The following is a 144,179-nucleotide window of genomic DNA, read 5'->3' on the forward strand; positions in this document are numbered from 1 at the left end:
AGTTTGGTCCAACCACCTTTCCCCCATGTTGCAGCCCACAATCATCCCTAAGCCCTATCCTAAGGCTGGTAGATTTGAAATTTGGTCTCCTATCTCCATGGGTGGCCACCTCATGAATAAACTCATTGTCTTTCACAAAACCCATCATTCCTGTGATAGGTATACTGCACAGCAGGCCCAACAGGCCTGGTTCCGTCAAAGACACATAAACAAGAGAACTTCCATATTCACACTGGTGGATGAAAACAGAAGATTAATTTGGGCAGCGTGACCTGTTCACCTCCGTATATTGGCTCATAGAATAAGGCACTACAATGCAGTACTACCTCCGTGCCCACCAAGCACACAAAGCTGGATTTAAACTCAGCATTCAGTATAAAGTTTCTCCATATTTTCTCTTGAATATACTCCCTTTCAATAATTGATAATAAATACTTATTTCAGAGGATTTAATCCTCTTGATTCGTCTCTGCAAAAATCACCTGAAGGAGAAAAGCCAAATACATGAGTTCCTGGAACCACCAACGGCATCTCAGTAATAAGTGTCAAGGTCCCTCTCCAGGTGGCAATGGATTGTGAAAGCAAAGATACTGATTTTGGACTTTCCTCCCTATCACTAGGGTGACCAAGTGTTACTGTTTGGATGTGAATTGTCCACCAAAAGCTCACGTGTGAGACAGTGCAGGAAGGTTCAGAGGAGAAATGATTGGGCTGTGAGAGTTTTAAATCAGTGAATTAATCCCCTGGTAGGGATTACCTGAGTGGGAACTGAAGAGGTGGGTTGTGGCTGGAGGAGGTGGGACACTGGGGGCGTGGTTTGGGTATATATTTGTGTCTGGCAAGTGGAGTCTCTCTCTCTTCTCTCTCTGCTTTCTGATCACCATATGAGCTGCTTCCCTCTGCCACTCTCTTCTGCCATGATGTCCTGCCTCACCTGGAGCCCCGAAGAATGAAGGCTGCTGTCTGTGGATCGAGACTCTGAAACTGTGAGCCCCTAAATAAACCCTTCCTCCTGTACAGTTGTTCTGGTCGGGTCCTTTCATCATAGCGCCGAGAAAGCTCACTGAAACGCCCAGGTAGGGAGTAGTGAAAAGACTGGCCACTGAGTCCCCGTGATGACCTGACCCCACTGAACCTTCATGCCTATTATGATTTGGATCCTACTCATTCCCAAAGGCTCATGTGCTGAAGGTTTGTTAGATGGCACCATGGAAGGTGCTGGGATCCTTAGGAGGTAGCTCCTGGCTAGAGGAAGTTGGAGCACTGGGATGTGCCTTTGAAGGACATCAGCCCCACGCCCCTCTCCTTCCTGGCTCCAGGAGGACAGCAGCTCTGCTCCCTCATGATGTTCTGCTTTGCAGCAGGTCCCGGAGCAATGGAGCCTCCAACCATGGAGTGAAACCTCTGAAACTAAGAGCCAAAATGAACTCTCTTCCCCTTAAGTTGTTCATCTTTTCTTGGGTGTTTTGTCACAAGGACACAAAGCTGACAACACAATGCCAGCGATTGGAGGGAGGATGCGAATGCCTTCCTGACTCTGGACCAGCTGGAAGCCATTGCTGGGAGAAATGATGTCCTGGTTACTGCCGGGAGGCAGGAGCCAGACTGTGACTCAGAGGCAGGATGCATTCTTCTGAGATGTGGGGCTCTCTAGATATGTAGAAGCCACAGCTATCCACAGAGGGGCAGAGCCCAGTGGAAACGAGGAACTTTGATCTGAAACGGGATTTTGGAAAACAGGAATTACTGTCTAGAACAGGCAGAGATGAAGGGCGTCCCCCTGGGCTATGGTTTGGATGTGGTTTGAGTGTATTCCCTAGATGTTCATGTGCCGGAGGCTTGGTCCTCCCTGTAGTGATATCGAGAGGCAGTGGCTCTTTAAGAGGCGGGCCTAATGGGAAGAATTGAGGTCATGGAGCTCTACCCTGGCCAAGGGATTAACGGGGTTCTCTGGAGACTGCATTAGGACCCACAGGAATGCACTGTTATAAAGCAAGTTTGGTCCTCTCCACTCATCTTGTTTCCTATCTCATCGTGGCATCTCTCCCTCTTACACATGTTCCTGACATTGTGATGCCATCACAAAGAAGGCCTCACCATTGTCTAGCAGATGCCAGTACCATGCTCTTGGACCTTTAGAACTGTGAGCTGAACAATCATTTTTTTTTTCCTTTTAAAGTGTCTAGCTTCTGAAATTATATTACAGCAACAAAAAACAGACGAATACACCCTGCTGATGTCCAGAGGCCTGCAGACACGTGTGCTTGCCCTGGCATCTGGCCACCTGAGCCCTCTTTAGAAAAACTTGCTGATGGGGTGAGGAGACCAGCAAACTAGTCTGCTGAGGTGGCCATGTACTCTCTGTGGGCCCTGAGAAGAAAAGGCTCTGGACTTCTTTCGCTTTCAATCAAACATCCCTGGAATACAGTTTGAGAAACACGAGTCAGTGGTGCTTTATAGAAAATCAATGAAAATGTTTGCCCAGGTTCCTAGATTAGGCTCTACTTGAAGGGAGGGTAAAAGATGGCAGTTCCTACCACAGGCACATCTAGGCCAGGGATTGCAGCAACATGGTTCTAATCAGCTGGCCCAGGGCCCTGTCACAGAGGCAAGAGCCAAATAACAGTTCCTTCCTACCAAAGAAATTCCTGGGAACCCAGCCCCATACTGTGCTTGCCAAACATCAGCAAATTAAAAAGACAGGAAAGCAGAAACATGGGGTAGGAAAACATGCAATGATTAAAAAAAAAAAAAAAAAAAAAATCTCCTTACCCCACATGTGCAGAAACATATGCATCAGGGCTATTTTGCATCAAATTGCAAATTTCATCCTGAGTCAAAAGTGACATTAGAGTCAGAACACTGTGGGAGTTTTTATATTATTTTAAAATGATTTTTAAAATAATAGTTTAAATTAACATCTTAATTTTAATCTTAGTAGGACAGCATGCCAAGGTCATGCATGGCCTCTTTTTGGCAAATGTCAAAAATGAGAGTATCAGTGGGAAGAAAATAAAAGAACTTTTTCAATGACCCTGCATTAGAACAGTGGACAAAAAATCGAAGCAGAGACGCATTTCAGGCTGAGCTTTGACAATTCCACCGCTGTCAGTCATGGGGGCACCCCGACTCTTCCTTCCCTTTCTTTGGGCTCGCCCTCACTCTCACTCTTTGCCTTTTCTCCCAGTTCCTCTCCTCCCACTCTTTGGAGAGTTCCACTCCTTGAGCTATCTTTGTCTTTCTTGCTACACCCATTCTTAGAATAACCTTCTGTTTCTGGCACCAAATTCCTCTTCTTTCCACCCTTGAAAACCCTTGGGGAGCTGGCAGCGAATGTGAACCATTCCTGCATCCACACTCCAAAGCTGCAAAGGTTTGTGCATTTAAGCTTGCAGCGTGCAGCTCTAAAGATGGCCTCAGATGACTTCTAGTCTGGGAGAAAGAGGCCCAGATAACGGGATCCAGACAGTGGCTAAGGCCTACTATAAAGGTACAGAGTTTAAAATGTGGGCAAGCAGGCAGGGTGAGGAGCCCATCTGCAAACAAGGAATACTTCCTGGAGAAAGTGGAAATGGAGCTGAAGACTCACAAGAGAATGCTTAATAGAAAGTTTGGAAAGCACGCAGCCTATCTTCAAAAAGGGCTGTCTCTATGACCAGTGTGATTCTGCAAGATTGTAGATGTACAATCAGAAAAATGAGAAATTATACCCCCATGATTCAAATGTATGAATTGCCAAGAACATTGTAATGTCATGTGTAGCTAATAAAAAAAATTAAATTAAAAAAAAAAAAAGGCTGTCTCTATGGTGCTGAGGGCAAAGAGGAAGGGGTGGTGGAGAATATCAACACTCACCTGCCCAGCTGCCAGAGCCCTCGGCTCTGCATGCAACCATGGTTGTCCCTCTGTCCCAGGTCATACCACCAACTTGTATTCTCCACGATATTTGCCTAAAGCTACAGCAGCCACCCCAGGCACCCCCACCAAGAGCTGGGAGGGAGATGATCAAACAAACAGCAGGAAGATCTTAAAGACCTCCTTTTCCTGCCTAGGATTAAAATACAAACCACCCACCCTGTTGTGTTCTGCGCTTGCCCCAGGCTCTTCTGCGTAAGATTTGCTTGGATGAACCATTTCTTCTCTGATCCTCAGTTTCCTCATCTGTAAAATGGGACACTTGGTCCCGCCAACTCCAACAGGGTAGCTGTTTTCTGTTTCTTTCTTTTCCTCCTTCAGTATTCCTTCCTTTCCAATAAGATAGGATTATTTCCCAATTCCTGGAAACCACTTTCCCCAAGTGCTCTTTAGTGTCCTCTATGAATCTGGCCCTGCTCCCTCCTCACCCTTCCTTTTTCCACATTCCCCACCCTTTCACACATTCTTTTTCAAAACTTCTCCTTTTTTCTCCTCTTCTTTGGGGTTTTACTGGGTGAAGAAGCAGCAAGGCTCATCCAGGCCACTGGGACTCTGGGGCGGATTTCTGAGGTTTCCCTCCTTCCTCCCAGTGGCTTTCAGTGAGCCCTCACCCCCGCAGACACAGGAAGTGGGGCTCTCCTGCTGCCGGCTCAGCACCGAGCTGAGAGCCCTCAGATTTCTCAGCGGCTGCAAGAAGGAACCATTAACCCAAGCCTGACTCGAAAAAGGAAATGCAGAATTGCTGAAAAAAGACCGGCAGAGCTGTGTTTCTGAAATAGCCTTAAAATTAAAAAATCACTGTTTAAGACTCTAAGGAGGAGTTAACCACACTTGTTGCAGAAGAAAGCCAGTGTCCCTCCAGGCAGCATGGAGAACAGGGTCTGACTCTTCGTGCACCTTCAGTGGTTGATGAAGGAGAGAATGAATGGGTCCGTTGCAAGAGGTCTTCCTCCTTTTAGGACCATTGCCAGAGAAATGGGCTTTTTCAAGACACACTCCATATGGAAAGAGGGAAACTATGGGATGCACGTAAAATACGTTTCCTTTTGGGTCTTGGTGATGCAAACTTCCTCTCCTTCCTCATCTTCCCAAAGTGGCTCCTAAAAAGACCCTGACTGAACACACTTGTGGGAGCCTCTTGAAAAGGAGCAGACTCTGCCTAAGGAACCCAGGGGCACGCAGCAGCCGTGACCTGCCATTTATCTCCCTTGGCCCTCCACTCCCCCTCTCTCTGCTTTCTCTTCTTCATGTCTCACTGAGAAGCTGCTGCCAGTCGGAACTCCCCAGCCCCCAAGACAAGTCTGTTCTGCAAAGGGTGCATTTTTTCAATGAATGTGATAAATTGATCTATTCTTATGCTCTGTGTTAGTCTTGATCTCTCCCTGCACGAAACCCCTTCAGCACCTGAGTTCTGTAGCACTCAATCAGCACCTAATAAATGCTGGCTTTTGTTGCTTTAATCCTTTTAATGTACCTGTCTAATCAATGTCCCCACCAATCAGCACATTGCTCAAGAACGTGAGCCAAAGCTATAGACCTGGTGACTATTCACCTATTTCCATACTTTATTCAGAGTCAGTCATTCCTAGTTCTTTTGGGGCTTTTTTTTTCCCATTTTGTTTTGTTTTTTCGGTTGATTACACAAGTAAAACATGCTCACGGTAGGATTGCATGTTTATTGGCAGAGTAAATCAGCAGAGAGAAAAATACATCACCTCCAAAGCAATTTAAAAAAAAATGCAGTTTTTTTCAAAAGGAAGATATACTTACGTGGGCATTAAATTAAGACAAATCAATTAAAATGATAACATGCTATGTGGAAATGATTTTAGAGAAAATGCTTATGCAGCATGGTGGGGGGAAGGGTGCTGTCAGTGGGCTCAAGACTTGATACACCAACTGGTGGCACAGGACAGGAAGATGTCTGGGATGACGATATTGGACTTGGCACCCAGGCATCATCCTGGCCACTGCTTCTCCATTCCCTGTCCCCATCACTGCCACTCCAGCCTCCGCCCCCCCCCCCCAGCTTGGCTGTCCCTTTCCTATGGATTTCTTCTGCTTGTGTCTGAGCTAGTGCATTGCCCGTTCTCATTCTGCTCTGAAAGGAGATTTCTCCCTCAGCCAGACTCAGAGGATTTGTTCTCCAAGTGTCCTCTTTGGTATCTCTTGTTCAGGTTCATGTTCCTCCCACTGGGGACATACCCCAGACCTGCCAGGGTGGAATCATCAGAAGACATCACCATACACCAGCTCCCAATGCCAAGCCACTGCACCATCCTTTTCTCGCCAACAGCAGCGATTCCAAGATGGCCCTTGAAGGAGGACTTCGCACGCAGGCCAGGGCCAGGAGCCCGTGTGTGCTAGACCCCCCTGTGCTGTGAGGAGCCAAAGAAGGCAGTCCCTGGTACTCAGAGGGTGGGGGTGTGGGAGGCAGGAAGACTCAAGCTCAATATTTTGAATTATAACTAACTTTTACGTTTTTTTTTCCTTTTCTGTTAATGAAATGATGCAGGTTTATGATAGTGAAATTAGAAGTGGAAAGAATAATAAACATCTATAATTATGCATTGATTATCTCTATTATCACACTGATGTGGAGTTACATGTTAGGGGTGTGTGTGTGTGTGTGTGTGTGTGTGTGTGTGGTGAGATGTAACACCAGATAATGGACATCACTGGACTCACAAGGGTAAAGCTGAGAATGAGTTTGTTCTCCCTGCGTCGCATTCAACTTCACTCTACCAGATTGCTTTTCCCCATACTTGAAGCAAAATATGGATTGCTGGGAGCCATTAGCCAAGTAGGTATGACAATTTCCTTGCCAGCGTACCCCATGTTGCAGTGACATTGAATGTAGGTGACCTTGTTCAAGGACCAAGGCGGATTAGGGCGTTCCCGGTTTAGGTTCCAGGTTTAAGGTTTAAGATTATTCCTGCTGGGAATAGGGCGTATCCTGCTGCCTGAGTTCCCCTTGAGTTCTCACGGGATTTAGACAGTATTTTTTGGGAGACAGATGCCCAGTGGAGGTGGATTTGGGCAGAGAACGTGGATTTGGGCAGAGAACGTGGATTTCCCCAGAACGTGATTGTAGACGGCTGGTGTGAGTTCGGGAATAAAGAGTTGCTGTTTGAATCTACAAGCTGTGTGATGGCTCGTGATTGTGTGCCCAGCCAGACTGCGGCATTTGTGCCCAGCCAGACTGTGGCAATGGATCTCTCCCATAGTCTTAGACCCATCTTGTTTTTAGAAAATAAAAACTCAAGTCTAATCCAAATCAAAACTTCTACCTCTTGTTCAGTTCACAGCTTCTCCCACTTCCTTAGGTCCAGCTTGGCCAGGGAGAGGACCTGCAGGAGGAAGAAGGCCTGGCCCCTCCCCCATTGCTCTCCCCTCTCCCCCATTTGCTGAGGGGTGGGGGTGGGGTCAGGGAGGGGCAGTGGGAGGAAGTGCCTGGTGTCTGCTTCGTGCCTCACTTGCTGTTGCTGTGTCTGCTCTTTGCATCAGATGTCCCCTGTCAGCATAGGACACGCCATCCACAGGCTCCAGGAGTCCTCTGCAGATTCCTCCCAGGAAGAGCCTGGCCTCAGAGCGATGCTGAGGCACACGCTGGACGCTGTTGGCCAACTGTCATCTTCGGTGCTGAATGGCAAGTGTTTGCCTGAAGGGACACAGGGACACCCCGTATCCCAGTGGCCACCTCCATGATCACTGTAGTCACTTCTGTCCAGGGCTCCAAATAAGGAGTTTCCTTAATTATCCACTTCTCCCTCCATGAAAGGGGGTGAGGTGCTTTGCCCTCCCCTCTTGCTCAAGCCAAGTGAAGGGGACTCGGATGGAGAGACCCTGATGGAGAAGGGGAGGGCCACTATCATCTGGACAGACGTGCCTGTGTTATAGGGCTTGGGGCTCCTGGGAAACTGAGGCAACATGGGGGCCCCCTTTCAAATCCCAATTCTTGCAATCAAGTCAGAAAGATTTCAGACAGGTGACGCAGAGCAACGGGCATGGATTTATTACAAGGGACAGGAAAGGGGAAAGAAAACACTCTTAAGGGAGAGAGTAGGTCCTCTCAGAGAGGAGAGGGACAGTAAGCCTCTCCTGCACTTCCCTAGGGGTCCTAGGGAAGCTTCCAGAGAGTCCCACCCAGGTCCACCTCTTGGCTTTTGACTGACAGCAGGGTGACATCCGACTTTCAAGTTCCTGTTGCCATGATCCCTCTAGGTCCTTTTGGCCCATTCTGACTGGTTCCACTTGGAACCTGTTCTTACAGATTTTATGGCTAAGGGAGATTTTCTTTATCTCCCAGAGTTCTGGAATCTGGTCTTTGAAAGAGTCACAAAAGTGTCCCCCTTCAGGGTAACTTGGGCTCCTCTTATCAGAATTACCTTGGGTCTGCCTTTCTCCTGCAGATAACAGGTTGTTTGCTGAGGAATGTAACATATCCTGCTCACTTAAGCCAGGCAGGGCTGCACGGAGAATTGCTTTTAAAAAGAGAAAGCATCTGGGGGTCAGCACAGTAGGACTGTTTTATAGAATTATTCCCTTAATCTCAAGTTCCCACCACTCACATCTGTCTGTCCCCTGTCACCTGGAGCAGCTGGAGAGCCGCAGAGAGTTTGAGGAGCATAGAGCCTAGTACCAGGGGCAAGGAATGAGGGCGACTATGCGAGCAGCCAGACTGTGTCCGGTGAAGATGTGTGGCATTTCCAGGGCCCAAAGGCAGCCCATGGAAGATGGTTGTTAGAAGCCCCAGATGATTCCTAACCAGGAGACTGCCTGCAGGGCGGGGACAGCCCAAGCAAAAAGAGGCCAGAGCTGTGCTCCTGCTGACAGATAGCCAACAGAGTTAGAAAAGGTCACCTACAGAAGGTGTAACCCACTGGAGGAGGTAGAGCTGCGCGGACTCCCCAGGAAAGGGATCACTATGGAACCCCTAGCAGGGTCCAGAGCGCAGCCAGTCCTGGCCCTGAGGACCTCCTCTGTGGGCAGCCTTGGGCCCAGAGCTCCCCACTGGGTGGACCAGCACTTCGTCAGATCTCCACTGAGTCAGAGGCTCTCCCTGTCCATCCCACTTCCTCCTCATCTTTCACAGCAGCCAGGCCCCTCAATAAATCTCTTGCACAGAGCTTCTCAGGAGCTGCTCCGCAGAGTGTCCCAACTGAGATTCCTTACTGTGCGGGTTTAAATTCTGTAGGGTTAATGAATATCTCTCTTTAGAACATCCAAGCACCTTGAGCCCCTTTTCCTTTGAAGCATCAACAGTTAATATCTGTCACCCACGTGTTGACCCTATGGTATGTTGCATAAGTTAACATCATCAGATAACTCAAGGGGAACCCAACCCGACATTTTGGTGGCATATGACAACACAGGTTTATTTCTTGTTACTGGACTCCTTTAGGTGTCTTCTCACAACACGATTTGGGCTGGAGGAACTGCTCTACTCTGGACAAGCCTTTCTGATGCCAAAGGGGAGAGAGCAAAAAAGCTTGTGGAAACATGCATTGGCTCACAAGTTCTTCCCACTCACATTGAATTGGCAAAAGTCACATGGTCAAACTTGACAATGGGGCAGGGAAGGACAGTCCTCTCACAGTCACAAAGCAAAAGCCAAGAATATCTCCTGTTCCTATTCGGGAGCAAATATTTGTAAATAGACAAGAATGTCAGAACTAAGTTATCTGAGAGAGTCCAGAACTTTCCTTCATCATCTCAAAATGGCTGCTGCAGCTCCAGACACCACAGCTTTCAACAAAGGAAGAAGAATGAAAAAGCAAAAGAAACAGAAGCAACTGATAACTAAATCTGTCCCTTTTAAGAATTTTCTTGGGCTAGTTTCTCCGTATGACTTCCATTTACAAGTCACTAGTCACGCCTCTCTGCAAGAAATGCCAAGGTATATTATTTACCTGCCAGCTCCAACAACTAAGAGATTCTAAGAGGTACTAAGGAAAATAAGAGGTACTAAGGAAGCCAGGAAAAATGAATATTGGGTGATCAACTAGAAGTTACTGCCACTCCAAAAAAAGAGAGATATCTATAGATTTTTTTGAAGATACAAATGAAGCAAGTTGTCTGTGGAATCCAAAGAGAAAGTGTAACCTAGAACTTTATATGGTCGTTGCAGAGAAGGTAGAAATCTATCTACCTAAGAGAACGCTGGAAAGCCTCTGGGCTCAGGGTCAGTAGGTGGATGAGAGGCACGGATTAGAGGCACTACCTTCTGCACTTCTGCACAGACAGCAAGCAGTTGGCTCCTCTTTAGGCAAAACAAAGCAAAACACAAAGATAACTTACAAAATATCCAAGGAGAGCTAAGACCCTAGTTTACAGGTTGGTTTGCCAAAGTTGAGTCTTTCCTACACCTTTCCATGGGGACCCCTAAAGCCCATCAGCCCTATTCTTGCCCACTTTATCCAGAGCCCAGAGTCCAAGTCCTACTTCGCAGAGACAACTTCCCTGAGACAAATTATAGTGAGGACCCTCACCAGTGGCCAACTCTTCCTGTCTTAGAATACTGGGGTGGACAGGCAAGTGAGGGACTCTCCTGCAGAGCCAGGCCCAGTGGAGAGCGTGATGTCACACTGAGAGCCAACTGCTAACCCTCCAGGCCTCTGGTACCCATGCAACAAGAAGAGGTTGCTATAAAAAAAAAAAATGAATCACAAAAGAGTGCTTACGTATTTTAAAATTCAACCAACCGCCAATTAAAACAGGAAGTACTAAGAAGGAGCTGGAATTTTCACAATGAGGAGTTGAAAGATAATGTCTAAGGTTGCTAAATGAATAGAGGGAACAAAATAGAGTCTAGAGTTAGGAAGGACTGACAAGAAAAGCTAGATAAAGAAAAAAAATAAAAAGCTTATCTCTAAGTTGTGGATTCAGAGAGGGGAAGCTGGGAGGCCATTCCTTTCCATTGTAACTTGCTTGGTGTTCTTTGTATTGCCACAAGTACGTCCTACCTTAATAGGAAATAGAAGGGAAAAATCTAATAGGATGATGTAGTCTCCAGTAATGACAGGAAATTCGGTTTCACTATAGGCATCAATGCCTGCTCGTTAAGACTCAACAGAATTGGTCTGTTACTAAGCAACAGAAGCCACTTGACTGTAAACTGTACACAAGATGCTATGAGACAGGACCACAATCAGAGCAAATGCTTATTGATGCCTACTAGATGGCAGTTACTCAGGCTGTGGAGAATTTTATTTGCCCATCTCTTTTTGTTTTCATAAAAATCCTAAGTCCTGAGTGTTTGCAATACCATACCCATTTTACAGATGCAGAAACTGAGACAGAGATAGAAAGAAGCAAACCAAAATGCACAGGGCTAGTAAGTGGGGGACAGAGTCTGAATATAGTCAGTCCGCTTGTAAAAGTACCTTAACCTCTGTGTGTCGTTGCCTCTAAGCTGGTGCCCCAAATATTATCTTGGAAAATATTGGGCTAGGGGTTGGGAGTGTAGTGTGTGTGCGTGCGCGCGCACACACACACACACACACACACAGCTATCATACTAGCAGGAGGTAAGTTCTTCATTCTAAAATTATATGTAAATTCAAATAATAATTGCCTTTAACTTTGTCTTACCTCATTATTTTACCCAAGAAATACTAGCTCCCGACCTGTCCTCTGTATATACCATCTATGACATGACTCTCCAGGGAACCGCATGGATTTACACAACTTGATTCTTCCTACATGAGCTTCATAGCACACCGTGAGAAGCAATGCATCCGTGAGGAATGAGAGTGCTGGGCTGGGAGGCCTGACTCTCTTACCCCTGAGTGACACCACTCTTAATATACTTTCTGTTGCTATGACAACCCCTGAGACTGGGTGAAAGAAAGAGGTATCTTTTTGGAGGCTGGGAAACCCAACATCGGGCAGCCACATCAAGTGAGGGCCTTCACGGAGCCAAGCTTCAGCTCAAGGCAGAAAGCAGAAGGGAAAGGGGGCATGCGCAGAAGAGAAAAGGAGGGCTGGCCTTGAACGACAACAGCCCACCTTCGGGGCATCTAATTCATCTCCAGGGAGCGAAGACTCACCCCTGTTAGGTGGCATTAATCCACTCAAGAGAGCAGATCCCCGCAATCCAAATGCCTCTTAAAGGCCCTGCCACCTCTCAGCATTGTTAGGTTGTCTACCTGACCTTAGGGCACGGATGACATGGTGCACTAGCAGGTACTGAAGCACGAGAGGGATTACATCTGGAACCAGGAGCACAGAGAGCCAAGGGAGAAGAGCCTTTTGGACTCTGAATCTCCAAAACAGAACTAAATAAACCTCTTCTTCATAGGTAGGCATGTGTCAAATATATCATTTCCCATTACCAGGAAGCAATGTTCAGTATAAATCATGGCTCCTCATGGACTCTTGCAAACAGTGGCAGCCTTGGGGGTTAATCCTACCATACTTTGATCTCCTAGGAGGAAATGCAGACTCTGCCTCAGCCGTTCCCAACCTGGACTGGGGCTGTCCCTCTGCTGCAAAAGCGTTGGTCCCAGAACCCTTGACCATCTTTAAAAGTACTGAGGACCCCAAGATTTTCTTTTTTTATGTATTTTTGTAGTTGTAGGTGGACACAATATCTTTCTTTTATTTTTATGTGGTGCTGAGGATCAAACACAGTGCCTCACCCCACGCCAGGCAAGTGCTCTACCACTGAGCTACAGCCCCAGCCCTCCAAGACCTTCTGTTTACGAAGGCACACCTATCAATAATTACAACATTCACAATTAAAACTGAGGACTTTAAAAAATTGTGTATGTTTCATTTTAAAATTACAACAACAAGCTTATTACTATAAATCTAAATAACATATTTCTATGGAAAAAACCTATATTTTCAAGAAATAGTGAGAAGAATAGCTTTGTTTTATACTTTTTGCATATTTCTTTAATGCCCGGTTTAATGGAAGAAAAACAAGATTTACCTGTTTACTTCTGCAATCAATTTCATTATCACACAATTTATATTTTGGAAACTACTACTGTACAATGTAAGAACAAAAAAAGGCAAACAATATCTCAGTATGGTATTAGGTTTTTGTTAGTTTGTGGGGTGTGTGGGGTGTGTGTGGTGCTAGAGATTGAACCCCATGTCTTGTACCTACTAAGCATTCTGCCACTGAGCTACATCCCCAGCTCAATTATGGTTTAAATTTAAACTTGAACATTCCCTGAAAAGTCCCAGGGTCCCTGAACCATGTTGTGAGAACAGTTATTCTAAAGAGTGTTTGGAAACAGGTGGGGGTTGACTCAGTGATTTGAGGAAGGGAATGGCCAGGTTTGCTGATGTCCTGCACACCCCAGATAGTTCTATAAAAGGAAAAAAAATCACAGGACCGAAACAACAGTGTGCAGGGTAGGGAGACTCAATCCCCACAGGGGATGATCTGAATTCTTGCATTACTTGCCTCAGTAAAACTTTACATTTTTGAATTTGTTAAATGGAAATGGTAGAACCAAGCTGTTGACCTTGATGACTTACCTAATAATGAATCTAAATCTAAATGAGAGTGTTTTCATTGTGCAGCCTTCTAATTACCATGATGTTGCCAAAATTATTGCATGTCCCAGACAATGTGTAAAAATATATATATATACTGGTTTTTTTTTTTTTTTTTTTTGGTAACCAAAACAGTCTGGCCATTGTTAGTCATATGATTGTCTTCATTTGCTATGTTAAAGTTCTGCTGGACTAATGAGTAGATTTGGTGCAAGACAGAAAGCCCCGTGGAACCCACTTCCCCCCAGGAAACAGAGTGAGGCTATAAGTCCTATGGGGTTTTCTGATTCAGGTTACAAATGAACACAGGGAACTCAGTATATTTCAGTAGAATTATGTCGAAGAGAACCTCTGTTAAGTTAGCATCCTTTTGTTTATTTTTTAAAACCATAACTTAAATCATAAATATGACTCATTGTGCACAGGCAGGAATTACCAGGGATGTTGGGTTCTGGTTTGCTGGTCTGGAAGGCCCTGCTTTTCACAATGGCATTGGAGGTGAGACTCGGACTTTGGAGGGATAAATGCTTCCTTCACCAGCTCCCTGGATGTAACCAATAGCTCTACTTCTCACTGCATTTTGATAGTAACTATCATCAATAAATTCTATTAGTTGAATGCATTTAGTTTGCATCTTTTTCATCCTAATTAATCCCCCCCAAACCTTGCTGTCTCTTTTCCATTCAAAATGGTCAGCGCAATGCCGGGCATGAGGGAGCTTGCCTGTCCGCCCAGCTACTCAGGAGGCCAAGTTGGGAGGATCACTCAAGCCCCCAAGTTCAAGATCAGCCTGGGCAGCATAGTGAGACCCCATATTAAAAAGGAAATGATTCAGTCCATCCTCTTTCCACTCTGGATGAATACAGCAAAGTTACTAACCCGTCATCTCTTTGGTGAGCATCTAAGTCATGTAAAATGTTCCTCGATTATGAATAATACCGTTCTGTTCATAATGCAAATTTTACAGCTTAGTATTCCAGGACTTCACACACTGTCACCTATTAGCTTTCTTCATGTCCTGATACACCCTACATAAATCCTCTGCCTCAACAGGGCTCCTCCACTCCCGTCACTAAGCCCTGCCTCTCTTCTCCTCCTTGTCACCATTAAAGCACCCTCTCAAGGATCAGCCCAGCCACCCTTCCTACACGGGGTCTGTATTGACAGCTCAATGGCTGTTTCTTCTCAGACTCCTAAAATATTTACCATCAGTGCCACGCAGCTGGCACCCGCTGCCTCCATACTTTTTATGTATCTTCTCCCCACCCCCTGACACCCCCAGGAGATGAAAGTAACCTGGTTAGCAGGAACAGCATCAGAGAGCCTTAAAGGGAAGAAGATCCCTGCAGCAACCAGCCCAGGTCCAGTTCAGTCATTACCTGCTGGTTCTCATTTGACACACATGTATACATGGTCTATTTAAACTTTTTGCAAAGTTTTTTTTTTTTAAGTCTTCATTTTAAACTCTCCCTTAGGTTGGTTACCATCCAAGTGAAAATAACTCATTGTAAAAACAAAAGGAAGAGAGAGAGAGAGAGAGAGAGAGAGAGAGAGAGAGAGAGAGAGAGAAATAAAGAAGTATTTTAAGAAATTGAAAGTAAAAGTCTCCCATCTCGTTTTTAAAGGAAAGTGTGCTTCTCCCTGAAGATCCACACATGTAGAAGTCCCCCGTGCATGTGGCTGGGTTTGCATTTGCTACAGGCTTCCTTTCCAGGGGGTGGGGAGTGAGGGAGAAACAGCTGGAGAAGAGACCTGAGTGGTTGTTACAATGTGCTTGGCGCAGACCCTGAGACCCCTGTGTGTGCACATGGACCTTCTGAGATCACCACCCCACAGGCTGAGGCTCCTCTGCCCCAGATGGGGAAGATCGGTGCAGAGAATAACCACTTACCACCCTCTATCTGTAATTTAGGGAAACTGCTGCTGTCTTTCAACACTGGCCCCTCAAGGACAGCTTCCTTCTGAAGCTTGAGAAACTAGTGGGAAAGGATAACAGAGAATATTCAAATAACCATTCAGAGATGAACATCAACATTGTTTTGTATAATTTTCCAAATAGTGTGTACTATATGTGCACACATGAACGTGTGCATGTGTGCACATATAGTACACACTCTCTCTCATACACACACACACACACACACACACACATGCATGCACAATCGGGGCTCACCCTGTATATGCAACATGAGCAACTGTGTGGTCAAGGTCACAAGTCAGGCCTCTAGAGTCTGACCCCAGGATCTGAACCTGGCCCTACCACAAACTAGCTCTGTGACCTTGAACAAATTGCTCTCTCTTCACATGTTCCCCCAGCTATAAATCAGAATAATGGTTCCTGCCGCAAAGAGTTTTGATGAGCTTCAAAGAGGAGATGTGTAAAGTGTTTCTAATAGTGATAGCACAAAGCAAGAATGATTCAGCTATGAATGATCACAATTACACAGTTCTCCAACTTATCTTTGAGAGTGTGTGTGTGTGCTTGCACTTGCACGTCAGTTATTCACCCAGGGCCTCTAGCATGCAAAGCAGGTATTTCACTGAGGTCCACCCCAGCCCCTCTCAACTTACCTTTTAACTTAAAATTTTGTCTTGACTGTGTTATTAAATAGCCTTTGAAAATATTATTTTATGATTATGTGATCCTGTATCCTATTCTTTTTCAAATTTTTTTAAAAGTTGCAGATGGACACAATACCTTCATTTTATTTATTTATTTTTATGTAGGGCTGAGGATCAAATCCAGTGCCTCATACATGCTAGGCAAGCACACTACCACTGAGCTACAACCCCAGTCCCCCTGTTTTTTTACTTAACATTTAATCATGAACTTATGTTTTTAGACATTCTTTGAAAATATTATTTTTGATCTTTACGTAATTAAAACTCTATTTTCTAAATATGCCATAATTTTATCTACGATTACTGAACATTTAGGTCATCTCCTATGCATCAGCATCATAAATAAGACTGTGATGGATGATATACTTCAAACTGTATCACATCCCCAATTATTTCCTGAGGATGAATTTCTAAGAGAATTTCCCAGGGCAAGAGGGCATACACATGATTTCACGTTCATGTTACCACACTACTCTCCAGGAAGGGCAAAACGGCCTCCCCTCATCAGTGTCCTGGCAGAGTGGCATTTTAGTATCATCGTCTCTTCTTCTTTGCTATATGAGGAAAAGAAATTTCTTATTTCTTTTTGTTTTACTCCTGAAGTTAAACCTTTATGGTTATATTAGTCATGGGTATTTTTTAATTGACAAAAATTATATAATTTTGTGGTGTGCATGTGTGTGTGTGTGTGTGTTATACATATTTCCTCTTTTTCCTTCCACCTACCCTCATGGGTGTCCCTAAAATCTTACAACCACTTTTATATCTCATGGTCTGGGACTAGAAGAATAAAAGTGTGCAGGGAGGTTTGATAAAACAGAGAAGCTTGGGGTCCCATAAGCAGAGGGGACTGTTCCTAGCAATAGCTTTAAGAAACATCTGATGCAACAAAGCCAACTTCATGAGATTCCTTTCCCTCCACTGAGGCACAGGAGGGCCACCGCAACCCTCAGTGGAGCCAAACTCTCTCCACACCAACCTGGGTGCACCTGTGACCAGATGGGTCACCCTCCCTCCAAAGTCTCAGCCCCTAGAAACCACTTCAGGGCAGGACATGGAGGGGACCTGGAATTGATTGAGATTGAGTTTCTGGCAAGAAGGGAATAAAAACAATTTAATGAATCAATTTCTATTTCTTATACATTTGAAATATCTCACTGTGGTTTTTTTGTTTGATTATTTATTTGTTTGTTTGTTTTAAAGAAAGAAACACCAAAAAATAGATCATGGGGCTGGGGTTGTTGTTCAGTGGTAGAGTGCTCACCTTGCATATGTGAAGCCCTGGGTTAGATCCTCAGCACCACATACAAATAAATAAATAAATGTCTATCTACAACTAAAATTATTTTTAAAAAGAAGTTCATCATTGAATTACATAAGAAATCTCCACAGTTCTTTTTTGGGGGGGAGGGGGTGTTAAATACTGAGAATTGAACTCAGGGTGCTTTACTAATGGGCTGCATCCCCAGTCGTTTTAAAATTAATTAATTAATTAATTAATTAATTTAGAAACAAGGAACTGAGGGTCTTGCTCATTTGCCCAGGCTGACTTTGAACTTGGGATTTTTTTTAACACAATACCTTTATCTTATTTATTTATTTTTATGTGGTGCTGGGATTGAACCCATGCCTCACACGTGCTAGGCAAGCGCTCTACCACTGAGTCAAAATCCCAGTCGGAATTTGGGATCTTAAGCCTCCAGAGCTGCACGCACCATGGTGTCTGGTGATATTCCTACAGTCCTTAAGAAGAATCTGAAAATATATCCAGAATTTCATTAAATTAGCATAATTTTAAGTGAATTTTTAAAAATGCAGTTTGAAAAACATTGTTTGTTCCATTGTGTCCAAGGTGGAGGTGACTGATTCTGCTCTTGCTGGCTGGCCCATCACAAGTACCATAAGCACAAATGTCCCTCAAGGGCACACACCAGCAAGGACCTACTGACAGTGGGTTGCTAAATGGTCCTATTGAGAAGATTTTGTCTTTTCTCCCCTCCCAATCCATAAGCCCCCTTAGCCATTCTCCTCCTCCTCTCATCAGAGGCTGGCCTCCATAGTGGGGCTTTTTCCTCACTGAAGCAGAGTTGGCTCTTGGTGGGAGGAAGCAAGTAGAGCAAAGCTCATAGAACACGGTGTCAAAAGAAAGCATAAAAAACATTCTCAGCATCCCAGTATCAGGGAAGTGCAAAGCCAAGCCACAAGGAGAGAACATTTCACACCCATACACCATCAGGATGGTGGTCACTAAAAAAAGGAAAAAAGGGCGGGGAGAAATTGGAGCCCTGCAAACCGTTGTTGAGAATGTGAAATGGGGCAGCCACTGTGGAAAACTACACAATGTAGTAATTCTACTTCAAGGTACGTTCCCAAAAGAACTGAAAACAGAGATTCAAACAGAAGTTTCTACACTCATTTTCATAGGAGTATTATTTACAATAGCTAAAGGTAGAAATAAGAAAGTAGCAGAAATGTTGTTACAGGGGAAATAGGGAGTTACAGTTTAAAGCGTTATGACATTTCAGCTTGGGAAGATGAAAAGGTTCTGGAAATGAATGGTGGTGATGGTCACAAGCAATTTGAATGTACCTAATGGCACTGAGTTATCCATTTTAAAATGGTTTAAAGGGGCGTGGTGACTCGTGTCTGTAATCCCGGCTACTCTGGAAGTTGAGGCAGGAAGATCGCAAATTTTAGGCAAGCGTCAACAATTTGGCGAGGGCCTAAGCAATTCAGTGAGATTCTGACTCAAATTTAATAAACAGATAAAGTAAAAACAAAAAGGGCTGGGGATATAGATCAGTGGTAAAGTACCCTGGGTTCAATCCCTCATACAAAAAAAAAGTTAAAAAGAGCGGGAGTGTTGGCGCCGACTCTCAGCTACTCGGGAGGCTAAGGTGGAAGGATCCCAAGTTGAGGACAGCCTCTGCAATTTAGCAAGTCCCCATCTCATAAAAAAAGGGGGGGGGGAGGGGGGGGCCTGGGATGCAGCCTAGAAGTAAAGCGCACAGTGTTCAATCCCCAGTACCGAGGAGGAGTGGGAGGTGAAGGTAAATGATGAGAAAAGGAGGGAGGAGGGAAAGGGAGGAGGAGGAGGAGGACGAGGAGGAGGACGAGGAGGAGGGGGGAAAGGGAAGAGGAGGGAGAGGAGGAGGAGGAGGAAAAGGGAGGAGGAGGGAAAGGGAGGAGGAGGAGGAGGAGGAGGAGGAGGAGGAGTTGAATCAAGAGTTAGAATGGCTACCGGGGACCCGCACGCCTGGCTTGACTGTCCCCAGGAGCAGGTCCCAAGGAGTCCTCAGGATTGCGCCGTCAGAAGAAAAGGCCGGGAAGCGCCTTCGAGGCCCTTCTCAAACCCCCACCTCGCTCCTCCAGACACCCAGGCAGCCTGATTCCAAAGGGTTAAATTCAGAAATGGGAAGTGGACGTCCTCAGTGGTATTTAAACTCGAAGGCACCTCTGTCGCCCTTCCTGATGTCCCCTAAACCGTGCTTTCTCAAGGAGCCCCCCCCCCCAAACGGGGTGCAAATTGGTTTTAGGAGGTCACAGAAAGCTCACTTTGTTTTCACGTACAAAGCACAGAACGGCATAGGGCACAGGCACAGTACGTCTGTGTCACTACATTCGATAGAGGTGGCGGGGGAGGGGGCAAAGCCCAAGGGGAAGGGGCACCAACGTCCTGGAAGCCGAGGAGCGCCCCGCGGTCGGGCCGGGCGGACGCGGCTCTGTCCGGTGGCCCACGCCAGCCCTGCGCTCTCCCCCCGGGACCTGCCGAGGGTGTCCGTGCGACCTGTACCCGTCGCCAGCTCTCCTCGGGGACCCCAGGCAGCGCACGGCGGGTCCCGTCCCCCGTGAGCGCACGCCACGCTCGCAGCGGGGCTGGCAGGGAGGCGCCCGGGCTCACTCCCGCGTCCGGGCCGCCGCGGCGCCGCGGGCTGGGCTTTGTCCCCACAGGAGCCCCGTGGCCCCGCCCAGCCTCCCGCGCCCCCGCGGCTCCGCCTCGCCCTCGGCTCGGCTCGGTTCGCGGCTCGGCCTCCGCCCGGGCCCGCAGCGGTCCTCCGCCCGCACTCCGCGTGGCGACGCCCGGGATGGCGAGGGCCGCTGCCGCCGCCGCGGAAATGTGTACCCAGCGCGCGGCGGCACGGGTAGCTGGGTCTCTGTGGCGCAATCGGTTAGCGCGTTCGGCTGTTAACCGAAAGGTTGGTGGTTCGAGCCCACCCAGGGACGGCGGCGCTTCTTTTCCCGAGACAATCTCTACGTGGGTTCATTTTAAAACTGCAACCCAGAGGTTTTTAATTGAGGAAGAGGACCACGTATAACCACGTTTCTACGACAGAGGACAGTATCCCCTTGGGGACTAACGCGATTGGGCCTAATAAGTGCAATGGTGCACCCCCGGTGTGGCAATGGGCTCCCTCCCCTTAACCCTAGGGGTGTGCATGTGGGCTTCAGGAGACCCGCCCAGCAGTGCTCCCAAACAGCGAGGGTACTGCAAGAATAAAACAGCAACCCAGGTGCCCATGGGCAGGTGAAGACATAAATACCATTAGTTTCCCCCCAAAACTTTACACCACCAAATAGCAAACTTATTCAATATTACTACCCCCCCCCCCCAAAAAATGAGCAAGCCTACAGATGAAACTTGAAAAAGAGTCATCCAGAAGAGGGTGAAGCACACCATCTTCAAAAACTATTCGGTTAACCTCAGTCACAGGCCCGCCCCCCCAATAATGGACCTGAATCTAGGATTAGCTTGATGATGAAATTTTCCCTGAAGTTGACCTCAAGAGGAAATTGGATAGGTTCCTATGAAAAACTTCCAAATGACATTTTTTTTCAACTCTAGTCTTAAGGGGGACACAAATATTTTTCAAGTAAATGATTTACTTAAATTTTCTATGAAGACAGAGAATCCCATGATTTTTTTGATATAATAACACAATTTGGGGGCTCCCCAGCCCCCAAAATTGTGGTTTAAGCGGTAGCGCACTCACCTGGCATGCGTGCGGCCCGGGTTCGATCCTCAGCACCACATACAAACAAAGATGTTGTGTCCGCCGAGAACTAAAAAATAAATATTAAAATTCTCTTAAGAAAAAAAAAAAACACAATTTTCTGTGAGGCTTGAGGTCATGTGGCAGGTGCTTTGTCTCTGGAATCAAAATAGAATTTAGAGACCTAGATGAAGGAACTGAGTCACTAGAATGTCTCTTAAAGAATGCCTAGGCAAGGGGCTGGGATTGTGGCTCAGTGGCAGAGTGTTTGCCATGCACTTGTGAGGCACTGGGTTTGGTCCTCAGCACCACATAAAAATAAATAAACAAAATAAATATGTTGTGTCCATGTATAACTTAAAAAAATGCCTAGTAAATGCTAACTGATTTTTTTTTAATCAAATAACTTGACAATAAATTATCCTCTCTTGCATAGTTAGGGCCCCTAATGAATGAAGCACAGCATTGCTTATGGCAGAATTACAGGTAGTCCCCTCAAATGCTCTTAGGTTAAAGGCCTTCCTGAAGCCTATCAGAATTCCTCACTTCCCACCTACAATTAAGGATATATTTTTTTTTCAGTGGAAACAAAATGAAAATAAATTAGGTCATAAAATCATGTATACACTGTTCAAATCTTACCTAACTTCACCATGAAGGGTGTATTATTTGCTACCACTACAATGATGAGGACTTAGAAAGCATGCCTTCCACTTAACTGAATATTGTATTGGAGGTTACAAGCTCCTTGGGGCAGAGACCATCTTCTATCACTAATGATTATTTTAGGCTTCAAGGTGCTTCCTTCAGGATAGAGATCAATTTCTTGAGCTTAACCCACAAAGGACTTATATGATCCACAGCCTTTGTCTTATATCATGTTGTCCGGTGAAACCTTCCCATGGTTATATGTACGTACCCAGGGTTCCTTGAGCGGCCCTGCTGCCTTACAGCCCCAAGATGCCCTTACAAGTCCACCCCACTCAGACTCATCAGCTCAGGAGTCACCTCAGGAAACTTCCCCTCACGCCCCTCTTCTGCAAACCACCACACCACCCTGAAAACAGTGGGCTTGTCGCTGACACTGGAATTGAACTCAGGGAGAGTATACACCAGGGTATACAAGAGAGTATACAAGCATATTCCCATGCTTGCTCATCTAGCACAGGACTGTCACACAGCGCATTCTCAGTACAGGAGCAGTCCCTGCCTTCTCAGGATTCAGAGAGATGGACAATCACATAAAAACGTGTATGATGGAACATTAGCTCCAGACCCACAGAAAAATGTTGTCAGGCAGTTAAGAAGGTGGTCAACAGAATGGTGGAGCTGTAAGTGTCTTCATGGAGGATTTGAAAACCTTGTAAGATCTGGATAGGTCAGAAGTAGGGGAGGGGCATATAAGTCTCAAGAAAATTCAGGACCAGATGGTAGTGGGCAGGTGGTGGGAAATGAGAACAACCGGTATATAAAGCAAGTGTACTCTAAGAGGGTGAAGTGGAAGTGTTCTTAGCTGTGGAAGGGCCCTGGAGACCTGGGGATGAGGCTAGACGTCACCCTGTAAAGTAAGGGAGTAACTATTAGAAGGTTCTGCTTCAGGACAGAATAAAACAGACTTTGGACGGTTAGTCTGGCAATAGTGCAGAGAAAATAAGAGATCAGAGAACAGTTAAGAGGCAATTCTATTTCAAGAGAGAAGCAAAGAGATTTTGTGCTAATGTGGGTATAGAGAAGGCAGGGTATGGATGCAATTCAAAGGAAGTCTGGGAATGGGCTTTGGAGATTCAGGCTTTTAATCCCAGTGAGTCAGGAAGGTGAGGCAGGAAGGTCCTGAGGACAGCCATTGCAATTTAGCAAGACCCTGTCTCAAGAATTAAAAATGGGCTGGGGATGTAACTCAGTGTTACAGTGCCCCTAGGTTCAATCCCCAGTACTAGCAAAAAAAAAAAAAAAAAAAAAAGAGACTGAAAGGAATGAAGAGCTCAGGGTAGTACCTACATTAGAGCTTGGGTGACCCTATTAATAGATATTTGAAATTTGGAATTGTTTTTGGCTTTGTTTGCTTTTTGAAATAGGGCCTTGCTGTATTGCTGGGGCTGGTTTTGCACTCCTGGGTTCAAGCAATTCTCCCTTTTCAGCCTCTGGAGTAGCTGAATGGAGGGGTCTTAAAGAAACATAGAAATAAGAAAAAGTATAAATTGTCTATCACTCTTAGCTTATCCAGTTCGCAACCAATGAGTTCTACTGGAAACTAGAACCTAATTCTAGAAACAGACTTCATTTTTTTAAAGTTGAACCACGTCTTTTTTCCCCCCTTCTTCTTCTGCCTTCAGAAAGGGTTTTCCTATGTTTCGAAGGCTGACCTTGAACTTGTGATCCTCATGCCTTAGCCTGCTGACTAGCTGGGATCATACGCATGCATCACCATGCCCAGTTTTAAACTTCATTTTGACCTTAAGTTAAGCTTTTACTTATTTAAGGCAAACTTCCCAAGAGACTACCATAGGGATTCATGGAGCCCTGTGAAAATCAAAAGGAAAGGTAAGTACCCGGTTCCCCCAAACACATATATTCAGAAATAAAATTTTGTTACCGATGTCCAAGGGAATCACAAGCCCTATGAAGTAGAGTTCTTGGCCCCCAAATTTTTAATCCCTGGCTCTTATTTTATATGCTGAATTTTAATTCTAATTACTGATAAAGGCCAGAAGTCAAAAAGTGTTTACACATGGAAAAATGACTAATCTAAAGATTTTAAGATAGCACAAAGAATCAGAATAGTCAAGTACAAAAAGAAATCAGCTTTGGGGTTACTTTGGTTGAGCAATTAAGTAGATATGTAAAATCAGTTATAAAGGACTTGAGACTAAAACAGCTGCCTTGAGGTTCTCATACAGTGTTGTCTGGTTATAAACTGGGATGAGTGGATATGAAGGGCTTTAACAGAGTGATCCTTTCAGGACCATTAGCAGATACAAATTTGCATTTCTTTCCTTATAAGTTACTTAAATGACACCAAAAATTGCCACATTTTGGTTACCCCTCCAAGGAACAGAGTCATTTCCACGGTTTTTTAGCAAAAACAAAACAGCCAAAAACAAAAAAGCCCTGGTGTATACTCCCCCTGAGTTCAATTCCAGTGTCAGCGACAAGCCCACTGTTTTCAGGGTGGTGTGGTGGTTTGCAGAAGAGGGGCGTGAGGGGAAGTTTCCTGAGGTGACTCCTGAACTGATGAGTCTGAGTGGGGTGGACTTGTAAGGGCATCTTGGGGCTGTAAGGCAGCAGGGCCACTCAAGGAACCCTGGGTGCGTACATATAACCATGGGAAGGTTTCACCAGGCAACATAAGACAAAGGCTGTGGATCATATAAGTCCTTTATGGGTACAGCTCAAGAAATTGATCTGCCAAAGATGACTCAAAATGGTTATTCCCAAACAAATGAATTAAATACACACTTCAAAATAAGGAGATCCTCAACTGCCTTTGTAAAAAGCTGAGTAGATTATCATGTGTGTGAGCATAGTGAAGGCTTCTTTATACTTCACTGAGCTATATGTTTACTTATGCTTAGTATATTTAATTCTGATGATTAGAATTAACTCGTATAAATGTTATCAGGTAAAAGATGCTTTGGTTAATACCTGGTGTAGAAGTTTGAAATATAGGATTTCTCTATTAATTATCAAGCACAGGGACTCTGTCCACCACAAGTTCCATAGCCAGGGGGCTGGGGATGTGGCTCAAGCGATAGCGCGCTCCGCGGATCCTCAGCACCCCATACAAACAAAGATGTTGTGTCTGCCCAAGAACTAAAAATAAATATTAAAAAAAAAAAAATTCTCTCTTTCTCTCTCCCCTCTCTCTAAAGAAAAAAAAAAAAAGTTCCATAGCCAGTTCAACATCAATTGACCACTGCAAAACTTTTGCCATCCTCCTGAATGGGCCCGGTTTACATTGCCCTGGGGCTTTGGGAGGCTTTAACTATCAAGTGACTTGTAGAATCACGGGAACTTCCTGAGCATATTCAGATAATCTCTGCCTCCCAGCCTGTGGAAAGCTCACAGAACAGCTATGAAGTACCTGCAATAACTAAACAGAAAATGCGTTTTCATTTTGAGATCTAAAGTATTTCACTGGGTTCTTTTTCCTTACAACCTCTCTCTTCTGTAGTTATATTTAATCTACTAATTATTTTCAATATCACCAATACCAGATTTATGGTCACTTTTGTACTTTGGCTATTTTGTAGATGCTAATCAGCGCCTTTTCACGGATGTGCTGTATTTAGAAGAACCTGATGTGCCCTTCAGCCCCACTTGCTTCTGTAGTTCTCTTAGGGAATGCTGGTGGGATTTAGGAGTGCCAGCCTCTTGGTGGTGAAAAGGTATCAAAAAACAAAATGTCAACAAATGGAGTTGGACCTGTGAATTGTGGGTGGTGGCTCTCATTACTAATGTACTTCTTAATGATTGGGTATCCCATCTATGAAATAGAGGGTGCTTATGAGCTGAGATAGGTACTAGAGATAGAAAAAAAGACAAAGCAATCAGAAACAAGAAGAAAAATGGGTTTGTTTCAGTAACTTTTCCCATGGGGTTAAAGCAGAAGGACTGTCTTAGCATAGAGCGCAAATAGACCAGGCCCCCTTCTGATTGGCTGCAGTGATCTGCCTTTTGGAAGACTCTTATAGCACCTAGTACAGGTGACTCCATTCCGGTTTGATCTGGTCTATTTAGCCTAGTGCTGTGACTCAGTCCAAAACAATGGCTGACCATAAATTTTATTTAAAAAGTCAAGAGGGGGCTGGGGATGTGGCTCAAGCGGTAGCGCGCTCGCCTGGCATGTGTGCGGCCCGGGTTCGATCCTCAGCACCACATACAAAACAAAGATGTTGTGTCCGCTGAAAACTAAAAAATAAATATTAAAAAAAATTCTTAAAAAAAATAAATAAAAAGTCAAGAGGGCCAGAAATACAGCATCCCAGATAAGCTCATTGAGCAGGTCTGTTCGGGCCTATGAACTGTGGGTGATGGCTCTTCGTGACAGGGATGCCCATCTGAAGGGTTGCCTCTGGAAACCGCTCACAGTGAAGTCATTAGTTGAAGTCATTGCTTGAATGTCACTTCTGTGGAATACTTTCTCTAATCCATTAGATTGATTACACCTCTGCTGCCATGAGCTTCCTAGCAGATGTAGCACACTTCCTCCCTGATGTAGCACACCCCTTTTGGACCCCAGACTCTAAGGTTGGAGAGGCCAGTCCATTCTATGTTGGTTTCACCAGCAAAACTCTAATGCATTGTCTTCCACTTTCCATCCTCTTTTGAAGGCTTGCCTAGGACATTTTTGTGGTATCTTAAGTGGATAAAAAATTGGCTAAAAATTTAATACTTTCCTCCTTGCATGTTTTTTTCTTCTTCTAGGGAATTGGCATTAAGTCCTTGTATTTACACTTTTCAAATGGCATTTGATAAGAAAATTTCCCAGTAACTGCAACATATAATGGGAATTGAATGTTGTTAGTATATGAAGTAAGAAAGATACATAAACGGTGTGTTCTGAATCATTACAGAACCATTTATTCAACAAATTGTATTCAAACAAGTTTACTATTTGGAGAAAACCAGAAAAAAACAAAACAACAAAAAATGTTACATATCAAAATACATTCCAAATTATTAAATTCATATGCCAAAAAAACACAAGTTTCATTAGAAAAAAACTATGTGAATATTTGTAATTTAGGATGGAAACATTGCTAAAATACCAAAAGATTCTAAAATAACGTAAAAAACTTCTATATTTCAAAACATTAACAATTATGGCTGCCTAGAAACTCAAACTGCCAAATAACAGAGAAAGTGAAGTATCTTTTATACGTAGAGCTGATATCAATAACCCTCAATTCAACTGCCACAGGACTGGGGAGGTCCATAGAGTTCTCCTGCTTCTTCTTCAGACACTAGTGCCTAATTTGTCTTTAGGAGACTCCTCTCTTGCCAGGTGTGATGGAGCACACCTGTAATCCCAGAAGCTGGAGAGGCTGATGCAGAAGGATTGTGAGTTCAAAACCAGCCTCTGCAGTGAGGCTCTAAGCAACTTAGTGAGACCCATCTCTAAATAAAAAATATTAAAAGGTCTGGGATGTGGCTCAGTGGTTAAGCATCCCTGGGTTCAATCCCAACACAAAAAAAGAGAGAATCCCTTCTTGCCTCACTCCAACTTTCTAAGACATCAATCCAAGAGGGATGCTACAATGAGAACAGCCTGTCCTGATTCCATTCCCAAGAGCTCTCACGACTCACACTGTGTGTACCTCTGTCACCCTATTAACGGAGGCCTCCCACATCTAATCTCACCCAACTGCCCAACCTCTCTTGTCTAGCCCCTTACCCTCCCACAGTGCCAATTCATGGCTTGTCCTCAACAGGACCTCCCATGACTTTGACTTCCATCAACAATCTCCTCCAGCCCTGTGCTAAGGGTAATCCGACTCTCCCCAGGAGGGCTAACCCTCCAGTCCTATCCAGTGTTGGTTGTTTGTCTCCCACACACCACTGGACCTGGAGATGGGCCAGGTTCTTCCTTGCTGCTATTTCAACCACTGTTCCTCCATCCTCCTCATAACCCTCCAGTGCCTTTGAAGCAAATCTTTCCACTGAACCACCAACTCCTGCTCCTTTTGCTGCCATCTGTTATTTGCACGATACAGTTGTCCCTTGGTATCCTTGGGGGATTGGTTCCCAGACTTCCCTTCAGATTAAGTACCTTCTATAAAATGGTGTAGTATTTGCACAGAACCTACTCACATCCTCCCGTACATTTAAATCATCTCCAGATTACATATCTAACATAAGTGCTATGTAAATAGCTGTTCTACAGTATTTAGAGAATAATGACAAGAAAAAGATCTGTGCAATTTGGAGAATGTTTTTAATCTGGTTGAAAATGCAGATGTGAAATCCATAGACATCAGACTATATACTGTCCTTCCTTGAAGATGTTAGCTCCTGGTTTTCTCTTTCCACCCATTTACATTATTTTGTCTTCCAAAAAGATAACCCATGTACAACATGTTCTAGCCTCTTCATTCCTTGATCTCACTTCTTGTGGACTTTTCGCCCAACTTCCATTGGGTACTTTCGTCATACTTCATACTCTACATCACTAGACTGCTGTCTCTAATCCAATTACCTATTAGTTCTGCCTTGGCATTCTTGAACTCTCCTATCCATCAAGATTTGCTACCCTTTCAATCTATTGCCTCCTAATCATAGCAATAATCATTACCTATGTCTGCTGGCTTTGTTATTGTATGAAATACCTGAGATAATCAACTTACAAAGAGAAAAAAGTTTATTTTGGCTCAAAATTTTAGAGGTTTCAGTTCTGTGATGATTGGCCCCATTTCTTTGGGCCTGTGATGAGGCAGCACATCCCGGTGGAAGCCTGAGGCAGAGCAAAGTTGTTTCCTTCATGGCCAGGGAGCAGAGAGAGGAAAAAGAAGGGGCATGGTCCCATTGTCCCCTTCAAGGGCACACCGAAGTGACCTGAAGACCTCCCACCAGGACCTATCCCTTACAGGTTCTAGCACCTCCCAATAGGGTTCAGCTGGAGACCAAGCCTTTAGCACATGCTAAAGACATTAGCCTTGGAGACATTCCAGATCCACACTTCGGCTTTACCCAAGCATGAAACCTTAATTCCTCCATCTCTGCTCCCTTTGCCTGACAATTCTTCTCATTTGGCTAAATCCAAATTTTCACATACTACGACCCACACCTGAGCAGCTAAACAACTGGGGAAAAAAAAAACAAACAAAAACCCAAAGCAAACAAAAAGCTCCCCACCATCATCTTAGCTGGTCTCAGTTAAATTTAAGACTGTAAATCCCCAGTGGGCTCTCCACACAGCCTAGCAAGACCACTGCATGAACTGCTGGATTAGCTCTCCTCTCCCAGAGACTGAATATTTCAAACATCTCTTCAATATTCAACTACTACTCGCTTCACACCCCCAGCAACTAATCATTTCCCTGAGAAAATCATCAGAAGAGACCTTCCTCATTTTTTTCTCATCATAGTCTCCTAAAGTTTGTCTTCACGTATCTGTCTTCCCTAGTAGTAAAATGATAAATTCTTCTGGCTCTTAAGGTCACACTTGCCTCTTCTACACTGAATCCCATCCCCTGGAGAAATCTGCTGCCATGACTGCTTGTTTTCACCTGTAACATCCCTTGACAATTCTCTCCAGGAAACATTCAGGCCCACCTAGAAGCATATTTGATATCTTCCATCTTACAGACAATAACAAAGAACCTTGACCTCACATTCCCCCACCAGGTACCAGGAAATGTTACAAAAATTGGATCTATACCTCCACTTTCTCATCCCTTTCCTTGTGGGCCCAACCACTCTGGTTTCACAACTCCACTGAATTGTCCTTATTAAGTTACCAGGGACTCCTCTAAGGCCAAAACCAACAGTCCCAGGCCTCATATCACTCTACTTTTCAGCAGCATCTGACAAATAATCACTCCTTCCTTTTAGTTAAAAAGAGAGAGAGAAAAAGCATTCTTCAGGTAACATACTCATCAGATTTTCCTCCAACTGCCCTAAAAGTTCTCCAGAGCTGTTGAACTCCCTAAGTGACCCCATCCTATATTATGGCATTGAATATGATCATGCATTAATTCCACAGTGAGTACCTCCAGTGTCTGCTTCTCTCCTGAGCTCCACCATTCTACAGCCAACTTCCTGCTAAATTATCTCCACTTGGAGTCTAATTAGGAATCTCATACTTAACTCACCCCCTTTAAATCCGTTCCTTCCCAAGTCTCTCATCTCAGTAAACGGCACAACCATTCGCTTAGCAACAAAACCTGAGATTCATCTTTGACTCCTCTTTCCAACCCAAATCCAATCTATCATCACATTCTATTGGTTTTACCTTTGAAATCGAACAGCTATCCCATGACTTTTTATTTCCTTCTTTTTTCCACAGATAGGGATTGAACTAAGGGCTTCAAACGAGCTAGGCAAGAGCTCTACCACTGATTTACATCTCCAGCTATATCCAACCACTTTTAATACCTCCACAATTATCACCCTACTCTAAATCCTAAGGAGACTGTAATTGACAAGGATTTCTATTCTGACCACTGTAGTATTTCTCTACACTTCAATGATCATGTTACCCTCTCGCCTGAAAACTCCCAATGGCTCCCTAATCTCAATGAGTCAAGGTCCTCACAGTGGCCCATAAAGTCCTAGGAAATCTTGTGCTGCCAACTTCTTTAATCTCATGCTCAGATTTTCCTTCCTCTGCACACTCTGTATACCACCTCTTTCCCATTTCTGTTAAAGTGGGCCCTCCACAAAATTTGAAATTTCCAATATAATAGTATTAAAAAGTGGGGTCTTCTTTCAAAAGATGATTAGGTCAAAAAGGATTACTGCTCTTATGAAAGAGCTTGAAGGGACTGCCCCTACCTACTCTGGTCCCCTAAACCATATGAGGATACTGCAAGAGATGCCATCTCTGAAGCAGGTGGTGTACCTTCATCAGGCAACCAATATGCTGGTGCCTGAAGCTTGGGCCACCCAACCTCCAGAACTGAGAAATGTTTCTATTATTTATGAATTCCCAAGACATTTTGTTGTATTAGTCTGCCCCCACACACTTGCTCCAGTCACATGACTAACTCCCTAACCTCCCTTGGTCTCAGTTCCAATGTCACCACCTTCAACAAACCTCCCAAGTCCACCCAGTCTAAAATAGTTCTCCAACTCATGCACTTTTCTTCTCCATAGTATTCAGTGCCACGGACTGCCAATCCTAATTATTTGTAAATTCCATATTTGTGAATTCACCTACTTGCTAAAATTTGCAACCCTAAAATCAGTACTTGTGGTGCTTCCCATGGTCACTTGTAGACATGTTCAGCTGCTGAATGCACATTCCCAGCTCAAGTTCAACACTGTGCCTTTGTGTTTCAGCTCTCATACTGTAACCAAGTAATTTCGAGGTCTACTTAGTGCCCTGGTTTTCACATTTTTGTGACTTCCCTGTTTGAAATAGCCCCTAGCACAATGCTGAAGTGCTGTCTAGTATTCCCAAGCATAAGGCAGCTGTGATATGCTTGACAGAAAATCCATGTTAGGTAACTTTGTTCAGCCTTAATTTACAGTGCCATTGGTCATGAGCACCATGTTAATGAATCAGTACTAAAATTAAATAAGGTTATCTGTGAACAGAATCATACAAAAAACATGATCACTGATTGGCTAAAAAGAACATGACCAGAGGGTCAGGAATTTAACCCTGTACTTCCCCTAGGAACATAGTATCTAAGATATGACCTTACTACAAATTTACAACCGTGTATGGCACTCACCAGTAATCTGAAAATATATAAAGTGGGTAATACAAGTGAAAGATGAATGAGCAATTCCTGAAACTCAACTGGCCAGTAGTTACAGAAAATATTCAACCTCAGTAGTAATCAAGGAAATGTAAACAAAACAGCCAGGGTTGCTCCCTTGAAGCAATTATTAGACTTTTTAAATGTGGATACCTTTTGACCAAGAAATAAAACTTGGATCTGTGCAAAAATTTATCAGCAATAGTAACTGATGTGGCAAAATTAACAGCACCAAAACAGTAGAGATCACCTCAGAATCTAAAAAGGATGAGCAAAACAACAGTTGTCCACCCAATGTAATATGTAGTTATAAAAAGGTTGTTCAAAACTATGTGATATGGAAAAATGTCCATTATACAAATGCCGCAGTCCGGCTGCAGCAAAATAACGGGCGGGGGGGGGGGGGTGTGACAAACAACTTGTGTAGATTGATACAGGAGTGGAAGCCGTTTATTGTAGGACAGGAGTGGTATATATACATTCCACACAGCTTATCTTAATTAGCATAAACTAGATACATCAGTCAACCAATAAGGAATCTCCACACTTAATGGCTCGCTGGTGTTACTTCACAAACCACTCCCTCTGGCATTTTGCCAGGCGCCATCCAGACTTGTTTACAGACTCTAACATTTGCCAGGCGCCATCCTGACTTGTTTACAGACTCTAACATACAAACAAGTCTGATAGGATTTGGGGGGATATGGGGGATTGATCCCAGGGTCCTGTACATGTGAGTCAAGCAGTCTACCATGGAGCTACATCCCCAGCCCATAGGATCTAATTTTTATTGTTTATGTGCATGAAAATTTGGTTATTAGCACTAGATATTAAAATGACCTAGTTTTTCCTTATGAAAAATATGCATTACTTTTATAATCAGAAAAAAAAAAAAAAGAGAAAGCTTAGGGAGTAAATTTGGCAAATAAATTACCAAGTTCTGAGTCTGTGGCAAAGTCCTGCCACCCCTAAACTGTGTGCCACTTTCAACCTGAGTTCAACTCCAATCACTACAGCAGGAACACTGTGCAGGCATTCAAACTTTTAAACGAAACCTGAGAAGTGAAACCTGGAGAGAGAAGCTCAACACTTCTAACCCCTGTGATAACCACTCTACTCAATCCCTGCCCCACAAAACTCATTGACTATATACTATTTTCTGTAAAATGTGACACAAGTTGTCTCACTCACAGGAATGGTGAATTTTAATGAAATAACACTTCATATATTATAGAATCCAACATATAGCAAGCCTCATAACAGAACTGTTAGCTGGTGTCCTACTCTGGTTACAGAAATAAATGTATTGGGAATAAAGATGGTATATTTACAATAACGTGCAAATGTTTCACACATCACAAATAAAGACTACCTCTGCCCTGTTACAGGTCATTTACTGCTCACATAACATTACTCACAGTTCTAGTCAGGTTTCCTGCCATCCATTGTGAGGAGAGGCAGAAGAGATGAGTAGCACTGAGGCAGTCATGTTCTCTTCCTCTAAGAGACAGGCACAGGCCCTTCCGTGGAACCTCATTCACTCCACATGACAGCTTCAGTCTGTATGAGCAGTGTTTGTACTGAATCTAACCAAAACTTAAAATCTAGAAATTTAATGCACCCAACTGTATAAATCTTCAGGAACTAAACAATACTTTTCATCTTTAATGTTCTGAAATCCTCATTCTCCCACAAGTACAAAATGAAACCAACAACAAAAACACATTTCCTGATCATTTTTATTTGTAAAACTGATTCTATGACTCATGGGCAGAATCAAAGGTAAAGCCTTCATCAGCTTACATTTTATTCAAGGTTATAACACAAGGTCAGTGTATAAACACTACCTGAAAATACAGTTATGTATTTCTAAGAGCAATAAATATTACACTAAAGAGTTAACAAGCACTCATCAATTCTCAAACAGATATTCATCAAAATGAGGTAAGTCTAATGTGTCATTTGCTAAAGAATTTAATGCTGAAGTGGAAAAAAACTCATCGAAAATATCAGTCTTCATGGGACTCTCCAAGTTTGAGGTTCTTAGGGAGGCATTATTCGTTAGTGAGTCTGGATGAACTTCACATTGATTTCCCTTGGTAGGGCTGCAATAATTATGGTCCTGTTTCAGATGTGTGTTCTGGGGAACATCATTTAATTCACTGGGTACTGGAAAGGGGTTATCTCCCATTTCCAAATATCTGAAGTCAGTTTCCCCATTTTCTGAGAGCTCTGTTGAAATAGTTGTAGGGGACAATAATTCTGCTAAAATTTCTTCATGAGTTTGACCACTATAGGAGGAAACAGGAATAGTGGTACATCCAGATTTATTATCTGCAATATCAATTTGATACTGTAGTTCATTTAACAAGTCTTCTATTGATTCACAGTCATTTGGAGACCCACAATGGGGCACGGGTTCTAAATTTTCACTTGGAAGTGTTTCACTTTGAAGGGAAGACGTAAGAGCAGCTAATTTCCTCTTTTTTGCCTTTAGCTTTTTAAGAAGTTTGAGACGAAGTTTATGAATCTGACCTTCAACTGAGTCTCCATGGTTTGCTGAAGAAACACCATTTTCATTTCTGTGAGAATCATGGCTGAGGTGAACTCCCTGGGAAGCACTTTCACACTTCTTCAGAAGTTCTGAAGTGCTGTTCCCACCAGTGTGCGGATGAACAGCTGTGGTACCTGATGGCAGAGGACCTGGTAGAGGACTGCAGACTGGAGGAGACTTATCTGCACTCTTTCGAGCTTTCTTAGATAACCGGTTAGCTTTTTGGTTTAGACCTTTAGTTTTAAATCCACCAAAATTATTTGCCCCTTTAACTGATGGCTGCAAATCAGTTACAGTGTTTCTATTATGAGCTGAAACACAAGGTGGCATAAAAGAAGCACCTCTGCTTAACAGGCCTTTAACCCAACTTCCCACAAATGGTTTCTTCTGATTTTCTTTTGGAGGCTGATTCTGTGATGACTTGGCTATTACGGTTTGAGAATCTGCTACAGTGTTTTTCTTCAAATTAGATACCTGAGATGTAGCAAGTTGTTCCGGTTTTATTTTCTCAATTTTTGGTGGAAGAAACTGTTTTAACTCAGTCTCCTTCTCAATTTCTACTGACTTCATTCCCTGTACATGACTAGTAGAATGAATACTGTTCATAGACGTGGTAATTGATGTATCTCCTGAATTTGGCTGCACTGACTGTGTGTTCACATTTACAACTTGTGATGGAAAGCTTAAATCCACAAATTGCGCTTGGGTAAGCTTTTCTTTACGTGGACTAGATGCTGAAGAAGCCGTTAGTGATTCTTGAGATGGCAAAGTATTTGCTTTGCCAAGCCCTATATTTTCTGTCACAGATTTGTTTTTTGATGGGAGAACTTTGGAGTTAATGGGGAAATCTGGGGCAGTTTTCTGGATAGTTCCTTTAAGTGTCAAAGGTAAAATAATATCGTCAATCAAAGTTTTTTCATCCCGATCTTCATGAGCTATAGCTTTGTCCTGTGGAACAGCATGAGAAACAACTGATGATACATGTGTAGGGCGAGTCGCTGAGGACGTTTCTGCTGAGGCAGCCTCACCCACAGAACACCATGCTGGAGATGCTGGTTTCTTCTCACCAAAAGTGTGCTTGTCATTAGTCTTCGGAAGGCGAAGGTGGGTAGCTTCCTTATCTGTCACATAGGATGATTTTCTTTCCCAAATAACAATATGTATCTCTGAAGCAGGAACTTCAAATTTCTCATGCCTTTCAGCACACGGACCTTTTAAGTCATCACATTCTAGCCAACTTCCTGTGGAATGGAAAAGAAAGGCAGCCATTAGACAGTCACAAACCACTAGCCTAGGCTGACTTTCTTCTGGCCTTTTAAACTATTATCACTGAATATCCATCCACTAAAAGAGATCACTCTAAAACAATGCCTTATCCTTGTTACCAGTCTTCTCTGTCAAATTTTTAAGTCCTTATTTGGATGACAAAAGTTACTAATATAAGCAGAAAACTGAAAACCTCGGATAGTTTTCTGGAATAGTTCATTCTCTTTCCTAAAATACTAAAAATAAACAAAAAAATAAATAAAATCAAGACAGCTTTATATTTAACTTGGGGGTTTAGAATACAGTATTGCCTAATTTACCCAAGAAAATCAGAAATAGCATAAGTTATTTTATATATATGAATTTTCAAATTAATAGTTTATTACCTCCAGTAGCAACATTTGCTTCATTTCTCATTTCAGTCTTTTATCAAGTGAGAATTGATATCAATATCATTAATATCAATACTAATAGCTATACAAAACTGTGAGTGTATTTAATGTATGACAAAAGAGTTTAAGGGCTGTGAGTAGTCTACAGTAACAAACACAAACCCTTGTCAAGAGTTCATTGCGTAGTTAAAAAATAAAACCAATAAAAAAAAAAAAAGAGTTCATTGCTTACAGCACAACTAGTGGTATGACAGGAAAAGAAGTCATTATGCAGTGGACTAAAGTGTGAATAAGGAATAAGTTTAAACTACTCCTCAGAAAAGAAAGGGAAAAAAGGTCAACTATTAGAAGAGCTATTACCAACAAACAAATAAATAAGTAAATGGAAAATAGCAAATGCTGGCAGAGACATGGAGAAACTGGAACCTTCGTGTATTGCTGGTGGGAATATAAAATAGTGAAGCTGCTGTGGAAACAACCAGTTATTCCTCCAAAAGTTAAACAGAATTATCTTAAGACTTGGCAATACCACTTAGTAGGAATAAACCCCCCAAAACTGAAAACAGGGAGTTAAATACCTGTCCACCAGTGGTCATAGCAACCATTTCATAAGTTAAAAGGAAGAAACAAATTTAATGTTCAGCCTTATAAAAGAAACCTGGCACGCTACATGATGAACCTTGACAACAAGCTAAATGAAACAGATCATACATAGAATGACAAATACTGTGTGGTTCCACTTACATGTGGTACCTTGAGTGTTGAATTCCTAGAAACACAGAGTAGAACAGTAGTTACCCAGAGCTGGGATTGCAGGGAGGATGGGGGTTAATGTTTCATGAGTTAAGAGTTTTGGTTTAGGATGAGGAAGAAGTTCTGGAAGTGGATGGTGGTGATGGCTCTACAAAACTGTGAATGTACTTAATGCCAATGAACTGTAAACTTTAAAAATGTTAGGATGGTCAATTTTATGTTATATTTTACCACAATAAACAAATACAAAGCATGGCTGAGAAGTAATAAAGATGACCAGATGGTGACAGGTGATGAAGGTTACAGGAAGGTGTGTTTATTCATTTATAGTTTACATATTACACACATAATGATCTGAGAAAAGATAACCACAGGTTTGGATAAGTAACAGCTTTTCAATCGCCAACAATTACTTATTTATGCTTTTATTATTGATTTCCCACTCTATCTCTCAATACCCATACATCTATATGAAATGAAAACAGACACAAAAAGAAAAATGGTGTCGGAATTCTGACATACCAAATATGTAGCTTACTCTGTTTCTTCAAACTCAAACATGGTATTAAAGCATGATGTCAAACACTACAATATGTAGTATAAAAACGTTTGAGAAATATAACTAAGCACCCAAACCACCACCCTATATTTCTTCAAGGGAGCACATTATTTTAGAAAATATTATTTTAGCAGCAGAAATGACAACACAGTATTAACACTGCAAAAATATGTTCAGAGACAAACACAGAAAGTGCACTGTTTCCTTTCCCTGTTCTTTAAACATATGCATTTATCATTTTTGCAACAAAAATTTCAAATTATGAGGAAAAGGGAAAGTTAAGAAAGCATAAAGAGATCTTTCAGCAACTACCACTTTAGGCCAATTTAGTTGCTAATACACTGGCCAATTTCTAAGATATATCAGTTAGTAACTACAACATGTCATTAGACATTTGTGACTACAAATGTCTACGACAAACAAGGTCTAAGATCCAACATATTAAAAAAATTCCCCAAAGAGAAGAATTAAACACAAGATTAAAATGCTTATTAAAATATAATATCTAATACAAAGTAAAATGAGTGACAAGTCACAGAACGGAAATATGAATTCTCTGATTTACCAAAAAGAAAGCAAGATATACTCACATCTGCTAACCTCTCAAATAAACAAAAACAAAATCATTCACCTAAATATGTGGTTTATGTGGATATACACTATAAACTACCTGAATACTTTTTATTCTCTACCAATTAAAACTCTGAGACTCTTCAGCTTGCCTACATCAATGATTTTCTACCATATGCATACCAAAATTACCTGGGGAACTTTTTTAGTATACGTGTTGCCAAAGCAAGCACTCACCTGGGGAACTTTTAAAACAATACTGACATTTGGGTCCAATGCCCAAGACTCATTTGTTGATATAGGGTACAGCATGGCAATTTTTATAAGTTAACCAAATGATTCTTATATGTCACCAGAGTTGGAAACCACACTGTACCAAAAGTGGATTTCTCATTTCCTGGAATACACCAAAAGTTACAATACTTCCATCCAAAGCCTGATGCAGGGTAAAACTTCAAGGTAATAATGTGAGTTTTAGTTTGCAAAGTGCTTTTGTGATACAGTTTTGCATCATCCTTCCAAACCACCTCCAAGAAAAATATCAAATAAGAAAATTGCCCAAACAATAGAAAACAGCTATAACAAAGTAATTCCTCACCGAGGGCCTGAAAACACTTTACTGGGATTGAATTATCTTGTTTTAAGACAAAAGTGAACATTTTGAGGAAAACACACCTAGCAGTAAAACACACTGAACAAATGGAAGGGGGTGAACTTCTAAAATTTGTGAACTGTATTTATTTGGTTTTCCATTGAGAAATTTAGTCACTTAAGTAAAGGCTTCACATTTTAGCTGTTGGCCAACTATGGACTTCAGATGGCTATTTCAGCAACAGAAGGGCTACACAGTATTATGTTTAATAGTTTTAGAAATAGACATTCACTTTTATTTTGTTTATACAATTATAGCAAAATATAAGGAATATTTTTACCATTATTAAAAATCTTCAGTATGATATACTTTCTTTTTAGAAGTACAAAGTATCTAAAAAGTTAAAATTCCCACCATTCATTTTTCTATATTAAACACAGATTACATGTAACACATGTAATTTAAAAAATAAAAGCAAGAATATTAAACAGAAAAAAAGCAAACGTCAAACCAACAATAGTATCCGATCTCTATGTAAGAAAGAAATAAGAATGTGCATCATATAGATATGTGAAAGAAGAGTTAGGAAGGACACTAAAACCAAACTTTTAACAGAAGGGAAAAAAAGGCAGAAAAATTAAAATCCAAGGGAAGAGAGAAAAAAAGTCAAAGCATAAGTTGCCTTTTAAAAAATAAATAAACCATCAGAGTTTAGTTTGCATGCCTACTATCATAAAAGAAAACATTTCAATACTTACCATCAGCATCTAAAATCCAAGTTATAAAATGATTCTTTGTTTGGTACTGAATTACGGATGTTGCTTGATAAAGACAGCCCTCAAAATGAAATGCATAGTGCTCCATGTCATTCTGTGGTAAGCCTTCTACGAAGTGCAACATGAATATGGGAGATACTCTGTGGGGAAGAAGGGAAGAGAAGTCAAATTTAAAGCCATGTGTCAGCTTATGCAAGAGTCTAAAGTGAACCAGTCAGTTACACATAACACTTTCAAGGCTAACTAAACTGATTTTTCTTGAGCACCTCCAGATGTGTGCCTTAATTAGAAATGAAGAACTTGCTCTAAGAAGTATGTAACACTAAACCCTTTTCAGATTGCTATCACTGACAGTTGGAAGCCATCATGCAATAAGAGCAACACAGACCATTAAACAAAAATTGCTCTGTGAGCAGCAATGTTGCTTTGGCTTAAAGAAAATCTCATGGTTGCTACTTTGTAAAATTCAAAGGAAAAAGTCCAGATCATTTAGAATGTTCTTTGGCATCAAGTGCCCAAATTATTTACTTTTGTTAGGTGAATAGGCAACACATGAAAATAAGGTAATTAAACCTAAGACAGTCAAATAAATATTAATTTGGCCTATTTCTTTCTATCATCTCAGGAAGCAATCTATCAAATTACAATTTCTACTTAGAAAAAAATTTAAATTTGACTTAAAACATACTGGTTGATTTATTGTAAACTTCAAGATATTCAAAACTTTCAAAAATACATTTTTGTTATACTGCAACATGTCAAACTAGAAAACAGAACCCACAGATGGGCCTCAAATAACTAAATCTAACAAAGCTATCAGGATTTAAGAAAAATGTTGAATATCCTTTTTCCTAATATTTAAACAGCTGTCAAGACTTACTTAGCTTATCAAAATTTATTCAGCTGAAATGAACTTGAAGCAATGTCCAAAATGTAAGATTATTCATACTGACAAGGGATAATTTGCAAATTATCCCTTGTCAGTCATTTTGTTAAAGAATAATCAAGTCCTCAAAATTTGAGAACCTTAGAAATACAAAGTCCTGAAAACTGTAACACTGAACCCTTTCCCACTGTTTTAAAATCATAACTATTTTCACTGAATCCAAGACATCAATGATTATAAAGTATACCACTAAATTATACCACGCCATCAATTTTGGGTGGGGGGCGTGCAGGGGAACCAGGGATTGAACCCAGGGGGCGCTTAACCAATGAGCCACATCCCAGCCCTTTTATACTTTAATTTTGAGACAGGGTCTCACTAAGTTGCTTAGAGCCTCAATGAATTGCTGAGGCTGGCTTTGAACTTGCAATACTCCTGCCTCAGCCTCCAAAGCTGCTGGGCATGCCATCAAGTTTTAAACATACTTTTATTTCACATGTTAAAATATAGAAGTATATGTCTTTGAACTAATACTTCACAGTAAAACTACAGATGTGTTCACAAAGCTACAAATGCAGGTTTGAAGCACCTGCCTCTTTTATTACTATTAAAAAATTTTAAAATTACTAATATTTGGTTCCTTTGGACTCATACAATATCTGTCAAAATATCTTCTGAGGCTAGTTACTGTAGCAATCTCTTTATAATCCTACACTAGGAAGTCTCACCAGTTTCCTGCCTTTGTGTGATTTATACATGGAAAATGTTTTAAGATAATGTATACATGACCACTTGCCAGATTTTTATGCTTTTTATACATTTTAAGCATTCTAAACTACTCTTTTGTAAGTTGGTAAAAGTAAAAACTGCCAAGACCAGTATGCAAGAGGCCTTGGGTTCAATCCCCAATACAACACGAAAAATAAATCGTAGCTGGGTACAATGGTACACACCTGTAATCCCAGCAACAAAAGAAGCTGAGGCAGGAGGACTGAAATTTAAGGTCAGCATGAGCAACTCAGCAAGACCCTATTTCAAAATAAAAATTTTAAAACGGATGGGGATGTGGCTCTGGTAGAGTGCTTGCCTAGCATGCATGAGGTACTAGGTTCAATTGCCAGTACCACTTTAAAAAAAAGACTAACCCCCCTCTTAGTGAGCTTCCTTAGATATAGTAGGTAAATTCCTCTAAAGTCAGCTTTGAGATCTAGAGTTCTACAAGGCAGAAATTTGATTTTCTTATTGGGGGGGGGAGGGAAAGATCAGAGTGATGAAACAAATTTTAAAATATCTTTTTATATACTATTCTCTCTGGAATTACTGCACCAAAGTTATCCAGGGCCTAACAGAGACTGCAATGATGCCAAGCAGAAATATTATTCTTTTTTTTTTTTTTGGCAGTACTGGGAATTAAACCCAGGGATGCTTTACCACTCAGTTACATCCACAGTCCTTTTATTTTTTGAGATGGGGTCTTGCTAAGCTGCTAAGACTGGTCTTGAACTTGTGATCCTTCTGTCTCAGCCTCCTGCCACTGGGATTGCAAGCATGTGCCACCATGCTTGGTTAGAATCAGTTTTATTACCATTTCACCTGAACAGAGGCAAACCCCTCAGAATATCCTCCATATTACTTTCTCTTTCCTATTTTTTAGTTGTGGGGATCAAATGCAGGGCCTCACACATGCTAAGCATAGGATTTTTCACTGAGCTATACCCCCATGCCCTTCAAACTACTTTCTGTAACTATAAAACTGCGTAAACTCCAAATACCAAATCAATTACAATTTTCTTTGTATGTGTTTGTGTGTGTCTGTGTGTGGAGGTGGGTATACAGAGGATTGAACCCAGGGCCTTGTGCTTGGATGGCAAGCACTCTACCAGCTGAGCTATACCCCCAGCCCTTCCCTCTGTATTTTAACATGTCTGAGACTGGGATGCATCTTATCATTGATGGCACAGCTAAACAGGCAGCATTTCTTTCTTAATGGCATTTGAAAAGATGGTACAATTTATAAACACTGACATCTTGGAATCAATCAAGTAATATGCTTCCTCCTCTTATTCATTTTCCTCAGTGGGTTCCCTAAAAGTCACTGTATTCTCCTACACACAACTCCAGTTTGTTTTACATTTCCAGCCTCTCAGGTGAGGGCAGAACTCTGCCTCCATGTTTTGTTCTCAAGCTTCTTCCTACACTCAATGCTAGAGCATCAGTTAGAGATGATGCTCAGAGTTGTAGAGAACAAGTTAAGGTTCTGCCTGAACCATGAAAAAACTGGATGGCATAGATTAACAGAACTGGAATCAAAAGTCAACAAGAAATTTCAAGCTAAGACACATTTGCCTTCACCTAACATGGGGCTGATTTCCTCTTCTTATAAGGACCTTTTTTTCTTTTAAGAAAAAAAGCACAAAAGTATTGTGTTAACCACTGTACCCAAAGACAGCAAAGGAAATGCAAGTCTCCATTACGCAGAGAGCAGCCACATCTTGCACTAATGGCCTGAAGTAAAAGGTTTTTTTTTTTATTTTCAACCCAACTAATGAAGTAATTCATATTTTATAAAATGCAAATCTAAGCTGGGTGTCGTGGTACCTGCCTATAGAGCCAGTTTTTCAGGAGGCAGGAGAATCACTTGAGTATGAGCACATGAGTTCGAGACCAGCCTAGGAATATAGCAAGACCCCCATTAAAAAAAAAAAAAAGTTAAAAAATACCAATTAAAAATGTGCATATATGTATATCTGAACTGTAATAATGTAGGCTTTAGGTAATATATATATATATATGTATATATAGTATATATACATATATATATATATATATATATATAAAATTTCATTACATTTCAGGTCTACTATATTATTTCAACTATTTTAGAATCTGATAAAAAATATTAATAAAGTCAGTTGCAATTCAAATAATTAGAACCAGATCATATTCACTGTACTAAGTAAATACATCTTCAGAAAAATTTAACCGGGTTGGGCACAGAGGTGCACATGTAGAGTCCTAGCAATCTGAGAAGCTCAGGAAGGATTGCAATTTGAGGTGGGCCTTGGCAACTTAGTGAGACCCTCAGCAACTTATCTCAAAATAAAAAACAAAAACAACTGGGGATGCAGCTTAGTGGTAAAGTGCCCCTGAGTCCAATTCCCAGCACACACACCCACAAAAAAAAAAAGAGAGAGAAAAAAAAATCTGCTAAACAAAGTTTATAAACTGTTCTTTAGAGGTAATCAAGGATCTTACAAATTAATAAATAAACATTTTCTTTCAAACAATGAAGACTTTAGAAACTCTATTTTCCATATTCCATTCAAAATTTTGTAGGGGAACCTGCAGTTACTTATAAAAAGAAACGTTAAATCATTTTATTAGACCTGAATAAGTTCAGTAAGCACAGAACAGAAATATCTTACTTCTCTTCCTACCACTCCGCCAATCTTGACAAATAGTTGCTAAAAACAAACAAAACCATTAAGACTGAAGTTCATGTAAATAAGTTTTTAAAATGCCAACCAAGGAGAACTAAACTCTTAAAGGAAATTCATTTCAAAAGCTTGAGAAGTAAAATTAAATCTGATTCTAAGATCTTGGTGGTTCCATGTCAGTGTACTCTGAATATAATTCTAAATAATTTACTTAGAAAAAAATAGCAGATGTGGATCAGACAGACATTATTCACCTGATTTATCAATGGATTCTTTTCCTAATGGGGACATCACATTACAGATATGGATTATCTAAGATAAGATATTTGGGGAATTTACAAGACTATCAGTCTTTGGAATGCTGTATGATTAAATTACTCACAGTATCGTGATGGACTTAATTATTTTTAAGTTACCTCTAACAACTATATTAAATTTGTTTCTAAATTCCATTAGACACCAACAAACCAAGTTATACAAAGTAAAAATGCTACAAAGGATTTGTATAAAGATCTTGTCATTTATAATTTAAGTGAAATTTTACATGTGTTCGATTTACTTTTGAAGAATACAGGAAATGTCCACATTATAAATTTTGCTTATACATCAGCTCAATGGAACTCAAAACACATTTTACACTGGAATACGTTTTTACCTAAAGGATATCTTTCCAGATCAGAACATGAATGTTTAAATAAAGCAATTTATGTATATAATTAAAAAGTGTACGTTGCAAAGTAACCAATTAACAGATTAAACAAAGAACAGAATGAATCTATCCTCAATCCTGAGGCTTAAGAAAAAGTAGATATAAATACTAGAAAAAACTATATACACCAAGATGCCTTAAGCAGCCCAGTGAACCAATGCAGGACGCAGACAGTCATGCTCTGCTGCCTTTCTACCCATCTTATCATCCAACGAAAGGGTTTACATAGAGGATCCCTCAACATTTAGATCTCAAAACTTGGCCACCAGAAAGGCAAAATAGGTTACTGACTTCTGGTTGAAGACAGCTCCTTGTTTCCTTGTTTTGCGTCCCACTCAGAAGCTCTCAAATGACAACAAAGGACAAAAAACGGTAATAATCCAAAAGGGCAAAAGAAGAGAAAGGGCACTGAACAAACAAGCCAATAAATATTCAGGGGACAGCATACAGAGAAATGGCCCCTTATATAGCAGAATGGGTAAAGTGATGACACAGCACTACAGAGCAGGCATGCTGATGAGAAGAGCTTATCCGTCCCACTCAACTCCCAATCGATATCCACAGGCAACAGATACTGTGGAATAGGGGGACGAGGCCTAGGCTAAAAACTGGAACAGGGAGTAAAAAAAACAGGAATTATAAAGAGCATTCCTATGCACAAGGCCCGGAGAGAGCCAGTACAGTCTGGAGCAAAGAATGGAAGGCAGCAGGAGAGAGGCTTCCAGGAGGGAAAAAAGGGAAGGATTCAAAAATTTTAAAGTATTGAGTGCTGGAAATTTGTTATTTGAAGTATGTGGGGAGGGAGACCCACAATATACGATAAAGTAAATGAAAACGTTGAATAAAGAATTATAAGAGAATATGTAAAACAGTGGATGTGAAACCGATGTGATTCTGCAATCTGTATACGGGGTAAAAATGGGAGTTCATAACCCACTTGAATCAAATGTATGAAATATGATATGTCAAGAACTATGTAATGTTTTGAACAACCAACAATTTTAAAACAAAAAGAATTATAAGAGAAATAAAATATAACCATGTATACTGCTTGGCTGGAGAGGGAATAATATATGTGTATTAATAATAATGCAACACCGAATACTGGTTTAACCAAATACAAACACTTGGAGGAACCGAGAAAGGCAAAACAGAGAGATAGGGCCCAGGTGCTGATGCAGGAACTCTCGCTCTCAACTACTTAAAAGGTGAACAGGCCCCACTGTAGCAGAAGCAGCCATCATTTTAAAATGTCAAAGTGACTACCATCTTAAAAAAAAAATAATGTTCAATATCCATAAAGGGAGAAAAAAGGCAAAGAGAAGGAAAGAAACTAGGAGAGCGGGATCAATCACCTTAAGCCAGCAGTACATGGTATTTCACAGCTGCTTATACCCATTAAACAGCTGGTCCAGGTGAAATACCAGTGTTCCTATAAAGACAGGCATTTGGCAATTCATAAAGATTAACTCAAACTTCTGAGACAGGTTCAGTTGCCATTTTGTACTCTACACACACACAAAAAAAAACGCATATCTACTTTCATCTTATTTTTTAAATGATGAGGTAATTTTAACTCACTTTTCCAATACCATTTTTCTTATTTGTGATTTACTGTTGCAAGCATTACATGGGCCAAAATGGGCAGCATTAAGTGGGTGCCACTCAGAGATGACATTTGTAAAGGTGACCAAACTCTTCATACACCTATGAAAAAAAAAAAAGACAAATTCATTTATGTTAAATTCATTACATTAATCTACACCAATGTCTAAAATAACTTCATTTGTTTAGTCATACTTTCTTGTTTTCCTGAATCATGTATTAGTGTGGTAATTTTCCTCCCTATTCTTTGTTGTAAGACATGTAAGAATGTTTAGCATCATCCTGGCCTCTCTATTCCCCAGATGTCAGTATAGCCCCCAGCTACAGCAGCCAAGGTCTCCAGACACTGCTAAATGCCCTACTGGTGGGTGGGCAACAGAGCCCCTTGTTAAAAAAACCACCATTCTTGGGCTGTTGAATATAAAGAACTCGCTGCTTATTAAACTCAATCTAGCTATATGTTACTGACAACCCAAAATGAAAAAGGGTATCTTCTTTCTTTGTGTGTGTGTGTTTTACTGGAGATCGAACTCAAGGACGCTCTACCACCAAGCAATATTCCCAACCCTTTTTTAAAATTTTTATTTTGCGGAGACAGTCTGGCTAAATTGCTGAGGCTAGCCTCAAACTTGTGACCCTCCTTGCCTCAGCCTCCTGAGTAGCTTACACCACCAAGACCAGCTTGTATCCACTTTAATAAGCATTTTTAATTTAAAAAAAAAAAAAGTTACTTATTACCAAAGAGCAATGGCTGTTAACAAAAGATAAATTCTCAGAGAAGCTAATATTTTAAATGCAAAGCAACAGAGAAGTATTAACAAATACATCGACCATGTTCTGCTAAATTCTTCACTCTCAAAGGTACTGTTTAAGCAAAGCCTCCTTTTTTTTTTTTTTTTTTCCTTTTGGTAATGGGAATTGAACAGAGGGGCACTTAACCACTGAGCTACATCCCCAGCCTCTTTTGTATTTTATCTACAGATAGGGTCTCCCTGAGTTGCTTAGGGCCTTGCTAGCTGCTGAGGCTGGGTTTGAACTCGTAATCCTCCTACCTCAGCCTCCTGAGCCACTGGGATCAGAGGCATGCACTACTGTGCCTGGCCAAAGGCTCCTATTTTTAATTTGTAAAAGACAGTTTGTCTAAACAAATAAGTGTTAATGCTTGCCATGACAGCTGCCATTTCTGAGCACTCACTATGTGCAAGGCAAGGCACATTACTACATAGTTTTCTTCCAAACAACTCTTTAAGCAGTCAATGCTGCCCTTACCCCATTTTACAGAGGATGAAAACTGCAATTCAGAGGGTATTGATAAACGTGAGTCTGGAGTTCCAAATCCAGGCAGTCAGCAGATGACTGCAAAGGCCAGTTTTTTAACTGCGTTTTTCTAAACCAAAGCCCTTAACTGACACAAAAACCAGCAGCACAAAATGAATGGACCACAGTCTTCCTTCAGCTTACATGAAAGTAAGTTCTAACTGTAAAACATTTAATGAATCGTTACTTGACTTTAGTTTTTCTATTATACTTGCTTTCACTTTTAGAGATTATTTTAAAAACAAATTGCAAAGTGTCTGGTGGATTCTTCCCTTGAAGTTCTTGAGCTCAGTCAGGATGTATGCAATGATATCATAAAAGTTGCAAAAAGACCCAACTAACTGACCCTTTCTTATGTGTATATATATCATCTCTCTAACTAGTAATCTGAATTTAGCCAGGATAGAAATTATTTCTAGTGGCTAGGTGAGTTCCTAGCACACAGAACATAATGAAAAACTGTCAAAATATTATGAAGAGGGCTGGGGATGTGGCTCAAGCGGTAGCACTCTCGCCTGGCATGCGTGCGGCCCGGGTTCGATCCTCAGCACCACATACAAACAAAGATGTTGTGTCCGCCGAGAACTAAAAAAATATTAAAATTCTCTCTCTCTCTCTCTCTCTCTCTTTAAAAAAAAATATATTATGAAGATGCACATTCTAGGAAAGCTATGATTAAGCTGATTCTAATCATTAAAATTGTTTATATATTATTTTTAACCTAGGGAGTGATTACAGGAGCTTACTCCAGTAAGCAAAAAAAAAAAATCTTTACAGGTCAGAAAGGCCTGAGTGTGACTCCTAGTTATGTCACTTTACTAGTGTGTCCTTTTGGGTACCACCTAACTTGTTTCAGGCTTGAATGTCTATAACTGTCAAAGAAGATGCTATGATCTTAATCTCAGAGTTTTTGTGAGAAAACTAGATGGTTTATACAGTTCAATGCCAAAAAAAAACTTGGAAACTGGTATTTGCCTTCATCATCACTTGCTTATACAAAATTATTCAAGTCCTAATATGAATAACACATTAATTTTCACCCTGTTCTAGTTTTTAGCTGTTTTTTTTTTTTTTTTAAATAAAGACTTTCTGTTGCCTGTCCTCTCCAGAGCATTCTCTCAGCCACAGATCTCTTGGATTGCTCCTTAAATGCCTACAGAGAGCCTCATGTTTAAATAAATGAATATCTAAGCAATATTCTACTCCCACGTCTTTATTTATTTAATAACTTACTAGTGAGTTAAAGAAAAGAGGAAAAGAATTTATCTTTGTTGTAATAATCCGAATAAATGACCAACAGGACCAGTTTGGTATTCTTTTTAATTTCCAGCCTGCAATACTTTATCCAGGTATCAATGGAGCAAGAGTATCATGTCAAATGAACACCCACCCTGACTCTTCTCCTTGTGTGGCAAATATATATGACAGCAGAAGAAATCTGCAATTTTTCTCTTCTCTATGCTTCCTCCCAAGTGCCAATCTTAGGGCCCAGAATGTCACTCACTAAGGCTCCTAATTCTCACCTAGAGGACTCAGGGATGCAGAAAGAATGGCTGAGACAGTTCAGGTGCAGGAGGACTCTCATAGGACTAAGAGCAGGAACAGGGAAGTGTAGGTTATCTGTAAGATGCTGCCAGACTCTAAGAGCCTGAGATCTGTTTATATGATTAAAAGACTAAAGTTAATGAACAAAGAAATGCCCTAGCTTCCAACAGAGGAGTAAAGAAAACACAGTTTCAAAGAATTCTGAGTGGTATTCTTAGCTGGGAATCTGAAGTGCTTCTCAGTTTTCCCCATGTCCTTCTAAATAAATTCTTGAGAAAACTCCTATTAGCTGGGCACAATGGCGCAGGCCTGGAATCCCAGTGACTCAGGAGAGGAGGAAGGATCACTAGTTCGAGGCCAGCCTCAGGAACTTAGCAAGACCTTCAGCAACTTAGTTAGAACTGTCTCAAAATAAAATAAAAACTGGGGATATATAGTTCAGTGGTAAAGTGCCCCTGGACTATATAAAAAGAAAAAAGAAAAAGCCTATTAGTACTCTCTCAAATCATAAATGTTTAACCCTTCCAGTTTAAAGCAGCAAGCAAACTGCAGTTTCTTGCTAAAACTTGTCCTTTTAACCTTAGTAGTAGAGAGAGACCTTAACATGTGGTGGGAAATTTTGTCAAGGGTAGAACTATAGAGAGCAAGTGCTGGTTTAGGGGACAAAGTTTTATTCAAATTACATTACTCAGAACCATTTCAATAGAATGAATTCATTTAAGGAAAAAAAAAAAAAGAAAAAAAAACTAACCTGTTTTGATACCGGTGCCCACACTGTGAACATTCAAAGTCCCAAGAAAAAGAATATGTGAAGAGCTTTTCAATGTGGGGTTCTATTTTTAAGAGCAAGGGAAATGCGAACACAGGGCTTTCCATATCACCTTTCAAGAATAAAAAAAATATATATATATATTACTCTTACTTTAAAACTGCAAAAAGCAAACTCAAATAATGAACTGTTATCTTTTCTCACTGCATTTATAGTATGAATATACATGTATACAGTCTGATAGTTGGAGGGGAGTTTTAAAACCATTTTTTTTTTCTAAAAAATGCCCAGCACAAATTTAATTATCACCTCAGTTGCTTTTGTTTTTCTTGGTGGTAACATTTATGAAAACTTGAGACAAAAACAAAAGATCCATACTGTCTTCTCACATCTTTCTATTATTTCTCATGAAAAAAACTAGTGAATGCTAGCTTCCAGCTTTGAGATCAGCAAGTCAGTTAACAGGAAGACTCACACTGCTCTCACAGTCACGTACCAATTGTTTTCCTTCCTCAGGGAGCTTAGATGGCCCTCCCTCCCTCCCTCCCCAAAAGAGCCCTCTTTCACCATCTAGTTCTCCCCCAAGCCTGTGACTATAGCTGTCTAGAACATGGCCAGGAACAGTCACCTTGGCAGGACCACAAGGCAGAGGGTAAGTGCTATTGCGTGAGCATGTTCTATAAATATCAGTAGGTACAAAAGCTATTTTAATAGTCACCTTTGTAATAGTTCCACTGCTATTTTTGTACAAAAACATATAAAATCAAAACAAAATATTTTTGTAAGTAGAAATACAAATAAATCTCCTAGAAATGAAAAATGTAACACCTTGAGAACAGTAAAAGTCTGTAAAAAGTCATCAGGCTTTAAATGCTTACCTTATCAAAACTAATTATTAACTGAAAAAGCAAACCATTTATACTTCCTGACAACATAAAATCCTCAAATTTAAAATAAAATTTTCAGTGAATCAAAACATCATAAAAGAGCTCAAAACTGTTAATTAGTTACATGATGGCAGACCATTTGAGATAACTTAAATAGCCCCTAAGTTGATCTTTATTATTTTTCCTCAGATTACAAATTTTACTACAGAATATATAATACCAAAACCTCAGTTTAAATCTTATAAGTGGTGTCTTTTTATCTAGAATCAAACACCAGTTCCTCAACCCAACTCTTAACCTAGTTTGCATATGTCCCTAAAATACCTCCACTTGCCAAGATGTAAACCTTTCAATGACTCTTTCTGTACAGCTATTCAAGTTTTCTTGTTAATTGCTCATTGATAATATCAGGCCACTTCCCCCCCCCCCAATCAGGGTACCTGTCTTCTTAATAAACAAAAGTTCTAATATATCCTGGATATTACTTCTTTGTTCTATCCTTGCCCAAAAGTTTCAAAATTTAAGGGGTATTTACAAATTTTTTCCATCTTATTTATAATTTTTCCCCACTCTGAAGTTATATATATATATGTCCAAAGTTTTAGAACCCTGCTTTTTTACACTTTGGTCTTTAAAGTTTCTTTCCAACTATGCTGTGAAGTAGAGACCCAATGGTCCTCCTGTATCAGGAATCAAAATTACTCTTTACATTGACATAAATAAGCAGAAACTATAACAACAGTAGCTTCTACTTTTTAAAAAAAAAAAAAATTTTAAAGTGATGATGAAGAAATGGACACTGGAGGAGGAAAACACCAAATTAAAGAGAGTTATCTTTGTGGAGAGATAAGGAAGAACTGGGGAAGTATATAAAGGGGACTACAGTTGTATTTGTAACATTATATTTCTTAAACTTCAGGGAGGGAAAGCAAAGAGAACAGTATACAATGTGTTCTTTTAAAACAACAATCAGGATGATAAAGGAGCTGATCTGGAAAAAGTTAACCAACATTCAGGGTCAGTACAGATTCTACTTGTCTTTATTACTTTGAAATAAATGCTAATATTTGGAATGACAAGACACAGATGGCAAGATTTTAAAGTGCTCTCTGAAGCAGATTAGGTTTCATTAATAAGGTTTTAAGTTTTAATGTAGCACCTACCACTACTGAGTAGGTAGAGTATAAATAAGAGAGGACTTTACCATTCTAGAAAAGCTCCACCTGCTCAGTTATCATGATTGCACACAATAATATTTAATTTTTTTTTCTTCATAGAAAACCCCCAAGGACAAGGGGGCACAAGAGATGAAATTTGCTTCAAATACAATTATCAGTGATAAGAAGGGTGGTGATTCTGATTAGGGCAGAAACACCTCTTTTAGTCACACCTCAGGTTACCCTTTGGGGGGAGATGGGATGTGGAGCCCCTCAATTTGTATTCAGAGATGCTTTGGAAAAGGCTCGTTTGAAATAGGTATTCATGCAAAACTTCTTTGTGAGAAATAGGGTGGACTACAAAGGAGCCTGGTGAAGTTTTAGGGTGATAGATCTATCATGAATGGAGTGATCATTATACAACTGTATACATTTAAAAGGTTTTAGTATATGTAAATCATACTTTGATAAAAAGAAAAAATATGTATCCCACTGGAGATCCCACCTGATGATAAACAAGAACCATTCTTTAAACCAAAAGGAGGTTATGCCAGAGACTGGCATATAGAAAACCTGTGTATTTTAAGTGGAAGGCAAACTCATATGTAAAAGTCTATGAAAAATTAAAGAAAACTAGGGGGTAGACTGAGACAAACAAGTAGGTCAAAAGCTGTCAGGTATGGACAAAGACATTGCTTCTAGATACCATATCGAGGCCTGATGAAATAAATGCCATTCACTGAGAGGAAAAAATAGAAGGCACTATTGCATAATTGAGTATAGGTAAATACTAATACAAAGCACCATACATTATTAATGGAAGAGTTAATACACAAAAATAAAAAGGGAAATAAAAAGGCACTCCTCGCAAAAAAAACAAACAAAACACCAAACACCAGTGGCTCCTTCTTGTAATACTAAAAGCATGTAGAAAGATCTGGATGGAGACTCTGGTTTCCTTGCTTCACTCAGCTCCCACAAGGCCAAAAATCAATTAACAGAGGACAAAGCAAGTTCCACTCTTATACCCTTTTTAAAGATGAAAAAGCTTTCCTGAAAGGTCTTCAGCATAGTTCTCCTAATATCCCACTGGCCAAAATTGTACCACATGTCCATTCTTAGAATCCACTGGTAAGAGAAGAATTACTAGACTGGTTTAGATCTGATTCTTAACCCTACCCACATATATGAGCCCCAGCATCAATTTAAAAGTAAATTTACTTTTAAATTCGCTACATATTTCATAATGCACAGTCAAGTTTGAAAACGTTGAATTAGCCTATCGGGGTAAGAACTGGAGAAGCAACCAAGGGTGTGCCCTCTAAATATTCACCTGGCTCTGAGCACTGCATCCACTCTCAAGAGGTAGAACACCAACCTGCAGATTTATCTAAACAGCTGTACACACCAAAGATTCAATCAGTGGTAGACTCCTAAGATAAACTAGCCAGATTCCTGCTCCCAAAGAATCCGAACATCCAACCAATATTATACCTCCTTATGATGTACACATTTCTATGATAGATGAGTTAAGGTACATCAATTACTTACCCAATGTGCATCTAAGCTGGGGCTGCAGTTCAGTAAAAATTTCGCCTCTGACTTCATTCAGACAGGTCTCTATCTCTGTGAATATTTTTGAAGTAATTTTATACTTTCCATCTAGAAATACATTTAGAACATTATCATCAAAAAATTTCTCATCAATGTATATCTTTCTATATAAAATTTAAGACATTAATAAAAATGGAAGTTTATTAATTTGTGCAAACAGAGATAAAAGGCAAACATAAAATTTCAATCCTTCCTTCTCTACAGTATAATATATAATTCCCTTTTTATTTGTTATCAGCACAGTATCATTAGCATTTACTACTTGAATAAAAACATCACCCAAATAATCAGAGGTCTAGTAAAACATAGGTTGGGATTATTAGTGTTTCACATTTCGGGTTGAATTTTGTTTTGTTTTTGTTTTAAGATTTTGGAATATCTGCATATACATTTTGGGGAGAAGAGCTAAATCTAACCATGAAATTCATTTATTTTTACACAGAGCCTGAAGTTAATTCTAAAATACTGTGTTTTGACTATGACCTGTCACATGAGGTCAGGTATGAAATATTCCTACTTTGGCATCATGTTGGTACTCAAAAGTTTCAGTTTGAGGGCATTTTAGATTCAGATTTTTGGATTAAGAATATTTAACCTTTAAGATATTTTTGTCCATCTCTGAAACAGCTGAAGCTCTCTTTATATGCAATTATTACTTACACTAGAGACAACTTCTAATCATTTACTCCACTTTGTATAACTTTTCTTGAACCTACTTAAGTCTTAATGATTAAGTTATGATTATTTTCCTGATACCTAGCATATTTCCCTTCTTCCAAATCCTCCTTTTGGGGCAGGTAGAGAGGGTCCTCAATAGCATTACAGTTTTTATGCAATTCCACATCCTCCTTTGTTCATACAAATTTGCTTCATTAAGCACAGGGAGACTCAACACCATGTTCAGCCAGAGGAAGGAGAAGTTGTGCTTCATTTGTGAAAAATGTGACAAAAATGCATTCTACTGTCATGTATAACTAATTAGAACAAATTAAAAAAAAAAAAACAGTGGGCTAGCTGCACCACTGTAACCAACAATCATTCCCCTATTGCTAGACATTTCTTTTTTCAATATCATAAATTTATAGTAATAACACCTTTGGGCACATATCTATCCATATTTTTGATCTCTTTAGGGTTAAAGTCCTCAAAATGGAATTACTGTGACAAGAAACTAGCCAAGATTAATAAATTATTTTGAATATAAGCCTCCATATACATCTGAGACTCTGGTTACTCTTAAGCAACAAATGGATCTTCTCTTGAAACTCTTACAAATGACATACAGCTTGACCACTCTCTGCTTAAGTGTTTCACTAATGAAAATATCTCGATTGTCCTTAATAAAAAAAGTAAGCATTAACCAAATTTTTAGTTATTTGATGATGGCAAAAAAGAAAATTTATAAGGCAAAAAAAAGAAGTCAAATATAATTAATAATCAGATTGTGATAATACAGTTATTCTATAGAGTATAACAAATATGAAATTAATTCTGGTATTTAATTATTGCTTTTCAGCAATAATTGACTGAACAACTGTCTCAAAGCATGTGGAGAAGACTCTGAGACTTCTGTAATTATATAAAACAGAAATAGAAGAAAAAGCCAAAGGCAAAAATGCTTATGAAAGGTGGGCAGGATGGCATACACCTATAATCCCAGCTACTCAAGAGGATGAGGCAGAGGACCGCAAAAAAAATTTCAGAAGGGTTGGATGTAGTTCAGTGGTCGAGCACTTGCTTAGCAACTGTGAGGGTCCTAGTTTTATGCCTAGTTCTAGGAGTAAAAATTTTTTTAAAAAGGCTTATTTTAAAAATTGCCAAAAAAAAAAAAATTTGCAAATGAATGATACATGAAAAAATTTAGTTTCAGGGAAACTTGAATCGAAACAAAAATACTCTTTACACATCATAAATTTTTTTTTAACCTTGGGATTAAACCCAGAGCCTCCCACATACTAGGCAAATAGTCTACCATGAACTACATCCCCAGCCCTTAGATTTTATTTTGAGACTGGGGGTTTCAGTAAATTGCCCAGGCTGGTCTCAAACTTGGGATCCTCTTGTCTTAGCTCTAGAGTGGCTACCATCACAGGCATGTGCCGTCTAGCTCAAAGCCAAAGATGGCTAGAGTACTCTGAGATATTTTCTTCCACATAATGAAAATAGAACTATGTTAGTATAACTCTTCTGGAATAAGAACCTTAATATTCATATTTTAACATCCCTCTTGACATCAATGAGCAATGCATTCAAAAGAATATATACATATTTGTCATAATGTGAATCTGAAATAGCAAAAAACAGTAAGCAAACTAAATGGTCCACAGTCAGAAAGCAATGTACAGGATCCATACAAAGGACTGCACAACCAAAGTCACATTTTTTAATATATTAATGAATATGAAAATACCTACAATGTCAAGTGAAGAAAGCATGGTATGATGTTAAATCTGTCAAAGAAAATATATGCATAAATAAGATCAGGAAAAAAATATACCAAGACACTTCAAAAGAAGTTCAATAAAAATGAAGATCTTGTCCTTCCAGACAGCAAGACTTTAAAAAAAGTCAAAACAGTGTGGGTACAGGGACAGACAGACAAAACTGGGAGTTAAGAAACAGTTGCACATACATAAGACAAACATGGTATGGCAGGATCAACTGACAAAAGGAGGAAAGCTAGAAAAACAGGCTACGCAAATGAGAGAAAAATGGATCTTTACTCCATACCATACTTAAATATTAACTTCTGCTGAATTAATAATTTCACTGTCAAAACCAAACTTTATGATTTTTTCAGTGACAACATTGATCAATGTCCAACTTCCTATCCTCAGGAAAAGAAAGGCTTCTTTGCCACAACACTAACTCCAAAAGAAAAGCTGAACACTTTCCTGTATATCAAGACAGCTTTTAAAAAGTAGAAAAACAAGCCGTGCGCGGTGGTGCACACCAGTGGCTCGGGAGGCTGATGGAGGAGGATTGCGAGTTCAAAGCCAGCCTCAGCAAAAGTGAGATGCTAAGCAACTCACTGAGACCCTGTCTCTAAATAAAATACAAAATAAGGCTGGGGATGTGGCTCAGTGGTCAAGTGTCCCTGAGTTCAATCCCCTGTACCAAAGAAAAAAAAGTAGAAAAAAAAGATGCACCTGAGAGAAGATTCAGCAACAAATATCTAACATAAAAATAGCAACAATGATATTCAAAAATTCATACAAATCAGTAAGAACACAACGACCAACAGAACAAATAGGGATAAGACACTATTAGGCACTTCACAGAAGAAGTGAACATATATGGTCAATGTACACATGAAGGGTCAGATCAAGCTCCTGAAATCTGGAAATGCAAACCAAGACCACAGACCACTTCATGACACTCAAATAGCAAAAATCTCAGTGTGAAAATCACTAAGAGAAGATGTCTTATAAATTGCTATTGGGAGTTCCTGACTGATACAACTACTTTGGAAAACAACTGCCATTATCTGAATGTCTGGACTCAGATATGGTAAATGCATTCCTATGGAATATGCAAGAGAAACTCTCCTACTATCTATACTCCTGGAAAATTATTCAAAATGGTCACAACAACAGTATTTACAATGGCAAAACAAGAACCCACTATCCACTGACAAGTGAGTAAATCACAGCTGGTCCTCACTACCTTCAGACTCAACCAACCATGGACTGAAAATATTTGGGGGGGGATTGCATCTGTACTGACTGTACATGTACAGCCTCGTGTTCCCTTGCCATTATTCCCTAAACAACATAGTACAGCCACTGTTCGCATCACATTTGTTATATTAAGCAATATTAAGTAATCTAGACATGATTTCAAGTATATGGAAAGATGTGCATGGGTTCTATGCAAAAATTAAACCATTTTATATAAGGGAATTAGCATCCTTGGATTTTGTAATCTGTAGGAGGTCCTAGAATCCATTCTCCACAAATACTGAGGGAAGAGTACATTGATATATTTCCAAAATGAAAAATACCATACAGCAATGAAAATCAACGAACTGCAACTCCAGGCAGCTTCATAAACCCTTAAAAAAAGGTTCCAGAGGACATACCATATCTTTTTTAAAACATTCAAAATAAACTAAATTTGGCAATTTTAAGAAAAATTATTAAGTAGTAGTGACAAAACACAATTCAGGATAATGATTACCTTTGGGGGAAATGAAGGGCAGGATGGGAGGAACACATAGGTGGATTGAGTATAAAACAATGTTTTAATTCTTCTTGGGTTAAAAAGCAGGTTTCTGAGTATCCTATCAACTTGTAGAAAATTAAAAAAATATATATATATATCCCTCCCTGTAAAGATTTTGGAGGGCTGTAGGATTACAGGTGATTTTTACTTGCTTCTTTATTCTACCTTTCAGTAATTTAAAAACTTAAGGATGACCTTTCTGGCACTCATGATGCTGTTGCCGGTGTTATCTCATCTTCATGACACTATCCTTGAGTTTCCTGCTCCTAGGTCTTTATATAGTACAAAACCCTACTGATGGCATCTTTTCCACATGCTTTGAGACAAAACTCAATAACATCTTTAAAAATTAAGGAGAAATAATGTACTACTACCAACCTTTAACTCCATCCAAATGATTGTTATACAGAAGCTTACTTGCTTGATCATATTTTTCAAACAACCTCCAAAACACAGATTCTTCCTTAGAACACAATTTAGTCACAGTGTTCTTTAACTCTTCCAAGTGTACCAAAGCTGACAAGAGACAGTCTAACCAACAGAGAGCATTAGTATTTTTCCACTGGACACAGAGAGTCTGGAGAAATGACGAACATTTGATCTCCAATGGCATTTCCAGTTCAGATGTATATCCTTCATTCTGAGGGGAAATTCCCCCAGTTTCAGAGACATCAACAGTAATAGGATCTTCTTCAGCCATATCAACGTTATCAGCGTCCAAGGTCTCATTATGATCCAAGGAATGAGCAGTTCTAACTGAATTCTGTTGACTACTACTATTGGGTAAGTTTGACAAGATTTCATCATATTTGCTGTTCAAAACTTGTTCTCTATCAGTAACAAGATGATTTCTAGTCTTTTTGGAATTTGCTAAAAAAGGTGAATCATTACAGCTGGTTTCTAAGATCTTTCTTTTTTGAGGCTTATTTGGAATGTGACAATCTTCCAAATCAGGAGAAATTAAATTAAGTGATTTAGAGCCCAAAGGATAGATGCACTAGAAAAGAAAAATAAAATCATACAATTACAAAAATTCAAATAAGTAAAAGTTTTACAGTTTCTACACTATGAAAAACAAATTTTTAGCATTAATTTAACATGAAAATATATTTATCAATCTAAATTTGAAAGAATAATGACAAACACTATTTAATCAAAATGTGGACCCCCCCCCCAAAGAAAAAATTTTCCTAATGAATTAAATCTAAGGTTTAATCTGAGTTATAACTAGGGTAAGATAACAAAGAAAACATATTTTTATGTTAATAAAAAAAATCTAATTTCAAGAATATTAAAAAATTTCAACATTGTAAAGAAGACTGAGGACCATTACTCTTTTGGAACAAACAGTGTAACATTTTAAAAATTGGAAAAATATGTTTCATTTTTTTTGGTGGTGGGACTGGGACTGAACCACCACCCATTAGTACTCTGCCACTGAATCATATCTATCCAGCACTTTTTGAGACGGGGTCTTGCAGGCATGTACCACCACATCCAGCTTGGAAAAGTATTTTCAAAGTTAAAAAACTGCATGGATTAATTTCTGTGTTTCCTATATTTTAACACTGAGTATAAATCTAAAAACATGCTATTTTAGTTCATATCTAATGGGTTAACGACTCATCAAATCTAACTGGGCATTAACACAATTTCAACCAAATTCTAAAATGTAAATACATCATTAATCAGCGAATTTTTCTTAATTTTCAAGCCCACCAAAACATTCTACAACATAAATGCAAGAACCTATACACTAAATGCCCTCATTTAAAAATATATCTTTTGGAAAGAGATACTGTAGTTCAGTGATAAAGCACTTGCCTAGTATAGTATGCAAAAGGCTAATTCAATCCCTAGTACTGAGAAAAAGTAATTTAAAAAATTAAATGAATAAATAAATAGTATACTACAGGAACAGAGCCACATCAATGTTTATAGCAGCACAATTCACAATAGCTAAATTGTGGAATCAACCTAATGCCATTTTGTAAATGAATGGATAAAGAAAATGTGGTATATATATATACACAACGGAATATTATTCAGCATTAAGAGAATACAAATCAAGGCATTTGCAGGTAAATGGATGAAGCTGGAGAATATAATGCTAAGTGAAATTAGCCAATCCCAAAAAACCAAATGCCAAATGATTTCTGATTTAAGGATGCTGATCCATAATATGCTGTGGGGCAGGTATGGGGAGGATTAAATGAACTCTAGATAGGGCAAAGGGGAAAAGGGGAGGGAGTAGAAGGGAAGGGGTATAGGGGTAGGAAAGATGGTGGAATTCGATGGTCATTATTACCCTATGTAAGAAAACATGAAAGATGTGAATCTACTTTGTGTACAACCACAGATAAAAAATTGTGCTCTATATTTGTAATATGAATTGTAACACATTGTTGTCATATACAACAAATCAAAATTAAAAATAAATATATATTTTGGATGGATGTTGTTTAATGATGTTCAATCTGTCACAACTATGACATACTAAAATTATTTCTATGATAAAAAAATTAAATGAATAAATAAACAAAACATGCCTTTTTCTATACAAGTTTGGTAGACCGCTACACTTTGATGGCCTTCAGTGAACTGAAGAACCATACCTTCTGGTAACTGATGTCCTCATATTGTCAAGTCCTCTACACAGACTAGGCATTTACTACCTTTGATGGGACATTTGGACACAAGATTCACATGAAGGTCTGATAAGCACTGGCCCATTCTTGTACTCTTGGAGGCCCTTCTTCAGTCCCAGCTATCATGCAGTAAGAAGCCCAATTAGTCTCAAGAAAAAGAACTGAGATTCCCAGCTGGCTCCCTAAGCTGAGCTCCCAAACAGCACTTAGAGTCAGACATGCAAGCATTTTCAGTCATCACAGCAGATATTGTACGTATAAGGATAAGAACTGCCTAGAGAACCCACAGAATCATGAAAATAAAGCCATGCAATTACTTAGTTTTGAGGTAATTCACTTCATAGCAATAGATAAGTGAAATGCACTGAAATCCCTCATCTAGCTTCTTCTATACAGTGAATATTATATTTAAAATACTACATTTGCATAGGCCTGCAACCCCAGCTAACTCTGGAGGCCAAGGTAGGAAGATCACACTTTCAAAACCAACTGGGGTGAATTAGCGACACAGTTTAATAAAAAAGGATGGGCTAGAGATATAGCTTAGTGGGGAAGAACTTGCCTAGAAAGTGGATGCCCTGGATTCAATCCGCAATACTTGGGGATCAGGGTAGGGATGAAGGAATACTAACTTGACTAACAATTTTATATCTTGAGATTTCTCAAATCCTACCCTATGCCAGGAAACCAAACACTTTAAAATCAATAACAATGCCAGATGTGGTGGCATACCTCTGTAATCCCAGCAACCTGGGACACTGTTGACAGGAGGATCACAAATTTGAGGACAGCCTGGGTAACTTAGACCCTCTCTCAAAATAAAAAATAAAAAGGGCAGGGATGTAGTTCAGTGGTAGAGCACTCCTGAGTGCGATCCCCAGTATCACACACACAAACTAAAACTAAAATCAACAGCAATAATTGCATTTTCAGAGTCATAAAAGATTACATTCAAAAAAATTGAAATCAGGATCTCAAAGAGATGTTTGCACACCCATGTTCACACTGTAGCACTTATTCACAATATCCAAAGGTAGGAAAACAACCCAAATGTGTGATGACATATATGAACTGATAAAGAAATGGGGTATTATCCATTCAATAGAATACTATTCAGCCTTAAAAAAAAAAAAAATAAAGGAAACCATGTCACATGCTACAACACAGATGAACTTTAATGACATTATATTAAGTAAAATTAATCAACCACAAAAAAAGATATACTGTAATGATTCTATTTATATGAAGTACTTAAGAGCAATAAGATGTATGAAATATGATATGTCAAGAACTATGTAATGTTTTGAACATCCAATAATAAAAATTTTAAAAAAAAAAGAGTAATAAGATTCATTGAAATAGATCAGTGGCTGCCAAGGGCTAGAGTGAAGGGTGACTAGGGTATCTGTGTACAGTTCAGTTGTGCAAGCTAAAGAATGTTCTAGAGATATACTGCATGACCATGTGAGTACACATAGTACTCCTGAACTATACACTTAAAAATGGTTAAGATGTTAGATTCTATAATTTTCTGTCACAATTTTAAAAAACAGAAAATAATTTTTTAAAAAACTACCCAAATACCAAAACAAAAATCCTTCACCAATCTCAAGCAGTCAAGATCTTGGTGTATATACATACTGCTTGTATCCCTATTTAATGAAAAATAATAAACTATGAGGGTCTTGGGCTACAAAACTTAGTGGCCTGGATGGTTTCCACACTTGCTTTACAAACATTTTCACTGACTTTTTTTTCTATAATCTCTACTCCCATCACTAGGGCAACCAAAATTATAATTTGTTTTTACTCTAAGTTATCCCTTTTATAAATTAATACTTTTAAAAATGTAATAACTAGAACTAGAATAAAGCTTTTTAACTTAAACCTAATGCTGTTTCTCAGTGTTTTTTTTTTTTTTTGGAGCAGCTTAAGTAATTTCCTGTTTTTATTCCTAAAAGACAGTAATAAGAAAAAACATGTTTTGTTTTGTTGTTGTCGCTTTTTTTTTTTCAGTTGTAGTTGGACACAATACCTTTATTTATTTATTTTTATATGATGCTGAGGATCAAAGCCAGGGCCTCGAATGTGCTAGGCAAGTGCTCTACCTCTGAGCCACAACCCCAGCCCCTATTGTTGCTGTCTTTGTATGCAATGCAAGGGATCAATCCCAGAGCTTCTCACATGCTAGACAAGTGCTTTATCCTGAGCTACATCACCAGCTATCATTTTATTTGGAAATTAATTAAGCTTCAGCCAAAGAAATTATAAAAATAATTTATAAATATTTCATGCCCTTTCCTTCTTTTTTCTTTCTTTTCTTTTCTTTTCTTTGTTTTTTTTTTTTTTTTTTTTGGTGTTACTGGGACTATTTTCTATTTTTTAGGTACTGGGGATTGAACCCAGGGGCACTTAATCACTGAGCTACATCCCAGTCCTTTTTATTTATTTATTTATTTTTTGAGACAGAACAGGGTCTCCCTAAGTTGCTTAGGTCCTCACTTCCTTGCTGAGACTGGCTGGCCTCCAAATTGTAATCCTCCTGCCTTAGCCTCCCTAATTGCTGAGATTAAACATGTGTACCACTGTGCCTGCCCTTTTTGTTTTGAGACAGGATCTACATTGCTTAAGGGCTTGATAGATTGCTCAAGCTGGTCTCAAACTTATTATCCTCCTGTCTGGGTCTTCCAAGTGGACAGGATTACAGGTGTGTGCAACCATTCCCAGCTACTTATGCCCATTTCACAAATGAACAGGTATTTTCTTTGATGACTTAACACTATTTAAAAATCTCTTTATAGCTGAGCAAAGTGGCACACATCTGTAATCTCAGCTACTTAGGAGGCTGAAGCAGGAAAATCACAAATTCAAGGCTTGCCTAAAAGCAAGATCTCAAAAAAAAAAAAAAAAAAGAAAAAGAAAGAAAGAAAAGAAAAACAAAATATGCAAAATCCTTTTCATTATAAATCTTTTTCTTTTGGAAATAAAAAAAGGACTGAATAATAAAATCCTCCAAAATAATGAACTACTCAAAAAAAAAGTTAAAACATTTTAAAAATACTTGAAAAGTTCCAATTTGGTATTAATTCTAAATTAGTTTAGAATATTAATATTTTTTCAAATTAAGAAACATTTTAATATAAATAAGCAATTGGGCTGGCGTTGTGGTTCAGAGGTAGAGCGCTTGCCTAGCATGCGTGAGGCATTGGGTTCGAACCTCAGCACCACATAAAAATAAAACAAAGGTATTGTGTCCACTCACAACTAAAAAATAAATAAATACATAAATAAGCAATTAAAAGGGGTTCCCACATGCTTCTTCCAATTTAGAGCAAATAAATGCAAAATGCTCAGCAGACTCCAAGTTTTGTAGAACTCTTTACATATTATCAATGCAATTCAGGGGTCTTATGGACTATGGACCAGCAAACTTTATCTATAAAAGGCTAAAAAATAAACATTTTAGGCTTTGCGAGCTACATAGTCTCTGTCACAAATATTCAATTCTGCTATTATAGTGCAAAAGCAGCCACAGATGTTATAAAAATGACAGCACAGCTATATTCCAATAAAACTATTTATATACATAGAAATTTGAATTTCATGATTTTCATGTGTTATCAAAGAGACTTCTTTTGACTTTGATTTTCCCCAACCATTTTAAAACAGGAAACTCACTCTAGCTTTCTATCATACAAAAAGAGTTTGCTGACCCCTGCTGTAAACCAATCTACTTCACAAAGTACACTAGGCTCATATTGTTGATTAGGAAAAAAACAAAAATTTAAATTAGATCAATAAATTACTCCGGTTCTGTGTGTGAGAGAGAAAAAGAGTTACTAAAAGTTGTACCCAGGGGTGCTCAATCACTGAGCTACACCCCTAGATCTTTTTATTTTGAGACAGGTTCTTACTTAGTTGAAGTTGGCCTTGAACCTATGATTCTCCTGCCTCACCTCCCAAGTTGCTAGGTTTATATAGGCGTGCACCCACATGCCTGGCTCAACTCCAGTTTTTTTTTTTAAAAACATCTGCACTGTATATACTTAAAATTCTTGACTATATATTTTCTCCTTATCACCTAAAAAAGAAAGCTTTAAAAGTGCAAATAACATATCCAATCTTAATAGCTAAAACCTACTTCCTGAAGACAGGAACTGCTCTATTGTTATTTTCCTTGGTTAAAGAGCTCTACTGAATATCACTTATGTATTGTTCCAGGAGGGCAAAAGTACTTTCATCTAAAATCAATAAGATTTTCTCTTTCCAATGGTCACAATTCCATAACTTCAAGTTAACTAGCAAACACTCTGAATATAGTCTGTTATTAAGAATGAGCCCGTGAAAAGCTCCTACAATCAACCCCTCACTGTGGGCAACAAAGTCTACCTCCTGTTCCAGGGATATGCCTCTAGCTATTTTCCCAAACTGTCCCTCAATGAATACAACTAGTATGCTGGTCTTTTTCCCAGCATACTTAAAAATTTTTTCTACTTAAAATTTTAAAAAATTCTTTCACATCTATGCTTCTCCTTCTGTCTGCTCCACTCAGGCTTTTATCACCACTGCTTCACCCAATCTATTCTTCCTGAGGTGTCCAAGGACCTCCAGGTCACTCTAGTCAAAGATGAATTGGGTTGTCCTCTTCCCTGAGCTCTCAGCAACATCTGACAATAACTAACACATTCCACCCCCTTCAATATTTCACTGGACTTCCTGCACAATGCACTCTCCTACCTGGTTTTACTGCTACAAACTTCTCAGAATCTACTGTGGTCCATTTCATCTTCCCAGCTTCTTAATGTTGGAGTGGTTCAGGGCTGTTATTAGACCTCTTTTATCCACTCCTAGGGGAACTCTTCTAACTTTATGATTCAGTTAGCCACATGCTCAGGACTACCAAGTCTTCTTCTCTAATCCCAAACTCTCCACATACAGCTCCAACTACTTACACCACAGATGTTACAAGTCTCAACCTTGATTATTCTGACCTCTCAGGGGTTTTAGCTTTGTGTGAGAACTGGGAATAAAACTAACTAGTCTCCTGGATTCAGTTCTTGCCCATTACATTTATTTTTCAACCCAACAGTCACCACAGCGATCCTTTTAACACATAAATCAGAATATGTTACTCTTCTGCCAACATCCTTGCTACAGTTCCTCACTTCAACCAGAATAAAAGTCAAGAGCTTATCATGGATTGTAAGACCCTACATGGTTCAGTCCCCAATTATTTTTCTAACCCATTTTCTATCACTCTGCCTCTCACTCAAATGCATCTCAGCTGGTTTCAGTGCAATAGCATAAACATGACAGGAAACCTCTCCTCTCTCATGGCCCTCCTAGTGCTTGCTTCTCCTAGTGCCTAGGATGGCTCAATACTCTCCACCCCACCCCCTCAGGCCTTTGCTCAAATTCCACTTTCTCAATGAAGCATTCTCCCCACCACTCTTTAAAACTGTGAACAACTCCTCCCAACACTCCAGTTTTATGTTTCTTAGTAGCACTTTTCATCATCTGACATAAAAAAATCATACTTCACTTGTTATTGTCTTTCCTAATCTAGAACATAATCTCAAGGGTAAAATTTTGGTTGTTGCTTTATTCATCCCTGAATCCTAGCATTGTATTGGAAAAAGTGCCAACTCAGTGACACTCATTTGCTAAATAAATGCAAAAGGAAATTTGTTTCTATTTGTAAACACGTCTGGGATTGTTTCCCCTCAAATTACACCAAGCAAAATATCTATTGCCAATTGTGTGATGTTGCCTTGTATTCCCAAACTGGGCTGTTCATTAGATTCATTCTCAAAAATTACAAAACTATAGAAATATGGGCCAACTTTAATGAACAGTGTCTAGAGGTAAGAACCAGAAATATCTTAATAACATTCCAGATGATTCTGATGAACTGCTAGTTGAGCTGGAATAAACAGGTCTGAAATTAGCTCATTACATTTTCCTTTTTCTTTTTTCTTTCTGTACTGCGGATTAAGCCCAGGGCCCTCACACATGTCAGGTGAGTGCTCTCCAGCTGAGCCACATCACCTAGCCAACAGACCTGAAATTAGAAAACCACAATCCAATCACAGCTCTGGCACTCTATAAAGATCTTCTATTCCCCAAACCCTCTGAATCTAGGGTGCTTGTTTTGTTTTGCACAGTGCTGGGAATGGAATCCAGAGATTGACTCATGCTAGATAGTGTGCTACCACTGAGGCACATTCCAACCCTGAATATCTTTTCTTAAAAAAATGGGAATACTTATCTTGCAAAGCTTTGAGAATTAAAACATGTACAAAAAAGTTTCATAAAGTGTCAAGTACAGTAAAATGTAGAATATTAAGGAATTTAATAAGCTCCTATGTTGTACTGGTGGATACAATTACTATAATTAAAACATATTTAGAACCTTTTAAAATTTTTAAGTACAAACTATTTAGCACATAGAATAATACTGTTTTTGGACTAATGATTTCCAAAATACTTTTCCAGGTAAATTAGAAGGTAATAACTTTTCCAGTCTAAAAGTTCATAAACCAAAGAGAATAACTACTACATGCTAATAACTAACAAGAACTCCCCACCAAAGTTAAAAAATAGCGTATGCAACAACTAAGGAATCCAAATGGAAAAATGACATAAAGAACCAAACAGATTTAGAAACTCAGATTATCTGTGTGTTAAAAAGCTACATTCTAGGGGCTGGGGTTATGGCTCAGTGGTAGAGCACTCGCCTCGCACATGCAAGGCCTAGGTTCGATCCTCAGCACCACATAAAAATAAACAATTAAAACCAAGTTATTATGTACAACTACAAAAAAAAATATTTTTTTAAAAATCTACATTCTAAAAATACAAATCGAAACCGGGTATGATAGTGCATGCCTATGTCCCTATAACTTGGGAGGATGATAAGGCAAGAGGATCCAAGTTCAAAGCCAGCCTCTGCAACTTAGCAAGACCCTATATCAAAATAAAAAATTTAAAAAGGGCCAGGAATGTGGCTCAGTGCTTAAACACTCCTGAGTTCTATACCCAGTACCAAAAACAAATTGAGTAATAATATAAATAATGAAGAAAAAAAAAAATCAAAAGACTAAAACTTATGTGCTATTTTAGATTAATACTTTACCTGCAGATCCTCACACAAAGAGATAGATTCTTGAAAACTAATTCGGTAAGTCTTTAAGGCTTTTACTTTTCCCTTCTCTCTACAAGCGGGACAATACCCATCTGAGGTAGCTTTAGCTGAATTATAATTCTAAAAGAGAAATAAAGCAATTAAAATGAAGATATTTTTAAACCATATCAAATTACAGAAAGTTCAATTAGAAGTGTCCTGGCAAGATTAAACACAGCAAATAAAAGAAATGCATAAGGTTTTAAATTTAGCTATTACTGAAAAAAGAATATCATAAGAATTAAACTTTAAGTGTTAAAAACAGCATCCATTTTATTTGCAGGAAGAAAAAAAGTAGCATCAACTGCCAGGGAAAATGTATGTTCCATATTTTCAAAGAATAATAAACTATAAGGTCTGTTCATATATCAATAAACACAGAGAGGTAAACACATTAAAATAATCTTTCGCCATTGCTGTAAGATTTCCGTGGAAGATACACCATTTTAGAAGTTAATTGGTAAAATTAAAACTGAATAAGTGTCAAAAATAGAAGGGGGGAAAAAAAAAAAAAAGAACAACTTTGTACTGAGCCAAAAAATAAGTTCACTAACTTTTCCCAAATACCCCACCATGGGGAGTGAAGATACCCCTATATCAGCCCCTGGTCCAATCACTGGCAAACCATTTCCAATCTTCGGAGAATCCATCATTCCGAGTCATTGGCTAATTTATGTCACTTGAAACATGTCAATATCACTAAGGATTTTTCAATGAACCCTGGAAAAAAAAAGTCAATAAACAATTAAATAAAAATTCTTATTCTAAAAAAGAGCTATGATATTTTACAAAAGATACATATTTTTAAGTATATGTTGAGAGATCTATATTCTAGGATAAACATATTCTAAAACTGTGATCATGAAGTTGAAAATATTTAAATTTATTTATATATTAAGCAAATGTGTGAGGAGAGGGCAGAGAACAGCAATAGGATGTATTTTCTTAGCAGACTCACTTGTAAGCAAATTAAACAAAATTTGTTGTAGACGCAGACACTATTTAAAGCACCCTGTATTCACCAGAATTTGAAAATTTAAGTTTTTAAGAGCCTATGCACAACTTAAAACAAATAAGCCAGCATTATAATGAGAAAGTCTCTAAAACCCCCCTGATTCACTGTGTTATTACTTGACAGGGAAAAAAGAATCAATGACCCACATACATTCCTACTGTTTTAAACCCCCAATACCTCACCAATTGAGAATGCTACTTTTAAAAGTTACCAACAAAATACAAAATTCATGTTATTTGTAAACAATCTGTACCAGAACAAAAATATAAACACTGCCATAGTACAAATTACACAACAAGCTTGTTCAATGTTGTCCCATGAAATAGAACCATATTCAGTAAAAAATTCTGACACCCAGCTCAGAATAAGGAAAAAGTTATTAAAAGCAGTTTAAAATATAGAAAAATCAGATATAAGAAACTTTTAAGTAAGGCAAATTACCACTTGGTTACAACATTGTTAAGTAACTTCAAGCATAAGTTACTACAAAGCCTAAGAAACTACAATTTTACAACAACCATCTTCTGGGAATCAGTGGCTCACAGATTCACTTTGAAAACTGGTTATACTATTCTGTTCTAGCTGTATAAATTTCACACACCTTCAAGCCATGGAATAATTTCAAAGATTAAAAAAAAAATTAAGTATCAGTGAATCTCAATTTCCTATTCCTAAACCACAGACAGGGTTTCTTAACTACAGCACCACACTTTTTGGACCAGATAATTCTTTATTGTAGGTGCTGTCCTATATATTGTAGAATATTTAGCAGGATCACTGATCTCTACCCATGAGACAACCAAAAATGTCTCCAAATACTGCCAAAATGTACACGAAGAGATAAAAGTGTCCCATTGAGAAGTACTGCCATGAAAGTTACTACAAGGTGGATGTTTGTTATTTTCAGGCTCTTTATGGACAACACCAACTTATGATCTCTGGCTGGTTTTACTTATAATCTACTTACAAAAAAGAATTTCAGGGGGCTGGGGTTGTGGCTGAGTGGTAGAGTGCTCAACTAGCATATGCAAGGCCCTGGATTTGATCCTCAGCACCACATTAAAATACATTCATAAGTAAATAAATAAATAAAATAAAGGTATTGTGTCCAACTACTTCTAAAAAATAAATATTTAAAAAAGAAAAAAGGAATTCAGGGGCTGGGGTTGTAGCTCAGTGGTAGAGTGCCTACCTATCATGTGTGAGGCACTGGGTTCAATCCTCAGCACTACATTAAAAATAAATAAATAGGGCTGGGGATGTGGCTCAAGTGGTAGCGCGCTCGCCTGGCATGCAAGCGGCTGGGGTTTGATCCTCAGCACCACATACAAAGATGTTGTGTCCGCTGAAAAACTAAAAAATAAATATTAAAATTCTCTCTCTCTCTTAAAAATAAATAGATAGATAGATAAAGGTATTATGTCCACCTACAACTGGGGAAAAAAAAAAAAAAAGAATTATAGGATACAGGAAAGAGTCAAACTTGTACTGTCCAGAGTGACTATCAGCACCAGTTTTGCACCTGCTGATCTGGGCTAGAAACTTGTTAAACTGTATCATTCTAAGGATTAAATGAAATAATGCATGTCAAATGCTTAACACTTGACACATAACAAATTTATAACTACTACTAGCCCTAATTTCCTAATTGTATTTATTTATTTATTTATTTTTGGTGGTGCTAGAAATTGAATCCAGGGCCTCACACATGCCAGGCAAATGCTTTACCACTGAGCCACATCCCCAGCTCTGGTCCTAACTTTACATTTAACTATGCAGAAACTGTGCAGTGTACTTTCTATCATTCTGCAGCATTCTCAAGAGATATTGATAGGCTAAGTATCTTCAATAGATTTTTTTTTTTTAAACGAAAATCTCCATCTGCCTGAGGGATCTAGGAAACCATTTCAGATTGTTCTCTCTCTCAATTACAGACACAAAACACAAGGAGCCTTCAAATCTTCTCCCTGACACTACCACCCAACATTTCAATGGGAACAGCTGGTAGTTTGGGGAAAGAAATAATGAATATTCAAAATCTCCCCCCAAAAAATCGTTATTAAAAAATACCAGAGATAGGTTCTTCAAGTCTTCTTTCAAATACAATTTACTCTTATATGCAATCCAGGAGTGGCTAATTACAACTTAATATATCCCTTCACTGTCTTCTATTCAGAAATAACGTGTTCCTCTTCCCCAATCTCAACCAAATTTTGCCATCTCCAGCCTCCTAAACATAGACTAGAAAGTGTGAATCGTTCTCTGCTTTTGTTTTTCTTTTCTTCATGTAGTAAAAGTCATCAAAGTCTGTGGACAGTTCTTTGGAAATGTTTCAAATTCTTACCTCTCTATTCCAATCTTACTCCACCCATCTCTGTCAAAGTGATGCTCCTATAAAACAAGTCTGAGTTTGGCACTGCTCAGCTTAAAAATCGCCTACTTACTGCAGCCTGATTATAGGAAAGTCCATCCGAACACCTCAGAATGACCTAAAGATACTAAGTACTATGACCTCATTGCATGGCGAAACCAGCCTAGCTTTAGGGTCTCCCTCCACTTCACTCTTGGCCCCTTTCTTCATACATCCCTTTTCAATACTTCTGTAAGCCACTGATGCTCCAAAGGTCCTCAGTATGCACCCAGTTACAGCGCCATGAATTTGTTAGTGAAGCTGACCATGGGGATGGCAAAAAGCACCCAATTAAACTTAATTCACAGTGCTATGTGAGAAATGGTAAAACCCAGAGAAACTGTGCTCAAAGGAGCTTGCGCCCATTTGAACTTGCCCTTGGGACCAAGTGGGCTCAGCACGTGAACTCTGAAAGGCAAGGCCACCAGAGACTTAAAGGCGAGGAACGGGATCAGTTTTAACGGCCACCCTGGTACCAAACCCCAGGTGTCCTGATAAACAGAGACGGACTGGACCGAGACACGTGAGTTTCAAACCCCAAACCTGGAAACCCCAGAGACGCCGCGTTCCGTTAACCCTGCCCATCTCCAAAGCTTCCGGGAGACGGAAACTAACTCTGGTTTCTCTTCAGCGTTTACCTCTCTGTGACCAAATAAATCTCTTAACTCCAACTCTTATACCTTAGCCATCAACCTTTCCCACCTGAACCTCGTCCCTGCCCATCCTTTCAGCGAGCCCACTACCCCATAGGGCATCTCAGGTGTTCCTTTTTCCTTATTTCGAAAGCCGAAAGAAACTACTCCCTCTTCTCCCTTACCTGCAATTGGAACTCCCCCTCTTCGTACCGGATCGGTCCGAACTCCACACCACCTAGTTGTTACGTTCAACCCACGTTCCCTTCGGACTACTCCTCCCCCACCGGCTTCTCCGCTAGGAAAGCAACTTCCGGTTTAAGTCCGCGGCAAAAAAAAGTCCCCCTTCCTGCTGCACGCGGGGCTTGAAAGGACGTCGGCGTCGTGGGGAAGGCGAAGATAGGAACACTTCCGGAAGGGATCCGCAGAGGCGTGGCTGTCCGCCTTGTAACCGCAGCCGCAGTTTTAGCTGCGGCTAAAACTGACGAGGAGGGGCGGGGCGGGTGGCTTCCAAGCTCGCCGAGTGTGAGTGGCTGGGTTTGGGGAGGCGATGTTTCTGGAAGCTGCTGGAAAGCACTAGAGTGGCGGAGGTGACGCCGACGGCCAGGGGGTGGGGCGTGATTAAAACTAGTGCGCGGCCCGCAGCGGAGGGATTACGCTGCTGAGGAAAGAGAGCGGCGTGCGTCTCTTTGCGCCCAGCCAGGGCTGCGCGAGCCGAGTCTGGTCACCCCGGGGTCCCCGAGTGACCCTGGGGGTGGCGCAGCAGAGGGGAGGACCGCCATGGAGGCTCTTGGCTGGCGCGTCTCCTTGGTGCCACGGTCGCCACGACGGGGCCACGACGGGCACCCCTAGTCGGCTCGCTAAGCCTCGGTGAGAGCCGAGCTGCCACAGTGCGTGTTCACAAAGGGTCACCACACACGGAGCTGCCCCTCCCTTCTCCCTAAACACCACCTTCGAGGCCAGGGGCTTTTCCATCAGGATTCTGGGGTGTTTCTCCTCCTTTCCTCCCTCCCAGATCTTCTAACGGTAAGGGGAGTAGCGAAAGCCCAGGGACGTGGCTCTCCATGACCCGTTGTGACTCCGGAGCAGCCGACCCGTCCCTGCTGCACTGGTCTCAGCTGCCCTGCCTTGTTTTAACTTCAGAGGAAGGGGAGTTCTCATTGAGTTGATAAGTTTCGAGGCTGCTTTCGTAGGGAGGTCATGTGGTGCAAGGGACGTGGTGACCGCGTCTGCTGTTTCTGGAGTCTGCATTCTAAATCTCGGGGCAGCCTATTCAGAAGCACTTTGGGGTCGATTGTTTCTGGGTCCTAGGATAACAGTTTGTAGTTTACTGACTATCTCTTTACATAGTCACTGTGTTGGGCATTTTGGCGTTTTGGACTGTGGGTTTCTTTCAAGTGCTCAGACGAAATGATTATATGCTGGAATAATGCTGATGCCTTTGATAGGGTGATAGGAAGGAAACAAGTTCCGTGTACGAGGAAATTAATGACTAAAAGAGATTTTAGTCTGTGGTACTTCTGAATGTCAATGGCCAAGAAATCCAACAAAGAATTGTTGGTTTTTTTCCTCCAGATTAAAATAGGCTGGTTAGGTTTTATTTACTACTTTTTTTTTTTTGTAGTTGTACTAGATTATTAATGTACTGGTGTTATTCGTTGTAAGATCTAATAATAAAAATAATTTCATTATTTTGAATTTATGAAAATTTGGAAAAGTAGTATTTCCTCCTGAAATAATAGCTAACACTAATAGGATTTTTTTCTTGCTCTCCATTGCCATATCCATTTTTAGAAAGAAATACAGTAATAAACACTTGCTGAATGTTAACTCTAATTGAATAAAACCAAATGCAAATGTAGTAAAAAATTTGAGATTGCAAAGCAACATCATTGACTAAGTTACGTCAAAAAATAAACGTTTACAAAGTTGATTTTTATTCTTTTAGTGAAATTTTGATTTTTTTTTTTTTTTTTTTTTGGCCAGGAAAGATGTTAATAATGACAGAAATAAAATGGAGATGGGGCTTCAGTTATGGAGAAAAAAGATTTTAGTTGTTTTGGTTGTGTAATGACTCCAGAGCCTTTCTCCTTGTAGAAAGTTAGGAAAGTCTTAAAGGAGAGGATTCAGATATAGGCGATTAGAAGAATTTGTCTAGAAAACTCCACTTACATTTGTGTTAGAGAGCAATGGTCCCAAATTGATAAAATTGTTTGTATTTCTACTTATTCCTTAACCAGTGTATTTGGAATGCTCTGAGTACTCCAGTGGCAGAGTGCAGTTACCTTCCAGTGGCTTCAAGCTATTGCCTTCACTCCCTTGTCAGCAGCATGGAACAGAAATTACACTTCTTTATTTCCATTTATAATCTCACGTTTAATACATGGTACAATGCCATACAGTTAGGATTTCCTTTTTTTTTTTTTTTTTTTGCGCTTCATTTTCTCTCATGATGACAATTCTTAATAGATTGGCTCTTTAACCAATAAACTTTTTTATCTCAGATCTGGAATATAAAAGCTTCCTGCTGTGATTCCTTGTGTGGCTTCACCCAAAAGACAGAGACAAGTATTCATACTTAGCAGCACCCTGCAAGTTCAGTGTCTAATCCCTTATGTAAATCTAATATTCAGGAAGCTTGGAAAATCAAAAGCTTTTGAAGTTTAGAGACACAATTCATCACAAAATACAGCCTACATTAATGAGAATTACATAAAGTTTTTATTCCATTTGTTTTTCTAAAACAATATTAGTAATTTTGATTGTGGGGTTCTGTTCTCCGCCACTGTTTTATGGAGTGTTAAATAATGGTTTGTGTACCTTGCAACATTTTTAATTCCAAGAAATTGTTTTTGTGTACCCCCACCCCACCCCCAGTTCTGGGAATTTTGCACTAGGCCTCTTTACCCTTGAGCTACATCTCCAGCCCTTTTTATTTTTGAGACAGGATTTTGCTAAGTTGGCTGAGGTTGGCCTTGAACTTGGAATCTTGCTTCTGCCTCAGCTTCCTGAATTCCCTGGCATTACAGGTATCAGCCACTGTGCCACCAGGCAAAAATTCTTAACACACCTAACTAATCTAATTTCTGAAATACAGCTAACTCTTGCATTTGAGGAATTTTGTAACTATTGCTTGTCAGTAAAGTTGTGCTAGGCATTGTATATTTCAAAACTTAACTTTAGGGGCTGGGGTTGCACATGTGAGACGCTGGGTTTGATCCTCGGCACCACATAAAAATAAACAAATAAAATAAAGGTATAATGCCCAATTATAACTAAAAAAATTTTTAAAAGAAACTTGAGACACTTTAGTATTTGTCCTCAGTGATTTGATTTGTTAGAAGGGAAAATGCATTTATTTATTCTGCTCTATAAGTGCAATTGTAAAGAAAAGCACAAACTGTAAGTGTAGCCATTTAGTGATCCAAACAAGAAATTATTAATCCCAGGATTTAAGGTTGTTTTATACTTTAAACTCTAAAATTTAGATAAAACCTGACAACTTATAATGTAGCCCAAATTTACTTTTTGCCCACACAAAATGAAGACAGTATGATAAAGAGTCTTACAACATATTTTGGAATATCTGATTTCTATTCCAGAGTTTCTATGTGACCTTACACAGGTCACGTAATTCTGAAGGCCTTGGTTTACAGATCTATAAAATGAGAAGTCTGAAATAGATGGACGTCTTAGGTCTTTTATAGTTCCACCATTATACCTGCAGATATTTACTTGTTAAAAAGTGTTTCCCACTCAGGACATGATCCCATTTCACCATAAAGTGCTATCTTATTACTCTAAATTTGTTGTGTTGTTTTGGGTAGGTAGTATATTCATATGATTCAAAATTCAAAAGTGTATGCAGTGAAAAGTTTTCCTACCACACCTGTTCCTCAGTTACCTAGTTCCCTGCCTAGGAAGCAACAAAGGCTAACAGTTTCTTGTATATTTTTTTAAATTATGCATATACAAGCAAATAAGTACTATTGGTGTTTATTTACCCCTCATTTGACATAAGTGGTATATACAATGCATGATGAAATACCTTTGTTCACGTATCTTAGTTATTGTTCTCTATTACTTAGCAAGGAGTTTGTTGTTTTTATGGCTGCATAATATTCCATTAAGCTTTTTCATTATTTCATCAGTCCTCTCCGCTTTTGGATATTGAAGGGTTTTTTTAAAAATCTTTATTAAAAAGTATTGTGCAATGAATTACATTGTATATTCACCTTTTTCCATCTATGTGATTATATCTGTGCCCTTAATACTGGCACAGATGAATCCCCTATGCCTTAGTGAGATAATGGAGTCAATGCCCTGTTTGGTTCTAAAGTAAGCACAAGACCTTGGGTTTGATCCCCAGCACCACAAAAATAAATAAATAAATAACCTGAAGTAAGACTAGATATATGAAGTCGCATTACCTGAAGGACTGCTTCTACATTTAATCTCTAGAGGAAATAGGTGGTTTGTGTTCAGGGACAAACACAAATCTTTAAACATTAAAATCATACAGCACAGCAAGATTTTCAACAAGAAACATGAAAACAGACTGACTTCTGTGCTTCCAAATCAATGCTTATTCCAAAGCATATGCTATTTAAACTTATTTTTTCTTATACATTTGGCTAAACATGTAGTTAAATTTGTCTGTGATGCAACTGCTGTGCATTGTCATTTTACCAATAAGAAAACACCTAGAAGAAGTAAACAGTTTACCCAAATTTACTCAACACGGTGGCAGACCTGGGACTAACACCTAAACCTTCTAATTTCTTTCTTTTTTTCAGTTTTGGTGTTTTTTTAGTTTTATTGATTTTTTTTTAATACACAACAGCGGAATGCATTATGGTTCTTATTACACATATAGAGTACAATTTATTTCTAATCTCAGACTATTCCAACATATCATCCACCTTCGTAATTAAGTGGGTAGCTTCAGCCGTAGACCTGATCTGAGAATGCTCAGTGGTTAGGGACTGCTTTAGGTACGTTTTTCTCTTCTTAGACCCTAGACTAACCTAGAGTTCAGAAAGCAGCAGTACATTTTTATAGCAACAAAATGACATTCTATAAGTACTTTTTGAAGTAATCACACAACATGCTGATTAGCAATCAGGAGGCCTCCCAATCAAAAAATTAAGCTTATATAATTTTTTTTTTTTTTTTTTTTTTTTTTTTTGTGGTGCTGGGGATTGAACCCAGGGCCTTGTGCATGCAAGGTAAGCACTCTACCAACTGAGCTACAACCCCAGCCCACACGTAAGTTATATAGAGAAGCATTCCTAATTGAAACATAGTTGTCAATTCAAAATGAATTTATCAATCATAAGGACTGAAAGGAATTTAGGATTATTTGGAAATGGGTAGTCTGAAATTCCCCAGAGTTCATGCCATCATTTAATTTAGCCAGGAAATTTAGAACAAGAAATCACCAAGAAAATAAAAACAAACAAACAAAAAAAATATAACCAGAAGAGAGTGATAATAGAAACAATAGCAAAATAATCGAAAAAAAAAAGTAGAAGGTTGGAAGATGTGCTGTAGTAATGGCATTGCATCACATGACCTCTGCTCAGGGCAATGCTATTCCTTGTCTTTGTAGAACTTGCTCTTCTCAAGCTTTTGATCTCAGCTTCAGTGTCTTATATCAAGTTGTCCACCCTGTTACAGAAGCCCTCTGTCCTTTACACCCACTCTAATTTTTTATTACCACTTCTGTTTTCCTCATGGAATGAATGTGTAATAAATACATATATATTTACTTTCTCTGTATTAGGTTCTGTGAGAACATGGACTACATCTGTTTTGTTCATAATGCCCAGTACCTACATAGTATGGACTTGAATGATGATCTTGGTAACTTCCAATTTCCAATTAAAATGGTAGGCTTTTAAAATGGAATATTGTCCAGTTTTGTTTTGTTTTGTTGTTTTCTTTTTTGGGGGGTGGTGTTGGAGATTGAACCCAGAGCCTTGTGCATGTTAAACAAGCACTCTTAAAAATGAACTACAGCCCTGGCCACTTAAGATGGAATATTTTCAATAGTATATTTCCCCTATGTTTTTGTATGTATTAGTTTCAGTGTATATGTCATTGAGAAAAACATTAAATTTGTCAACAAGCGTCCCTTAAATATGCAAGGCACTGTACTAAATATAGGGAGAATACAAGGTGAATAATGCATGGTCCTTATCTCTAGAGAGGTAGAAACATGTAAACAGGTGACTGTCCTGTCACACAAAGCAGAATGAAATTTTAATTACTAGAGTTGCAAAGCAATATTCTATAGGAGCAATGGAGAAAAAATTAATTATAGGCAGAACCTCAATTAGTTGAATTTTTACTTTGGTCTTGACCCATTGAAAATGGAACTGACCCATAAATAGAGAAGAGAGGTGAATGAATGTTTAACTTCACTTTTTTAAAAAAGTTCTTGAAATATTAATATTGACCACAAAGCATATGTTCTTTTAAAATCTCAGTTATAGAGGCCCCTGATCTTAGCTGGGCACACTAGCACATGCCCGTGTTCCCCAGCTACTTAGAAAGCTGAGGCAAGAGTATCACAAGTTTGATAATAATTTGGGCAGCTTAGCAAGACCCTGTCTCAGAATCAAAAGGGCTGGGGATATAACTCAGTAGTAGAACACCCATGTGTTCAATCCCCAGTACCAAAAAATATTAATAAGGGCTGATGTGGGGATGTAGCCCAGTGCTAGAGTGCTTGCTTAGTAAGTGCAAGGCCCTAGATTGAATCCCCAGTACCACCAATAAATAAATAACTCCAGCCTTAAACTTTATACTTCTAAATTGAGGCTAACCGTAAAATCAGTTTGACTAGCTTGGCAGTTCCCAAATAGTAGCTAAGAGCAGTCTAATGATTGGATTGATTGTATTCTTACTGTTATTTGGGGGCTAATAATTTGTAAACTAATACAACTATGGAATGGTAAGAATAGACTCATATATTTTAAAGAGCAAAACCACTAATGGTATTTAATGTATGATTCTCTAATCACATAATAAGTAAAAATGTAGACCGAGATTTTGTGATCTAATCTGATTTCTTTTTTAATTTTACTTTTGCTTTTTTACTTCTATGTTTTCCTAAGCAATATAGACCTCCATCTACTCTTTAAAAACCATGCCAAAAAAAGTACAGGTTATAGATTCAGAGATCTGATTTCAACTTGGCCACTTATTAATTCTGGTGCTGCCGCTGTTGAATTTGTTTCTCCAGACATTAACTTCCCTGAGGCTCAGTTTCATCTATAAAATGAAAATATCTACTAGTCCCACTTTTGTTATTTAACTAGTTTTGTGACTTCAGGCTAATTATTTATCCTCTTTTGAGCTCAGTTTTCCATATATGAATGAAATTCTCTTAAATGAGGTAATATGTACAGCAGTGTCTGGCAGTTAATAAGCCCTCACAACGAATTGGTTTCTCCTCATCTAAACTTTGCCTGTCCTTCAAAGTTCGCTGTAACCTTTCAGTTGCTAGGTCTTAGCAGCCTCTCCTTCCAAAGTTGTACTTTCCCTGTATGCCTGGGTTCCTAGATAGATACGGATGGCAGTACATTGGGAACTTGTTAAAACTGTAATTGTGTGGGTCCCATTCATGATTCCATGAACATAGAATGGGAATTGATCATCTGTATTTTTCTTCATCATATTTTCTCCTACTAATAATCACAATTACTCACCTATTTGTTAATAGTCACATGCCCATTATAGTTTAAATTTATTATGTAATTCTTAAATAACCTTTCAGGGTCTTTGCTTTGTATCCCAAATTTACTGCACATTTCATACAGTCACTAAATACTCAGTTTAGAGTTTGAAAAGAAATGCCTTCCTTTAGCTGGACATAGTGGTGCATGTCTGTCATCCCAGCAACTCAGGAGTCTGAGGCAGGAGGAAAGCAAGTTTGGACCAGCCTCAGCAACTTAGTGAGACCCTGTCTCAAAAATAAAAAGGGATGGGGTTATGGCTCAATGGTTACACACCACTCAGGTCAATCTTCAGTACCAAAAAGAAAAAGAAAAAAAATGATTACAAATATAATATGCTAAATAATATTAGGTTTCATAAGATAGCAAAAAATAATAATTGCAGTGTTAGAGGGAACTTGAAATATTCATTTGAATTAAAAGTATATAATTCATTTGCCTTCCATTTTATAGCTTTTCAACAGTGGAACAGATAATAATTTGAAGATTAAGGCAGAAGGTGTCTTAAGATAAACTGATAATGTCTAAATGTTCTTTGGGACTCCAACTGTAAGCATTGTTGGATTCCTCTGCATTTTAAGTTGCTTGAAGAATTTATACATAAAGACCAGTAACAGAAGCCCAGCTATTAGCATGATAGGTTTTCTCAGGTATCGGTTCCCCATGTGGAAGAGCACACACAGTGTGGCGGCACAGACTTGGAATTCATTTGGATGTCATAATTTCCAGTCATGCAGGTGTAGTTGACAGAAACTTTCACCCTCAAGTATTAGGAGGCACTATTTTACTGATCAGGAAAGAAATTTTAGGAAATTAATTTTACTTTCTAAATATAATTTGTCATGATTAATCAATAAAATGATGTTTGCCTTAAGTACTGATTAGCTTTAAAATGAGCTCTCCTCTGAATTCTTATTGTAAATGAGGGGTGTTAGTACATTTTTTCTCAATATGGAGTATATAAAACCTGGATAGTAACTCAGTTGAGTCTTCAGAGCTAATAGGTGGAGATTAAATTAAAAAAACTTTTGGAATAAATTGAGGATTTCCTGAAAATAAAGGGCAGAGAGATTATAGGGAAGTTGGGAAATAGTAATTTCAGAATATCATGCCAGACATAGCAAATATATTTATTACCCTCAAAAACTCTCAGAATAGAACAAGTTAAATGGCATGACAAGAATCAGTCAGTCAAATCCTTTCTGTAGACGCGTCTTTTCAGCAAATCAGTAGCATTAAGAGACCAAAGAAACATGACAGACAAACGCAGTGCATGGACTTTGTGGATCCTGGATTGTAGAACATATGCTGGGAACATGTTTTAAATTTTCCTAGGTGTGCTAATGGTGGCTTTATGTAGATGAATGGACACAGGAGACATGCCTGAAGTTTATTTAGAGATGAAGTTATCTTCAAATAGTTTAAATACATACCCAAACACATATAGGTAAAACAAATATGCAAGCTCTGGTGGTCATTTTTTAGTCACCGTTTTCCCTGACCTCAGAGTAGCACTTGGTACCATTCATCACTCTCATGTACTCTAAGTTCTCCTACTTCTTGGCTTCCCCTTAGTATCTTTTACAGGTTCCTCCTCTTTGAACAGTGGCATGCCTAGGGCCAAGATGGCTTCTCAGTTTCCATTTGTTCCCCAAATAATTTTGTCTTATAGCTTTAAACACTGTGTGGCTGCTAAAACTTCCAAGTTAATATCTCCAGCATCAGCCTCTCCCTGATCTTGGGACTGTGTCCATCTGCCTACCTGACAAACTCTCTTGATGACAAGTATGCACTTCAAATTCAGTGTGTCCAAAACAGAACACTTGAGTCCCTTCAGTCTCATCTGCTTTTCCACAAAGCACCTTCTTTCTGCCTGCTACTCCCATGTTATTCCTCATCTCGTGATGAACTTCATTCTAATTACTCAGGCAACAAATCTTTAGGTCAGCTCCAATTCCTCTTTTTCCCTTATACCTCACACTGCATCCTTCAGCAAATGTAGTCAGCCCTACTTTTAAAATACACGCATAAGCTAAGCAGTTCTGCAGTTGTCACACTATTATCTTAATCCAAGCCACATCCCATCACAGGTTATAGCAAAGTTTCCCAATTTAGGCACTATTGACATTTGGGATCAGTAATGCTGGGGAACAGGCTTTCCTGTGCTGTGTGCCCTGTAGGATATTTAGTGCATTCTTTGCCTTCACCCACTAGGTGCATGTAGTCACCCATCCCTACAGTTGTGACAACCAGAAATTTCAACTAGCCATTGCCAAAATGTTGTCTGTGAGGCAAAATTGCCCCCAATTGAGGACCACTGAGTTATAGTAATATCCTTGTTCTCCCTGCTTTTTTCTTGTCTCCCTTCACTTTATTTTCCATCTAGCAACCAGTGTGTCATTTAAAACATACCATTTCTTTGTTTAAAACCTTCCTGTGTCTTACTAACTCATTAGATCAGTCTAGCAGCCTATAGATCCCTTCTCTATCCTCTCTCTCTCTCTCTCACTCACACACACACACACACACACACACACACACTTGTTCCCCCACTCAATCGAAGAACGGCTTTTTGGGTGTGTGCAAATTGGAAAGGGCACCCCTTTCATTAAGTGGATGCATCCCATTCCCCTGCTTTATTTTTCTCCATTGCATCATCTGTCACCACTTTACATGTTATGTTTGTTGAGTGAATGGTAAAGTGGGAACTAAGGATTATAATGTGTATTTAGTGACAAGTTACTTAAAGGGCACATAATGCCATCAGAATGTCAAAAAAGGGCTTAGCACCTAACCTCCCTTCAGAAATTCTGTAAAGGTCTCCCAGAAGAAATGATGCTTAAGTAAGTCTTAGTCTGGAACCTGTTAAAGCAGAGGAGGAGTGGAGCAAATGAGAGGTTTGATTTTGAACTAATTTTGCAATACCTCGAGGAAGGGAGCCTTCTGTCAGGTGGTTAGAGAGACAGGACTTGATCCCAAGGTATACATCTGGATGGTAAGTACAGATTTAGGAATAATTGGGAAATAAGCAGAAATGAGAGAACATTTGCATATCAGAATTGCAAGAAAAGCCTTGAAGTTGAGTGTGGTAGAGGAGAAAAACTCCCTAAACCAATGCCACAGAGAAGAATAGGGAAAACAAGAAGCAAGATGGGAGACTACTGATTGTGTTTCTCTAAAACAAACGAAGGTGGGTCATTTGATCATCTGTACTTTGGGACTCTTCCCATTACTTTAGTCTGGTTTAAGATAAATAATTGCTCTTCTTCAGGGATTACCAAGGTGGTGATTACATCAGACAAATGAAGCTGATGGACTGCACTACTTACTCTTAGAAGTTCTAAGGTGATTTTAATTTTTATACTTCAGAAAACTTAGTTTTTCAAATTTGGAGATCTTTGGAGGAAAACTGTAAAAAGAGGACTATGAAGTTTTTTTCATCTCATTTGTATACTTTTTTGATCCTGTAGGTCACTGGCTAGTTTTTCTCCTGGTCTCAGTTTGGCCTGCTCACACAGCTGTAATCAGTTGGCAGCTGGCCTAGGGCCACAGAGTCTTAAGGTGGCTTCAATGACATGTCTGAGGCTATGGTACAGGGTGTCAGCCAGCTCCTTCTCCCTCTTTGCTGGCGTTCTCTTCACTCACAGTCTCCCCACAGGGCTTTAACATGGCAGCACAGAGTTCTAATAGGGCAAAAGGAAAGACTGCGAGGCCTGTTAAGGCCGAGTCTCAGAAGCCACACGTCAGTCCTATTGCATTCTACCACACTTAAGATTACACATTCACTCCTTTAAATTTCACAAGAATGCTATAAAAATTTGGGACTTTATTATCAGTTTGTCCACTGACAGGCAAGCCACCAAGCCAGATACTTTCAGGCACTCCTTTCCTATCAACAAGCTCTGGTATGTTGATTTATCTAAGTTATTTCCTCATCTGTAAAGTGGAAGTTTATACCAATCCACAGAATTATTTTTAGGATTAAATGAAATGATTTCTGAAATGCGTAGCTAAATGCTGGATACCTAGCAGGTACTCAAAAATGTTAATATCAACACCTTCTTTTTACCCTTCTCAGGTTCCTTTTATAAGATGGGAAAATGTTTTTCATATATGTTACTTGTCTCATTTTCTTAAACAAAACTTAAGTGACCTAGACTGGATTGTTATTAAAGGAGACAGTGATTAACATTCCAATAGCTGAGCAGTTATAAAGAAAATTTCATTCTGACAGAATTGGTTATTTTAAGATTGTGATCTGAGCTGTTCTACCCTAAGGTGTTAGTGGCTGATGATCTCTTAATATATTACTCTTGCAGTGATTTACTTATATTTTCAGAGGAAATAAAGTACCAAAGAAGGAATAAAACTAAAGAATTTTAGGTTTTGTGGCAAGCCAATGAGGAAGCTGTGATTAGGAAAGGGATCTTTCAGTGGTGCTCCTTGTGGTCTGACTGCCACCATGGGCCTGTTCTGGCAAGTTATCAAGTCATACCACATTTTGTGTATAATTTATAGATTTGGGTTTCTGTAGGGAAAAAAGAGAGATGCCTTTTAATAAATTCAGATCATCATGCTACATTATTTCATTTGGATGTGTGACATTTAGATTAGCATAAATGCAGTTACCCTGCTATAAATCCAACTGCAGTGCTGACACATTAAAATTTGGGCCTGTTATGAGCTGAATTGCCCCCCTCAAAAAAAAGTTCATATGTTGAAGCCATAATTCTCTGTACCTGGAATGTGACTGTGTTTGGTAATAGGGTTTTAAAGAGATTAAGTTAAAGTGAGGTATTTAGGGTGGGCTCTTATCCAATACTACTAGTATCCCTACAAAAAGAAGAAATTTGGATACAGAGTGAGACACCCAAAACAGGCAGAGGGGCAACCATCTGCAAGCTGAGGAGAGAGGCCTCAGAAGAAATCAAACCAGATATCAGACTTAGACCTTGAGACTAATAGCCTCAAGAATTGTGAAAAAAAAAAAAAAAATCTGGTTTTGTAGGTATTTTGTTAGTGCAGCCCTAGCAAATCGATACAGAGGCCAATATCCACCTTTACACATGATGTTTAATATTGTTATTTTTTTCAAGACCAAAATTTTTTATTATAAAAAAGCAAACTGAGAATGAATTATAGAAGCTTGTTTGTTCTCATAATATAGTCAAATTAAGTTATACAACAGGGCATTTGAAATAGAACCAATTAGAAGAGCCTTCTTATCCTTTATTTTGCCACCAAGGCCATAAAATGTTTCCTCCTTTCTTCTTCACTCTACCCTCCTATCCACCCTGTGCATTCTTATTGCTGGCTCTTTTACCTTCCTTTCCTTATTTTTAACAAGCTTTCATCATTTTTCCTAAGCAACAGGAAAATGTGTGGGTTTCTTTTTTCTTTGTACTGGGGATTGAACCTAGGGGAGATTAACCACTGAGCCACATCCCAACCCTTTTTATCTTGAGACAAGTTCTCACTAAGTTGCTGAGGCTGGCTTTAAACTCACGATTCTCCTGACTCAGCCTCCTGAGTTGCTAGGATTATAGGCATGTGCCACCACACTTGGTTTGTGTTGTTTTGTAGCTTCATAAAAAAATACAAGTAGGGGCTAGACATGTTGGCACATGCCTTATAATCACAGTGACTTGGGAGGCTGAGGCAGGAGGATCACAAGATTTGAGATCAGCCTTAACAACTTAGTGAAGCCCTAAGCAACTTAGCGAGATCCTGTCTGAAAAACAAAAGATGATAGGGTGCTGGGGATGTGGCTCAGTGTTCAGGCACCCCTGAGTTCAATCCCCAGTATCCCCAAAATAATAATAATACAAGTAGGGGGCTGAGGTGGTAGCTCAGTGATAGAGCACTTGCCTGGCATGTGTGAAGCCCTGGCTTTTCATCTCTAGGACTGGAAAAGAGGGGAACATGTTTTAACATTCATTGAGCAACTGTTTTTTAGGAGGTACTGTGTTATTCACTTTGTATAAAACATCTGCTTTAGGGCTGAGGTTGTGGCTCAATGGTAGAGGGCTCACCTAGCACGTGCAGGGTCCTGAGTTCAATCCTCAGCACCACATAAAAATAAATAAATAAAGGTATTGTGTCCACCTGAACTAAAAAGTAAATATTTAAAAAAAATCTGCTTTAATTGAGAAAACAGCAGTGGCCCAATTTAGAAAAAGAAGGAAAAATGACAGTGGTAGCTATCTGACATCATTTTAGAACTTTCAGTCTCTGTTTCTGTGTACTTAGCCCTGCTATTGTCGGGTCTGCAGTATCTGGTGATTATGAAAGAGCACTCTTAATTATTTAAATCTCTAGATGTAAATCATTTGTGATGTGAAAACATTGTACTTTGGAGACATGTGTCTATTAGAATGGGCCACGAGCAGCACGGGGCCCTAGCGTGTTGGAGGGTATGTCATTGATGTCGTAAGTTGCATGTGCTTGCTTGCTCCCTTCTTAATGAAGAGTAAATAAAGGAAAAGTGGAAAAAGTTTCTAATCTTGACTGTGGGATGATAATTCTGAGGAAGGTACTACTCTGTGGACATTGGAAGCATGCCTGGGCTAGTGTAAGTACCACCTAACAGTGAAAAGAATTTGAAATAGTTTCTTGGGCTTGGAATGCTGAAGAAAAGGAGTCCAAGGGAAAGGGAGCTAGTTAGCCTGACACAAAAGGGATCTTCAGGCTGTGGATCATCAGGTTGTGGATCATTAGGCTGTGGACTGAGGCCTGTTTTCATACATCCCTTGGTTGAGAATGGCTTTAACATTTTTAAAGAACTATAAAAGAATATTTGACAAAGACCTTATAAATCCACAAAGCCTAAAATATTTTTATCTGACCCTTTGCAGAAAAAGTATGAAATCCTTTGCATTATAATTATAAAGAATCCATTTGTGTTTTCTTCTTCTTCTTCTTCTTTTTTTTTTTTAATGGTGTTAGGGATTGAACCCAGGTGGGTCTATCACTAAGCTACATGCCCAGCCCTTTTTATCTTTGAGACAGAGTCTTAGGGTCTCACTAAATTTCGTAGGAATTCACCAAGTTCCTGAGACTGGCCTGGAGTTCGGACTCCTCCTGTCTTAGCCTCCCAAGGTGCTGGGATTACAGCTATGTGCCATCGTACTCGGCCTGTTTGTGTTTTCAGTTGGAAGACTAAGCTATACTGTAAACAGGTGAATATGAGAAATCTTCCCAAATATTTGTAGTGTTTCATAGAATTATCCAATTCTAAACCTTATCATTAAGAGATCATCTGTTCTGTATTAGTTTGCTGGGGCTGCTGTGTCAAAGTGCCACAAGCTGAGTAGCTTGAGCAACAAAAATGTATTATCTCATAGTTCTCGATACTTGAAATCCAAAAGAACATGTTGACATGCTTGGTTCCTTCTGAGAATTGTGGGGGAAAATCTGTTCTATGCCTCTTCCTGCTTCTATTGATTTGCTAGCAATCTTTGGCGTTCCTTCACTTATCGAAGTATCATGCCAATTTCTGTGTTTATGTTCATGTAATGTCCCTCCTGTATATGTGTCTGTATTCAAATTTTGCTTTTTTATAAGGATACTAGTCACATGGGATTAGGTTACCTCAATGATCTCATCTTAGTATCCCCTGCTAAGAACCTATTTCTAAATTCACATTCATAAGTATTGGGGGTTAGGACAAAATCCTTTGTTAGTGAGGCAGTTCCACCTACATCTTCTAAACCTTTGTTTTACAGATATCTATCTATCTATATATCTATATCGATATATAGAAATAGATATAAATATAGATATATACTGTGTTAAAATACAGCTCTAGTATTTATTCACCTACACAGTTTACACCATTATACACAACTGCAGTGTGGTGAGGTTCAAATCAAGTATAGTACTTACTTGTTTATATTAGTTAACATCATGCCAGTTTCTTTCATGGGCCTTTCATTAATCATAGAGCAATAAGAAGATGAATCAGAGTCTGTCTTTGCCATTACAGGCTAAGTGCATCATCCATGAATGTGAGGTTAAGATCAACTTTATATGTTAAGTTCAAAAAGGAATTTACCAAGGTCTGCTGTTGGCTAGAGAGAATCTAAGCTTCCATGCACAGCATAGCATAGGCCAAACAGGTTATTCATGCTTCGTAAATCTCTTTAGATAGTCTAGTGTGTGCTTGTTTGCCAGGTTTCTGTTCTCGCGACTAAAAGGCTCAGGGGTCACTCTAGTTAAACTGGGCTAACTGGGCTGCACGAAATAACCACACAAGAGACACAAATACCTTTTTCTTTGGGGTTGCTGTGACGGCTCCTCTGACCTTAAGGGTCCGCAGAAAGAGAGAGAGAGAGCACGTGCTGACCCCTTTTATTGAGGAGAAGCTATTCAAATGAGGCAGGGGGTCAGGTTTCAGGGGGCTGAGTCTATCTTCATGATGTCCACTGTCAGCAGGTTGACACCTGGGTAGGCCACACCCAAGGGCACAGTAAGAGGAGGGGACACACACAAGGCACTTCCATGGAAGATTCTATCCTAAACAGGGCAAGGGGTTATATTACAAAGGAACAGGTGAGCATAGCTTCACCCATGGGGCTGTAGCAAGACACACCCATTTCTGTGACTGAGCACCTCAGCACCCAGCTGGGGAGTGTAACTCAGTCACCCGTAAGGTTGGCATCCCACACTTGTTTACAAAAGTAATATTGCCATGTTGGCATATTTCCAGTTAAGGTGGTTCCCCCTTATCCACAGCTTTGCTTTACCTGGTTTCATTTACCCTCATTCAGCCTCCATGGTTAAGTGATCCTCATGATGCATCATCAAAAGGTCAGTAGCAACCTCACACTGTTACACAGCCTACGCCATTCACCTCGATTCATCTCAGCATGTAGGCATTGTTATTAGCTCACACCATCACAAGAAGAACAAATATAGACAATAAGATATTTTGAGAGATCATATAACTTATTACAGTATAATTGTTCAGATTTCTTAGCTATTATTATTAATCTCTTACTGTGCCAATTTATAAATTAAACTTTATCATAGATATATATGTATAGGAATAAACAGTACATACAAGATTCAGAACTATCTGTGGAATCAGGCATCTGTGGGAGCCTTGGAAAGTACCTCCCGTGGATAAAGGGATACTACCATACAATTATTGGGTAGGTTATGTATGAGGGACTAAATCTAAAAGGTTATACTCTAGAGATCACCTAATATTCACTACCATTGGTATACCAGGCACTTGGGTTTAAGAACACCTCATTTGCCCTCCCTTGATATCTTCTGTCTTTTATGTAGCCTTTTGTGGTAGCCAGCTACAAAGATGGCCCTCAGCATTTTTTAATGTTTAAAATTTTGTGTGTGTGGTCCTGGGGATAGAATGCAAGGGTGTTCTACCATTGAGCTATATCCCCAGTTCTTTTTTATTTTTTGAGATAGGATCTCATCAAGCTGCTGAGGTTGGCCTTGAATTTGCAACCCTCTTGCCTTAGCCTCCAGAGTTGTTGGGATTAAAGGTGAGTGCCACTACACCCAGCCCCCAATGATTCTTTTTTTTTTTTTTTAATATTTATTTATTTATTTTTTAGGTGTAGATGGACACAACACAATGCCTTTATTTTTATGTGGTGCTGAGGATCGAACCCGGGTCCCACCCGTGCAAGGGGAGCGTTCTACCGCTGAGCCACAATCCCAGCCCAGCCCCCAATGATTCTTGCGTCTTGTAATTCATGCCCAATGACTGTGTAACTACTGGAGTAGTTACACAGTAGTAAACTACTGTGTTTATCACACACACACATGGTGTGTGATTTTGAGGCTAGGTGATAAAAAAAAAAAAAAAAAAATTGTGGCTTCCGTTTCCCTCTCTTGGATCATTCTGGGGAAGTCAACGCCCATGTCATGAGGATACTCAAGCAGCCTTCTGGAAGTCCATGTGTTACGAAACTGAGGCCTCCTCCCCCTAAAAGAGCAGTAACTTGCCTGGTATCTGAAAGAGCCACATTGGAAGTAGATCTTGAAGACTTTGTCCAGCCTGCAGAGACTACAGGCCCAGCCAACTTCTTGTCTGCCCCTAAGCCAGATCCACCTGCTTAAGCTGCTCCTAGAGTCCTGACCACAGGAACTATATGGGATAATAAATGTTTATTATTTTAAGCTACTGTGTTTGGGAGAAATATGCAACAATAGATAATATAATCTTTGTCGATTCTGCCCCTTTTTTTTTCAGACCACTATTACTATATTTCACTAGATTTTTGTCTACTTAAGGGCAGACAGGGTCGTGTTTAATTCATTTTTGTAAGCCTTACAGAGGTGATTGTTGTGCTTTATCAATACTTCTTAAATTGAATGTGATTGGCTTCTATCAAGGCTAAACCTGGGTTGCTCCTATTGCTTCTGTTTGGAAAGGTGAAAATTACTTCTGTTTTATTTAGAAATAAAGGCAATATTTTAAAAGAGCTTTCTTTTTTTTTTTTTTCCTAAAGAAAAGAGGATTCATTTTTCAATTTAATTTTATATTTTGATACTGAGGATTGAACCTAGGAGCACTTTACCACTGAATTATATCCCCAGACTTTTTAATCTTTTTTTTTAATTTTTTTTTTAATATTTCAGTATTTTATTTTATTTATTTTTTTTAAATTTTTTATTGTTGGTTGTTCAAAAACATTACATAGTTCTTGATATATCATATTTCACACTTTGATTCAAGTGGGTTATGAGCTCCCATTTTTACCCCATATACAGATTGCAGAATCACATCAGTTACACATCCATTGATTTACATATTGCCATACTAGTGTCTGTTGTGTTCTGCTGCCTTTCCTATCCTCTACTATCCCCCCTCCCCTCCCCTCCCCTCTTCTCTCTCTGCCCCCTCTACTAACATTCATTTGTCCCCCTTGTATTATTTTTCCCTTTCCCCTCACTTCCTCTTGTATGTACTTTTGTATAACTCTGAGGGTCTCCTTCCATTTCCATGCAATTTCCCTTCTCTCTCCCTTTCCCTCCCACCTCTCATCCCTGTTTAATGTTAATCTTCTTCTCATGCTCTTCGACCCTACTCTGTTCTTAGTTACTCTCCTTATATCAAAGAAGACATTTGGCATTTGTTTTTTAGGGATTGGCTAGCTTCACTTAGCATAATCTGCAAAGAGCTTTCTTAAAAAGAATCTAGAATATTTGAAATATGTGGTACAAAAATAGTTAATCATATGAGACAAAATTTTAACAAAGATCTAAACAAATGGGAAAGATAATAGAACAAAAAAAAAGGAAGGAGCTGGTAATCTTTGAAAAACTGACTGCTTGCTTTTGTTCCTTATTTTAAAATAAGTTCAAATACAGATAAGTTAAAAAAAAAAATACAACACCTATATACATTTTACCTAGATTCTCCTGTCATTAAAATTTTGTCTCATTTGCTTTATTACTTATGCTCATGATGACTCTTGCTCACTCTCTGAATATGTGTCTCTAGATACAGATGTACCTGAATATATGTACTCATATGTAATATGTTAAAGTCATTTACGCATATCTTCAGTACATCATATGTAATTCCTAAGAATTACATAAACAACTTGAAGTTTAATAGTGATCCTTTGTTATTTGTAATCCAGTTTCGTCAGTTGATCCAGTAATGTCCCTTGTGGCATTTCCCTCCTTCCTAGTCCAGGATCCAGTCTAATATCATGCAATTATGTGTGTATCTTTGGATTCTTTCAACCTATAACATGTCCATAGCTTTTCTGTGTCTTTTTTGGCATTGTTATGGGAAGAAAAAGACACCATGCCTCCCCCTTTTTAGCAGAATGTTCCACATATTGCTGATATTTCCTTCTGATTAGATTCAGATTATACAATCTACAAAATTCCCTTTTAAATTGTCTAAAATGTGAGAATAGTATTCTGTCCAAAAGATCAATTCAAAACAAAATTTAGGTTAAAAAAAAAAGTATATGAGTTATTAGAAATCAAAATGGAAAATCAAAACATGCCATAGAATAATTTCTGTAGGAAATATTTAAGATCATTTTCAGTCTTTCAAGTTACTGTATATGGTTGGTTTAATAACTAGATTTAAAAAAAATCAAGAGCTGAGCATGGTGGTTCATACCCACAGTACCATCGACTTGGGAGGTTGAAGTTGTATAATTGCCAAGTTTGAGGCCAGCCTCAGCAACCTAGAAAGACTCTGTCTGAAAATAAAAAAATTAAAGAGATGGATATATGGCTCAGTGGTAAAGCACCCTTGGTTTTAATCCCCAGTAACAAAATTAATTAATTAAAAATAAAAAATTAAGAAATCTCTTGGTGCTGAAGTGATCTTAGGTGGTTTTATTTTACTTCATCATGAATTCTGTTTCCTAGAAAACCAATGGTATCTTTAAGAAACAAAAAATTTTCTTCCAACTTCCACTAAATTTATTCAACAAACATTATTAAATTCTTATTATCTGCCAGACATTGGGGTGGACCCTGGGAATACAAAGGAGAATATAACACAGACTCTGTATGCCACTGTGTATTAAAAGATCATCAGAGAAGTTCATGTGCCACAGAGGACTGGAGGAGCTCCCTCTGGGGATAGTCTAACTGTGCAAAAGGGGGGCTGCCTAAAAGCCCCTTTCTGCCCCAAAAGGGCAATCCCTGTTGCTCCTATGAGGCGCTTAACATTTTTACCTATTCTGGTGCATTAAGAATGACTAACCTACATTGAATAGTACAAGAAATTCTTTTCAGAAGCTGAGAGATAAGATAGATTATTTCTTTTAATGCTTGAATTTTTGAATGGTTGCAGTTTTGTACTATATGATCTGCCCCAGGGACTCACTTCTTTAAGTAACAACACCGAATTTTCAATGATGTCTGTTTGTTTATGCATTTTCCCAACAGTATCATGGATGAATTCGTAAATATTATTTTAAGATGGAGAGTGTGTTTAAGTCTGTAAGACAAGGCATTGCTTGACTCCCCATGACAAGATCTCAGGCAATTCATTTCATCCCAAGACTAATGCCTTCTCAGCCACTTTGTGTATCTGATTTCTGTTGAGAAATGTCAATGTACATGAGCTGCCAGAAATACTATAACTTAAGCCTGGAAATAAAATACTAATATGCTGAAGGTAGATAATTTCTAATAAGAGTACCACTGAATATAATTTTCATTTTTCACATAATGTAGATGAATGGGTATGGCTGCATTTTATAGAAGATGTTTTTAAAGATTGTATTACCCAGGAAGATTGATAATACTCATGTCATTCACAAAAGAAGAATAAAGATGATGTAATAATTTTCTAAATTCTATATTGTAGACTCGGTACCCTATGATCCCAGCAATTTGTGAGGCTGACAGAGGACAATCACCAAGTTCAAGACTAGCCTCAGCAACTTAGACTCTGTTTCAAAATAAAAAGTAAAAAGGACTGGGGTTGTGGCTCACTTGCTGTTTGATCCCCAGTAACCAAAATAAATAAATAAATAAATAAATAAAGGCAGTTAACTATAATACACAATATAATAAGTCTTTTGAATTACCTTAGTTGGGCTACAATATGATAGTATTGTAAAGTGTAAGGAAGCTCTGAATCTGATTATAAATGAACATATGTTGCAAAGTGAATTCAAAATGGATCAAGGAGCTTGATATCAAATCAGAGACACGGCGTCTGATAGAAGAAAAAGTTGGCTACGATCTACATACTGTGGGGTCGGGCTCCAAATTCCTCAATAGGACACCCATAGCACAAAAGTTAATAACTAGAATCAACAAATGGGACTTACTCAAACTAAAAAGTTTTTTCTCAGCAAAAGAAACAATAAGAGAGGTAAATAGGGAGCCTACACCCTGGGAACAAATCTTTACTCCTCACACTTCAGATAGAGCCCTAATATCCAGAGTATACAAAGAACTCAAAAAATTAGACAATAAGAAAACAAACAACCCAATCAACAAATGGGCCAAGGACCTGAACAGACACTTCTCAGAGGAGGACATACAGTCAATCAACAAGTACATGAAAAAATGCTCAACATCTCTAGCTGTCAGAGAAATGCAAATCAAAACCACCCTAAGATACCATCTCACTCCAGTAAGATTGGCAGCCATTAGGAAGTCAAACAACAACAAGTGCTGGCGAGGATGTGGGGAAAAGGGTACACTTGTACATTGCTGGTGGGACTGCAGATTGGTGCAGCCAATTTGGAAAGCAGTATGGAGATTTCTTGGAAAGCTGGGAATGGAGCCACCATTTGACCCAGCTATTCCCCTTCTTGGTCTATTCCCTAAAGACCTAAAAAGAGCATACTACAGGGACACTGCTACATCGATGTTCATAGCAGCACAGTTCACAATAGCAAGACTGTGGAACCAACCTAGATGCCCTTCAATAGACGAATGGATAAAAAAAATGTGGCATTTATACACAATGGAGTATTACTCTGCATTAAAAAATGACAAAATCATAGAATTTACAGGGAAATGGATGGCATTAGAGCAGATTATTCTAAGTGAAGCTAGCCAATCCCTAAAAAACAAATGCCAAATGTCTTCTTTGATATAAGGAGAGTAACTAAGAACAGTGTAGGGACGAAGAACAGGAGAAGAAGATTAACATTTAACAGGGATGAGAGGTGGGAGGGAAAGGGAGAGAGAAGGGAAATTGCATGGTAATGGAAGGAGACCCTCAGGGTTATACAGTGGAGGAGGTAGAGAGAGAGGAGGGGAGGGGAGGGGAGAGGTGGGGAGGGGGGAGGGTGGAGGATGGGAAAGGCAGCGGAGCACAACAGACACTAGTATGGCAATTTGTAAATCAATGGATGTGTAACTGATGTGATTCTGCAATCTGTGTATGGGGTGAAGGTGGGAGTTCATAACCCACTTGAATCAAAGTGTGGAATATGATATGTCAAGAAATTTGTAATGTTTTGAACAACCCACAATAAAAATTAAAATAAAAAAAAAAAAAAAAAAAAAAAAACATATGTTGCTCAGAAGTTCATTCTTATATTTTTGTTTTTGTTTTTATTTTTTGGAAACGGTCTCACCAAGGGTCTTGACAAGTCCCTAAGGTTGGCCTCCCACTGCTACCTTCCTGCCTCAGTCTCCCAAATTTCTGGTATTATACCATCATGCCCAGCTCATTCCTCAATATAATATTAAATAAGAATCAGCTGAGTTTTAAATTTGAAAATGCTTGTTGATTTGCGCAAAACTTAGCAGAATACAACGTGTTTTAAGTTCCTATATTATATAAAATTTCAGGTGTTTTTTTTTTTTTTCTTTTTAGTACCAGAGATTGAACCCAGGGGTGCTTAACCACTGAGCCACATCCCCAGCTTATTTTATTTTATTATTTTATTTAGCGACAGGGTCTCACTGAGTTGCTTAGCCCCTCACCATTGCTGAGGATGGCTTTGAACTTGCCATCCTCCTGCCTCAGCCTCCCTAGCCACTAGGATTACAAGCATGTGCCACTGCACCCAGCCAGGTGTTTCTTTTTTATTTCAAACTGGATATTGAAATTTTCACAATTCTATCTTAAACAGGTTTCTTTGTAAGAAGGCTTCCACCTCCCTCTCTAGCCTGCTGTCTTGCCTCATCTTTGTGTCAGTCCATTCAAGCTACTATAACAAAACAGTAACTTATAAACAACAGAATTCATCGCTCACAGTTCTGGAAGATAGGAAGTCTTGAGATCAAAAAAATAGCAGATGAATTGTGTCTAGTGAGGGCTTTGTCTGCTTCCAAGATGCGACCTTCTTATTGTATCCTCACATGGGGAGGCCTCTTATAAGAGCCAGTCCATTCATGAGGGCTCCATCCTTAGGACCTAATGTCTCCCCAAAGTCCTCTCACATCTAATACCATTATACTGATGATTAGAATTTCAACATATAAAGTTGGGGTGGGGGGCACAAACTTTCAGACCATATTAATCTTAAACTTCATCCTCTAACATTGAACAACTTGTCATTTGCTTGCTTACATCTAACTTTCACACCTTAGAGTTGCATCGTGTGCAGTATGGTAGCCACTACCTGCATGTGGCCATTTTAAGTTTAAATTCATTTAAATTAAACTTTTGTTATTTTTTATTTTAGTGCTAGGTATTGAACCCATGCCTGTGCATGCAAAGCACTCTACCACTGAGCCACATCTCCAGCACCTAAAATTAAGTTCGGAATTCAGTCCCTTACCTGTACTAGCCACATTTCAGGTATTCGATAGCCACATGTGACTAGTAGCAATCTTATTGGACATAATTTCCATAATCATAGAGTTCTACTGGATATTGTTGCCTTAGAGCCTTTTATTCTGTCTCTACTCTTGTCCTCCATACCTTTCTTTCTTACTATTTAATTTATAGGGGAGGGGAGGGGAGGGGAGCGTGGATAGTAGAGGATAGGAAAGGCAGCAGAATGCAACAGACACTAGTATGGCAATATGTAAATCAATGGATGTGTAACTGATGTGATTCTGCAATCTGTATACGGGGTAAAAATGGGAGTTCATAACCCACTTGAATCAAAGTGTGAAATATGATATATCAAGAACCATGTAATGTTTTGAACAACCAACAATAAAAAATTTTTAAAAAAAAGAAAAAATAAAAAAAAAATAAAGTTAATTTATTCTCAAGATTTATATCAAGTGTCATTTAATGCAAGAAATAGTTCATCCAATCCTATACATTCCCCACTTCTGGATTAGAATCCTCCATTTAAGTTTACATTTATGTCTTTCCTTCTGGACTGTGCACTTTTATGTCACTTCTAAATATTTTAGTTCATTCACTTCACTCTAAATATAGTGGAAATAGGACAGACGTAGACGTCAACATCTCATTTGGGATCCTGGCCATCTTTGTCAGCTTGAGTCTTGATGAGTTTTTGTTTCCTCATGTATTGGAAGGGTAAACCAGACTTTTGACTTAATGATTATAAGTCATATAAACATAATAGGAAAAGAACAGTAAATGGTTTTTTTTAAAAGATAAAACTATATCAAAGAAAGGAAAAGCTCATAATTTTCAGAGTCACATAACCTGGTATTTTTCTTCTTTTGGATTTATTTTTTAAGTAATTTTTATTAAACTAATAAACTTCTGGATAGCCTTCTGAGTTCTTTTGAGTTTCACGAAAAGAGGGATTCTCAAGAAATTTGGGGTCTAGAGAAACTCCCTTTGCAATCTGAAGATGATCCCAGGATAGATGATGATGATGATGATGATGATGATGATGATGATGGTGGTGGTGGTTTTGATTATTTTGTATTGGGGTTTGTACTCAGGGGTCCTCTACCACAGTGCTATATCCCCAGCCCTTTTCCATTTGTTACTTTGAGACAGGATCTCCTAGGCTGGCCTCAAACTTGCTATTCCTGTCTCAGCCTCCTGAATCGTTGTGATTACAGAGTGTGCCACTACAACTGGCCAGAATATTTTCTTCTTTTTTTTTTTCAATACCTTTATTTTATTTGTTTTTATTTTTATGTGGTGCCAGGAATCGAACCCAGTGCCTCACACATGCTAAGCAAGTGGTCTACCACTGAGCCACAACCTGGGCCCCCAAAATATTTTCTTATATGAGTACTTCATAGCCAAGATGATCAGCCACTTGACATTTGCTCTTGGATATCTGCTGCCACCATCTTAATCCAAGTCCTTACAATTCTATACAGCCTTCTACCATCTTCACTGAATCTGTGTTCTCCCTGTTTTAATCCATCTTCTATGCCAGTTTTACAAATATGTTACTCCCTTATCTAATTGTTGTTGTTTTTTTTTTTTTTATCTATTCCCTATGTTCTCAGTGTACCCTTTTGTTGCCTTACTTCAAGACTTCTGATGTCCTGGCTGTGTGTTAAATGTCAAATATTTTAGCCATACAGCCTCCCATTATTTTTCATACTACAGAGAGATAACTCTTTTACTATCCCACTAATGTGCTGTACCTAATCCTGTCTCCTAGTCTTTATGTTACATCCCTGATAGGCAACTGCTTTCCCCTGCTTGTACCTATTCTATCTACCTGTCCTTCAAGATCTAACCCAGGGGCTGGGAGTACCACTCAGTAGTGGAGTACTTGCCTAGCATGTGCTCAATCCCAGCACCAGAAAGAAAAAAATATATATCTAACCCAGATTACCTCTCTTCCTTAAACTTTTCCTGATTAGTTTTTAGAATCTAGCTTTTCTATACTTCACAATTATCTTTGAATGTGTATGTAAATCATATATTGTCTTTCTATATTGCTGTGTGATATTTTTTTTCCTTTTTTTAACTTCTTTTTTTTTTATTGGTTGTTCAAAACATTACAAAGCTCTTGACATATCATATTTCATACATTGGATTCAAGTTGGTTATGAACTCCCAATTTTACCCCAAATACAGATTGCAGAATCACATCGGTTACACATCTACATTTTTACATAATGCCCTATTAGTAACTGTTGTATTCTGCTACCTTTCCTATCCTCTACTATCCCCCCCTCACTGTGTGATGTTTTTAACATTACCTGGCCTCTTATTTTCTGTTCTCTAATTTGTGTTGATATTATTACTGTAAGAATAAACATACTACTCTGTATTTTCTCTGTATTTGCCATTGCTGAGCACATGATAAATCTTTAATGAATATCTGTTCATTAAATAGTATTTATGATGAGTAGAGGGACAGATATACATGACAGCATATGAAGATAATTTTAGTAGGATTTTTGTTACCTCATAAATGCTGTTCTCCTCTGATTGGCTTATTTTACATGGTTTGCAGAGTAGCCTCTTATTGTCTCATTTTCATCATTTTGAGAAATTACCATCCCTTACTGAGCTTCTAGAAAAAGTGTTGAACTGGGCAGTCAATAGGTCCCTCATTATCAGTTTATTCCTCACAAATCTCTCTCAGTATTTTTCCAGACTCTCCTTTTCAAGATAAAAGAAAATCCTATCAAGTTGTCATTGATAATGACAGAGTGATGTAAAAATTGACATTGCAATAGCCCTACAAGAATAAGTAGTTAATCTTCTTGGCTGTTCTGTGGTATATGAACTTCATACCTTAGTGCTTAGCACTGTAATGAACTATACTGGGAGACATAAAAGATTTACCTTTATATATATATTCCAAATAATATTCTGATAGATATGAATCTCTTACTTAATAAATTGCTAGAATCTCATTAGTGAATTTGTGTAAATTTTAAGGACCCTACCAGTCTCATATAGATAAGAAATTTAGAAAGCTGGATATTTAAAATTCTAACTTGGGTAGTGCAATTTGTAGTTAACTGAACCACTGCATCATATAATGGTTACTATTCATAGATTAAATATAGTATTATAGGAAAATACTAAAATTTTCATGATCTCATTTAATCCTCAAAATCTGAGGATATTATAGATAAAGAAGCTGAGATTTAGAAAATTTTAACTTTCCCTAAAATCTCAACCCCTAAGTAATAGAACAGACTTCAAAATCAAGTCTCTTCACTCCAAAATTATTGCCTTTAATTACTAGCTAAAACTACTGCCTGAGTATTACTAGAGGTATGTGTTGTTCTCCAGGAGTACACAGAAAGGACACTTCATCCATCCTTGTTCGGGGGGTATGTTACAGCTGGGAAAGGCTGAGGAACAGACTATGGGGATAGCATTAGCAAAGGCATTAGGTATTAAACAGTATGGTGTGAATGACAGAATTATGGAAATTTGGTATCAACTGTTTTCCTACAGTATTGCTTTTGGAATCATTGATAACTAGAAGGTGACCAGAGTTGTGTCTAGTGCCTGTAGATAAACAGTGTGGGCATTGATTGGTTTTACCCTTAGGGATGGATGACCTTGTTCATGTTCTTCTGAGTGATTATTTCTTTGTCAAATGGGGAAGGTGTATTCACTCAAGGTTGCAGTTAGGCTTATGTGACATGCATATGGAAGATATCTATCACCATGGAGCATGGAAGGTAGATGTTGTGATGAATTGTATAAAAAAGATTCAGTTCTGGGTATCAGAAAACCTAAATACAGTGGCTCTGACCACACAAGACTGGCTCATGATCCAAGACCAGGATCACATCCCAAATTGGCAGGGAACCAAACTTGCATCTTGTTGCTTGGCCGTTGTAGGTCTTAAACTCATGGTTAAAGCTGGTGGCATGTGCACTTGAGGCATCAGGATAAAGAAAGGAATAGAAAAAAAGACAATACTGTGCATGTGATCTGACTTTTGGGGGTATTAGCCTATGTGTCATTGGCCAGAATTTAATGACTCGCCTATACTTCCTTGAAAGGGAGTCAGAGACGTAATTATTCACACCAGCCATGGACCAGCTAAAATTTTTATTGCAACATAAGATGGGAAAATCTCTTATGGAATACCATGTTCATAAAGTTATAAGATTATTATTTGTGACACCAATATTGATTTGGCTTATTATTTTTATAAAGAATCATAACTGGGTACAGAGGGAAGCCCTAGTTTCAACAAAGTAGAGATTATATTTTTGTTAAGTATCAGTACAGTGAAGAAAAAGAAACTAGATTTTAGTCCTTTTTTTAGTTCTTTTTAAAAAAAATGTTTTTAAATTATATATGCACACAATGTCTTTGTTTTTTTAATGTGGTGCTGAGGATTGAACCCAGTGCACCACATATGTGAGGCAAGTGCTCTGCCACTGAGCCACAACCCCAGTCCAAGTCCTTTTTAAAAAAAAAAAAATTTATATATATTTGTTATAGATGGACACAATACCTTTATTTTATTTATTTATTTTTATGTCATGCTGGGGATCAAACCAGTACCTCACACATGCTAGGCAAGTGCTCTAAACTGAGCTACAACCCCAACCCTTCAGTCCTTCTTAACACTCCTAATATTTAAAGTCAGGCCAAGCATGGTAGTGCATACCTGTAATCTCAGATACTCTGGAGGCTGAGGCAGGAGGATCTCAAGTTTGAGGCCAGCCTCAGCAACTTAGCAAGGTCCCCAGCAACTTAGCAAGAACCCGTTTCAAAATTAAAAAATAAAAAGGGCTGGCTTATTGGTTAAGTGCCCCTGGGTTCAATCCCCAGTGTTAAAAAAAAAAAAAAAAAATTAGAGTCAGTAGAAAAATAGAAGCCAATAGAAGAACTGGGAGGAGGAAGGAGGAAAATAGCAGAATTGAGTATCGGAAAGGTGGAGAGGAAAGTGTTTCAAAGAGGGCATTATTAGCTAATGCTTCTGTATAAAAGTGGGTAAGATGAGGACAGGAGATGTCCACCGGATTTGGCTACACAGACGTCACTGATGGCCTTCTTAAAAGCAGCTTTAGTGGAGAGCTACTGAGAACTGACGTCAGATTGGAGTGGGCAGAAGGTGAGTGGATCAGAAGGAAGCAAACAACTATCTTGAGAGGTTTTGTTGTCATGAAAAGGGGAGAAGTGGGCAGAGGGTTGGAGACAAGTCACTGGACAGTTTTTTCCTTAGATGGGGATCAAACAGCAGATTTGCATATTAATTACTCAGGTAGGAATGGAGTAAGCAGGCAGTCTTCAACCTGTGTGTTTGTGATTGATTGATTGAATCTGTGATGCTGAAAACTGAACCCAGGGGCACTTTACCACTGAGCCCTTTTTTTATTTTTTTATTTTGAGACAGGGTCTCACTAAGTTTCCCAGACTGGCCTGGAAGTTGTGATCCTCCCGTCTCAGCTTCCCAGTAGCCGGGATTACAGATGTGCAGCACTGTGCCCAGCTAGATTTTGGTTTTGTGATATTAAAGGAAATATTCATACTGTAAAACTTCCCACAGTATCATCTGTATGCTTTTCTTTATATTGGGTTTAAAGTTTCAGCATTGCTTTTTATTCATGGAAGTGTTTTCTCTATCAGTCTAGTGATAAGTACAATTTGCTAGAGAAGCTTGTGTTCATTGGAAGCATTTTTAGAAGCTATTCAATTGCTCAAACACTTTCCAACATAATACTTACAGTTGGCCAAAATGGTTTGTTTATTTATCTACTTTTGGTACTAGGGATGGAACCCAGGGGCATTTTACCACTGAACTACATCCCCAATCCTTTTTATTTTTAATTTCGAGCCAGGGTCTTGCTCAGTCACTGAGGCTGACTGGGAACTTGCAATCCTCCTGCCTGTGAATCCTCCCAAGTCACTGAAATTATAGGTGTGAGCCACAATGCTTAGTTAAGCATTTTATTTAAATAATTAGAAAATGCCTATAAAACATCAAAACTTCATTAAATTTCAAAGTGTATATGTTTTCTTGATAAAATGAAAATATATAGATGAATTGTGTCATAACTAGTCCATAAGCAGATTTTTCTTCAGTACCTGCCGTGTTCCAAGCACTGTTTTAGTCTGACGCAGGAGTGAAACAGACCATGCCCTCAAGGAATGCTTAAATTTTAGGAGCCGGTGGAAGACAACTAAGGTGATTTTTATGTACGGAAAAGTACCTTGAAGAAAGTAAAATGGAATCATGTAGTGGAGAGTGACTGGTAGTCAAGAAAAGCCTCTTTGCACTGGCTTTTTAGTTGAGAGAGAATAATGGGTGGACGAGATTCAAGGTTGAGAAAAGAACAGAAAAGAAAAGAAAGCCCTGAGGCAGGACTGTGTTTGACAATAGGAAGATAAAAACCCTGGCCTGGCTGGGACAGGGAGGGATAGGACCAGAATGGTAGGTAAGGGTCACAGAGCCTGTTTGAGCCTTGTTTAGGGTAAGGACATCATATTTGGGTTTTTTTCTTAATGAGAATTCATTGAGGGGTTAATCGTAGGGACATAATTAGCTTTATGCTTAGATCAATTTAGATGCTATGTGGAAAGGAAGATACTGTGAAGCATCAGTAGTCCATGTGACAGACGAAGGTAGTTCAGACTGATTTTGACGTTGTAGCAATATAGATGGTGGGAGATGGTTAGATTCAGGATATACTTGGGAGGTAGAGCTGATCGGATATGGGTATAAGGGAAGGAGAATCATCAAATTCAGCAGAAACATTTATGAAGTACCTGTCCTTAAGCAGTCCCGTGTTACAGAACAAACACACACATTGTAAAAACAAACACACATGTAAGCAGGTATGACCCTTGCTCCTTGGAGAGAAATTCTTCACTTCTTCCCATGTTGCTGTTCCTCCCCCCAACCCCCACCCTGGTACCTGGGATAGACTACGGGTGTTCTACCACTGAGTTACATCTCTGGCCCTTTTTGTTTTTTATTTTTTGAGACAGGGTCTGGCTCAGTTGCCCAGGCTGGCCTTGAACTCTGATCCTCCTGCCTCTTGAGTAGCTGGGATTATGGGTGTGCACCATCACACACACCAAAAAATGTGTTTGTGTGTGTGTGTTTAAAATCACCTAAATTATGTCATAAAATTACTTTCATTTTAATGTAAAACATACATTATTTTTAAGGTAAATTTAATGTGACTGCAAAATGAAAAATAAGTACTGTTTTATCTGCATTTCTATAGATCTTGTTTGAATGTTCGGCTCCCATGACACTGAAACATCTACATAAACGTTTCCTTGCCTCTGAAACAATCACACTTTTTTTTTTTTTTTTTTTTTTTGCCAGAGATTGAACCCAGGGCCACTTAACCACTGAGCCACATCCCCAGTCTTTATTTTTTATTCTGAGACGGGATCTTACTAAGTTGCTTAGGATCTCACTAAGTTACTGAGGCTGACCTTGAACTTGGAATTCTCCTGCCTCAGCCTCTCAAGGTGCTAGGATTACAGGCGTGCACCACCACACCCAGCTCCATCCCACTTCTCTTAAGGCATCTTGCTTTTGCTAAAGAGAGGCTTTAGTTTTGATGCCCCTTTGAATACTCTCATCTTTATTTTCAGATTGAATTCACTTTGCTTTCTTTAGCATGATATGGTGATTCTATTGAAAAATTATGAAACTCTCCCTTCACTAAATCCTGGGTCACTTTTACCCACGGCTCCCCCACCTTCCCAAAAGCTCCTAAAAGCTCTCGGGATTTACTGCAAATTGCAGTCTTGCCAGAGAAAATAGTGTGTAGCAGCATGGTTAACGGAAATTAAATGAATATCTGAGCACTTGGTCACAAATTGATATGGACTCAGAACTTCTCCCTGCAGAAAATTCTGATTTTGCCTGCAGGTGTCTCCCTCCTCGTTGAATTAAGATGGCCTGCTGTCAAAGCAAGAGCCCTGGTTTAGAACCTCAGTTTCCATTATAGATGGTCAGCCCTATCACCTGCTTGCCTAATTTCTAATATATTCGGTGCTGTTCTTAATTAGCAATACAGAATGCTTACCCTCTCCAAGAATTAGCATACTTTCTGTAAAGGGTCAGATAAATATTTTCATCTGTGTGAGTCACTAGGCCTCTGCCACAGCTACCACCCTGCAGTTACAGCATGAAAGCAGCCACAGTGTGAAAACGATGGCCGTGGCTGTGTCCTAATAAAACTTTATTTGCAAAAACAAGCGGCAACACAGATTCACCCTGTGCTCTGCCTTTCTCCAAAAGTTTGTTAGACAAACTGTTACTCTGTTCAGCTATCATCAAAAACTGGGCTAAGAGGGCTGGGGATGTGGCTCAAGCGGTAGCACGCTCGCCTGGATTCGATCCTCAGCACCACATAAAAATAAAATAAAGATGTTGTGTCCACTGAAAACTAAAAAATAAATGTTTAAAAAAAACTGGGCTAAGAAAAGTGCTGTTTATAGAATATGTTTAGGCGCAATTGGAGGTCCACTGCACTAGGTGATCTAAATTAGATGATTCAGGGGCTGGGGATGTGGCTCAAGCAGTAGCACGCTCGCCTGGCATGCGTGCGGCCCGGGTTCGATCCTCAGCACCACATTCAAACAAAGATGTTGTGTCCGCTAAAAAATAAATAAATATTTTAAAAAAATAAATAAATAAATTAGATGATTCAGTTCCTAGACCTGATTCCCTCTTTTGTTTTTTTAGGGAGAAAAAAAGGTTTTTAAAGAGTACAATCTATTTTTTATTTATTCATTGTTCTGGTCAGCTTTTTCACTGCTGTGACTAAAAGACCCTACCAGAACAATTTTAGGGGAGGAAAAGTTTGTTGGAGGCTCACAGTTTCAGAGGTCGCAGCCCATAGAAGGCTGGCTCCATTCCTTGGGGCAGAAATCATTGTGGAAGAGTGTGGTGGAGGGAAGCAACTCAATGATGATCAGAAAGCAGAGAGAGACTCCACTCACCAGATACAAAATACATACCCCAAAGGATGCCCCCAGTGCCCACCTCCTCCAGCCACACCCTGCCTGCCTTCAATTATCACTCAGTTAATCCTGCCAGGGGATTAATTCACTGGTTGGGGCTAAGGCTCTCATAACCTCTAAATCTTATTGCATTGCCCCACACCTGAGTTTTGGGGGGACACCTTACATCCAAACCATAACACTCGTTTATTTGGTGATGCCACAGATCACACCAGGCCTCACGAATGCTAGGTGAGCTCTCTGTCACTGAGATACACCTCAGCCCCAATTGTGTGTGTTAAACAGGTAGATATGCTGCTGTAACTCTGCCTTGTCAGCAATTGAAATGCTGAGGAAGAATGTGCTTCTATAGCTGGTGATCTTTAAGGAAAATGTGTCTCAATGCTGACCAGTAGGGATTAGCTACATGGAAAAATATGGGCAACAATAAGGACAACCTACTGGGCAAAACATAATAGTAATTCTCCGAAAGATCTGACTTTTCTCCGTTTCTTGACTCTTTGTGTGCCATTCTAATGTCTGGTATTATTCAGCCAACAGTTATTAAATTCTATGTACAAGGCATGGTGTTATAAACATTGTCTCCTGAGAATACCTAAAAAATGCCTAATATAAATGATTGGTATATATTTTCCTGCCATAGAGGGCCCATTCCCTTCAGTGTAGTAAATGCTCAGTAAATACTTGTGACCCAATTAGTATCTCCCATTAAAAATCAAGAAATTGATATTATTATTTGTTAATTACTCTCCTGGATTCAGTTAACATGAATCAATGAATGAACTGATAAATAAAACAAGCCAGAGCTGAAGTCCAGCTGTGAACCCACGGTGATTCCAGATAGCCTGTGATGTCTAACGATTTTAACGAAATTACTGAAAAAAAAATATTTTTCCCTTACATTGACACCTCCCACATTTTGAATTAAATAAATACAATATATTTATTTAGGAAAAAAAGAAATGAGAGCTAATTTGGGGGCTAGAACAAGGCAGGTATTTTCTGGCTAATAGAGCAGAATTTGCACTTCTTTTTCAACACCTACAAAGGTTCTAGTTTCCAATATTGTAATAGGACTTTTTTTTTTAAACTGGAAACTTCTGTGAAATTGTAGTTATTTATTTTAACAGATGAAAAACTGAATCTAGGATACGTGAAGTGTAATTTATTTGAGGGAAATCCTTTTTTCTTGCTCTAATCCAAAATAAAGTCTTGGACTGGGGATGTGGCTCAGCACGAGAGCACTTGTCTAGCACGTGCAAGGCCCTGGGTTCAATACCCAGCACCACAAAAAAAAAAAAAAATGGATAAATAAATAAAGGAAGGACAGTCTTGGTCTAAGAGACTAATAGTGTGATGTCTTATCTCTTGTATCATTTCCTTTTTCTCCCAGTGGATTCGTTGCTGGGTTGAACCAGATGAACATTACTTTGTAAATAATATTCATTTTTTTTCTTTCTTCTATTTGTTTATTTATTTATTTGGAACTGGGAATTGAACACAGGTGTGTTTTACCACTGAGTCACATCCCCAACCCCCTTTTTTTTTGAGGCAGGGTTTCACTAAGTTGCTGAGGCTGGCCTCAAACTTGTAATCTTCCTGCTTCAGCCTCCCAAGTTGCTGGGATTACAGGCATGTGCCACTGCACCCAACATGGTATTCATGCCTTTTAAACAGTAGTCATTTTAAAAATTTTAAACTATCTTCTGAAATACCAGCAGTGATCTCCTGACCCAGTTTAGTATTCACAGTGAATTTAAGCATATTTTACCAAAAGAAGGAACTAACATTTTTCTTAACTTGTTTATGTGCCAGGCACCAGGTGCCATCATTACTAAGATTTGTTGAGTAAATACTAAGTGCCAGGCATGTAGGGTTGCTAAGGGTTTTACATTCATTTTCTCCTCTACTCCTCAGAACACTCTTTGAAAAAGATAACTATTACTGTTGTCAAAGTGATTTCATAAGGAAACTAAAGCATATGGTTTAATTTGATGTTTTGTAAGATATTACAGCAAGCTATGATATAAAGCCATCTAACAATATACTTTTCACATCTCATTAATCTTTCCAAAATTCTATATGGTGGCATTATAGTTGAAGTCATTACCAAATAAATTGGACTAAACTAATAAATGACCATATGCAGTATTTTTCAAATCTTTTTATAAAACCTTTTCCAAACTTTTTTATTCCACAGTGGGTAATATACATTTAACATTGCAAACCAAGACACACATACACATATATGCAACTAAGACAAAAATTATACCCTCTGCTGTTTACTATTATTCTCTTAATGGATGGTAACTTACAGTTGGAAAAGTAGCTATCTGATGATTCTATTCAATATGTATTTTTAGTGTGATGCACAGTAAAACAAGAGATTCTCTCATTTTTTCTAACCATCTATAAATTATTTAAAAGCTACACATATACTGAGTGCTTACCAAATCTCAAATGCAGCTCTAGGTCTCAGCATATACAAAGATAAATAAGATTCAGCCCTTGAACTCAGATGGATAAAAGAGACAAAATTGTAATAATTTCTAGTAAGTGCTGTACTCTCAGAATGAACAGTGTGCTGTGGGCACAAAGAGGAGCAAACAGCTCATTCTGCCAGTGAACATCCTAGAAACACTTAATAAGGGAGTGACTTAGGAAATAGTTCATAGAGCATGAGTTCAGAGGTAAGAAAGGACATTCGTGGCAGAGGGCACTGCATATGCAAAGGCAAGAAGGTTTGAAAGTATGGAACTTACTCTTGAAACAGTAAGAAATTTAGTGTAGCAAGAATTTCTGTACACACAGAGAAGTGAACAGAGAGAAGATTAAAGAACTAATGGGCCTTGTTAATTAATATTTGACTTTCTAGCTGACTGCAGTGGTACACCCCTGTAATCCAGAGAATCAGGAGACAGGCAGGGTCACAAGTTCAAGGCCAACCTTGTCAACTTAATGAGACCCTGTCTCCAAAACAAAATGGCTGTGAGCATATCTTGGTGTAGAACAAGCACCCCAGTTTCAATCCCCAGTACCAAAAGGAAATTTTTTAAAAAGAGGTTAGACTTTACATCTTATGCTGTGAGAAACCAAAAGAGGTTTTGAATCTAGGATATATAAGATAGGATATTTGTGTTTTAGGAAGACAGTTCTGTCAGCTGTTTAAAGGATGGCATGAAGAAAAGAGAGATTACAGGCAGGAAATCCTTTGCATTGCTTCACATGGGAAATAAAAACTTGAACCAAGATAGCAACAGCATGTATGGAAGAGATGGTGTAGATTCCTCAGCTCACTTCCATTCAGTGTATCAAGCATTTACTGACTTTTACTGTATGACAGTTTACCAAACACTGATACAAAAAAAAAAGAAAGAGTAAGAAATGGCCTTTGATTCTTCCATCTAGAAAGGCAAACAGATCACTGCAGAATTACAGTGGGTAAGTGTTATGATAAAGCTTTGCATACAGCATACGAGCAAAGATGAAGAGTTCATAACCCAGACCAAGAAGTCCACAAAGACCTCCTGGGAAGGAAACATCCAAGCAGAATCCAGAAGAATGAGTAGGAGCTGGCTGGGCGACACCAAGGGCCAGGACATTACAAGCAGAGGGCAGAGAGAAGCAGGCCTGAGCATTACGGAACAGTGGGGAGCTGCTGCGTTCAGTGTGGCTGGAGCTTCGAGTGGGTGAGGAGCCCTGCAAACGAGCTAGAGGAGGGGAAGGTTCACCTGAGCTCCTGTAGTGGAACTCGCAGGTTCATATGGAGCCTCCACGTCATGCTGAGGGGCACAGCCTTTTTCCTCTTGGTGGTAGGGAGCCTATTGAGGTGTTTTAAAACATGAGCATGACATGGCAGCTTTGTGGTTTAGGTGGCCTATTCTGATCACTTAAATGATAGTGATAGCTAACTTACATCAGCTGCTTACAGTGTGCCAAGCACGATTAAGCATTTTACTTGTATCGCCTTGTTGAAACAACCCTGTTATCAGTCTCATTTTACATGGAGGTTACTGACACGCAGAGATAGAACTTCCTCAAGTTCACAGTCAGCGGCAGAACAAGAACTTAAACCCCCGTGATCTGACTCTAACCGCAGTGATGAAGCGCTGGGGAAATGAGTATGTGGCCAGCCTAGAGAAAAGAGACTAGGATGAGTTGCCCTGGGGCAGTGGTGACAGGTGGAGGGAAGGTGACTGTATTAGTCAGCTTGGACTGCTGTAACAAAATACCATAGACAGGGAAGTCTAAACTTCCTCTTTTGGAAACAGAAATTTTTTTTCTCATACTTTTAGAGGCTGCAAGTTCAAGGTCAGGGTATTGTCAACATTGGGTTCTGGTGTGGGCTTTATTTTTGTCCTGTATGTGGCCACCTTCTTGATGTGAGTGGAGAGAATAAAAGAGCTTTCTTATTTATTTTTCCAGAAACAGGGATTGAACCCAGGGGCTTTTAACCACTGGGGCACAGCCTCAGCCCTTTTCATTTTTGAGACAGATCTCACTGAGATGATTAAAGTTGTGCTAAATTGCTGGCTTTGAACTTGTCATCCTCTTGCTTCAGCCTCCCAAACCATTGGGATTACAGGAATACACACCATGGCACTGGGCTACAGTCTCTTCTTATAAGGATACCAATCTTTTTTTTTTAAGAGAATTTTTTATTTAAAAATTCATATTTTTATGCAACCTAATGGACATTTATCTCTTTTTAATTAAAAATGGTTTTATTTTTGAGTTAATAAATCAATCTCATATATATATTATTGAACCCAAAGCTAACTTGATGCCTAAGAATTTCCTTATTTATTTATTTATTTATTTATTTTAATATTTATTTAGTTTTCGGCGGACACAACATCTTTGTTTGTATGTGGTGCTGAGGATCAAACCCAGGCCGCACACATGCCAGGCGAGCACACTACCCCTTGAGCCACATCCCCAGCCCCTATTTATTTTTTTAAAAAAATATTTATTTCTTTTAGTTGTACACGATGCCTTATTTATTTATTTTTATGTGGTGCTGAGAATCAAACCCAGGGCCTTGCATGCACCAGGCGAGCCCTCTAGCACTAAGCCACAACTCAAGCCCCAATTTTTTAAATTTATATATGACAGAATTATTATAATTTTTATCACCTATATAGAGCACAATTTTTCATATCTCTGGTTGTATACATAGTCTATTCACACCAATTCGTGTCTTCATACCTGTTGTTTGAATAGTAATGATCATCACATTCCACCATCATTAATTACTCCATGCCCTCACCCTTCCCCTCCAACCCCTCTGCCCTTCTAGAGTTCATCTGTCTTATTGGATAAGGGGCCCACCTTTATGACCTTATTTAACCTTCATTACTACCTTAGAGACCACATCTCCAAATGCAGTCACTTTTAGGGGTGACTTCAGCATAAGAACTTTAGAAGTCATGAACTTTAAATCGTGACAACAATAATTCTGGAAAATATTGGGAAATAAAAATAAGCACAAGTTGGTCATTGATTTGGATGGAGAGTGAGGGAAAGAATGAGTTTAGAGTCACCATCAGCTTCTTCACAAAGGATGCAGAAGTCAGCAGCAAGTTTTTGGGGTGAATGGCAGCTCAGTTGGGGTTACAGTAAATCAGAAGCACATGGAAAGCCTCCAGGAGATAATTGGCACTCCTGATATGAAGAGAGGCAGTGGTATGTGGAGCTGGTAGTTAAAGCCACAAGTTAGGTCACATCAGCCACGGAAAATATGGAGAAGAGACCTTAATCCCAGAACCCAAAGAGAAAGAAAATTCCAAACAATAGGGAACCATCAACACAAATTCCGTAACCTCTTATGCATTGGATTTGCATTCTTAGGTGAGAAAAAGGAACAACTGTAAACCCATCGCCCTTTATTGCCCAGTAGGACCAGAGATGATTTTATAATCCTCTCCTCCTACAAGCGAGGCCCTGCAAAGCCTTGTGATTCTGTCTTTCATGGTACAGACAGGACTAGTGTTTAGGTCTCCCAAACCTTTTGACTTGAATCTAGTGCTTTTTACAGCATATCAAATAAAATCCACCATTGTAAGGTTTGAAAACTAGGTCTAAAATATTTAAAAAAAAAAAGTTATTAAATAAAGTGGAGAAAGAAGGATCAGAATTTTTATACACATTTGGGGAAAGTAAGTAATAGTACATAAACTATCTAAAACTTGGTTTAAGAGGGAAGAATGGTACTGTTGGCCTTGAGTAGTAAAAAGAAAATTGGTCAGGAGGTGCACAACTGTAATCCCAGCTACTCTCCAGATAGGCCAAGGCAGGAGAATTGCAAATTCCAGGTCAGCCTTCGCAACTCAATGAGACCCTGTCTCAAAATAAAAAATATAGAAAGGGCTAGGGATGCAGCTCAATGTTTAAGTGCCCCTGGGTTCAATCCCCAGCAACATTTTTTAAAATATTTTTTTTGATGTTGTTATAGATGGACACAATACCTTTATTTTTTATTTATGTGGTGTTGAGGATGGAACTTAGTGCCTCACATGTGTTAATGTGTCAAACAGACAAAGGATAGAGTTATTAACAGAAAAAAATGTGTGTTTGTGTGTGTGTATTCGTGCATGTGTTTAAGTATGTCTGTGTACAAAATATAAGCTACCACTGAGCTATGACCCTGAACAACCATTTTTAATGTGACTCCTTTTTATGTCTTTTTTTTCCCCATCACATGCCAAGCTTATTCTCTTTTTTACTTACTTTTTATTATTTTCCAGTTATAAAAATAAGTTCAGCTGGACATGGTGGCACATGCTTATAATCTCAGCAACTCAGGAGGCTGAGGCAGGAGGATCACAAGTTTGAGGGCAACCTCAGCAACTTAATGAGGCCCTAAGCAACTTAGACCTTGTCTCAAAAAGAACTAGGGATTGGGCTGGGGCAATAGTTCAGTAACAGAGCGCTTGCCTAGCACACGTGAGGCACTCGGTTCAACCCTTAGCACCACATGAAATAAAGGCATTTTATCCATCTACAACTACAAAAAAATTAAACAACAACAAAAAAGAACTGGGTATGTGGCTTAGTGGTTAAACACCCCTGTGTTCAATCCCCACTACCAAAATAATAATTTTAGCATACTACTGAAATATACTGAAATATAGAAAAGTAAAATTTTATCTTAATTTTATAACAAAGTCATGCTTAATATTAAGTGCAATCCTTTCTCCTGTAGTATTTTACTCTTTTAATTGACACATGATAATTATAAATTTATAGGTGCATTATGAGATTTCAGTACATGTATATAATATATAATGATCAGATCAGGATAATTGGCTTATCTGTCCCTCCAACATTTAGTATTTATATGTTAGGAAAATTCAAAATCCTACTTGGAGGTCAGGGATGTGGCCCAGCAGTGGAGTGCCAGCCTAGCATGCGTGAGTCCTTGGGCTCAGTCTCCCACAGCACATACACACACATAACCCTACTAGCTATTTTGAAGTGTTCAATTTTGTTGTTAACTGTGGATATCCTCTTGTGATACAGAACATTAGAGGTTATTCTTCTTTCCCAACTGCACCCGTTTATCCATTAGTCATACTCTCTCCATCTCCCTCTTCCCCACATCCTTTTCAGGCTCTGGTACCAACTGTTCTGTCCTCTACTCCTTTGAGATCAGTGTTTTAGCTTTCACATACAAATGAGAACATAAGAGTATTTGTCTTTCCGTGCCTGACTTACTTCACTTAGCATAATGTCGAGTTCCATCCATGTTGTTGCAAATGACATAATTTGATTCTTTTTATGAATGAATAGCATTCCCTTGTGTGTGTATACATACACACATCTTCCTTATTATTATGCAAATGTGGCATATATTTATGTACACATACCACATTTTCTCTATCCATTCATCCATCAATCAACACCTAAGTTGATTATCTTAACTGTTGTACATACTGCTACAATAAACATACAAGTGCAGATGTCTCTTCCACATACTAATGTCAGTGACTTTGGATCAACACTCAGTAGTGGGTTCACTGGATCGTACGGTGTTTTTATTTCTATTTTTTTAAGAACCTCCATAGTTTTCTTTATATTCCTACCAACAATGTATGAGAGTTCCCCTTTCTGCACATTCTCAAGAGTATTTGTTATTTTTTGATAATAGCCATTCTAACTGAGAGGAGATGATACCTCATTGTGATTTTGATTTGCATATTCCTGGTAATTAAAAATATTGAGAATTTTTAGATGCTTATTAGCCATCTGTATATCCATTTGAGAAATGTTTGTCCAAGTCATTCACCCATTTTTTAATTGAATTATTTGGGGTTTTGCTGTCGAGGAAATTAATCCTTTGTTGGGTTCATAGTTTGCAAATATTTTCTCCTCTTCTATAGGTTGTCTCTTCATGACGAGTCCCATGTTAGATATTATAGTATTAGAAAATTGATCTCAAGTCAGTATATTTATGGAGAGGAAGGGCTTATGCTCACAGGATTTTTTAAATTTTTTTACAGTACTGGGGATTAAGCCCAGGAACATTCTAACACTGAATTATATCCTCAGCCCTATTTATTATTTTTATTTTGAGATGGGGTGTTGCTAAATTGCCAAGACTGACCTCAAATTTGAATTTCTCCTGCCTCAGCCTCCCAAGTAGCTGGGATTATAGACCTGTGCCATCACACCTAGTCTTACAGGATTTCCAAGTTCCCTTCAGTCACATAAACTCCCCTAAGTGAAAATCTCTGTCAGTAAAGTTGATCATTTGATTAATGAAGTATATATTGAGTATCCATTATAAATAGACTTCAGGTGGTATGAATGAATTCAGTAGTGTCCCTATGTGAAACATACATGTAGCCTATTGCTGTAGGGTAAGAACAGTTCATATGAAGGTTTAGACAATGTTTTAATAACATTAGTGTGCTTAGGAGTGCTAATATGTCCTATTCAGTACTTACTGAAAACTATGTGAGGTGATTGGATTATATTTATCACTTTCAAATTTAAAAGAATGAGCACTATAGCAAATTTAGCCATTCTCTTGGCTTGTGAATGAATTGCTTTTTTGTTTTTTACTAGCTAAGAAGCAAGTGTGAATTTGACTTTAAAAAAGTTTTCTATGTTTTATCTCTATAGTTTAAAACTATATAAACTAGCATTTAAATAATAAATATATGCACACCATACAGATATTTTTACTCTGACTTTTTTTTCCCCCTAAAACTTTTTTTTTTTTTTTTTTTTGGTGCTGAGGACCTGTGGGCTGTGTGAATGCCAAGCAAGTGCTGTGTCTGTCCACTGAGCTACACCTCCAGCCCAATTTTTGGTAGATTTTGGTGTATTAGTTTAGAGATTGATTCATCAACAGACACTAGGCCATCAACAGAATTTTTATGTGGTATGTACAAACTATAAAGTACATTGTATGGAAAACAACAAGTGAGGTATATACCAGCATTAAATCAAAAGGCCAACTAACATGCAGTTAATGTCATAAAAGTAATTTTTGTGTATGGCTAGACTAGTACAAGTTTCTACATCAGATACAGTGCTCTCCAAATTACCAAAAGGCATAGCATAGCTTTAGAGGATATTAGTATATTGGCAGAAACCATAATATATGTTATTCCAAACATGAAATCTTGCCAGCAAAGGTGTTTTATGAAGTCTGAGCCATAATGCTGCATTACTCAAGACTTTTGAGTAAAATGGGACTTGAACATATTCATCTTTTATTCCCAATTCCTACCATAGGTCATGGAAATTAGTAGTTTCTCAATGAATGTTTATTAAATGAATGCTTTCTATTAAAAGTAAAACATTAAGAAGCAGTTTTGACTGGGAGTAGTTAACAGTGCTATGATCACAAGAGGATTCACTTAGCATCTGTTCATTGAGCATCATTATGTGGAGACACTGTGGGCACTAGGAATGCAGAACCTGAAAAGGCAAGCTTTCAAGAGGTGGAACAGGAGAGGAAACGATGCAAGAGGGAAGGGAAAAATTTGTAAACAAAAAATATGTAAACAATGAGAGACAATTGGTAGTACAAGAGAAATACAAAAAGAAGTAACTCTAAGATGGTTATATGATCATAGAAATATCTGCAAACAAAATACAGTTATGTTATTATAAAAATGCAAAATGTCCTGGGAGCTCAGAAGAGAAAGGAGTAGGTAGGAATAGGTAAGAGTGTTGGCAAGATTTCATAGGAAAATAGCTTTTGAATTGAACTTTGAAGAATATCTCAATGATGTTTCCCAAATCCATGTGTCCATGTTTATGGTCATTATTTTACTATCTATCCCAAACCTGCACATGTGAGAGTCTTGAACATGATTACTGATGTTACTGTTCACCCCTGTATCATTCATTTTAGGAGTAATTTAACTCCCTCTTGATCTTTGGTCACTATAATTACATGAAGTTTTGAATAGTTAGCTTTTTTTTTTTTTTTTTTTGGTACCGGAGATTGAATTCAGGTATGTTCAACCACTGAGCCGCATCCCCAGCCCTATTTTGTATTTTATTTAGAGACAGGGTTGCACTAAGTTGCTTAGCTCCTTACTAAATCGCTGAGGCTGGCTTTGAACTCACCATCCTCCTGCCTCAGTCTCCCCAGCCACTGGGATTACAGGTATGCGCCACCACACCCAGCTAGTTAGCATTTTTTATAACTGATATATTTTATGCATAATCACAAGCTTATAAAAAATAGTTTATTAGTCTACTAGTTAAAACACACATACTGGTGCTGGGGATCTAACTCAGGGCCTTGTGCATGCATGCTAAGCATGCTGTCTATCACATTTTATTTATTTGTTTATTTATTTATTTAGCAGTGCTGGGGATTAAACCCAGGGATACTTTACCACTGAGCTATATCCCCAGCCCTTTTTAGTTTTTATTTTGAGAAAGGGTCTCACTATGTTGCTGAGGCTGGCCTCAAATTTGCAATCCTCATGCCTTAGCCTCCTGAGTTGCTAGGATTACAGGTGTATGCCACCATGCCTAGCCCTATCACTTATTTTAAATTTTGTTAAAATGTATGCAAAAAATGTCATATTTTGAAGCAATTCATTTTTTTCTACATTGAAAAAATACAATTTTGGTTTTAAAAGACAGATCATTGAGAACTTATCATAGGGGAGCTGCCCTGTTCTACAATCATGACAGTATTTTTATTTTAAAATAATACTGTTCTAAAAATATATTTCTTTTGCTCTGTCCTTGTCTCTATGGAATGCTAAGTTTTTATTACTGTGGAATTTCCAAACAGTAATTTGTTTCTGCTGCCATTTGGAGGAGCTGGCATCCCAGGGTAATGAAGAGTTGATTCTGACTGGCAAAGATGTTTTCTTTGAAATTTAGTGCCCCCCCCAGAAGAATTTGCCATCAAATTCTCACAATTAATGAATTGTGTCTTTGTTTAGCAGTACATTAATGGAAGTTACAATTACAACCAATTATTCTGTAGAGATATTGAAGATGTTCTTACACCCCTGAAACAACAGATCTTCTGAAAACTGAAAGTGAAATTGTCAACCTTGGCGCCCATAGTTAATTGACTACTCGATTTTGTTGATAGATAGTTCAGGTAATTCAGAGATTAAGCCAAGAGTGTGAGAGGCCTCAGGACTTTTTGAATGGAAACATTTAAATTTTGCTAAAATCCATGAAGCATAATCATACTCTCTTTTAATCCAGATTTTTCAATTATATCTACAAATACTTGTTCTCTAGTGTGGTATTAGGAGTTAGGAAAAGCAGATGTGTATGAAAATGTATTTCACTTATTCCCCAAGATTTACAACAGAGTAACTGAGAATTCATCAATGAAAGATTTGCCCTTCTGATATCTTATTCTGATGAAATAGTAGAAAGATGTTTTAAGAAGTAGAAGATTAAAGAGTTTAAGGAATTTTCAGTTAATTAGCAGAGTTGCATTAAATATCTTCTTACCATGATAGTGAGGTCCTGAATTCTAATTTTGCCTTTTCTCGCCTAATGCTAACCAAATATTTGGTTTAATTTTCAAATTTTCATAATAAACAAATAGCCCAGTTTCTATCAATAGGTGGAAGGTTTGCATTTAGAATTGCCTTCAAAATGTAATTGGTTCCTATGCCATTATAAAATGTTACTGAACAGTCTCTAAAGGCCAACAGGAACAAATTATCTCTGGAATATTCTGTTGTGGCTATTTCCTGAAATAGATGAAGAAAGGAAGGTTCTTTCTAAATTCATTGTTCACCTGCACCTAACCTGATGTCATGAAATTCCACTGCCTCCTGCACAGTGCACATGCATCCTTTAAGTCTGAACTCGAAATCCATTCTTTGAAATCATGCTTATTCTCCCATCTGGATCCTGCAAAACTAGGCCTGAAGCTATTATATTTCCTACCAAGTAATATCTGTTATTCAGGTATATATATCAATGCAGAAATAACCTAGGTATACCCTCATAGTATATAGAGCTGGGTTTATCATACACTAATTACCAAAAGGCAAATATAAGCACCATTTTCCATTAAATTATTTTTTTAAAATACATGTAACTCACTAAAATTGTTGGGAAATAAATATGAACAACTATTATTATACCATAAAAACAATATAAAGTAATACTTGCAAAATACAAACACACTGAGTTATTATTTTTCCTTACTACTCAATTAACTATCTTCCATCTCCGCCTAGACAAATCCTAGTTTTCTCCAGACTTGAATGTATTTAAATGTTTTTCACTAACCTTTTTTTGTGGTTTCAAAAGTACCAGGCTCTGTGCCAGTTATTAATGGTGAAATTTTATTCTTTTTTTATTTTTTTAGTTGTAGTTGGTACAATATCTTCATTTCTTTATTTATTTTTATGTGGTGCTGAGGATCAAACCCAGTACCTCACACATGCAAGGCAAGTGGTCTACCACTGAGCTACAGTCCCAGCCCCTTTATTCTTATTCTTCAGCTTAATTGCCTATAAAAGAACTTTGTCTTGGTTTTTGTTTTTGTTTTGTTTTGTTTTTTTTTTTTTTTTTGCTGATTCTAGAACAGTGATTTCCAACACTTCTGTCACTACTTAAGTTGTCAGGCTTCCTACTTCTTTGATTTTTGTCTGCCAAAATCAAAACAATATAGAATAAAATGATTATGCTGTATACATCAAAAATTTTCGTATAATTGCATTTTTAATCAAAACAAGATTTTCTTCTACCTTCTGACTACTATTACTCTTTTTTATATGAAAATATAATTTGTAGTAAATATATACATTTATTCATGAGTCTGACTTTTGAACAATTTTTTTTTTTTTTTTTTTTTTTTGGTACAGGGGATTGAACCCAGAGGTGCTTTACCACTGAGTCACATCCCCAGTCCTTTACATTTTTCTTTTGAGACAGGGTCTTACTAAGTTGCTGAGAGCTTCACTAAGTTGCTGAGGTCAGCCTCCAACTTGGGATCCTCCTGCCTCAGCCTCCCAAATTGCAGGGATTACAGGCAAGCACCACCATGCCCATCTGAACAAGACTATTTTTAAAGTCTATTTTAAAGACTATTTTAAAAAGACTATGATATTTTATCTTTGGCAGTTCTGGGAATTGAACCCAGGGCCCAGCACATGTAAGACAAGTGCTTTACCACTGAGTAATAATCCCAGCTCCACTTTGATACTATTTCCTGAAAGTGAATTTATATTAAAAATATTGCAAGAATATGAAAATCAAAGCACATTAATTAATGTATTTAGAGAGTTGCTTTAAGAAGAGGAAACTGCATGAAATTAGAACTTTCCCAGAAACTATGGACTATGTAACTATCATCTCTATGCAATATGACCCTTGTCTGTTTGATGGTGTTTGAGTACAGGGGCTAGCATGGTGGCCCAGAGGGACAATTTAATAAAAGATTTTAATTACCAGAAGATGAATTTCCCTTGATATGAAGAAGTAACCAAAGCAATGCTTTTATTCTATCTCTAAAACATAGGAAAGCAGAACATTTAATATACTCAATAAGAAAGCTACACATAAGCCTGGAGCAGTAGCGCACACATGTAATCCCAGTGGATCCGGAGGCTGAGGAAGGAGGATCTCGGAATTCAAAGCCAGATCAGCAATAGTGAGGTGCTAATCAGCTCAGTGAGACCTGTCTCTAAATAAAATACATAATAGGGCTGGGGATGTGGCTCAGTGATTGAGTGCCCCTAAGTTCAATCCCCAGTAACCCCCTCAAAAAAAAAAAAAAAAAGAAAAAGAAAGCTACACAGAAATTCAGAAGTATACCTTAAAGAAGGATGGAGATTTATAGAGGCCCAATTACATGAAAGATGTAAAGCCCCACATGTCAGTGTCAGTACGTGGATGTAAATTGATTAAGCTAAGCACTTATCGAAATTGCTTTCAGAAAGCTGTGACCAGAAAATAAGATGCAGAAGTTCAAAATGAAAAAAGTTACCCTAGACTAAGTAAAATGAGGCCCCAATCAGGCATTAAAGCAGTTTGGCAATACTTGCAAGACTTCACTAACATCTGGAAATTCACAAGTGAATTTTTTAAAGAATGAGAATGTGAATCATTGCTTGCTTTATTATTAGTGTGCTTGTTTAAGCAGAAGGGTGGCTGCTTAGGCAGTGCCTCAGACTTCTTTTTCCCTCCTACTCTCTCTGCTTGTGAGTCATCAAAACCAGGGTGCCCTCCTTCACATACAAAGAACACGCTGTTGACCCATCAGCCAGGAATGCACTGGTTTGTATCATCTGCTCTGCTTTACGCCCATCTTGCTACAGTCAGCCTGGCACTGACAGACTTCTTGGCAGGTTAGGGAACCTTAGATGGCTGTGGAGGGAAGCAGGGATAGCTCAACCTACAGAAAGTGGCCTCTGACCTCATTAATACAGGGACTGACTCAAATTATAAAGCGTATCGACTTGGTTTTGTTCCTAAAACATTCTTGTTGATGTTTTTTACCTTCCTCTCCCCTCCACAGCCTTCCCCTGTGAGTAGCCTGAGTTTGCTGTTCTTATCCATCAAAGCGCACTGTGAAAGACAGCCCAGGAAAAGCATGGCGGCGATGGAGAGCAGGGGCTTTGGGGATCGGACTCAGTAGCTCAAGACTTGGCTCTGTCACTTAATAAATGTCTCATCCCAGGCAAGTGAGCCACAGAGCCACATTGTTTTCTCAGCATCCTGATCTGTAAAATGGGAGCAATACCCACCTGAAGAGGATACACAAGGTGCATATTTAAGGTGCTTAGTATACCGCCTGCGGTATAGAAATGCATACTGAATAGCTAAAAATGAAAAAGAAGGCAGACTGATTTACAGTAAAATTGATGCATTTAACTTACAAGATCATGTCTTGCCTTTCCCAGAAAATTTCATTTTTTAATTTTTTCATTTCTTTTTAGATATACATGAGTATATACAGAGAGTATACTTTTAAATTTCTTTTAGGTATACATGAGTATATATAGAGAGTATATTTTGATATATTATACATAAATAGAGTATAACTTCCATTCTTGTGGTTGAACATGATGTGGAGTTACACTGGTCTGTATCATATATGAACATAAGAAAGTTATGTCCAATTCGTTCTACTGCCTTTTCATTTTTTTTAACAGGTTATAAAACATAATGTCTAAGTACAGACTTAGGAACACTACACAGTTTCTGAAAAGAGGTCATGTTTTAAATGAACCTATGCAGTACCCTGTAATCATAGACCCCATTGGGACATGCCTGTTTTGCTGAATTCAAACCTACAGACTTTTAACCACCTCTTTTTGCTACTTCAGACTCATCCATGTCCTAGGATGAACCACTTTTCCTTTCTCATACTGTGTACTAGGTTACTAATGTTGTGCCATAACAAATTATCCACAAGCTTGGGGGCTTAATAACAATTAATTCTTCACAGCCCTAAAAGCCAGAAGTCCAAAATCAAAGTGTCGGCAGAGCAGGTTTCCTCCAGCGATTGTGAGGGAGGAACCATCTCGGGCATCTCTCCATGCTTCTAGTTGTTGCTGGCAGTCCTTGGCATTTCTTGGCTTGTAGCTGCATTATTCCAGTCTCTTCCTCCCCGCCCCTCTGGGTCTGTCTCAAATCTCCCTTTGCCTTTCTCTTATAAGGACAACTGTTACTGGATTTAGGACCCATTCTAAATCCAGGGTGATCTCATCTCAAGATCATTAACTACATCTTCAAAAAACAATTTTTCTAATACGGTCATATTCACAGGTTCTTGGGTTAGGACATGGACTTCTCTTTTAGGGGACCACCATTTAATCTACCATATTCTGTGTAAGAGAAGACCAGGATCTGGGGGGAGTGGGTGTGAGAGCTGGAAAAGGAAACTGTACTCCCTGAAGAATCCACCCAGTGGGCAGAGTAGACCCTCACTGCCAACATGGTATCACAGCACCACTGATGGTTAATTTTCTGGGTACAATGAGGCCTCTGTTCAGTGGGTCAGTCTTGATCTTCACCTGCAGGAGCACAGCCATTGGGATTTGTTCAGTTGTCTTTTTCAATTTTATCAAATCTATCAATACTATTTAGTTCTTGGAACCTACTAACTATAGTATTGGGGGGCAAAGAACAAGCAAGGGACCTAGAAGTACCTTCATGTGGTTTGGGCCTGGGTGCCATGAGAGGGGATATGCTAACAAGAACTAAGTGTAGAAGACTCAACAGGCATCAGTACCTTAGACCCTCAGTCACCTCACCACCACCACCACCCCTTTCCAGCAGGCATTAGCCCTGAGTCAGGAGTGTGTAACTAGAAATTTGATTAACAAATAGAATGAGGGGAGGGGATTGTATTCTTGACATTTTAGTTTTGCCGCAATGGAGCACTGGGAAATGAACAGACAAGCTCAATAAGGAAAGATAAATCAACTAATTATAGAACTGGGCACAGTGGCAGGCACCTGCAATCTCAGCTACTCAGGAGACTGAAGCAGTAGGATTGCAGGTTTGAGGCCAGCCTAGGCAAGATGGTGAAACCCTGTTTTTTTTTTTTTTGGAGGGTGGGGGGATCACCTAATTTTATTCACCACAATAGCATTACTAGTGACTGAGAAAAGGACTGTATTTGTGTTGGTTTTTCATTACTGTAACAAATACCTGAGATAAATCAACTTTTTGAGGAAAGAGTTATTATTTTAGCTCACAGTTGCGGAGGTTTTAGGCCATGATCAGTCGGCCCCATTGCTTTGGGCCTGTTGAGGCACAGTCCATGGTGGCTGGAACACATGGGGGAGCAAAGCTACCTACCTCATGCAGCCAGGAAACAAGGAAGAGGAAGGGCTGTAGTCCCACAATCCCTTTCAAGAGTACGCCCCCAATAACCTAAACCGTGGCACCGTGCCCCACCTCTTAAAGGTTCCACCACTTCCCAATAATGCTGCCTTGGGGAACAAGCCATGGATGGATCTTTGGAGGACATTCCAGATCCAAAATATAGCAGTACTAAAACCAGGGCACTTTGCCTGAGATATGGGATTTGATCTAGGAAATCTACCTAAAGTGGTTTGGAATGGTAAGTGGTTCAAGAAAACCCAGCATAGCAGAAAGGTGTGACTTTCTATGATAAAATTTCTTATTAAGTTACATAGCAAGCTGCCCTTGACAGTTATCGTATTGCACTTTTTTTTTTTTTTTTTTTTTTTTTTTTGGTACTGGGGATTGAACCTTAGGGCACTTAGCCACATCCCCAGCCCTTTTTAGGCAGGGTCTCTCTAGGCTGCTTATAGCCTCTGTAAGTTGCTGAGGCTGACTTCAAGCCTGTGATCCTTCTACCTCAGACTCCTGAGCCATTGGAATTACAGGCTTGCGCCATCACACTCAGCTCAGTATTGCATAAATTTTTGAAATCAAAACTTACTTATCCACCAACTCTCGCGGCCAAGATATCCTCAAAGATAATTACTACATTACTCCTTTTTATATCTGTGGTTCCTGTCATAGTGCCTATTGGGGAAATATTTAATAAGCCAATTATTTAGTGTATTTCATCATTGCTCACCTTTTAAGGTGCTATAATTGATTTCCAAAAAGATCAAAATATTGAGGGAGCAAATGTCATTATCTAAAGACTGAATTAGGTGGGTACAGTCTCTTCATTCTTCAGAATAACTTCTGGTTGTCTTGTTAGGGGAGATGAGAAGTAAGTGCATGGTTTCAAGGAGAACAATGTGTGGGTATGAACCAGGCCAGGGTATTACTGCTTCAGACCTGGGGTTGGCAAACTCTGGCCTGTGAGCCAAACCCAGCCCACCACCTGTTATTGTGTGGCCTGCTGACTAAAAACGGTTGTTACTTTTTTTGTTGGTGGTGGTGCATTTTAATTATACAGAATAACGGGTTTCACAATTTTGAATCATTGAAAAAAAATCAAAAGAATAATATTTCATAGCACATGAAAAGCATATGAAATTTTCATTTCAGGGCCCACAAATAAAAAGTTTTATTGGACTATAGCACCTTCGTGTACATATTTCCTGTGGCTGCTTTTGTCCTACAATGGCACAGTAGGGTAGTTGTGAAAGAAGTCCTATGTGGCTCAGAAAGCCTAAAACATTTGTTCTCTGGGCCTTTCCAGAAAAAGACTGCTGACCCCAACGGCAGAGCAGCTGCTGATAAAAATGCTGGTGTTTGAACCTCAGTATATTGAGCACCTGAGTTCATCCTCTCAAGCTCTACTTTGACCAAAGTAGGGACACATTGTAGCACAGCGCTGCCAGGCATCCCTCCTATGGATGGTGGGCAGAGTGCAGGCCCTTTTAAACTGGGCAGAAGCTCCGCAGTGCTCAGAAAGTGGTCCATGACCAAACGGGCCTAGCCAGTAGCCAAGGAGTAATCTAAACAGGACACTGCCACCAGTGCCATCTCGGGGTCACTAGTACCCACATTTCTCCTAAATTGTCTACGCATCTGTGCAACAGCCTCAAAGGTCAGGGCCCTGGAAAGAAGTCTGGTCAGCAGACCTAGGCTGCATGCCTACACCTGGTCAGGTAAGAGCAGATGAGGTGGATACTCTTACTTGCTGGTTTTCCACGTGTCCCTCCTACTGTGATGCACAAGGAGGTTTCTCTCAGTGAGAAAGGATGCTAGACAGCTAGAGAATGGAAATCAGATGTATGTCTTCATCTCTGCTGCTCCACGTGTGGGCCACGGACCAGCAGCTTAGGCCTCATCTGGGAGCACATTAGAAATGCGGATTCTCAAGCATCTCCCCAGACCCAGGGAATCAATCTGCATTTTAACAGTTGTCCAGGTGATTTGTGTCTACCTTCAAAATTGAAATGAGATCCTAATAAAGTCCTAATTTGGCAGGATTTCGGGAGATATATGAAGTGAAGGGAAGTCTCTGGGCAGTGGGAGGTTATCCTAAGCATGACAGATCTGCTGGGGAACCTATCTGCATAGGTTGTGCCTGCTTCTCACAGCTTCTTCCTTTCTCGAGCCCTCTGACTTTAAGCCTCCCAAATTATAACATTTCTGGAAGCTGGGTGCAAAAGCGCGTGCCTGTAATCCCGGCGGCTCAGGAGGCAGGAGGATCGCGAGTTCCAAGCCAGCCTCTGCAACTTAGCAAGGCCCTCAGCAATTTAGTGAGACCCTGTCTCTAAATAAAATACAAAAAAGGCCAGGGTTGTGGCTCAGTGATTAAGTGCCCCTGGGTTCAATCCCTGGTGCCCCCCAAAAAAACAAAACTATGGCAGTGTACCAGAAGGCCTGAGAGTAAAAGTGGATGGGGGTTATGGTGGCCAAACAGATGTATGGCTCATTTGTAATACCTGCTTATTCTCAAGGCCAGTACTTATTTTAAAAGGCCCAAAGTGAATTTTTGATCTAATATAAATTCAGAATATGAATGCCCAGCTCTGACACTTATTTGGTGAATTTTGTATAACTTACATTATCTCTGGAGACAGATTTTCTCATCTCTAAAATGGGATTAATAACATGAATGAGAGAGAGACCATTATTGGTTTAATTTGCTACTTTTGGAAGCCATGGTGCATTATGTGTTAGTTAACCAAAGTGTTCCAGCTTGTTAACTCATTTTGCAATGGGATTGTTAACAGCCATTCATGCTGAATGATCTATGTTGAGTTTTAGAATCACAGATTGTTGGGCATTCAGCTTCTGTTCTGCCTCCTTCTGGTTTCTGTTACTGTGAGGCGTTGTAGAGTTCAGTGTTCATATCACCAGGTCAGTTTGCAACAAGGAATATCAAAGGATAAAAGCACAGGTTTGAAAAGCTGTTACGTGTACTAAGTACATTCTTTAAGTCTGACTTCTGGCATATTGCCACTAGTGACCACAATAGAAAAGTCCCAGCAACACCTTTCATGGGAAAGAAATAATTACTCTAACTCATCACAAACTTACTAACATTTACTTCCAATAATATTTTTTTCGGGGGGGCAGCTATTGGCGTTGGAACCCAGGGGCACTAAATCACATTTTATTTAGATACAGCGTCTCACTAAGTTATTTCAGGCCTACTTAATTGCTGAGGCTGGCTTTGAACTCAGTCCTCCTGCCTCAGCCTCCTGAGCCACTGGGATAATAGGCATGTACCACCGTGGCCAGCTTCCAACATTCTTTAGCATTAAAGATAAACAGATCTCTCCAAGCACAGGACTGTGTTGATGTCACAAACATGTGCAGTCCTGTCATCTGTCCACTTCTCCTTTGAGAATATATATCACCTTCATAAAATTGAACTGGATTTTTTTTCCATGGCTAAAATGTTTGGCCACAATGCCCCTGATGTTACTAAAACAAATTATTCATTGGAACACAAAATAGGTTTCCAGTTACTCTGTTAATTTTTGTTGCCTTGTAAATTAAAGAGCATAGTTATAAAGAGGAAGCCAGCTAATAAAGCTTAAACAAGTTGGTAATAAATGAACTAGATCATAAAATCTTTAAAACATATCTCAGCCATGAGGCTTCTTCATCCTCAGTAGATCATATAATGTTTCATCCATGTCACACCATGTCAATGACACCTCTTACATGAAGGTCCTAGGTCACTTTGGCTAGAATCCAAATGTAGAGTGCAGAAAAATAATTCTATTAGTCTTTGAAGTACATAGCTATAATGTACCAAATGAAAGGAAATGTTTGCTTATTAATAGCTTTTTTTTTTTCCTGTTGAGATGGTGATTTACTACGTTGTCCAGGGTGGTCCCAAACTCTTGGACCCAAGTGATCCTCCCACTTCAGCCTCCTGAGTACTGGGTCTACAGGCACACACCACTACACCGGCTCAGGCAATATTATTAATTATTGGCCAGGAAATTAGGAGGATACTCTATCAAAAATTGAATTTGAATTTGTGGGGCTTTTCTCCAAACAGAACTTGTAGCTGCCTCTATAAATGCAAAAATTGACTTTGAGCTTAGAGCAGATCTTTCTTGTTGCAGTAATGTTTCTATTGTCCTTAGAAGACTGGGTAGTAGACTCCCTGTTCTTATGGGTACAGGGAACCCTAAATACTATTCCCTGGAGGCCGACCCCTCTGCCCCCCAGACTGTAGAACAGACATCCAGGTCTGACCCCAAATGGCATTAACATTAATGTGTCACCTACACCCTTTCTCCTCTTGAAGCTAATCCCTTGTGGTTTACTAATCTTGTACCTTCTAAACCCCTACAGTTGTTTGGGAATACACCAGTTTAGGTACAGAAAAACAGAAACTCCCTGATTCTCCGGTTATAAGACTCTGCCATTGCACAGTGGTACCTGTGCAATGAAAAGCCAATCCGGGCCTTTCTATCTGTGTCTGGGGTGGGAGGAGGGTAACCTGGGAATCCAGGGCCCTGGGCATGCTAGGCAAGAACCCTCCACTGAACCTCTGGCCTCTTTTCTTTAAATGTGTTGATGAGGCTGGGTGCTGTGGTACAGGCCTGTAATCCTAGCACCTTGGGAGGCTGAGACAGGAGGATCACAAGTTCAAGGCCAGCCTCAGCAACTTGGTGAGACAGTCAAAACAAACAAACAAAGTGTTAGCCATATCGTGACCTCAGTGTCTCCCAAATTCACAGCCCTCTCACTGGCTTGGGTTATTTTTCTTTTTCACTATCAGAAATGGACAGTTTATACTTCTGTTATGTGAAATTGTTCTTGAAAATATTATTCTCATTATACAAATTTTTGTATGAGAAAATACTTTCTGATGTAGAAGTTTGTATGATTTACTATATCCTTATGTATAAGAGTATTTCATAGCAGTTATGTATAATTCAATATATATACATCTATATGAGAGAGTATTTCATAGAGGTTATGTGTGACTATATACAAATTGACCTATATGAGTATTTTCTTACACTGTTTTCTGTAGTGACAATATATATACGAATTTCTATATAAGACAGCATTTTCTTTTATTAAGCAGGAGGATTATACAGTCATTCATTCACCTTCTAACCACACCCCCACATTCACTGAGAAGTTGGGGGACCAGTTGCTGGTGTTTTCTTTTTTCTTTTTTTTTTTTTTTATACTGGGGATTGACCCCAGGGGCACTTAATCACTGAGCTACATCCCCAGCCCTTTTTATTTTTCTTTTTCTTTGATACAGGCCTTCACTAAGTTGCTAAAGCTGTCCTTGAACTTGTGATCCTCCTGTCTCAGCCTCCTGAGTCGCCTCCGGAATTGCAGGCACGGCCACTGCACCTGCTGCTGGTGTTTCCTTCTCTCATTTCTGTTATTGCCGTTTCCTTATGAATGGGATTTTCCTCCTGGGCATTCAGTGACTTTCACTCTCTTGATGACCCCCTTTCTCTTCCATCTTCAGGGTCTGTGAACAGCATCCCACCACAGTATCTACCAAATAATTCTTCCTCAGCCACACATTCCATTCTAGCTACCTTTCTTTCATAAACTACCCTTCTTAAATGTCAAGGAGTAACCTGTGCGGTTGCCACTCCTCAACCCAGTGTCGCCTGTCTCTTTTCCCACCACTTCACTGACCGGGGTCTTTCCTTCTCTCTCACGGCTGGGTTGACTGCGTGTCAGTGTGGGATTCATTCATCCTTCCCTTTGGGAACATGACCTACTCTCACCTTCACTGTGTCCACCGTCCTACGTCTCTGGTGACAACTATTGAGCCTTTTTGTTCATCTTGGGTTCCCACCACGACCCCAGTAGATATTTGTGTTCCCCAGGAACATCTGTCCTTTCCTCTTCTCACTTGACATGCACAAGCCAGGCGATCTCAGCCTACTTGCATGCTTTTATTGTATTTTGTTTATTCATCTGTTCATTTCTTGGTGCTTGGGAAGGAACCCAAGGGCACTGTACCACTGAACTACATCCCTAGTCCTTTTTATTTTATTTATTTATTTTTAAATTTTGAGACAGGGCCTAGTGAGGTTCCTGAGACTGGCCTTCATCTTGCAATCCCCGCGTTGCTGGGATTACACATGTGCACCACCGCACCCAGCTTTCTTCCTTGATTTTAATACACTGGTTAGAACTGCTGCTTCTGAGCTCTAGACCAGGAAGTCACTATCCACCTTTCCCTCCTTTGTGAGATACTTTCATCTACTGGCTTCCCTGATCCCAGACCATCTTGATTTTTCTCCTATAGTCTTTGACAAATACTTCTTTGTCTTCTGAAATCTGCCACTCTCCTGCTTGAGCAGTTCAGTTACTTGAATTCAGTGTGAATTATAAACCCAGCTATTACCTGGCCCCTCCCTGAGCCCCTGAATGCTTCCTACCTTCTACAGCTCTGCGCCTTCTTAACAGAACTTTCATTTCTTTGAATACCCTGTTCTCTGATCTCTTGCTCCTGGAGAAAAAATATAACCTGAAGTCAATTCCAGCTTATGAACTCCAACCTCTGCTGGTCCATGTACTTGTTCCAAATGTCCATTGCTTTTCAGACTTCAGTATTGACACCACTACCCCCTGCCAATTGACTGCCACCTCCTTCACAGGAGAAAAATCACACATACACACACACAATACATATAGGTAGCATATTTATATATAAATGGCCATTATTCTCACATTTCCTGAGCCTCCTCCTCAACAGTTAGAAACTTACCTCCATAGGTGCCTCTGGTTATTCTTCCTTATTCTTCCTCTCCAAGGGAAGAAATGTACTACCACCTCTTTAAATCTGATCTGCTCTTTTCCCAGCTCTTCATGAATGTAGGTTTCTTTGTTTCTTTATTTGTTGTTTTGTTTGTGGTTCTGTGGGTTGAACTCAGGGCTATACCACTTAGTTACATCCCTCAGTGCCTCCCCACATACCCACTTTTTTTTAGTATTGGGATTGAACCCATGGTGCTTTACCACTGAGCCACATCTCCTGTCCTTGTTATTTACTTACCTATTTATTTATTTTAAGCAGTCTGGCTAAATTCCCCCAGGCTGGCCTCAAACTTCAGATCCTCCTGCTTGGGCCTCCTGCATAGCTGAGGACTGTGTTGTAACTTCTTCATTGATAATGGGCTTTTATCTCAAGTGTTTTCACCCAATTCTATGCCCTGACTCCCTGGGAGGAAAACAGCACTTTGACCCCACATTCCCCTTTAGCCCTTGACCTGACCCGCCTCCTTCTAGTCAGATGCAAGCTTTTTGAAAGGCTTGGCCTCTGTTGCCTGTTTGATTACTCCACCCACTGCAGACAGCTGTTCCTGAAGAAAGAGGTTTGGCTAATCCTTCACATTGGCCATAACTAGAAGGTACTGTTTTATCTTTTTCTTACTCTGTGCCTTTGTGGTACTAGACCCTGCTGACCACCCTGCCAAGGAACACTTTTTCCTTTGATTCACATGACTTCACTTTTTCTTGTACTTCTATCTTTCTAGCTTTTTATTTTGCAGCCTCTTTGGGGCTCCTCTTTTCTCATTTACTTCTTCCAAAAATATCTATTGAGCTAGCCCTAGAGCTGCGGCGATGCACACAGGATACAAGCCCTGTCCTCATAGAGTTCACGGATGGAAAGAAAGATAGTTATGTAAGCAGGGCACAGTGGTGCACCCCTGTAATCTCAGTGACTCAGGGCGGGGGGTGGGGCAAACTGGGAGGATCACAAGTTCCAGTCCAGCCTCAGCCACTTAGGCCTAAACAATTTAGTGACACCCTGTCTCAACATAAAAAAAAATTAAAAGGCTGGAGATGTAACTTAGTGGTAAAGTGCCTCTGGGTTCATTACCCAGTAACAACAACAAAACTATACAAATAATTATAAATAATTTTTTTTATTTGTTACTGGGGTTAGAACTCAGGGGCACTCAACCACTGAGCCACATCCCCAGCCCTCTTTTGTATTTTATTTAGAGACGGGGTCTCACCAACTTGCTTAGCGCCTCACTGTTGCTGAGGCTGGCTTTGATCTCACAATCCTCCTGCCTCAGACTCCAGAGCTGCTGGGATTACAGACATGTGCCACCACGCCCAGCAATTATAATTTTAAATTCTGGTAAGTGCTGTGAGAGCAGGTGCTAGGGATTGATTTAGTTTAATAATGAGGAACACCTGATATCTGAAGTGCACCAAGGCATCATCCATCACGCTGTGCCGCTTTTCTGACTTTTTTTGAATGTGAGATTTTGGTGAATGAATGCAGATTCATCTTAGTCATACTCTTAATTATTTAATAATTGTCACTCACATACCCTTTCACAATCTGCTGTTTCTAAGTGGAGATATTTTTAGCTTGTATTTGCAGCCTCCTCCGTCTCCTATTAGGAGTTACGTAGAGATCTAGGCTTAATACACATTTGTAAATCTTAGCTTGCTGATGCCCTAGTTGGGCAGCAATGACTAGAATCTCACAGAACTCCAGGTGCCCATCTATTTGAAGCTGAATTCCATCCGCTTTTCTTAAAAACTGAAATTTCCCCACATAGCTATCTAAATTTAGATCTCATGTGTTAGAGCAGCCTACTACAAGCACATCTGTGAACGTTCCATTTCTGAATGCCAGATTGTCAAAGAGGTGTGGACGCAGTGCACGGCTGGAGTCCCACCTCCATGATTTCATAGTTTTGATGCATTATTTAAATTCCAGTCTCAAGGAAACAAAACTAGTAAACTGACGTTGAGACTTGGACAGTCTGACCTGGATTGGGAGTTAAACTGGTACAATAGTCCATTGTCCTGTACATGACCATGGGTGATTGGGGAGGAAGGAGTTCCCCTACGGTGTGCTTCCCTAGCTGTTCTAGAAGCACAGGAAGCAGCTCTCCTTGGAGTGAGGCGAATGCCTAGTCCTTGATGATAAGGAATGACCTAAGGCTGGGGTTCTCAACAGGGATTGATCTTGCCCTGTCCCCCAGCCCCAAGTACATGTGACAATGTTTAAAACATTTTCTGTTCTCACAACTGGGTTGGTGCTACTAGCATCTAATGGGTAGTGGCCAGCGGGGTTGCTACACAATGCCTGCAACAGCCTCCCCAGCCCCCAAGAACCACCCCATCTGAAATGCCAGTAATGCTGAGGTTGAGAAATCCTGATCTAATGGGTAATGAAAATGTGATAATTCACTGACTTTGTACCTAAAGATAGATGGAAGGAACAGATTCGTGTGTCTCTGGAGAAGTCCTCAAAAGGTCCTTGTGATTTTTATGCTGGACGTGGTGATGCACTCCTGTAATCCCAGCTGCTTGGGAGGCTGAGACAGGAAAATCACAAATCCAAGGCCAGCTAGGGAAATGTAGTAAGAACCTGTCTCAAAGTAAAATAGAAAGGGCTGGGAATGTAGCTTAGAGTTCTTGTCTAGAATGTCCAGGGCCCTGGGTTCAATCCCCAGTACTGCAAGAAAAAAAAAAAAAAAAGACTTTTATTTTTAAGAATAAATATAGATTCAAAGTTTTTCTGGGAAAATGTATATGTAGACTATTCCTTCAATGCATTATAAACATTTACTATAGGCAGGGATAGCCTTCAACAATTTTGGACCTTGACCTGTAGGAGGTAATAATCTAGTCTGGGTTGATGGTCCTCAGATTTTAGCATACATCAGAATTGTTTGAGGCTCATGAAAAACCCATTGCTGGGCCTCACCCCCAGAGGTTCTGGTTTAGGAGGTCTGGGGTGAGGCCCAAGGATTTACAGGTCTAATAAGGTCCCAGGTGGCTGGCTCTTGAAGCTGGCCCAGGATCACTCTTGAAAACGATTATTCCTTGAAGAGTAAAGAAAACTCCAATTTTTTTTTTTTTAAACTGGGGATTGAACTACTCAACCACTGAGCCACATCCCCAGCCCTATTTTGCATTTTATTTAGAGACAGGGTCTCACTGAGTTTCTTTTTAGTGCCTTGATGTTGCTGAGGCTGGCTTTGAACTATGATCCTCCTGTCTCAGGCTCCTGAGCCCCTGGGATTTCAAGTATGTGCCACCATGCCTGACAACTCCGATAATTTTGAGGATCAATATTTGCAGTATTTATGGAGCACTTGAAAGATTTGATTTTTATCTGTCAGCATGTCTTTGCAAAAAAGGAAATTTTCATAGCCCATGGCTGTTGGTGATAGACCTTGTGTGTTACTGCTGAAAGCCCAACCATGTTCATTTCTGTTTTCTCTAAAACCAACAAGGTTCAACATTTTTTCATCTTAATAATGTTTTAATCTTTTAACAGGAATTATGTATTCATTTCAATTATCTTTTCACATTTAAAAAAATTCAGGGTTTGGTTGATTGGTTGGGTTTTGTTTTTTGTTTTTTTTTTTTTAATGGAACTCAGGGTCTTACCCACTAGCTAGGCAAGCACTCTAGCACTAAACCACACCCCAAATCCCTTATTTGTTTGTTTGTTTGTTTATTGGTACCTAGGATTGAACTTAAGGGCACTCAGCCACTGAGCCACATCCCCAACCCTTTTTGTATTTTATTTAGAGACAGGGTCTCACTGAGTTGCTTAGGGCCTCACTTTTGCTGAGGCTGGCTCCTGAACTCAAGATCTCCTGCCTCAGCCTCCAAGCCACTGGGATTACAGGTATGCACCACCGCACCCCGGTCCTTAGCTTTTTTTAAAAACATTTTTCTGCAGATATCATGGTGAAAAAATAGTTTTAAATTCCACAATCTTAACTAACAATGAGATAACAAGATATAGACACTACTTCTTAAAATTCAGTACTGTTTACCTTTGCCAAGTGAACATATACTGGATCATATGAAATTATAGAGAACAGTTTCTAAAATGTTGTTTCATTTTTATCATCTTTACCTTTGCATCATCTTTACCTTTCCATTGAAAGTCGTAATCCGGTAATCAGAGTTGCAGATCTCAGGTTAACAAGGATTAAGTTTCCAGACTACCACAAATCAAAGTGACAAAAAAAGATTTCTGTCCCATCTTTGCCTGGGAAGGTTCCAAGGGAAACCCAGGAAACAGCACTTGAGTCCCTGTTTTCTCCATTCTTCTTCTTTTTTTTTTTTTTTTTTTAAATAACTTTTGCCTAGGCTCAGTTTTTGGAAGTTGTATGATGCTAATTTAGGTATGTGTGTCATTGCAGTTTTCGCATGGATCCTTCCCAGGCATACACAGAATATGCCAGACACATTAAAAGAAGGAGACAAGCGCAGGAGCCCCGAGGGCACTGGCAGGACTCAAAATCTACCTCCACACCCACCAGACTCCGAGCCTGAGATTCAAGTCCCTCTCAGTTCCTGTCCCTCTCTCCCTGACGTTCCTTGCCCTTTCCAGACTATATATAATTCCTAAAGTTAGAACTGTCCTCAGGAGGTGAAAAAGTAAAAAGGAGCAAAATTCAACTCCTTTAAAAAAAAAAAAAGTATATCAGATAACAATTAGCTTTACTGTGGTGAGTAAAATTGGGAGCAGAGAGAAGTTCTCCTAGAAGTGTTTATGCTAACGGTGGTAGAATGGGTAGTTAGGGGAAGTAGAATGGGTAGTTAGGAGAGTGGGTTACAAATGTCCTCCAAAGTCTTTTTTTTTTTTTTTGGTACCAGGGATTGAACTCGGGGACACTAGACCACTGAACCACATCCCCAGCCCTATTTTGTGTTTTATTTAGAGACAGAGTCTCACAGAGCTGCTTAGAGCCTCGATTTTGCTGAGGCTGGCTTTGAACTCATGATCCTCCTGCCTCAGACTCCGGAGCTGCTGGGATTACAGGCGTGCGCCACAGTACCTGGCTCCAAAGCCCGTTTTTTAACTGCGAGTTGAATCCTTATGTTTAGGATTCTTTGGTCAACACTAATTGATGGACATCACAATGTGCTAGGTCCAGGGCACACAAAGATATATAAAGCAAGATCTCTAGCCTCAGGGATTCAGACTGGTTTTAATGAATACTCTCCTTACTCCCTAATTGAGGAGACCAATATATACATGTAAATAATCATAATAATTATGTTAACACAAAGTAACAGTGTAGTGATGGTTTTAACAGGTGTTGAGGATCACTCTGATTACATTTAGAATTAAATTCTTACCGATTACATTATTTATACCGATGTGCAGCACCCGAGGAATTATTTATTTATATTTCTTTTAATTGATGCATTATAAGTAGCCAAGGAATTTTTTAATAGAATTGACAGACAACTTGTTTCCACAAGAACACTGCTTATAGAAAAATAAAGATAAAAAGATGGGAAAAAAATATATGGCATTCAGTGCATATTTTTATTAATCTACAAAAACATAATTATTGCTCTTTTAAAATATTTACATGAGATCATAAAAGCTGTGTTTGAAATACATTAATATAACAAATAACTTCTTTTAAATTTGTATGGAAGTAAATTAATTGCAGTGTCTTAAGGATTCAGGCTGGTTTTAATGAATGCGCCCCTTGAAGGTGTGCTGGCGTCTCCTGCTTATTGACAGCTATGGCAGAAGCTTCCAAAGCTGCTTTTTCTAAGATCTTTGCAGATTTCTGATGCTTCTCCCATTGAGAAAGTAAGATTTTTTTTCCTTTGAATAATTCTCATTTCCCACGAAGTATATAAACAACTTCGTGTATCTCATAAAATCCATACAGATTAATATTTCAAACATAGTAATCCTTATATACATTATTTTTGACTATGGATATTATGGTAATGAAGTGAAGCTTTTGAATAAAAACTACTTTTGAGATCCCAAAGCTTTGAAAAATCTTAGGTATAAGCAAAACAACATTTTCCTGTGAGATATTGATATGTAAGCTAGTTTTCTTAAGTTTCTAACCCAAGGGTTGAAAATTTCTTGCTGAAAGTTAGGTTTAAGATATTAGAGAAAAAGCCGCGTATGGTGGTGCACGCCTGTAATCCCAGCGGTTTGGGAGGCTGAGGCAGGAGGATCGAGAGTTCAAAGCCAGCCTCAGAAATTAGTGAGGCACTTAGCCACTCAGCAAGACCCTATGGGTTCAAGAAAAGATATTAGATAAATGTGGTTTGTGGTTTGTCTTTTCCTAAACTTAGGATGAGTGTTTTAAAAAGTAATTCTAGGAGCTGGGAATATACCTCAGTAGGTAAAGTGCCTGCCTTGAATGCGCAAGGCTCTGGGTTCAATCCCTAGCAACACACACACACACACACACACACACACACACACACACAAAGTAATTCTAGGCATTGTTTATTCCATATATTAGTGTATTCCCAGTGCATTGATTTGAACTTCAGTTACTAGTAAAAGCAACTAATTAAAATTAACCAAAGCCAAAAAGGGATATAAATGGAAGAATACAGCTGGGCCTCAAGAAAGAAATGGACCTTGGAACTGGAATCCAAGTTCTTTCTCCTTGTGCTCTCGTCTTGCTTCTTCAGGAAGTCTATGAGACACATAAATGAAACCCTGTGATACTTAAATGTGCCTCGTTTTTGTTTCTTTCTGTAAACCAGGTTTTTGGGCAAAAAACACATGGCAAAACATGGTGACTCCACAGGTCCCGGGATAAACATTTTATCCCTAAAACTATGTGCTATATTAGCTGCCTATTCTTGATCTCCAGTTCAGCCCCATCCCCCCCAAAAAATGAATCTCCTCCGTGTCCAGTGAGTTATGGCTAGAGGGGAGGATCATGAAATCTCCTGGTTAATGTGAGCACATGAAAATGAGGGAAGAGGTAGTAAATTTTAAGAAAACTGGCAAGTAGCTGAGTGCCGTGGTGCACACCTGCAATCCCAGCAACTCGGGAGGCTGAGGCAGGAGGATTCTGGAGTTCAAGACAAGCCTCAGCAAATTAGCTAGGCCCTAAGCAACTTAGTGAGAACCCATCTCAAAAAAAAAAAAAAAAAAAGGGTGGGGGGATGGGTTGGGAACATGGCTTAATGGTTAAGCACCCCTGGATTCAATCCCCAGTACCAAAACAAAACAAAAAAAGAAAACGGAAGGAAGAAGATGGTTTCTAAGCTAGACAGGTACATAACATGGTTTATTATAGTCAGTCATGACTCTTGAGCTTATGTATATTCTGTGTGTGTGTGTGTGTGTGTGTGTGTGTGTGCGCGCGCGCGCGCGCGCCAGGGATTACTCATTATCACAATTCTATAAAGGAAGTATTATCAGAAGTCAAACTGTTAAATGACCTGCCCAGGTCATGGCTGGTAAACGTCCATGCCTAGATTCAAATTCAGGTCGGTCTGGCTCCCAGGCCCGTTGTCTGTTTACCTTACCTCACTGTTGTCTTGTGGGCTCTCCTGAAAATAGAGCCTGTGACAAGGACTTGGCTGCAGTTTGTTGGTCTGGGAATACAACCCCAGAGAACAAATGAGAGAGACAGAAGAGTGGCACCAGGAAAGAACAATGGAGTCCAAGGGTCCTTTTCAAGTTGGCAATCTTTGTGAATATCTTCTCCTAGATCCCATGGGAGCTTCTGAGGAACTTCATAAAATGTATCTGAGAGTCATCCGCCCTGGGATCAAAAGTGGGGAGCATTTTTCTTATGCGCTCCTGTTCTTCACAGTCAATGGTGAGCTTTCACAACCACCCAAACCCCACCCTCTTTTTCCAGATTGTTCATCGCCAAGCGCAGGTAGTTTCCACGTAGCCCTGGGGCTGGAAACGAGTTGCACAGCACAGGCCAAAGCAGGGTGCTTCCAGGTTGCATCTGCACAAGGCTAGGAGCCCCATGGCAGTGTTTAAAATAGGAGATGAATTTGAGAACATGTGAAGTATTGCCCAGAAGGTTCCAAGACCACATTGGCCAGTTAGAGTAAGAGAGGAATGAGAATCTCGAATGTCACCATTCATTCATTCATTTATCCATTCAGTCACCAACCAGTGCCAGGTGGTGTATGAAGTGCCCGAGGAATTAAAATGAGTCCAGTTAAGTTTCAGATACTACAGAAAAGGAAATAGATGTATGATCGTGTGTATTAAGTGCTTCAACCGAGTGTGCAAAAGGGAGTAAAAGTGTAGAGGAGACATACCTGGTGTGGTGGGTGCGCGCAAGCCTCACACACAGGGACACAGGTATGTTGAAAGGTCACGTCATTTTCCTGGAGCTTAATCTTGAAGGGCAAACAAGAGTTAGCTGACTGAGGAAAAATGTGAATCTTGACTGCATATTCAAATTAAATTTTAATATTTTGATATTAAATTTCCTGAGTATAATCATCATATTGTGGTTAGGTAAGAGGAAAGTCCTATTTTTAGGAGATATAGGCTGAAGAATCTAAGAGGAAAGTGTCATAACGTCTCCATGGTACTCTCAAATGATTCTTGGGGGGGGGGGGGAAACAGCAAGTGAGCACATGTGACAACATGTTAACAATTAGTGAATATGAATGAACCTGTGTTTATTATACAGTTGTCCCTCAGTAGCCAAAGGGATTGTTCCAAGACCCCTGTGGATACCAAACTCCAAGGATGTTCACATCCCTTCCATAAAGTGGTATAGTATTTGCATAAAACCCACATACATCTTCCTGTATGTTTGTTTGTTTGTTTGATTGGTTTGTGGTGCTGAGGATTGAACCTAGGGCCTCATGCATGCAAGGCAGGCACTCTACCACTGAGCTACATCCCCAGCCCATCCCCTATACTTTAAGTTGTCTCTAGATAATGTGGATTTCTAATGCGGTGTAAATGCTATGTAGATACTTATTATACTGTATTGTTTAGGGGATAGTGACAAGAAGTTTATACATGTTCAGTACAGATGTAATTTTTTCTCCATTTTCAATCCAAGGTTGGTTGAATCCACTAATGTGGAACCCGCTGACTATACTAACCTAAGAGCTTCTTAAACTTCTCCGTCATCATCATAATAATTTTTAAAAAATGGGTGCTGTGGAACACACCTGTAATCCCAGTGGCTCTGAAGGCTGAAGCAGAAGGATTGCAAGTTTTGAGGCCAACCTCAACAATTTAACAAGGCCCTCAGCAACTTAACTGAGATCTTGTCTCAATATTAAAAAAAAAAAAAAAAGCTGACAATGTAGTTCAGTCCTCAATGGTAAAGCGCCTCTGAATTCAGTCCCCAGTATCAAAAACAAATAAATAAATAAATTGCAGATGCCAGGCACGATGGAGCATGCCTACGATCTCAGCAATTCAGGAGGCTAAGGCAAGAGGATCCAAGTTTGAGGCTGATCTCAACACTGTCAGTAACTTAGACCCTCTAGCTCAGTGGTAAAAGGTCCTCAGTACCAAAAAAAAAAAAAAAGTGGGCCATGGAAAGGGGTTAGGGGACATTGAGGAGAAGCACTGTGGGTTGAGCTCACAGGCTTCTCCAGACACAGGGAAGCTTCAGACTTCTCAACTTGTCAGAGGTTGGGTATGACTGGTACAGGAAGCTATGGGACAGGAATGTCAAAAGTGACAAGAGAAGACCATGAGCTGGGCTGCAGCCCTAGGGCTGCATCCTGCAGGCATAGGTGACACTGAAGGGTTTCGTGCATCCTTCATTTTTTAGATGTTCCCATTAGCAGCGGTTTAAGTACCACTTGGGCAGGGGCAAAGCCATGGTAGAAAGAGTAGCTCCCAGGTTTTTACAGTAGTTAAGGGGACAAGCTCTGAGGGCCTAAAGGAAAACCATGCCAAAGATAACGAAGACAACTTTGAAGCTACATAGGACTGAAGAATCAATGAGAATGTGTTAATCAATGCTCCTCAGTAGGGATCCCCAGCAATGCAAATAAACAAACTTGCGCTCTGTAAAGACTGATGTGGCTCAGTTTGGTGTGAAGAGTTTTGGGGTTGGGTTTTCTTTTTGTTGTTGCTGTTTTGTTTTGTTTTGCTTTGTTGGTACTGGTGATTGAATCCAGGGATGCTCTTCCACTGAGCTACATTCCCAGTTCTTTTTATTTTGAAACAAGTTCTCACTAAGTTGCATAGGGCTTCACAAAGTTGCTGAGGCTGGCCTCAAACTTTCAATCCTCATGGCTCAGCCTCCTGAGTCTCTGGAATTACAGGTGTATTCCACCATTCCTGGTGGGGATTAGTCTTAAACACCCTCCTCCCCCTAATAAAAGGAAGACTTACAGAAGGACAAGATTATTATAGAATTTCTTTAGCCATGGACTATTAAATGAAAGGGATTCGTTTATACATCAAGAGTGTATTTATCTTTTATCACCATAACTAGTACTACTTTTGCGATATAGAGGCATTCAATAAGATTTTCCAAATTGTGTTTGGAAATCATGATAGTAGATGGTAAAATGTTTCCTTCAGTTGCTGATACTCAGGGGAAATGTGCTATGTGTTTTGTTAATGTTTTCTCCCCGAGGGCTGAACATTTGGTGAACATCTGTCTGCTAACACCTGTTGGACTGGTTTACAGAGCAATGTGAAATGAACACATGCCGGGATACTGCCACTTAAAGTACCTTCCCTTTTTAAAATCCATCAGGTGTATCTAGAATCAGTTATGTCTCCTACCAACCAGCTAATCACCTTGCTTTGGAAAGTACAAGTATTTCTACTTCTTAGTAGTTTTAATACAGGAAATGTGAATTTCAAGAACTTGCGAAGTAGGAAAATTAATATTTCATACAACATGAATTTTCAAACTCAAAAATTTCCTCCCTGGAGTCATTCTCATGCTTAGGAGCAGGGAGGACGGAACAAATATGGCACCGAAGCCAAGCTTCCTACATACTGCAAACTCAGGAAGAGAAGAGGCGGCCCATGTGTGTCATCAGAGGGTCCCAGGCATCGGAGCTGTTCCTCTGGTGGGTGTTGAGCTGAGCAAAGGCAAGTAAATGGTGGGTGGTCACAGAGAAGGAATCCCTGCACCGTGGACAGACATCAGGAGCCAGGTTCAGGTCCTTCCTCGCTCCCTGTGTGAGACCCTGGGCGCTAACCCCCTCAGCCATAGCCCTGGTCACTTTTACTGTAACAGCTTATAATCCTCTGCTTCCCCTTGGCCTAAGCTAAACCCCGGGAAGGGGCCCACCTGTGCATCCCCAGCATTGAGCCTTGTGCCTAGCACCAGGTCATTGTTCCGTGCTTTCTACATACACAAGTAAACAAATGGGCAGACATGACTTCCTAAGAGAATATCACCATTTCCAGTGGTCATTATAGCACAAGTACCCACCCTTTTCTTTGTAATGAGTTCCAATTTAGTGTTTTTAAAGAAAACATATTTTTAAGTTGTTTTCATCCTTAATTGACATAATTGTACATATTTATGGAATGCAGTGTGATTTTCCATACTTGTAAAGAATAGATAATGATCAAGTCAGGGTAATTGGCATATTTATCATTTTGAACATTTATCCTTTCTTTGTGTTGGGAACATTCAAAATCCTCCCTACTAGGTACTTCCAAATATGAAATTAATTGTTGTCAACTATCATTTCTCTACTGTGCTATATAGAACATTAGAAGTTATTTCTCCTATCCAGTAACATTCCTGTATCTGTACTCTGTCAGAATTTTAATTAACGGTACACACACACAAACACACACACACACATACCACACTTCAGAGTCTGTCTAGTGAATATGAATTTTAACTTGAAAAACAATCTAAGTTCACATGCTTTAGGAATTAATATTTTTGTACTAAAGTATTATTTAAGATGTGCGAAATAAAAAGATTGCAAGCTTAATGTGGCCATTGTTGTGTTAGTCAGATTTCCATCACTGTGACAAAACACCTGACCTAAGCAACTTAACAAGGAGAAAGGGTTTTTTGGCTCATGGCTTCAGAGGTGTCAGTTCATGGTTTCTTAGCCCCCTCACTCCAGGTCTGGCATCATAGCCCTTCATGGGGGAGCACATGGTGAAGAGGCCTGCTCACCTCATGGCAGCCTGAGAGAGAAGAGAGGACAGGGTCTCAATATCCCTTTCTCCCACTAGGCTCCACCTCTTAAAGGTCTCACCATCTCCCACTGGTGCCACAGACTGGCAACCAAGCCTTCTTTAGCCGGGCCTTTGGGGACATTTAAGGTCCAAGCCAAATCAATACCATTTTCTGATTCTTTTTATTTCATTGAAACTAAAATTTCATGACACCAAGAGAAAGCAGCCAAAAGGAGCTACCACTCTCTCTCTTTTCCTAATTTATTTATTTTGAGGTTCAGGGTTTGAATCCAGGGGCCCTTAGCCACTAAGCCACATCCCCAGCCCTAAATTACTTAGGACCTCAGTAAGTTGCTGAGGCTGGTTTTGAACTTATGATCCTCCTGCTTTAGCCTCCAGAGTCACTGAGATTACATGCGTTCACCACCAAACCTTCTTGGCTGCCAAGGCTGCCTTGAACTTACAATCTTACTGCCTCAGCCTCCCAAGTAGGGTGTGCACACCACACCTGGCCACATACTGTCCCTGTATTCACTGTTATGGACATTTTTTTTTTTTTTTCAGTCTGGGAATGAAATCCAGGACCTTGCACATGGTAGGCAAATGCTCTACCACTGAGCTACACCCCAACTTAGAAATAATGTTAATAAGGCAGCTCATTTTCAACTTTGCACAGTGCTCTTTGCCGCCCACGGCCAACACTTCCAAGACAGTGTGGTCCATTTGATCTTAGGAGCAGATACAGAGGAGTTAGTCCACAACCTACAGCAAAGCTCTGGGGGCAGCTACTTCCATAGAAAACTGTCTTGTCTTTTTGATGTGTCCCTCAGGGAAGAAACTGTAGGTCCTGATGACATTTTATCCTAACTCATTAAACAAGTTGAGAAGCAAGCAAGCAAGCATAGCTCTGAGCTAAGAAGGACTTCTCTCATAAGAATTTTGCAAACAATATACACTCTCTTGCTTTGTTACAATGCTTTTAATTTATCTTTTAGAAAGAGACCCACAGATCTTGATATCAGTGCTTATTAGTAAACATCCTTCTCTAATTAATGAAAAATAAAAAGTTTTAGGGACATCAGAGAGTCCCCTGCAATAGATGATGTTACCATTTAAAAATCTGAGGCCAGATGCAGTACACACACATGTAATCCCTGCCGCTGGGGAGGCTGAGGCAAGAGGATAGCCTCAGGATTCAAAGCCAGCCTCAGCAATTTAGCAAGGCCCTAAGCAACTCAGTGAGACCCTGTCTAAATAAAACAAAACTGGCTGGGGATGTGGCTCAGTGACTAAGTTGCCCCTGGATTCAATCTCCAGTATCAAAAACAAAGACCTGTGGTGTTAGACAGCCACTGCAACATGGTGCCATGTGACAAGCCACCGTAAACTCAGGGGTCACATTCATGTGTATCTATCTGTTTCTCTACTCTCAGGTCTTCAGGCTGGCTGACGGTGAGCTGCGCTGCTTCAGGTTGTAGGCCAGATATATTCAAATGGAAACCACCTCGCCCATATTGGGCTCATTAGATTTTGCCCCCATACACAGTTATGAAACTTTTACTTAAAATGTTTAGGGACAATTTTTTTTTAGTGAAATGTGAGGGTATAGGAAGAAAATTTGTAACTGGCGCAGTGCCTTGCCTATAGTAAGTTCTCCAATAATATTTGGAAAAAGAATAAAACAATGAAAAATGGAGAAATCAGAGGTGATAAATTTTTCTGGAAATAGTAGCATTTAAGAGCAAACCTCTGACAAAGCCAAGTACAGACTACTTTTCGCCCACCTCCGTTGGCATTGATTGTCTGAGGGCTTCAGGTTTCACACAGCAGACTGAGCACACGTGCTCTGCGCTCCCTGCCATGGTAGTAAAGAAACGTGCACAAATACAGTTTGGCAGATGAAAGATAGAAGGACTAGTGAAAGGGGCTTGGAGATATAGCTCAGTTGGTAGAGCGCTTGCCTTGCATGCACAAGGCCCTGGGTTCAATCCCTAGCACCACCACCCAAAAAAAAGGACAAGTGAAAATTAACAGCAAAAAGCTGAACCCCACCTCCCAGAGTGCTTGTTCAGGTTGAGGGTCAAGTGTCAAGAGAGTGGGACAGTTGGGCTCTGTGGTGTACTGTGTAATCCCAGCGCCTTGGGAGGCTGAGGCAAGAGGATTGCAAGTTCAAAGCCAGCCTCAGCACCCATGGGCACTGAGCGACTCTGTCTCTAAGTAAAATACTGGGGATGTGGCTCAGTGGTCAAGCGTCCCTGAGTTCAATCCCTGGTACCGAAAGAGAGAAAACAGGGCCTTCAGATACTTGTGGGCTCATAGTAGGGCTGAAAATTAAAGAGTTAATGAAAAGATTGTATAGACAGAAATTAAGTCTCCAGATTCCTTCCTCCAACAGTAACACTTCTCTCAAAGCTTAAAACATTAAGGTTTAATTTTCAGAGCCATTCAAAAGAACTTTCTGGGAAATTGTGGAAATATTTTATCTCCGCATTGTCCACATCAGTCCATATCCTTATCAGTGGCCACACATCAGTGTGACCAGTGTGATGGAGAGCTGCATCTTTAAATTTTTGTTCAACTAGCCACGTGTGGTTAGTGGCCACCATATTGGACAGGGCAGCTCCAGACCCAGGGATTCCAGGCCCTGGAGAACAGGGGTGGATTATCTTGCTGGAAAACAGGGGAAGTAGGTAGAATTCATCATCTGAATGGTGAGATCTCTCAACTTCTAATCATTGGAGCCCAGACTAGAGGATTATTTTCTGAGAAAACGGACCTGTCAAAGGATAAGAAAATGCAGAAATGCAGAAATGCAGACATGAATTTAGCCCCAGTAGAGAGGCCAGCACTCTGCCTCATCACCCAATGACAGCACCCCTCACCCAGGGTGCTCTCAGTTGGTGTTTTAAATGCGTCTGCATTTCGAATGTGTCTCCCCAAAAGTTCATATGTTGGAAGCTGAATTCCCCCAAGTCTTATGTTAAAGGTGTTGGGAGGTGGGTCAGAGAGGATCACATGCCAGCGTGCCAGGTGGGGTCTCTCATGATGGCATTGGTAGCTAGATAACAAAAGAGACCCCAACTGGCATGCTGGCCATGTGATGCCCTCCGCCATGATGTTATGATTCAGGAAGAAGGCCCTCACCAAATTCTGGAAGCTTGATATTGAACTTCCCAGCCTCCAGAACCATGAGATTAATAAACCTCTGTTCTCTATAAATTACCCAGTCTGTGGTACTCAGTATATAGCAACAGAAAATGGACTAATACAGATGGCTTGCTCCTAAATATTACTAGACAGCCAAAGACCACCATAGGCTGTGGAAAGCTGTCCAGCTGAATCAATACAAATGGAAGAAAAGGAACTGAAACAAAGACGTTACTAAGAAAAAATGTTGACATGTTTAAAGAGAGAAGGTATTACAACCATGAGACAATATTAAGAGACTATTTAAAAGATCAAATATTTTATAAAAATCTTCCAGTGATTAAAAATATGATCGAATAAAAAGCCAACTGAGGGGCTGAGGTTGTGGCTCAGTGGCAGAGTACTTGCCTCGCACATGTGAGGCACTGGGTTCGATCCTCAGCACCACATAAAAAAATGAATAAACAAAATAAAGATATTGCATCCATCTATAACTAAAAAAAATTTTTAAAAAAGCCAATTGAAATGTTGAAGGTTAAAGTTGAAATGTTCTGCCAAAAAAAAAAAAGATATGAGCATTAAATGATCAGTATAAATTAGTAAAATTCCAGAAAGAAAAAATAAATTTAATAAAGGGGGAGGAGGGAGAAAGTGTCAAAGTAATTGCAGAAATGTGCACCAAAAATAATAAGAAGTAAACACTGAGATTAAAAAGGTCTATTGAGGAGCCTAGCTCAGTGTAGAGCATGTGCTTAGCATGCTCAAGGCCCCGAGTTCAATCCCCCACCAAAATTTAGAAATAAGTAAGTAAATAAATAGAAAGGCTCACTGAGTCCCCAGCCAGAAAGTGGGGGGGAAAAAACCTGGAACAAGAATGAGTGGATTGCCACCCAAGGGGTGAATCTGA

At 39.5% G+C, this 144,179-nt stretch overlaps 2 protein-coding genes, 1 long non-coding RNA gene and 1 other non-coding gene across 7 annotated transcripts; 3 read left to right on the forward strand and 1 right to left on the reverse strand.

The window, feature by feature from the left end:
• The first annotated feature begins 20,200 nt into the window (after positions 1–20,200).
• Positions 20,201–20,274, forward strand: Trnan-guu (transfer RNA asparagine (anticodon GUU)). The gene has a single exon. It is a non-coding gene; the product is annotated as a tRNA-Asn (tRNA).
• A 12,912-nt stretch (positions 20,275–33,186) lies between these two features.
• Uspl1 (ubiquitin specific peptidase like 1) lies at positions 33,187–71,302 on the reverse strand. Of its 4 annotated transcripts, none has more exons than XM_071611570.1 (9): positions 71,151–71,302; positions 67,499–67,628; positions 66,861–66,989; positions 57,456–58,074; positions 52,791–52,901; positions 49,178–49,307; positions 45,541–45,666; positions 38,910–39,067; positions 33,187–35,260 (listed from the first exon to the last, which is right to left on the reverse strand). In XM_071611570.1, exons 2-9 carry the CDS (start codon positions 67,559–67,561, stop codon positions 33,378–33,380), a joined length of 3,219 nt encoding a protein of 1,072 aa, XP_071467671.1. In that variant the 5' UTR covers positions 67,562–67,628; positions 71,151–71,302; the 3' UTR covers positions 33,187–33,377. The 4 variants fall into 4 exon arrangements, with proteins under 4 accessions (XP_071467671.1, XP_071467672.1, XP_027784725.2 ...); XM_071611571.1 differs by having other exon boundaries at positions 52,791–52,865; positions 67,463–67,628; XM_027928924.2 differs by having other exon boundaries at positions 67,463–67,628.
• LOC139705522 (uncharacterized) lies at positions 70,577–119,056 on the forward strand. Its single transcript, XM_071611761.1, has 5 exons — positions 70,577–70,609; positions 71,120–71,281; positions 71,597–71,835; positions 76,751–76,856; positions 118,919–119,056. The coding sequence occupies exons 1-5, from the start codon at positions 70,577–70,579 to the stop codon at positions 119,036–119,038; spliced, it is 660 nt and encodes a 219-aa protein (XP_071467862.1). The 3' UTR covers positions 119,039–119,056.
• On the forward strand, positions 86,475–88,856 carry LOC139705460 (uncharacterized). The gene is made up of 2 exons (XR_011707420.1): positions 86,475–88,216; positions 88,289–88,856. It is a non-coding gene; the product is annotated as an uncharacterized lncRNA (long non-coding RNA).
• Positions 119,057–144,179: the final 25,123 nt, after the last annotated feature.

This window comes from Marmota flaviventris, chromosome 4, assembly GCF_047511675.1.
Source record: "Marmota flaviventris isolate mMarFla1 chromosome 4, mMarFla1.hap1, whole genome shotgun sequence".
Taxonomy (NCBI): domain Eukaryota; kingdom Metazoa; phylum Chordata; class Mammalia; order Rodentia; family Sciuridae; genus Marmota; species Marmota flaviventris.

Coding starts and splice junctions, on each gene's coding strand:
- Uspl1 (XM_027928924.2), bottom strand. CDS start 67,561: ATGATGGATTCTCCGAAGATTGGAAATGGTTTGCCAGTGATTGGACCA. Junction 45,667..49,177: donor GGGCACCGGTATCAAAACAG/GTTAGTTTTTTT, acceptor TTTTTTTCATAG/GTGTATGAAGAGTTTGGTCA. Junction 39,068..45,540: donor AGAAAAATGGTATTGGAAAA/GTGAGTTAAAAT, acceptor TCTTCCCCACAG/AGTATCTCCCATATTCATGT.
- LOC139705522 (XM_071611761.1), top strand. CDS start 70,577: ATGAATTTGTTAGTGAAGCTGACCATGGGGATG. Junction 71,282..71,596: donor CGCTAGGAAAGCAACTTCCG/GTTTAAGTCCGC, acceptor GATTAAAACTAG/TGCGCGGCCCGCAGCGGAGG. Junction 76,857..118,918: donor TCCAATTTCCAATTAAAATG/GTAGGCTTTTAA, acceptor TCCCCTCCACAG/CCTTCCCCTGTGAGTAGCCT.